The sequence below is a fragment of the Fundulus heteroclitus genome, chromosome 16 (genome assembly GCF_011125445.2).
Source record: "Fundulus heteroclitus isolate FHET01 chromosome 16, MU-UCD_Fhet_4.1, whole genome shotgun sequence".
Taxonomy (NCBI): domain Eukaryota; kingdom Metazoa; phylum Chordata; class Actinopteri; order Cyprinodontiformes; family Fundulidae; genus Fundulus; species Fundulus heteroclitus.
In genome coordinates this window covers 1,860,340-2,001,410 of record NC_046376.1, presented here as the reverse complement: position 1 = coordinate 2,001,410, position 141,071 = coordinate 1,860,340, and the positions used below count along the sequence as shown (strand labels likewise).

The 141,071-nt window shown below is 44.0% G+C and overlaps 8 protein-coding genes across 11 annotated transcripts; 5 read left to right on the top strand and 3 right to left on the bottom strand.

The window, feature by feature from the left end:
- Nucleotides 1-23,136: 23,136 nt before the first annotated feature.
- On the bottom strand, nucleotides 23,137-24,471 carry LOC118556550. Its single transcript, XM_036147990.1, has 2 exons — nucleotides 24,280-24,471; nucleotides 23,137-24,112 (listed from the first exon to the last, which is right to left on the bottom strand). The coding sequence occupies exons 1-2, from the start codon at nucleotides 24,303-24,305 to the stop codon at nucleotides 23,137-23,139; spliced, it is 1,002 nt and encodes a 333-aa protein (XP_036003883.1). The 5' UTR covers nucleotides 24,306-24,471.
- A 17,929-nt stretch (nucleotides 24,472-42,400) lies between these two features.
- LOC105917963 (serine/threonine-protein kinase WNK4) lies at nucleotides 42,401-61,864 on the bottom strand. Its single transcript, XM_012852923.3, has 24 exons — nucleotides 61,573-61,864; nucleotides 60,552-61,033; nucleotides 56,508-56,668; nucleotides 54,842-55,062; nucleotides 54,604-54,761; nucleotides 54,447-54,535; nucleotides 53,589-53,808; nucleotides 53,264-53,506; nucleotides 52,902-53,073; nucleotides 52,657-52,811; nucleotides 51,712-51,788; nucleotides 51,488-51,623; nucleotides 51,293-51,409; nucleotides 51,059-51,214; nucleotides 49,807-49,861; nucleotides 49,527-49,631; nucleotides 48,374-48,936; nucleotides 48,242-48,287; nucleotides 48,052-48,161; nucleotides 46,812-46,860; nucleotides 45,746-46,136; nucleotides 45,413-45,618; nucleotides 45,245-45,339; nucleotides 42,401-42,684 (listed from the first exon to the last, which is right to left on the bottom strand). Exons 2-24 carry the CDS (start codon nucleotides 60,966-60,968, stop codon nucleotides 42,682-42,684), a joined length of 3,945 nt encoding a protein of 1,314 aa, XP_012708377.2. The 5' UTR covers nucleotides 60,969-61,033; nucleotides 61,573-61,864; the 3' UTR covers nucleotides 42,401-42,681.
- Nucleotides 61,865-64,386: 2,522 nt separating this feature from the next.
- On the top strand, nucleotides 64,387-66,528 carry LOC105917952 (leucine-rich repeat-containing protein 3-like). Its single transcript, XM_036148621.1, has 6 exons — nucleotides 64,387-64,620; nucleotides 64,738-64,968; nucleotides 65,046-65,171; nucleotides 65,262-65,426; nucleotides 65,585-65,663; nucleotides 65,735-66,528. The coding sequence occupies exons 2-6, from the start codon at nucleotides 64,795-64,797 to the stop codon at nucleotides 65,953-65,955; spliced, it is 765 nt and encodes a 254-aa protein (XP_036004514.1). The 5' UTR covers nucleotides 64,387-64,620; nucleotides 64,738-64,794; the 3' UTR covers nucleotides 65,956-66,528.
- A 2,715-nt stretch (nucleotides 66,529-69,243) lies between these two features.
- Nucleotides 69,244-82,068, top strand: psmd3 (proteasome 26S subunit, non-ATPase 3). Its single transcript, XM_012852922.3, has 12 exons — nucleotides 69,244-69,544; nucleotides 72,796-72,986; nucleotides 73,063-73,203; nucleotides 74,526-74,662; nucleotides 75,133-75,323; nucleotides 75,397-75,500; nucleotides 78,188-78,302; nucleotides 78,568-78,687; nucleotides 78,999-79,102; nucleotides 80,993-81,148; nucleotides 81,279-81,329; nucleotides 81,821-82,068. The coding sequence occupies exons 1-12, from the start codon at nucleotides 69,364-69,366 to the stop codon at nucleotides 81,896-81,898; spliced, it is 1,569 nt and encodes a 522-aa protein (XP_012708376.2). The 5' UTR covers nucleotides 69,244-69,363; the 3' UTR covers nucleotides 81,899-82,068.
- A 6,209-nt stretch (nucleotides 82,069-88,277) lies between these two features.
- Nucleotides 88,278-93,052, top strand: LOC105917960. The gene is made up of 5 exons (XM_012852921.3): nucleotides 88,278-88,293; nucleotides 89,118-89,284; nucleotides 89,377-89,487; nucleotides 91,162-91,293; nucleotides 91,378-93,052. The coding sequence occupies exons 1-5, from the start codon at nucleotides 88,278-88,280 to the stop codon at nucleotides 91,558-91,560; spliced, it is 609 nt and encodes a 202-aa protein (XP_012708375.2). The 3' UTR covers nucleotides 91,561-93,052.
- A 1,630-nt stretch (nucleotides 93,053-94,682) lies between these two features.
- samd14 (sterile alpha motif domain containing 14) lies at nucleotides 94,683-108,131 on the top strand. Of its 2 annotated transcripts, XM_036148525.1 has the most exons (12): nucleotides 94,683-94,748; nucleotides 95,112-95,359; nucleotides 99,473-99,528; nucleotides 102,576-102,733; nucleotides 102,812-102,928; nucleotides 103,018-103,204; nucleotides 103,611-103,710; nucleotides 103,790-103,858; nucleotides 103,939-104,095; nucleotides 106,815-106,934; nucleotides 107,018-107,173; nucleotides 107,584-108,131. In XM_036148525.1, exons 3-12 carry the CDS (start codon nucleotides 99,492-99,494, stop codon nucleotides 107,737-107,739), a joined length of 1,257 nt encoding a protein of 418 aa, XP_036004418.1. In that variant the 5' UTR covers nucleotides 94,683-94,748; nucleotides 95,112-95,359; nucleotides 99,473-99,491; the 3' UTR covers nucleotides 107,740-108,131. The 2 variants fall into 2 exon arrangements, with proteins under 2 accessions (XP_036004418.1, XP_012708373.2); XM_012852919.3 differs by lacking the exon at nucleotides 94,683-94,748 and having other exon boundaries at nucleotides 95,080-95,359.
- A 3,969-nt stretch (nucleotides 108,132-112,100) lies between these two features.
- LOC110367846 (SAGA-associated factor 29) lies at nucleotides 112,101-120,804 on the top strand. 3 transcript variants are annotated; one of them, XM_036147848.1, is made up of 10 exons: nucleotides 112,102-112,234; nucleotides 113,154-113,229; nucleotides 113,304-113,379; nucleotides 114,446-114,518; nucleotides 115,181-115,245; nucleotides 115,329-115,458; nucleotides 116,773-116,919; nucleotides 117,021-117,056; nucleotides 117,612-117,774; nucleotides 119,771-120,804. In XM_036147848.1, exons 2-10 carry the CDS (start codon nucleotides 113,164-113,166, stop codon nucleotides 119,885-119,887), a joined length of 873 nt encoding a protein of 290 aa, XP_036003741.1. In that variant the 5' UTR covers nucleotides 112,102-112,234; nucleotides 113,154-113,163; the 3' UTR covers nucleotides 119,888-120,804. The 3 variants fall into 3 exon arrangements, with proteins under 3 accessions (XP_036003743.1, XP_036003741.1, XP_036003742.1); XM_036147849.1 differs by having other exon boundaries at nucleotides 112,131-112,234; nucleotides 113,129-113,229; XM_036147850.1 differs by lacking the exon at nucleotides 116,773-116,919 and having other exon boundaries at nucleotides 112,101-112,234.
- Nucleotides 114,425-115,174, bottom strand: LOC118566284 (ring-infected erythrocyte surface antigen-like). Its single transcript, XM_036147851.1, has 2 exons — nucleotides 114,582-115,174; nucleotides 114,425-114,539 (listed from the first exon to the last, which is right to left on the bottom strand). Exons 1-2 carry the CDS (start codon nucleotides 115,154-115,156, stop codon nucleotides 114,491-114,493), a joined length of 624 nt encoding a protein of 207 aa, XP_036003744.1. The 5' UTR covers nucleotides 115,157-115,174; the 3' UTR covers nucleotides 114,425-114,490.
- Nucleotides 120,805-141,071: the final 20,267 nt, after the last annotated feature.

The window sequence follows — 141,071 nt, the reverse complement described above, 5'->3', positions numbered from 1 at the left end:
TTGGTCATTTCAGCTGAAGACATGCGGCTCTGAGCTAGCCGAAATGCGGTCGTAGCAGGCCCCGGGTCGTAGTCGAGTCCCCGGCATGCAGCAGCCGATTTCAGTCCAGCTTGGGAACATGGGTCCTCTGCTGGCTTCTCCGGCTCCGTCTAGAGTCCGTTTCCTGCAACAGCTGAGGAAGCAAAACAAAGCTGGTTCGGCATAAACAGATTATTTCACTTCGACGTATGGTAAAGCAGGAGTGAGACTACAAACTTAGCTTTGATTAGTTAATTCTCCGAGCTCAATCAGGTCCCCCTTTGTCGCTCCATTGAAGCGAGGGGAAATGAGTTTCACAGAAGCACATTTTACTCAGCTTGTGAGCCTTTGAGAGGCCCAATGAGGGAGCATGGCTGGCCCCCAGGGCGACCTCCTCCAGAGTCCCAGGCAAGAAGAGTGAAGAGGGAGGTGTAGTCCAGCCTCATAGCAGGGCGCCCCGTTGTGAGACGCTGTCTCTGCGTAGACGTGTGACATTCCTTTGCCTACAATCCATTTAGATTTGTCCTTAGGTTACATGTTGTTCCCAATTCAACCTGAATTCTTTTGGTCTGATGGCTCAACACAACACAAAGTGCTTTACATGAATGAAACAGAAAAATAAAAACAGAATAAAATGCAGAAAAAATTGAAATTAAACATGAGATGCAAACTATAAGCAAATTTTAAAAACAGTTGGACTACAAAGTTAAATAAACTAATGATGATTCAGCAAAACAGCTTAACTAGAACAGTCGAAGGTAATTCTAAACAAATGTGTTTTTATCTTAATTTAAAGGAACTTTATTAATTTATTTTAATCAATTATTTAATTTATTTATACATTTTTATTTAATTAAACATTAAATTAATGTGACCATGTTTCTACTCCTAACATACATGTCCCTTCCTAATATGGCCTCTCCATATATGTCTGACTTAAAACCCCCCCGCCCCTCCTGCTCCCTCCGCTCTGCAGACACCAACCTCCCCACACCATCATCCGCACCAAGCAACGGACCTTAGGGGACCGAGCCTTCGCTGCTGCTGCCCCCAACCTTTGGAACCCACTGCCCCAAACCATCAGGAACTCAGAACCATTACAGAACTTCAAATCACATCTCAAAACCCATTTATTTAAACTTGCTTTTCCGTAGTTAGATTTTTTTTTTTTTGAAAGGCATCATTGCTTTTCAAAAAAGCGCTATATAACTTTGATATATTATTATTATTATTATTATTATTATTATTATTATTATTATTATTATTATTATTAAAGATGGCTGAGTTGAAATTGCGGAAGGCAATGATGATGACAAGAGTCCGTAGTATGATTTTTTCGTATATTTCTGTGTTTTTAAAATTTGTTTTGTAAAGCGTCTTTGAGTGTCCAAAAAAGCAGGCTATTAATTAAGTATTAATATTCATATTAACAACATTTCTCCTGTGAGCCAGGCTACCAATGAGCCTAAGGACTCCAATGTGAGGGCCAATCAGTTCCAGGTTAATCTGCATGTGACTCTAAACTACAAAGCTTGGAGCTCCTCACTCCTCCAGACATTTTGAATTAAGAAATCTTCGTGGATGGGAAGTGAAACGTCTTCAGCTTCAGAACAGAAGTCCAGTTGTTTATTTTTTAAGCTTTCTTTGGATTATTTTACTGCTACAACAGAGAAACATTTTTTTAAAGCATTTGGGAGTTTTTGCTCTGAAGTGAATAAAGATTTTACCTGAATCTGCTGCCCTCTTCTTCCAGCTGGATGAAAAGGAGGAGAACGGTTCTCCTTCCAGGACCCTCTGTCCCACAGACCCAAAGGTGTCGCTGGTTTTACCTGCTGCTGAACGATGAGCTAAGCTTCAATAGGTTAAAGATCTGAAGCTCTGAGGTCTGACTTATAACTACTTATCTGAGACACGCCTGTTTTATTTTTAGGATCGATTTAAACAAGTAAAAAAAAAATCCTCTGTAGGAATAACCCTTGGATAGTCTCAGGGGATTCCCAGAGATTATTAAATCAGTAACAACTCTGGTTCAATAAACCTCAATTGAATTCAATCTAAAAATTTGAAATAAATTTCTGACTGGATTTATTGACTAACCTTGTGAGACTAAAAAGCAGCACATCCTGCATGTGTTACAGTAGCAGTTAAAGTAAAAACAGATTAATCATTTTATCAGCAGCTTATTTTGTGATCTTTTCTATCATCCACTTCACATTAAGCTATAATAGAGAGAGAATGAAGGAAATTGGATTAGAATCAGCCTACATGCCATCAACTGTTATCTGAGCCTGTTTGCTTCATGAATTCCTGCTTCAGTCATAGCAGCAGTTCCTGTAAATCAGCTGATTTCTTCTCACTGAGCTGCTCCTCACATTTAATGCTCAGAAACTGGAGCAGAAATACTGCTGCTCTGTTAGTTTGGTGTGTTCCTGTGTGTGTTTAAAATTAATCTTGGAATTTTGTTATACTTCATATGAACAAACAGCAGAGAAAAACTTTATCTGGAATATCCCTTTATAGGGGAAAGTAATAAGAAAACCACAATTACAGTTCAAAGTCAGTGTTAAATGTTGTCTGATGCGTTGTGGAGGAGTGGACTTCCCATGACACAGTATCATTGTCCAGAGACGGAGGAATTCCCCTTAACTCTGGACACGCCTGATGCTTAAAGTGAAAGAGAAACCACAAAGAATCCAAGATGAAACCATTTTTTTCTCACTGTAATTTTCATTATTTACAGTAAACCGGGTTTATTGACTGAACCTCTGAGGATAAAAATCAGCACATTTACAGAAGCAGCTTAAACACGACTTAACTCAAGTCGAAGTAAAAACTCAGAAATCCAATAATTTTATGATTAGACTATTTTATATGTTTGTATTCAAAACGTAAACCTGAGCTTAGATGGAGAGAGGATGAAGGAAATTAGATTAAAATCATCCCATGTACCATCATCTGTTATCAAAACACATCTGTGTCTCTTTGCTTCAAACGTCCCTGCTGACTTCATTCATGACAGCAGTTGTTTCTGTAAATCAGCTGATTTATCATCACCGAGCTGCTTCTCAGAGGTTTGTTTTCTAGACAGCAGAAACTGGAACAGAACCTGGATTTAAATCTCTTTGGTCTTAGTTTGGTGTGAACCTGTATACAGTGTTGTATAAAGTACTGAAATCTCGGAGTCAAATAAAAGTATAGGTACCTCTCCAAAATATGACTTTGGTAAAAGTCCAAGTCACTGACTGAAATGTTACTTGAGTAAAAGTCTTGAAGTATCTGAAATGTCTTTTACTTAAGTATGAAAATTACTGTAAACATAGATGTACTCAAGTAATGTAATAAAAAGTATAAGTAAAAAGTAAATCAAAGCAAAGCAGTTTGAATTACATTTTTTAGATGTTGGTAAACCTTGAAAGTCAAATTCCCTTAAAATAATATAAACAACCAAGTGCAGGCAAAGGGGTTGTATACTAAGAACATGGCTAAGTGATAAAGTGATATCTAACCTACAGGAAGTAGTAAACTTGCTAATAGATACACCTGCGGTTGCAGATATCATTTAGTTAAGAAAATTAGGACTCCCGGTTCTACTATTAGATGCTCTACCTATACCACAAGGTTAATTTAACCTGCTTTACTACTGAACCAGCTTCTTATCCTGTTGGTGGTGATCAGGGGCGATTCTAGGATCTGACCTGTAGGGGTGCTCAGCCCCCAGTGTTGACTGTGATTCCTGGCATGAACAACAGGCTTTCCATTTTTAGTCCATATGTAAAATTCTTAGAGTTGACAAATTTTTGAGCTAAAACTTGTCAAACAAGCAACAATATAGGTCCAGGTATGACAAACAGATTGAATTGTTTTCACTCGATAACACCTTGTGCGTTTGTAAAACCTGCATGATGACAATAGTTAGACTAGCTATATTGATAAAAGTGAGGAATCATTTCCCTAAAGACACAAAACTAGGGTTAGGGCACTGATGCACAAGGGTTGCTATTACTACATTTAATAGTAATTGTCTAATAGAAATTACACCTGCTATTTATGCCTGAACTGCCTCAAATGGTCGACAAAAAATGAAAGCAATAATAACAATGAAATATTGGTAAAAGGGGAACCCTCACCTTTTCTTTTTCAGGTGGCTGTGTGGCTAAGAATCTGAATTTTTAATAAAATGTGTTATACTTCAGAATTAAATGCTATTTTGAGATATTAACGTTGGTTACTTACATTTCTCAATTTCAACAAATCAAAACTCTCTCTCCTGCTTCTTTACAGAACTGCACTCAGCACCCTTGCAGATAATATTTAGTTTCTTAACTGGGACTAGTTTCGTAGCCTAGTATTAATTGTGGTAACCACAGTATCTCAGTATGAATCAAAACTGAATTCTCCGCTCCAAGGACGCACGCACACGCAATAGAAAACAGCCAATCAGGAAGAGGGAAGGGGGGATTTAATGCAGCACAACCAATGAGAGTGGAGTTAAAGGGGGGTGTCTACCTTGTCAATCAAAGACCAGACGCGTTAGTGATTAGCTGCGTGGAGCGCCAGGCCCCGCCCCCGCTGGCCCACAGCAGCGCTGTGTAACGAGTAACTAAACCAAACATTGACAATGTATTGGAGTAAAAGTATGCAATTAAGTTCAGAAATATAGTGAAGTAAAAGTAAAAGTTATCAAAAATGTTTATACTCGATAAAAATATAAAGTACTCCAAAATATACTTAAGTACAGTAGTGAAGTATTTTTACTTCGTTCCTATACAACACTGCCTGTATATCCAGTGACATCATGATTGCTGCAGAGACTGGGGAATTTATTATTTTAGTCTTTTAGACCTTTCAGCAACTTTTGGACAACTTCAGTCCATCATCCTAACTAACACACTTCACATTTTACTGTTCTAGAGTTTTCAAATATTGAAAACTCATTGATATTGACCTCATCCAGTCTACTGATCTAATGTATATAGGGTACCTGAAGGCTTGGTTTTTATTTACATATTTACCAATGTGGCAATAAGATTGTTGTCTTAATACCAAAAAGAGCCCAACAGATTTTACTTTCACAAGGGGAGCCTTACCACTTTCGCCATAGTGCTCTGCTTGATTTATATATGCAAGTAGCTTTATTATAATTTATGCAGGGAATATTTCCTGTAATATGGACACTAAAACGAGAAGATAGAAGAGAAAAAAGGAGAAAAGGTGAGAAATAGAGGAGATAAAAGGGAGAGAATTATGCATCATCAGTTTGCTGCTTCACCTCCAAAGAGAGATGTATAAAGAATAGCACAACCAATCAGAATTAATGCCTTGGTACCATCACTGAAGAGTATATAATATTAATTAATACAACATGTATAAAATGACAGCTGAAGATAATAACAGGGGTTTTCTGTATAGAAGTGAATCTGTAAGTTGCTGGAACCAAGCACCTGTAGGTGTTTGTGAGGTTTATCCATGTGGAAAATGCTCAATAGTGGTTGTGAGGAGACAAAGACCCCCAGAGCACCAAGGCGGACGCCGGGGAACCAGAACCCCAGATGCCCAAAGGGAATTTCAGAGGAAAGTTACTCAAGATGGGCCAACAGGGGCCACAGAAAAACAGCCTCCCCCACCCAAGAGATGAGGAGAGAGGGCCCCAAGGAAACCCACCAACAGCCACAATGCCGAAGCCCCCAGGAGCTGTGGGGACGAGCCCACAGACTCCTCCGGCAGCCAGCTACGCTGGAGCAGATCCGGCCAAGACTCTAGGGACCCGAGGCCCCAGGGCACCACATCCCCCCGCGAGGGTCCTGACTAGAACCCGGGAGGCCAAGCCCCGCAAAGCAGCTGCCAGGAGCGAGCCGACACCCACCCGGCACCCATCCCCGGACACCGAGCACCACCAATACATCAGTTGGCTAAGACGCCAGCCATTGGGGGGGATGGGCTCCACGCTTAGTGGAGACCTGAGCTGTCCTGGGAGAGGGGGCAGTACAAACCCAACCTGGCCAATAAACAAACAGAAAAATACATACACAGTGACATTCACTCTTTCCCACCGTAGTGCCCCACATGAAAACACTCCCAAAAAAAAGTAAAAGTAAATAAAAGGAGACGCTGTACTCACACTCACCACACACATCCTACATTCCCAGGTCCAGGGCTGGTGCCCCTTTGGGGGTATATACCCGATAGGTGAACCCTAAAATCAATATGGGGGCACAATCACAACCCAACCTTTCCCGTACCCAGACCAGATGACCCACAGGCCCACCCACCCGGAGATGGAGCCAGCATGAACCGAACGGGCCAACCAACCAGAGGCCACCCCCTGACAAATTTAAAGTGCTACCTCCCCTACACCCTCCCCCTCCATACCCTAGCCCCCCCACCCCACACACATATTTCAAGGGAGAGCCCCCCCCCCCCCCCCTGCCCCCCAGCAACCTACCCAGAACCCTCAATGTCTAAATGTGGGTGGGGGTAGAGGGAGCCATTAGGGGTGAGGCCTACACAAAAAGCCCCCCCTCACACACACAATTAATGCCCTACATATATGTGTGTTGTGAGAATGTTATGAATGAAAGTGTATAAGATGCATAATTAAAATTGGGGTTTGGGAAATCACCAGAAAGTGGGACCCTCTCCCCAGTGACGCCCCCAGCGCCCCCAAGGTCCTACATGTGTGGCAGTGTGATGGAGCAGGCAGAGGGAGGAGTCTGGGGATGGAAAGGAAAGGACTTAGGGAGCCTCATGCTCTCCCAGGAAGCCAGCTCCTGGACTTAATATCTTCTTATCAGTTTTATGCAGATGATATTCAGCTCTAATGCTCATTACAACAACTCAAACTTTACAAATAAACATTTCTGACATTTCCAAAAAAAAAAAAAAAATTAAGTGACCAATATAGCCACCCTTCTTTTATATATCAGTTAGCGGCCTTCCATTCATGAAGTTTGTCTGTTTTTTGATCTGTTGACGATCAACTTTTGGTGCGACAGCAACCAAAGCCTCTCCGACACTGTTCAGAGAGGTGAACCGTTTTCCTTCACCGTAAATCTCCTGTTAAAGAAGGGCCCACAAGTTCTCAGCAGGGTTTGGGTCAGGTGAGGAAGAGGGTGACGTCATTATTCTTTCATCTAAGGTCTTTACAGGTTAACCACACAGTGGAGTACTTTGAAGTGTTGTGCAATTATACACCGTTTTAAAGTTATTTCATGTTTAATAAACAACTCTCTGTCTGTTAGGTATTGTCCGATGAATAACAGCAAACTCTGCACACATGTAGAATAAAGGAGTGACAACTTCTCTTCAACTTCAAGAATTTATTAACAGAAATAAAATGAACATCCAGAGAACATCACTATAGAATGCTGTTTATCTGAATTAACACTATATTTCTATCAACAAATCCTCTCTACTAGGCTAGTGAAACTTAACTACACTACTAAGCAAAATGAAGATAAAATAAAGCTGAGATAAGGAACTATGTACATGCAAAAGAAGCAAAAGACAAAACAAAGTGGTTGATCATCATCAGAATAATTCAGTGAATCCTGGGTCACGGCAGATCTGACATAAAGAACATGGAATTGAGTTAAATTAGCTTCACTAATTAAGAACAACACTTCTGACTAAAATGCTCAAGAGCCAGGCCATGGAGATAAAGGAGCTGGTCCGACGCACTACAGACGCGGAGGGCAGAATTGCAGCTCATGAGGGCAGCCTGGTCCAGGCTACGGCACACATAAACAAGTTGGAAAAAGAAGTCCTAACGATGGCACAGCGAATTGATGACATTGAAAATAGAGGCAGGAAAAAGAACATTCGGGTGCTCGGTTTAAAAGAGGGCATAGAAGCTGGTCCCGGAGCCCTAAAATTCTTCGAAAAATGGCTGCCTAAATTGCTACAAATCGAGACCAAGAGTGGCCGGGTTAAGCTCGAGAGGGCACACCGCACACAGGCTCCACAGGCCGGACCGACCAAAGACCAAGACCGGTGCTGATCAGATTTCATAATTACCTAGGTCAACAGCAGGTACTTGAAGCTGTACGGCGAGCGGAGACCAGCCCCTGATGTATCAGAACTCCAAGATCATGTTCTTCCAGGACTTCTCGGCAGATACCGCGTGCATGCGGAAGGGCTTCGATGCGGTAAAGCGACGGTTGCGGGAGGCAGGCATCCAGTACTCCGTCCTATACTCGGCCAGGTTGAGGATTATACGCGATGGGGAAGCAAAGATTTTTGCCTCGCCAGATAAGGCAATGGAGTTTATGGACATCTTAGGCTGAAATGACGCCAGCGGAGGTTTGTGCGCTCTGGACCGGACAACGTCGGGGGCTTGATGTCTAAATATCCTTTGATTCTCTTCGTTCCCCTCTTCACGTATAAGGTTAAGTGATGTTGTGACTACAACTCTTTTCAATCTAATCTGCTCAGTTGTGCTTTCTTTGATTTCTTTTTTGTGTTATGGTGCGCGGCAACGACGGACAGGTGATGGACTCTCTTTTTTGGGTTTGTTTACCTGTGTGTGTCTTCATCAGGGAGGTGAAACATATGCTTAGTTAAAGAAGGGATGGCCCCCTGTGTATTTGGGGGGAAAGCGCGCATGGAAAACGCATTTTTTCTGTTTTGTTTTGGTTCTAGGTTGTTGGTTTTGGTTGGTTCCTGTTCAGCTCAGCTCAGTGCAGTCCTTGTATGTAACCATTATTTGGGTGGCATTGCATTATAACTTTGGATCATAAATGCTAAAAATATATGGAACATTAAGGGAAGTCATTCACCAATTAAAAGAAAAAAGGTCCTCTTAGCCCTTAAGAAGGAAGGCGTAGATATAGCGCTGCTGCAGGAGACACATTTAAACAACTCTGAACACCTGAAATTGCAACAATGCGGATTTGAACATGTTTTTTTTCTCCTCTTTCACCAGCAAAAGTAGAGGAGTTGCAATCCTTATCCAAAAATTTGTGCCCTTTAAAGCCATAGAATGTATTAAAGATGCAAACGGGAGGTACGTACTCGTTAGAGCAATAATAAATGGGGAAGGATTTGCCATACTGAATGTTTATTTTCCTAACGGAAATAATGGCAAAACTTGCAGGTCTCTCTCTTGAAAATATGATTGTAGGAGGTGATTTTAACTGTGTTAAGAATCCATTGATTGATAGGCTTCCCATTAGCCTCCTTCCCATTCCCGGGAAATCAAAACAGATTTTTGAACTTTTTGAGGAGGCGGGATTTGTGGACACATGGAGAAAACTTCACCCTGCTGGAAAGGAATTCACTTGATGGCGACTGTGGCTTGATGGGTTGAGTAGTTGTCTGGCAATCAGAAGGTTGTGGGTTCGATTCCAGCTTCCCATTGCTACATGTCGATGTGCCCCTGGGCAAGGCACTTAACCCCAAGTTGCCTACCGAGCTGCGTCTCGGTGTATAAATGTGTGCGTGTTAGTGAGAGCGACTGGGTGAATGTGGTTATAGTGTACAGCGCTTTGGGTGGTCAGCATGACTGGAAAAGCGCTATATAAGTTCAGTCCATTTACTTTCTACTCCAACTCTCATAAATGCCACACACGCATTGACTATTTTTTCCTTCCTTAAATATTTTAGGACAAGTTGCTTCATGTAAAATAAGACACATTGTTATATCTGACCATGCTGCAGTGTATTTAAATTATACCCTTAAGGTTCAATCAAATCACTGGAGAATAAATCCTTTAATTTTAAAAGATGAAAAATTTGTAGAGTATTTTAAAACAGAATTCAAACAATTCCTTGCTGTCAATTCTCCCTCTGCTAGCAGCCCCTCCTTGCTTTGAGACACGGCTAAGGCATTTAGTAGAGGATTAATAATGTCATATACCAGCAGCAAAAAACAAAGAATCACAGAACAACAAAACATATTAGAAAGAAAGCTTAGACTCGCGGAAGAAGAATATCTTAAAAAACCCTCACGGTCACGGTCTAAGTTGGGGGAACTCAATGCTATCCGGTGTTCACTTAACACATTACTGACGCAGAACGCTACAGATAAAATGTGCCAAACAAAGATTGTTTGAATACGGAAGACCTCCCAAATAATTGCTTTAATTTCCAACCAGGGGGGTTCATGTTCTACAGATCCGGAGAAAATTAATGCAGCTTTCTTTGAATTTTCCAAATATTTATATCAATCTAAGCAACGTGACAACTTTGCATCTTTAATAGAAACATTTTTCTCAAAAATTAAATTGCCCAATTTGCCAGAGGACAAAAAGAAAGACCTAAATGCAGAAATATTGGAGGCGGAGGTGGAGAGAGCCATCAGATCCCTCCAGGGAGGGAAGGCACCGGGCCCGGATGGGCTTACTTTGGAATTCTATAAAACATTTAAGTATCTGCTGTTAAAGCCCTATTTATCTATGCTGAATCACTCGTTTGGTACCGGTGTCCTCCCTCCGGGAAGCAAATATATCCTTAATTCTTAAGAAATCAAAACCTCCAGAAAATTGTGGTTCTTACAGACCTATTTCATTACTTACTGTAGATTTGAAAATACTATCAAAAATCCTAGCAACACGCTTGGAAAAGCTTCAACCCATTTTGACAGGGATTCAATTCAATTCAATTTATATAGCGCCAAATCATGAAACATGTCATCTCAAGGCACTTTACAAAATCAAGTTCAATCATATTATACAGATTGGGTCAGATTATACAGATTGGTCAAAAATGTCCTATTTAAGGAAACCAGTTGATTGCATCAAAGTCCCAACAAGCAGCATTCACTCCTGGAGAACCGTAGAGCCACAGGAAGAGTCATCTGCATTGTACATGGCTTTGCTGCAATCCCTCATACTGAGCAAGCATGAAGCGACAGTGGGAAGAAAAACTCCCCATTAACGGGAAGGAAAACCTCCGGCAGAACCGGGCTCAGTATGAACGGTCATCTGCCTCGACCGACTGGGGTTACGGAAACCAGAACAGAGACACAACAAGAGAGACAAAAAAGCACAGAAGCACACATTGATCTAGTAATCTGTTCTACATTAGATGGAAGTAGCGGGTGAGCCGTCTTCTCTGGATGATGTCACAGTTAACAGAACGCCAGACCAGGTGTACCTACTATGAAGAAAAAGAGAGAGAGCAAAAAGTTAAAAGCTGAAATGACGACAGTCATTTCAATGTAATACAATGCAAAACTGGAGAACAGTAGACTGAAGAACAGTAGAAATCAGTAGAGTGAGAAAATTAGACCCTGATGTCCTCCAGCAGCCTAGGCCTATCACAGCACAACTATAGAGATAGCTCAGGGTATGAGCCACTCTAACTATAAGCTTTGTCAAAAAGGAAAGTTTTAAGATTAGTCTTAAAAGTAGACGGGGTGTCTGCCTCACGGACCAAAACTGGGAGTTGGTTCCACAGGAGAGGAGATAGACCAAACGGGTTTTATCAAGGGCCGTAACTCCTGTAATAACCTCAGATGTGTTTTGAATGTGATTCAGCTATGTCAACGGCGGGCGATGGATGGTCTTGTAGTCTCCTTAGATGCAGAGAAAGCGTTCAAATGGCCTTATCAATTTGGACTGGGTCCAAATTTCATCAGTTGGATTAAAGTCCTCTACAGTTGTCCTTTAGCTGCAGTTATTACAAATGGAGTTAGGTCAAGAAATTTTGAGGTGGGGAGGGGAAACAGGCAGGGCTGCCCCCTTTCGCCTCTTCTATTCACTCTTGCAATCGAACCGCTGGCTGAAGCAATCCGTAGTGACCCCACTGTGTTCGGTGTCAGCACTGATCGGGTAACCCATAAAATTTCTTTATATGCCGATGATGTTCTGTTGTTTCTCTCCAGACCTACCACTTCAGTCAAAAGAGTCATTGCAATTATTAATCAGTTTGGTTAATTTTCGGGATACAAAATAAACTTCTCCAAATCCGAGGCCATGCCACTGGGTAGACAACTTAATATCCCCAGTTCCCCTTTTAAGTGGTCCCCTGCAGGATTTAAATATCTCAGCATATTTGTCACACCTGTCTTCGGCCAGATGTTTAAAACAAACTGTCCCATTATTTGAAAAAATTAAGCTAGACCTCAAACACTGGAATTCTCTTCCCATATCTTGGCTGGGCAGAATTTCTTTTCTTAAGATGAACATTCTCCCACGCTTGTTGTATCCAATCAGGATGAATTCTATTTTGTTTACTCAAAGATGGATCCAGAAATTAAAGAGTTGGTTTGGTTCCTTTATTTGGGCCAAAAGAAGGGCATTCATTAAAATCTCAACACTACAGCTACCAAGAAAGATGGGAGGCTTAGATCTTCCAGATCTCAAAAAATATCAGTTGAGTTCTCTTATATTATATGCACGGAAATCCATCCACAGTGTGGCTGGACGTAGAAGCCTCATTGTGCGATTGCCCTCTTAAAAGCCTGTTTTTTCTTAAAAATATGAAAATGATAAACAGATACTGTAACAATCCAATTACTGTGAATACAGTCAAGGCTTGGAGGGCAGTTCGACATATCGAGGGAAGAATGGGGAAAACATCCCCACTCACACCCTTTGTCCAGAACCCTGACTTTCTTCCAGGTATGATAGATGCAGGTTTTGGGGAATGGGTGGCCAGGGGTATCTCTTCTCTGGGTTGTTTTTTTAAGGAGGGGATCCACATGTCTTTTAATCAAGTTGTGGAAGCCTTTGGGATATGGAAAACTAACCTCTTCCGTTTGTTCCAGATAAGAGACTTTGTTAAAAAAGAAACAACTCTACTCGGGCTTCATATTCTTCTCCTCCGGAGCTGCTCTGCTCTGCAACTGTTTAATGTTACTCATGCTCAACTCTTCTCTCAGCTCCTCTTCCACCGTCACCATGATCATCTGAGGCGCATATCCAGCAGCTGCTTTGGCAGCCTGGTCTGCAGCCTGATTCCCTAATGCAATGTCTGAATTACTGTTATCGTGTCCTTTGCACTTTATCACAGCAATTCTGGCCGGTAATAATGGAGCTTCAGCCAGTTCTCTCATCTCCATCTCGTGTTTTATTGGTTTTCCCCCCCCGCTGTCAAAAATCCTACTCTCAGCCACTGACATAACTCCACATGAACTGCTCCATATGCTCAATCCGTATATACATTTACTTCTTGTCGTTCTGCCAACTTCAATGCCTCAATCACTGCCATTAGCTCTGCTCTCTGCGCTGACTGAGGTCCTTGTAACCTTTCTGCCTTCCTTGTTACAAATCCTGTGTCTGTTTGCTCCACCATGGCATTGGCTGCTTTCAGTCCTTCACTTTCATGTCTGAAACAACAGCCATCTGTGAACAACTGTCTCACCTGTGGGCCTTCAATAGGACTAGCCTCTAGATCTGGTCTCACCTTCTCCATCCTGGAAACCAATTCTTCACATTGATGGGGTTCGCCATCCATCATGCCATCTGCCATGTTCACACCTTCATGTGTATATGTGATGTTGGGTGCTTCCAAGATTCTGGACAGCCTGTGTTGTCTGAGTGCAGTCATAGTGAAGCTTTGTGAATTCACATAAGCCACAACACTGTGAGTTGTCAAAATGGTTAGACTGTGTCCCATGACTAAATGTGCAGTCTTTTGAATCATTCTGGCTATTGCTGCTGCATATTGTGTGCATTGGGGGTGACGTTTTTCCACGTTATCCAACATGACTGATATATACATCAAAACTTTTCTCTTGCCTGTCTTCCGCTGAAACAAGATGCTATTTAAAGCAAATTTGGTTGCAGAAACATCAAGAAAAAAATGGGATAGAGTAGTCTGGAAGAGTCAATTCAGCAGCAGATGCAAGTCGTTGTTTAAGCAGAACAAATGCTTCTTCCGCTTCCTGAGTCCAAACCAAAACATTATTTAGTTTTCTCATACTTTGCACCTTCACGAGGTCCCTCAAAGGCTGCGCCAGGTCAGTGTACCTGGGAATATAGTTACGGCTGTAACCAGTTAATCCCAGAAAAGACAGCATGTCTTTCATGCGCAGCGGTTTAGGATGTGTCAAAATGCTCTGCTTATGACTGGAGGACATGCTGGTTGTTCCTGCGGAGATGACACGGCCCAGGAAAGAAACCTGTTTCCTGACAATTTGCAATTTATCCTTACTGACCTTGAACCCATGTTGATGAAGGTGTCTCAAAACTAGCTCCGTGGCCTGAAGACAGATCTCGGCAGTTGGTGAAGCCAACAACACATCATCCATGTACTGAATAAGGGTGGTGTTTCTCGGCAGAGGACATGTCTGCAAAACATCTTTCAAAACCTGATTAAAGATACCTGGTGATAGGGCAAATCCCCGTGACAGTCTGGTGTAACACAGCCTTTATAAGTGAATGAAAAAACGTCTCTGCATTCTTCAGCTAAAGGAAGACAGAAAAATGCGTTCGCCAAGTCGATACATGTGTACCACTGCTGAGAGGGCTCCAAACTGGAAATGGCCACATGTGGGTTAGGTACAGGGATTGTAGGTGTTTGCAAAACAGAATTTACATCTCTAAGATCATGTGCCATGCAATATTTACCAGTTTGTTTCTTTTCCACTGGCAGAATGGGTGTGTTCCAGGCTGAGACAGAGGGTTCTAAAACTCCAGCTGCCAAAAGGCCTGCAATGGTGTCAGCGATGCCTTCCTCTGCTCGAGGTTTATGTGGATACTGATTCAACCAAACAGGAGAGTCAGTCACAACCTGAAATAAAACTGGAGCACATGAAACTAATCCCACGTCTGTGGGACTGGTTGCCCAGAGTTGTGATGGGAGAGCATCCAACATCTCTGCTGCTTTAGGATGGTCGGTACGTTCCCTGCCATGGTGTCGAGTTAAAAGCTCATGTTTTAAAAGAACCTTGTCAGTTACATCACAGACAATTCGATAAGTGTTAGTAGAGTTTAAAAACAACAAACCTGAAACACTAGGGTGCCCAGTCAGTGGCCTTCATGGAATGTTTAACAATTCCTCCTAACTCTCTGGCCTGACACTCATAATGGAGAGAAAGAGAAATATGAGGAAATGCTTCATCTGACATCATATACCATTGCTGTTGTTCAGGAGTTAACATCACTGCGGCTGCCACCCCCTCAGGGGCCACATATATGTTCTTAGATGTGACTGTCCATGCGTTACCTTCAAGTTCTGCAGCAAATGATTCCTCATACCAATCTGTGTGATTTCTGTCGTAGAACAGAGTGACGTGTGGCGGATCAGGTGGAGTCAGGTAGGAACTTAGGCTTTGAATCCAAGGCTTCCAAAGCTGGAACACTGAGAGAACACCAGTTTCAGCAGGTTCTGTTAACAGTCCCCAGTAGATGTCAGCAAACTCATCCCCCACGGGTTGAACCAGATATTGTCCATCCTGGAAAGTGTGACACATGCTAGGGAAGAACCGTCTGGAAAGGTAACAGTCAAACCTTGAGGTCCACAAAGCACTGCGGCTCCCAGTTTAACCAACAAGTCTCTTCCCGACAAATTGACAGGTGTAGAAGGAGACCATATGAATAAATGATGTAGTTTCTGGTTTCCCACCAGTCAACAGCAGACGCTGTTCCTTCCCTGAGAAGACACAGTCTTAGTCGACAGCACAGAGGCAGATGGCTGATTGATTATAGTGGAATATGTAGCTCCAGTGTTGACTAAAAAGTTCATGTGGTCCTCTCCAACTTTCGCTGGCAGCATGGGGTCTGCGGTACTCACGCTGCTGGAGTTATTCTCAGGGATGTGTCAAAATTGTCCATAAAAGTATACCCTGTGATGGGGGAACTGACCGTGCGGAGGCGGGGCCATATTAGGGTTCGGCGGCACAATGTTACCTGTCGGTGGGGCACCACAATCCCTTGCCCAGTGCCCAGCATGTCCACAGTTGAAGCAAATGTCGACAGGTGCTCTCAAAGGTCCGCTATATCCACCTCGTCTTTTCAGACCGTGGCCCCAACATGACCGTCCACCCTGATCACCAAATCGCCACCTGAATCCACGTGGAGGACCAGCAGATCTGGAATTATACGGAGGATAAAAGACAAGAGGGGGGATGCCTCCCCCTTGTGTTGGATTAAACTGGGGTGTCACCGTCGGGGATGGAGGCCCAGGAGATGCAACTGCTGAGACCATCACATGTTCAGATTTTTCTGTTTTACGTTTATTCAACTGACATTTTGCGTCTGTAAAACTAATTTAAATATTAAAGACTAGAAGGCATATGACATCAGAAATCTGAATTCGTCTGCAGGAGCTGTTGTCAGTGATTAAAGAAAAACCAATACAAAGGAATAACTGCTTTCAATATTATGTATTTTTAAAGCAAGGGGAAAAATAAAATAAACACCACAAAACATACATAGACCCAAACAATATAAATACAATAAATATATACAACACTGCAGTAGATCTTCATGAATGTGCACAAAACTCCTGCATTTCCCCACCAGTCAGCACCATGTCTGACTGACACACATTTCAAAAGTCCATAGTTTGATTGTCCAGTTATTTGAGGTGAAAAATGTCCAAGCGCAAATTGTGTCCAACGGAGAAGAGATGAATCATGAATTGTGTGTCGATATGATGAGTAGGAAGGGGAAAATGCTACAGACCATCAGCCTCCTACCAGATCAGCATGGAGGGAATATCAGGTTCTCCTGGCCCAGCCAGTTGTCAAAAGCTCGCCATCCTTTTAACCCTAACAAGGGATCACCTGGCCTGTATTGAAATAAAACAGGACCAGTAAAATACCAGTCTGCTAGTTAACTAGACTTTTTACTTACATTAATAAATGCCATTACATCCACATCTGGTCTTTCAGACAAAATAAAGATATCAGCATTTATATTATGTCATATGTCATCTTAAACACATATTTTGAATTTAAGAAGTTAAACTGTGACAATTGATAAAACACACAATAAGCATTGGCTACCAACATGCTAAACAAACAAACATTGTTCACTACTCACCAATTCCATATATAGTTCAGTGAAAGGCAACTTCTTGGCTTCAAGCTCACTGAGTATGCAGATCTGTATGATTTTTTATATTATAAGTTTTTAAAGTGGATAATAAACAAAGAGTTGACCTAATTGTTTGAAAGCACAAACCTGTAGCTCCTTTGTCTCCAACTCTCCCCCTCACACCTGTCTGGGAAAGCTGGAGCAGGCCTGAATAACCACTCCAGTTGCACTGATTGGCTGAATGCACCATGTGACTAATTGTCATTCTAACCAATGGAGCAGCAAGGTGGTTTATACCCTGAGTTACACGTCTAATAATTGCAATCTGATTAATTGATCATGAATGTCCTCTTTCTCTTGTTTTTTCTTTTTCTCCGCATCCTGAGCAACATGCAAATGATGTACTAAATGTTTTTCCCAGTGAGCATACTCACAACCAGGCATCTCAGGATTCTGTTTCATCAGCTGTGACACTAAAGAAGGCACCCCTTTAAGGACTGCTTCCCTGAATAATTCACCCAAGTTAGATCTATCCCCTTTTGGATTTACACCTGTGTGTTTGATCCAGCTTTCTTCAGCTTGAGTGATGTAGTCCTTCGGGTGTTGTTGGGGGTCCCAATCAAACTTGGGAACTGCTGCTGGTGTATATAAAGGAAAATGTTCTCTTATTGCATTCCCCAAACGAGTGATAACTAAAGACAATGAAGCTTCATCCCTTATGCTGGAGGTTTGAGCCTCATATTCAATATTATCTGCAGTTGAGGCAGGAACACAACGTCCTAGAACGGCTCTAAAATCACCCAAAGCCAGTTTTGTTCCTTTAGTTAAATTGTCAAATTCGGCAAGCAACAATCTGCCACCAGCTGCAATACTCGGCAATTTGTCCACCAGGGCTTGCACATCACCAAATGAGTAAGGGACATATTTTTCAGTACCCACATTATTTTGTAATAAAGGCATCTGCACTCTAGTGGGACCTTGAGAACGTGTTGTCATTGAATGCATGCTGTGAAAGCTGTCCTTTAAATTTCTCCTCACATGACGTGTCCGTGATGCCCTCTGTCTTCTTGCAAATTCAGCTTCTTTAGTAGAATGATATAACCCATCATTATCTACCATACATTTTTCAGCATTTGTTTCTCCATCTAAGGAGAACTCCAAAAATGGCACGTTTAACAAATCTGTGGAGTCCTTTAATCTCTGGTTCTGCTGACTGTGGGTTCTTAAACCTGACATCAGTCGAAGCTGCTGGTGTTTTAATTTCTATTTTATTATGATCAACCTGATTTAAGTCTATCGCTTGTTGTGTGTCCTCTGAACTTACAGAAGGACTGCCCCTAGAGGGCGATCTTACTCCAAGTTCCTGAGTCCTCAACACGTGCTCCTCAGGGCCCGTTTTCGTCATCTGAGAAATGGGATGGGCAGTAGGCGGGGAGGAAGGCCCGTCAATAGACTGAGACCAGTTGTCGCGAGCAGCTCGAGCGAGAAAAGGCTCACATGACTGCAAAGGGGTGAGGGATATGGGTGGAACACTAAGTGACGTACGTGGTTGTGGAGTGTTGTCTAAATATGTGTTGCCCCTGGGGGTGTACCCCGGGACTGCCTCTACCACTAACTCTCCGCCACTTACATCCAAGACTGGAAAGAGTCCAGAAGAAGGAGCGTTTAAACTATATGGGGGTGGAGATTGTGCTGTTTCTTCTTTTGTTTCGAACAAATGTTTAATTCCCTGCCAAATTACCAACAATTTTTCCCAAGATTTAACCTCTCTGTCTGCCTTTTCCTGGTCGCATTTCCCAAAATGCAACACACCAAATGACTTTTGTCTCTGTATACAGTCATTGAGGTGTTTCTTACTTTTAGCATACTGTTTCACCAAATACTTGCCCAGCGGTTCACTATGTTCCAGTCGGTTTTCCTCTACCGCGACAGCTTCGAGAACTTTCTGTCTCCACTCCGACTGCATCTTTTTGTCCAAGTTTTCATGCGTTTCAACAAAACCCATCAGCGCCTGGACCTGTACTCCTAAGGGCTTCCAAGGAGCAGAGCCCCATGCGTCGTCCTGAAAATCCTGATCAAATGCTCCTGCCATGATCCTGGCTATTTAACCAGTACTTTTCCACCGTAATTACGACACATGAAAAGCGATTCACAGTTAGACATGCGCATGCGTAACCATTCGCTTACAAACACACAAGAGACCTCGATGCTGCGCACACACACAGAGACAGACTCACACCGGAGCCACGGACTGCTCCTGATTCTCACAAAATGATCCCATTTTTACCAAAAACAAACTTGTTAAAAAGAACAGGACAAACATAACATTTAAGACAGCTTGTGCACACAGAAGGACCTTTTTTCCCTGTCTGTTCGACGGAACACTTTGTTTAAAATCGCCTTGTCTAACCGCCGTGCTCCCAAAAAACCCAGTTTTTGGAAGCTAAGAAACCCAAATTGCTTCTCTGGGGCCCCTTTTAAATAATCTCTATTTTCTTCTATAACAGCTCACCATTTAGGATCTTGCTGTCCTTAGCCTCAACTTTTAAAGATGTTAGGGTATCTTGGCCGGTCCTATCGCCACGCTGCTGTGGGAAGTCTCCTTTTCCCGAGAAAGCGCTGCCATCTCAGTCCTAAAAATCACCAGACCCGTCAGTCATGGAGGGGGAGCGACCAAATTCCTAGACTATTTTTAGACGTTTTTATTTTGTTTTATTTTATTTTTCGACAATCTCACCATCTAAGTTTCTCGACTGTTATTACTGTTTTATCGTTTCTATCTTATTTTACGTTTTTCTGACGTATACATATACATAAATCCCATTCAATCTTATTTGTACTGTTCAGCCTCTGATATTTTGAGAAGAGAAGATCTTTTGACCACAGCACCACTTTCAACTTAGCCTAAACATCTAACATTTCACCAACAGAGAATAAAAATCTCCTTACCTGTTTTCGGTCGACCCGTGATGCCGCAGAAAAGCCCTCTTTTCGTGCCCAATGTTCAAAAAGGCTCTTTACTTGCAGTCAAATCCGCGGTCACGGCACCATGTGTCGAGACTCATGATGGCCCGTTCACATAACGGCCCGTTTTGTTTCACCCGTTCGATGATTTGGCCACAAGAGAAGAGACAGTGAATTCAGAGGCAAAAACAGTTTAACATATATTTATTACAATTTGGAATTCCAAAATGGGAGACACTTACAAGTTTTATCACCGCTGCGGATACCTTAACCTTATTCCGAAAATGCTCTGCTCGAGTCATAAGAAGTGTCTCAGCGCTTACACGTTTGTATCATGCTTTTTAACCCACGGGCGACTCCAGAAGGGGGCCGGACCAACCTCCCCTGAACTGCCTCTCAGTCTAGTGCAGACACTGAGTCTGCTAAAACATGTGTTTCCTGACACTTGACCGTTAAAATGTAATCTATTGCCTTAGTAGGGTCCCAGGAGTTAACTGAAATAACAGTGAGACCTTGAGAAAGGAATTTTAGAGGTACTATCTGTTTCCACAAGGCTCTCATAAATTACCGTTCCGTGCGGTGGCTGGTAGACGCTTGCTGAAGTCTGAATCCACCTTTGTTCTGCACACATTCTCATCTTTAGGTTACTGGGTTAAAGTTGATATTTAAGATACACTATTATCATATAAGTAATTATATATTTCCATAACACTATATATATAGGTTTATACCTAACCCCCCTATAGGTGGGTTAAGTATAAACCATGTGTATGTGTGTGTTTGTAGTTGTCTATCACCTGTTATTGAGGCCTTTCAATTATCAAAACACACAATGATGACAAACTCACTAATTTCATTGAATTTATTGGTGTAAAAAAGCAACAATGGATTAATCATTGACAGTAAAACTAATAAATGTTGCCAACTGAGAAACTCCATCGCTGAGCACGTTATCATTTATATCTGCATGATCACCAAAATCAGGAATTGCCCTTTGCTTTAGGACAATGGATTAAAAGTAGCATTTGTGCTAACTCTATCTTATTCACATCAATGCTTCCTGCTGACATGTTTATTAATATTAATTGTCCTAATTTAAATAATAAACAAGTGAAATTAATTAATTATAATATTAATAATAATCAGACCAAATTACCGTCCTATTACCAGTCATCTGTAGCATGGGCCAGTTGGTTCTCTGCCGAAATTCCCTTATTTTTTCTGAAGACGTTTCAAAACCTATCTTCAGAGCAACCTGCAGGTGGAGTGCTGCTGTTTTTAAGGACATGGAGGTCCATCCTCCTAGAACCAGTCCAGGTCAGAACCAGTGACCCACCATCTCTGTCCTGGTGGTTAGAAGCTGCTGCTTGGTGTGAGAGGAGGACTTGGTCTCCTGAACCATGATGAGATGCTGATGTAATCTCTCTGAAACGTGTTGGAGGACCGAGCTGTAAACTCTGGGGAGCTGAAGCTTCATCCTCCCCCTCTGTTCACTGATGGCTTTGCTCTTTGGACCAAGATGGCTTCTTTCTAACATCTGTTCTCCCTGTCCAAGATATGGACATCATTGTCCTCAGCTGTGTCTCCTTTGTTCTGCAGGTACCAGTGGACCTCTGAGTCTGGTTCTGAGCTGCTGGCCCTCCTGCTGCTCCATGCGTTCATGTAGTTGTTGTTTAGTTTCTCTGATGGAGTCTGAGCCGTCCTCACTGCTTTGGATCGCAGAAACAACGCCACTGAGCTGTGGTCTGGGAGTTCTGTCTTTGGGATTAAATTGTTTTTGTCCGACAGTGTTATTAGATTTGAAATTTACTGGTTTGTTGGATTTAAAGAAAATTCTCCTGAGTTTCTTGGAAATTTCTGACACATATGGAATTACAATGTTTTTTTTGTCTCTCTGTTCTCTCCTCTGTGTTTGAAGCAGTGTTGGTTTTTCTGCCAGCTTTGTGACTGATTTGACAAACGTCCAGTGTGGGTAACCACAGTCTCGCAGTGATTTCCTGACGTGCTTGTGTTCTTTCTGTTTCTCCTCTGTGGCAGAGGAATGTTGTCAGCCCGATAACTCAGAGTTATGATAACAAAAAGCTTTTCAATCAGTTATAATTTCTTAGATACATGACATTGTACAATTTAACGTTATATGATGTGCTGAATTCAACTGAAATTATCTGGACTATTATTGGATTAATAATAGTCCAGTCGATCACAGGGCTATTCTCTATACCCGCTTTTCCATGCAGGCTCATGGGGGCTGGTGCCCATCTCCAGTAGTTATTGGATGAGAGGCGGGATCCACCCTAAACAAGTCACTAGTCGATCACAGGGCTAAATGTGGCTGTTTAAGTTAATTATAGCAAATTGTACTCATTTTCACTAAATGAATAAATCTGAACAGGTCTCTCTTCAAAATGAGATCTTGGATCTCAATGAGGACACCAGTATGAATAAAGGTTAAATAATTCAAAATCAATCAACTCAAATTATTATTCAATTTAAAGGAGCAATAAGTAATAATGACACCTAGTGTTTCAAATTAAAACAATACACAAGACAAATGAAGTCCATCCCCTCCCCTTCAAGATGACATGTGAAGACGATTCAACCAAACTACGTTGTTATTGTTGAATAAACAGCTTACCCACAGAGCCACAGAGATCCAGAAAGGGCCAAGAGCCTTCTATTGATAGCAGCTGTTTACTCAACGGTCCGTTATTGCTGAGAAATGTAGCAACATATAGTTCCCACCAACCCCAGTGAATTCTTACCATCACAGGATAGAAATATGGTGCTTTATTATATTCAATTTCTGGTCCACTTCTCTTACTGGCTTCCATGTTTGCAGACTGCTGATGTTTTGCCAAGATAAAATACCAAATGCTGTGCTCTGTTTTGGGAACCCTAGGAACTCTCATCTGATTAGTTCAGGAACCAGGAAGTAAACACGGGCTACACTCTGAACCGAAGTACCTCTACCTCTAGGTTTGAAGGGAGAGTGACTCGACTGAGACGTTAATGGAGAGAACTGACTGTTTCTAGGGAATGGTATTTCCATACCAGGTGACAAAGAAAGAATGATTTAGATTGATTTTACAGTAAATGTCTTACTTATTCCTTTCCTTTAAGAAATAATGACATTCTGTTAATTGTTTGGCAGTTAAAAGTCTCTATGGAGCTGAACAGGGTGATGATCTGATCTTTTGTATGGCCATAATACCTCCTTCTGTCACTCATATGATTAACCAAACATAGCTTTGAAAGCTTTGGACAGCCTCTCATGTGCTCCCTCCTGAGCTTCAGCATTGCTTTCAGCTCCCCAGACAAATCTTTTCACTGCAGATATTATGGAGGAGAAGGTGGAGGCCAACATCTTCTCTGATGATGTCATTCCTGTGTAGTCGATGGTGCAGGAATACTGCTGCTTCAGAGTATTTTCATCCAGCTTCATTCTTCTAGATAGTTTCCCCAGACAGATAGTGAGGTGGAGTACAACCTGAAACCTGGAGAACATGAGCACCAGTGACAGAGCCAAGGTGACCACAGGCAGAGGGATATCTTCTTCTGGATCAATGGATGGGAGGATAAATGGGATGATGATACGATTTCTTCCAGGTTTACCATGTTTGTCTTCTAGGAACTCAATTCTCTCCCATGCACCATCTTTAGGTTTTCTTAAAGGAGACACAACGATGTTAGGAATCTTCTGATTTCCAGCTTTCTTCATGGAGTTCCACTCATTGGGTAGATCCTCGGGTTGATGCTTTTCATTTGGACTCTTACAGCCACGTCCAGGTGAGCAGTAAAACACTCTGTGGACAGGCTGAAGTTTCCCTGTGGCGATTCCATACGCTGCATTAGCTTCAAGATAACAGTTCCAGGGAGAATACAGTACAACGTCAGAGATGGTGGGCAGAGGCAGCAGACAGCTGGCTGGCATCATGGAGTCTCTGATCGCTCCATGAGCCACAAAGGTGATGTCAACTTCATTGCTGTGGTTGTTCTTCTCTTCCTCGTCAATCTTTTCCTTCAGGAACTGAAACATCTCCACCAGTTTGGAGAAGATCTCAGATTCTGCATTGTCTCTGAGCCAAAGTCGAACAGCTTCATCTTTGCAGCTTTCCTTTGCAAACTCCAACAATGTTTGCCTGTCGTCACGACTCTTGTTCTTAGTTTCAATGCAGCATTTTATTTTGGCTAACCTCCGGAAGATCTTTCTGGAAGATAAAGCATCAATAAAATGTTTAAATATAAAACTTAGAGAAAATATACATCTAAAACAAAGACATCTGTGTTGGTTTCACTTCATCTCAGATTATATTCGTCAAATCAATAAACTTTACACATTCTTTTATTTCCTGTATGTTTGGTCATTTAGACTCACTGAATCTCTTTGAGTTCCTCCTCCATCTGGTCAGAAGCTTTCTTTATGTCCCCAGCATTCTTCCTCAGACTCTCACTGGCTTCAGTCTTGGAGTTTTTCAGGTCGACACAGTTGATGACCAACTCAGGAACTGAAAAAGCCAGTCCAATGACTCCTGCTCCAACCTAAATAAATAAAAAAGGCAAAAGGCAGTAAATAAAATTCTCAAGTTTTGGCTTGACATGCACTTGGTGTGCAGCAGAATCACCGTAGCTCTCATGATAAACAGTAAATGGCGCTACAGATAAAATCTTTCTGTATTCAACAACTGGTAGACCAAGTCAGTCTGCCCCAGGATAGTTCTTACTACAAACAGCTCACCACCATCAGGGTGGTGTGTGTGAATGGGAGAGACTGTAGTGTTTGATACAGTGCTACACAAGTACAAGCCATTTACCAATTAACAAGAGAGGAAGTGCATTCCTGATACACCAGTAACTACAAAGATTGGCCCCAGATGTTTAACCTGTTAGGTGTTTTTACAAGTCAAACATTGAGCAATTTTGATTCCCTCAGTCTTTATTCATGCATACATATGCTGGTAAAAATGGACGTGCTTTCAAACTTTACCTCACTGCTCTTCCTATTTGGTGAGCACCATTCAAAAATGGAGATGTGTGTGACAGGCCGAAGGACCCGTTTACACCTCCCTAATTGGCTCACAAAGGGCTGTAGTGGCATTGAGCTATGATGAGAAAAATAAAAGCAGATTGGATTGGAAGCCACAGAAGTTTGGGACTTGCACAGCCACCAAGGATGCGCCATCTCAGCATGGTGCGATTAATGCTACAAAAGCTTTTGTTCCCACAGACTCACTTCTTCTACTTCACTTCTTCCTGAGACTCAAGGAGAAAGTCCACCCTGGACAAGTCAGCCAGGCATGGGACCTTACGGGGCCCAAAAGACCCACAAGCCAGCACAGGGGAGAAATCTCTCTTTGTCCGGAGAACCGGAGTAGGTTCTGAGATCTGCCGACTAGAATCAGAGCCTAACTTCTGCACAACTAGCCGCTGATTTTAGCGACCAATCGCCACAGCGACCCCTAGCCTCCCGGATGTATAATGGTATTAATAAAATCAAGCGTCCCTAAAGTTAATAATTTTACTAAGAAATTCTTTCGTTAAAATGTTATTTTATCAAATAATGTTTTATTTTTCTCAGGATTTGCATTATGAATGGGATGAAACACATACGAAATGTTATTCTGGATTAGTTAAAATAATTTTAACTCATTCCATATTTTCAAGGTGAACTTTGGTTCTTTAACTCAAATAAAATGTTATTTCATCAAATAATGTTTTGTTTAGCTCAAGATTCACATTGTGAATGGATTGAAAACATGCTAAATGTTGTTCTAAATTAGTGAAGCTAATTTACCTCCATTCCATGTTCTTTAAGTCAGATCTGCAGCGGGCAAGGATTCACTGAATTATTCTGATGATCAGCACTTTTATGTTGTCTTTTGTCTTTTTGCTTGTACATAGTTCCTTAGCTTCTTTTTATCTTCATTTTGCTTAGTAGTTTAGTTAAGCGTCACTAGCCTAGTAGAGAGGATTTGTTGATGAAAATTTAGTGCTAATTCAGATTCTTGAACTTGAAGAGAAGTTGTCTCTTCTATATTCTATATGTGTGCAGAGTTTGCTGGTAAAAGATCGCCAGAGCTCGAATCATTCCTTTCAACTATTGTCATGATATCAGCTGTTTGGGCTGATGTTCATCGAACAATACCTAACAGATTGAGGGTTATTTATTAAACATTAAATAACTTAAAACAGTGTGTAATAGCACAACCTGAGCCACAAACTAGTGATCACGCCCGGAATATAGTGATGGACTAAAACCTGAATCTTCAAAGACACATGCAGTCAGATCTAGTAAAACTCATCCAATGCGTTTATCTTTAGTCACATTACTGCAATGGTGTATTCACAGGTCTGTCCGAAAAAATCAATCAGCTGCAGCTGGTTCAGAACGCTGCTGCCCGCGTCCTCACTAAGAACGTAGAGAACATGGACCTGGAGCCAGGAAACAGTTACTGATGTGATGCCACAGTGCCTGAGCTACTCACCCGTCCAACTGCTTTGCCCGCAGCTTTGGCTCCCATGGATGCAGCCAGCTCTGGAAGCCCATTCGACACCAACATTTTCCCAGACTTTCTTGCTGCAATCATCGCAAACTTGGAAGCCAGGGAAATCCCAAGAAGAGCAAAATCTGCAGCCTTGTCACTGATCGAGGTTTTAGACAAACCAGATAACATGCCGTGCAGACTGACCCCGGCATTTAATATCAGCCCCTCTCGTTTGGCTATGGCCCTCAGGATCCTTTCTACAACATAATCTTCTGGAGAAAGTTCCCTGACGGACAGAGCCTGTTTTTCCCTCCTCTCTCCTTCCTCTTTCAGTGTTCCCATCAATTTCTCAATCCCCTTTTCAAGATTCTCAATTTTTTTACCGATCTCTTTAGCTTCTTTCATGTTTAGACTCGTTACAGTAATGTCCGTAACATCTGATGCCACATTAGTGGCAAGACCAAGCCCAGAAGCCACGGCTCCTGCAGTGAAAAGAAACGGGATCGCAGCTCCTCCAGTCGCGAGGGCAACTGCACCAGAAACTGTCATGGCTGCCGCTCCTCCTACAGACACCGAGCTGCCAACAACTTTGCTGATGTTGCAGCCTTTCTTGGTGTCCTCCAGCTCCTTGGCCAGTTGGTCAAACTTTGTTGCACCTTCTTTCTGGAGCTTCACCCACTCATATATTTTATCTATGAGCATGTCGGCCACATCCATGGTGAGATCCCAGTGAGAGGACTGCTCTGCAACAAGAACACATTTAAGTTCAGTCACAAGTTATATTAAAACACCATCTGATAAACTGCACTTACATTTTTCAGAAGTAAACTTAGAATCAGTGAATCTCCTCAAGCTGTGCTGCTGAAGTTCTGTTAGACCAGAATAAACCTTCAAGCCTGAGAAAACGTAATACCAGATCGATGCTTAAGCAGCTGTGAATAGATGTCAAAACAATATCTCAGAGTCCCAGCTACGCTTTTGAGTAGTGGAATGATTCTGGTCGGAGCCCAATTTTGGTTTTTATTGAATGTATTAATTTACTGCTTGCTTCTCTGTTCTGATTGGCTGATTTGAAGACACAGTCAAACTGAAAGTAAAAGCATCTTGCTCTGAAAGGTCTTATCCTGATAACACTTGGCTTTGATAACACTTGGTGATGATTAACTTTTTAGCTCACCTCAAACGACCCTGCTGCCTTATTAATGTTAGACAGAACCACAACCAGAATCTCAGACCAGTTGTATCACTTATCAGTATCTGGAAATCTGAAGACTTGGAATAAATGTCTTGATTTCTGTAATTATAAAGATTTTTCAGCCCGACCAGATTTAAATTTTCATCTCTGACCCTCCTGGACCTCGGGGAACCTGGAGAACGGAGGGAAGATGAAAACTATTTGTAAAATTAGTGGTAAAAATGGTTTGTAAGGAAAACAAGGTTGAGGAAGTGATGGTTTAGTCAAAAGTCTTAATCCCCATATCTACCTTTGAATCCTAAACTGATTCTGGACAGAATTTGTTGAGCAATAGAAGATTTACTTCCTCAGCGCCGAAGCTGATTCCACACAGAGTTCTGACAGGATGAATGATTCTCCCAGTCACATATCTTTGGATTATAATTTAAAATCATAAAAATTGGTGCTTGAGGAGCATTAAAATGAAGGAAAAAGGGAGATTTGGTAGAAAACAGAAAACAAAATCTAATTTAAGCAGCAGTAACACTCCATCTTATCAGCTAATCTAAAGTGAGTCTTGTGATTATCGTGCTGTTAAAACAGTAACTGGACTGGTTCCTTGTAAAATAACACACCTTCATTTCTGTTCAGGTTGTAAATAACTTCCGGCTTTATCAACAATCGTTGTCATTATGTGTTACCACAATCACATTTTCTGATGAGACATACTGCTACCCCCGCGACCCGACCCCGGATAAGCGGAAGAAGACGGACGGACGGACGGACGGACAGATACCAGCTCAGAAAGCTCACAAATTTCATATAACATGTATACTCAGCAAAATATAATGTACATTTTAATGTTATAACTACACTACAGCGATCCCCCAGGTGGTTAAACCTTGTTTGCCTCTCTGCAGCTGTGCTGATGCTAGTTGTCAGACAAAAAGGAGGAACAGGAGAAGTCTCACTTTCTGTAATCATAACGTTTGTCCCAATCTGACCCATCAACACAAACAGGTTTTATAAAATTTAATTCAATTCGTCCGTCCGTTCGTCCGTTTCCTTCCGCTTCTCCGGGAAGAAAACGCGGGGGTAGCAGCTTCAGTAGGGAGGCCCAGATGTCCCTCTCCCCAGCCACTTGGGCCAGCTCCTCAGGAGGAATCCCAAGGCGTTCCCAGGCCAGCCGGGAGACATAGTCCCTCCAGCGTGTCTTGGGTCTTCCCCTGGGCCTCCTCCCGGTGGGACGTGCCTGGAACACCTCACCAGGGAGGCGTCCAGGAGGCATCCTGACCAGATGCCCGAGCAACCTCAACTGGCTCCTCTCGACGTGGAGGAGCAGCGGCTCTACTCTGAGTCCTCCCCGGATGACTGAGCTCCTCACCCTATCTCTAAGGGAGAGCCCAGACACACTACGGAGAAAACTAATTTCAGCCGCTTCTATCCGGGATCTCGTTCTTTCGGTCACGACCCAAAGCTCGTGACCATAGATGAGGGTAGGAACGTAGATCGACCGGTAAATCGAGAGCTTTGCCTTTTGGCTCAGCTCTCTCTTCACCACAACGGATCGGTACAGCGCCCTCTTCACAGCAGACGCCGCACCAATCCGCCTGTCAATCTCCCGCTCCATCTTCCCCTTATTCGTGAACAAGACCCCAAGATACTTGAACTCCTCCACTAGGGGCAGCACATCCTCCCCAACCCGGAGAAGAGACTCTACCCTTTTCCGGTTCAAGACCACGGTCTCAGATTTGGAGGCACTGATTTTCATCCCGGGCGCTTCGCACTCGGCTGCGAACTGCTCTAGTGAGAGCTGTAGATCACGCCCTGATGAAGCCAACAGGACCACGTCATCTGCAAATAGCAGAGACGAAATCCTAAGGCCACCAAAACGGATCCCCTCAACACCTTGGTTGCGCCTAGAAATTCTGTCCATAAAAGTTATGAACAGAATCGGTGACAAAGGGCAACCTTGGCGGAGTCCAACTCTCACCGGAAACGAGTCCGACTTACTGCCGGCAATACGGACCAGACTCTGACACCTGTCGTACCCAGACCTGACAGTCCTTACCAAAGGGCGCGGTACTCCATACTCCCGGAGTACCCCCCCACAGGATCCCTCAGGGGACACGGTCGAATGCCTTCTCCAGATCCAGACCCCTGAATAGACCTTACCAGGGAGGCTTAAGAGTGTGATTCCCCTGTAGTTGAAACACACCCTCCGGTCCCCCTTTTTAAATAGGGGGACCACCACCCCAGTCTGCCTATCCAGGGGAACTGCCCCCGATGTCCACGCAATGCTGCAGAGCCGTGTTAACCAACACAGCCCCACAACATCCAGAGCCTTAAGGTACTCAGGGCGAATCTCATCCACCCCCGGGGCTTTGCCACCGAGGAGCTTTTTAACAACCTCAGCAATCTCAGCACCAGAGATGGGAGAACCCGACCCGGAGTCCTCAGGCTCTGCTTCCGCAATGGAAGACATGTTGGTGGGATTAAGGAGGTCTTCGAAGTATTCCGCCCACTGACACAGGATGTCCCGAGTCAAGGTCAGCAGCACACCACCCCCACTATAAACAGTGTTTGTACTGCACTGCTTCCCCCTCCTGAGACGCCGGATAGTGGACCAGAATCGCTTCGAAGCCGTACAGAAGTCTTTCTCCATGGCCTCTCCGAACTCTTCCCACGCCCGAGTTTTTGCCTTGGCGACCAGCCGAGCCGCCTGCCACTTCGACTGCCGGTACACATCAGCTGCTTCCGGAGTCCCACAGGCCAATAATGCCCGATAGGACTCCTTCTTCAGCTTGACGACTTCCCTCACCGCTGGTGTCCACCAGTGTGTTCGAGGGTTGCCGCCGCGACATGCACAGACAACCTTGTGGCCACAGCTCCAACTAGCCGCCTCAACAATAGAGGCGCAGAACATGGTCCATTCGATGTCCCCTGCCTCCCTCGGGACATGCTCAAAGTTCTCCCAGAGGTGAACTCCGTCTCACAGGGGACTCTGCCAGACGTTTCCAGCAAACCCTCACAATACGTTTGGGCCTGCCAGGTCTGACCGGCTTCCTCCCCCACCATCGGAGCCAACTCACCACCAGGTAGTGGTCGGTGGAGAACTCCGCCCCTCTTTTCACCAGAGTGTCCAAGACACGCAGCCGCAGATCAGATGAAATGACAACAAGACAGAACTACGGCCTAGGGTGTCCTGTGATGGACAATCCATGACGAGCACAGAAGTCCAACAACAGAACACCACTCGAGTTCAGATCAGGTGGGCCATTCCTCCCAACCACGCCTCTCCAGGTCTCACTGTCATTGCCCACGTGAGCGTTGAAATCCCCCAGCAAAACGAGGGAGTCCCTAGGAGGGCACTCTCCAGTAGCCCCTCCAAGGACTCCAAAAAAGGTGGGTAATCTGAACTGCCGTTTGGTGCATAAGCGCAAACAACAGTCAGAACCCGTCCCCCCACATGAATGGGGAGGGAGGCCACCCTCTTGTTCACCGGGGAAAACCCCAACGTGCAGGCACCGAAATGGGGGGCAACAAGTATGCCCACCCCAGCTCGGCGCCCCTCACCACGGGCAACTCCACAGTGGAAGAATGTCCAGCCCCTCTCGAGAAGACTGGTTCCAGAGCCAGAGCGGTGTGTCGAGGTGAGTCCGACTATCTCTAGTCGGAACCTCTCAACCTTGCACACGGGCTCAGGCTCCTTCCCCACCAGAGAGCTGACATTCCACATCCCAAGAGCCAGCTTCTGCAGCCGAGGATCGGAATGCCAAGGTCCCCGCCCTCTACTGCCACCCGTTGCACAATGCACCCAACCCCTTTGGCCCCTCCGACAGGTGGTGAGCCCATCGGAAGGGGGACCCATGTCGCCTCTTCAGGCTGAGCCTGGCCGGGCTCCATGGGTAAAAGCCTGGCCACCAGACGCTTGCCAACGTGCCCCACCTACAGGCCTGGCTCCAGAGTGGGGCCCCGGTGACCCACGTCTGGGCGAGGGAACACGAGATCCATTAATGTTACTCATCATAAGGGGGGTTTTGGGCTCGTCTTTGTCTGGTCCCTCACCTAGGACCTGTCTGCCTTGGGTGACCCTACTAGGGGCTTAAAGCCCCTGACAGCACAGCTCCTAGGATCATTGGGACACTCAAACCCCTCCACCACGGTAAGGTGGCAGCCCAGGGAGGGCAATTTTATTAATATAGCACCAATTCACACCACGTCATCTCAAGGCTCTTTCCAAAGTCAGACTCCATCTGATCCTCCAGGTTGGTCAGAAAGTTTCCTCTCTAAGGAAACCCAGCAGGTTGCATCAAGTCTCTCCAAGCAGCATTCACTCCTCCTGAAAGAGCGTAGAGCCACAGTGGACAGTCGTCTGCATTGTTGATGGCTTTGCAGCAATCCCTCATACTGAGCATTTATGAAGCGACAGTGGAGAGGAAAACTCCCCTTTAATAGGGAGGAGAACTTCCAGCAGAACCAGAACCAGCAGAACTCTTGCTGAAGACTTTGTACTGCATTAATTTGGAGAAATATGATCCCTCTTGAAACCTGTTTAATATGGGATTTAAATGACATATTTAAAATAACCCGAAAATTTGTTTCTCTGGGTCAATGAGAGAACGGATTATGGCTGCTCTTCTCAGTAATCAATCTATTGCTCTTTTTTGTTTTAAGATAAATAAATGTCTGCACTCTGGCCAATCCTTCATTCCCAATTTTATATTTTCACCTTTCTCTATTTGCAGAGAATTGGCTCAGACCTGTAGGATCTAACCTTCATCTTGTCTCCCTCATATTTAGTGATAATCTGCTCCCTCCAGCTGGAGCCATCTTCACAAAATACTTAAAAGTGGGATCAGGTTGGCTTTATGAAATGTGTTTTGTGAAACCAATGTCGTTGGCGGGGGGAGGGGTGTGTGTGAAGTAGTCAAATTTTGTCTATTTGTAGCTTTTTTCTGTGTGGGGGGGGACAACATTTTTTTTAAATAAAAGTGCTGGAACTTCATCTCTACACTGTTTTCTTATTCAATAACTCTAGGAGGTCAGTTATTGGTTAGAATTCCTTCCACATTTGGCGTAAACAAACAGAATCCCTGACCGACGAGCCAGGAAGTCCGAGGACAGGAGCAGCTTGGCCAGCCCGGAGAAGTTATCCAGCCTCTGGTACCCCGAATGGATTACAAGGGACGAGGAGGGGCTCCTGGTCTCGGAACGTCTCTGAGGCATTGGCTCGAAGATCCAAACCTTTCTTTCATAAGACGGTAAGGGGATTATTTTCCAGCTCTTTTATTTTAAATGCAATGCTTCAAAACGCATGCAAGCTTTTAAAATTTAAACCCCCTTTAAAAAAATACTGCAAGAAATTTCAAAATAAGAAAGTAAAATCTGCAAAACTGTAACCTACCAGGCAGTAATAAATAAAAGCCTGTAGAAATAAAGATTTATATTCCGTCTTTAAAGCAAATAAAATAGGAGTGGAGTGACTGAAGTTTTATGGTTAAATAAAAGAAACAAAATTTAAAATTTTTTCAGCTGGAATACGAGCACTCCTGCTGGGAGAAGGGGGCTGATGATTTTCACCTGGAAACACAAGACCTCCTGTCGCGGGGACAAGAGGCTGTCCAGCATTCGGTGCTGGATGAAAGTGGCAGATGTGCTTTAAGTATCTGACTTCTATCTAGACATAGGTAGATTTGAAAAGGAGAATTCTCTCTCATTATACCCAAACGGCCAATAAGTGTGAAGCCTTTCATTTGGGTGGCCGACCTCACAGAGGACCATTAAAATAAATAAAAATAAAAAAAGGGTCTGGAAGCAGAGAAGTCCATTAATGAGTTAAAGGCGTTTTCAGGGTCAATCTCTCCCCTGAAAGCATCACAAGCATAAATGATTGGATTAAACATGCAGATTTCCCACAGAGGGGTTCTTTAATATTGCAGTACTGCATGGAAACGGAACAAAAAGAGACACAGCGTTGCACAGCGGGGGGAAGTATTTTCTTAGGTATCGACTGGTTACACTTTTGTCATGGATAAATGTATTATGGACTGTTAACATCGACGTATGACTTTAAAAAGGATAAGGGTCCAAGTGTCTGTGAGATAAAGAGATGGATCCTTATGGGGCTGAGGCATAAGACTGCGTGTAAGACGGTTTACTTTTCAAGTAAACTGGGCACTTAACATATTGAAAAATATATCTTTCGGCATTGGCTCGGAGTCTAGACGTTTTTAAAATAAATGAAAGACCAAATATCTGGGTAAAATAGTGTAAAAAAACAGGCCTGCGTGTGTTAGTTTGTTTGTCTGAATGTCATCATTTGTACGTGGCTAAATGTTCGTCTGTGTGAAGTAATTCAGTTAAATTATAAATATCATGGTTTCAAAAATGTTCATATGTTTTGGGAGGCTCCAGCTCCGAAAACACAAATCCATTTTTTAAGCATGAAATATTTTAACTAAAAGTTAAAGAAGGAAAATTAAATTGATACATGGAGAGATTAACATGGCTTGAATGAAAATATTTCAGTTTTTTTTAGAAAAATTGGAACTGACAATAAGCTGTACATAAAAGCTTGTTGGGTTTACTGTATTACAAAATGAGGCAGAGATCCTATCACTTGGAGTTTTTTTTGCGCTAAGTAATATAAAGATTCCTGAGATCATGATATTACTTGTAACAATAATGATTCATCAAAAATCTGTCCATTTGAAAGAAGGTTTTTTGACGTAGAATTTTAATGCAGCTAAAGAGGGGTTTTGACGTGCGCCAAAATATCAGAAGGCCACATTAAACACGTCATCTGTTACAAATCATTTGATGTTATCAAGTTTAACCTGAAAAAAAGGACAAAAGATATGATAAAACAAATCTGACCATGATGTAAATATCTGAATGTGATTGCGCGGCTGGGACAATGCGCTCTGGCCTGGGGCACGAAAAGAATATCAGTTAAATGAGGGCCGCTTCAGATCTGAAGGGTTAAAATTCTGATTCTAATCTTGGTTTTGTTTTGGGCAGTGTTCTCGATGATGAATTATGGGGGAAAACTCTTATCATTGGAGAAAAACACTACAAAGCTCAGAAAGTATTACTAACAGTAAATTCACATGGTCAAAAGGAACAGAAAGACATCAAAAGTTTGAAATAAGTCAATAATGTATGTCATATTGGAACAGACATAATTGTGCTCCTTGGAAGACTTTGTACCTTCTTGATCCTTTCAGGATCAGCCAAGAACATCACATTAGAATGACACTAAGAGGACCAGGTTTTTGACTGCATGCTTTACCTAAATACTAAAATATCTATTTGAGTTATTTTCAGATGAAGGATGGAGATCGTTGAAAAGCCACATTTTTCTTTTAACAAAAGACTCTGGGAAGTGAGCTTTAGCAGGTGTACGGTAGGAAGTCATAACCAAATTTTGACACTAAATTATGCTAAGTTTTAACCAACTCATGCCAGGTAACATGGAGATCTTCCAGCGGAGAAAGACGATGGCTTGAAATTTTTGTTGCTTTACCACTATTAACACTTCTATCCTGCATTTTGTTTTTTTCTTTGCAAAGAAAACTGGTCAATATAATTGGAATGTGCTAACAGAGAGATTTTAGACTCTTTTCTGAGATGCGAGTGAGTACCAAACAGTGTCACAGTGACATGAGGGCTGATCCTGGGGACAAAGGGAAAAGGTGATGTCATTGACTTCTGACTAATCCAGTTTTGATAAAAACTTTTGGCAGAGGAAAATTCTGTTTTTATTATTATTATTTATTTTATTTTTAATTTTTTTCTTAGAGGTGACACTGTGGTTAAAATGTTTGTTTGTGACTGCTTTACTGTAATTTCTTTTCAACTTATGGAGCTTTCTTTGGCAAAAATGTTGGCGGAGTGCGTTTCTGCTTTCAGAGATGAAGGCGGGATCATGAGGATTCGTGGATGAGTGCTCTTGCTGTAGGGATGGTGTGTGGCTGCTGAAAGGACTCTGAAAATGGACAACAACTGGCAGGGGGCTAAAACAGAAGGGTTGGGGAACCATCAATGGACTTGTCAGCAACAGAAACAAAGATGAGTTTGGCAGACACCTTCCTGCATTTCACTTCAGATTTTCTTGTACACAATTGAAACAAAATGCACATTAGAAAACACACTGATAAATGTGTAAAGGTGAAAACTTTTAAAGAAGCAACTTTAATATGTAACAAGGTTTGTAAACGCATCATGCATGACAAAATAGACCATTAAGAAAATTATTTTGCACCAAAATATTCATTTACATGATGTAATCCTAGAGCAACCCAATAAATTAAGTGGGCATTACATCAACAGTTAAATAGGATAAATGAGTGAATTAATTAATTTTTCATTACACACTAACAGACACTAACGGCTGAGGCGAAGGAGAAATTGCGAACACCGCATTTACTGGACATCTTGAGGAGGCGCAAATAAGACTCAATAATTAGGATGTCACTAAGATCTTCCGCTCAGGCAGACATCAATAAAGTGCAAAAAAAAGGTTACAGGCTAAAATGGATAAGACTGCAAAATTAGCATAATGACTCCTTCTACTAACTAACATGGGTGAATTGGGGATTAAAGCACCAGTGAACAATTGTTTCGGAATTACTCGCAGTTACCTACAATATTTATGGAGATTTATTATCTCTCCACTCAGACTCAATAGTTCTCCCAATAGTTCTCTTTTAAACCAGATGTTAAAACATCCTGAGGGGAAAAACACAGAGGTCTTTTAGACCAGGATAATTTAATGACTAGAAATTTTCTGAAGAAATTTAGTAAGCGGCCTGCCTCCTGGTGCGTACCGTACCGTCAAAAATATTAACAGGAAGTAACACTGCAAATTTCATGTTCCTACGGTCTTCACAGCCCCCGCAGTGGCCGTCGAAAGGTGCTATGTTAAGCCTATGGAGTAGAGTTCCGTTGTCATGGAAACAAACTCACAGCTGCAGCCCTCTTTTCTATTCAGCATTACGTTTATTATGTGGGGGACAAAGTGGAATGTTTGATTTTGGTGTATTTGGAGCATTTCTGCAGCATGTAGCAGAGGCAAAAAGGGGTCAAAATGGATGTAAAATATACATACTTTATCCGACATGGCCCAGATTTGTTGTGGAGCTTTCTCTCTAAAGGAAGTAAAGACTTTGTCAAGCAGAAGTTGGTAGGACCTTCCTAGAGCTACTTCCGGTTAGCAACATGCTAACATGGTTGTGTTCAGTATTACCAGTTGATGGTACTCTGTTAGTTTGGTCCAAATCCTGTACTGGGAAGTTCCTCAAAAAGGGAGCAAATACTAAATGTCACCAAAGGTCACCAAAGGTCATGGGTCAGATCGGCCTCCTTTAGTTACTAAGCCTGACCAAATCTTGGCCCAGAAATTAACATTTGACCAAAGTGGTGTGTAGCGCCATTTCCCACAGGTGGGTCGTGCTGTATTGGCTGGGGGGGGGGGGGGGGGGGGGGGTATGTCTGGGCATCATGTTGAAGTCCAATAGGAAAACTATGTGAAATCCAAAAAGTGACAGAAAAGTGAGAGACCTATGATAATCACTGGAAATTTTTAAAATGTTAAGAGAAAGTGACTCTGCAAATATTAGATTCCTACATTCATCACAATCACTGCAGTGGGCATCGAAGGTTGCCATGCATTGCCAATAGAGGATTTCCCTGACCTGTAGTAACCTCTGGCCAGCAGAGTTCTGTTGTCATGGAAACTCACTCACACCTGCTGGTGTCTGTCTACTGCATGCACACTTTGGGTCAGAGTATGTCTAATTGGAATATAAAGACAAAACATTGCCTCGAACAACACTCAATATTTAATCAACCGTAAGGGCTGGAGACATAATTTTTTCTGCGTTTATTTCGGAACGCATAAGGGGAACAAGACAAACTATCAGTTTTTGCTGGAAATATTTCAATAAAGGACCAAAAAAGTATAATATAATTATTTATGGAAATGCAAAAATCCTTTAAAAAGGGTTCCGAACAAATCACTATAGCTGGAAAATTATAAGAGATATCAAAATAATTCTTTCACCGTGAGTATCAGCAGGCTTTTGATGATTATGGTGCTTATTTTTATGTTTGTACAAAATGGCGACGATATAAAAAAGTGGATAATGTGGAAGGATGCAGGTACAAAGCGTTTTCAGGATTTTGCACATTTGCTACTCCCGAACAAATTGTTCCTGCGGCAAAACCATAACAGTTATCCACAAAATTCATGTGTGAAAGTGTCATGCCTGTACATCAAACGATTTAGGAGTAGCGACGGTGCAAAATCATGTGTTGTTTTGAATTTTCAGATGTCATTTTTCAAAACCGCTTCATAGAAATGAATGAGGAGGGTTTTGACTATTTGGCGCTCTGGGGTAGTTTGCAAAAAATCTATAAATCCTACACCAATTAGGGTTACATTTGCTGAATCCAGACAAAAATATCTACGTTTTGGTGTATAATTTGTCTACGTAGAGTGAAAATTGAGCGAGTAAGCTGAAGTTGTTTGGAGTTTTGAAATATTTTACAATTCTTAGAGTGCACACTCTGACAGTCTGAGAATTTTGTCATTGACTTGCATTATAAACAATGATTCCACTGATTTTTGGACATGAGCTTTGAGGAGTAACTGTAAGAAAACCATAAAATATATCCACATCCCGACCTGTCCAGGCTGTACCCCGCCTCTTGCCCTGTGTACGCTGGAGATAGGCACCAGCACCCCGCGACCCCATGAGGGATAAAGCGGATCAGAAAATGGATGGATGGATGGATATCCAGATCCCGTTTTCACCTTTGAGTTGATGAAATATATATCTACAAACTGGTGGTTAAATGGTGTTTTTAGGTGAAAATATTATGACACAGTAAAGCATTGAAAATTGTAATTTCAATGCTTTTTTGAGGCTTTCTTTCTACCCGATTCCCTGTGTTATGACATCTACACTGTGATGTTGCATTATGTTGATCAGTATGGTTTTATGATAAAGAATGGAAACTGTCTGCTTCGGACACACACCGAGACCTACGGGTTATACAATGTTTTGCTTTGAAATAGGGAGAACCAGGATCTGATTGGAATCACAGATGCTTAAAAAGCTTGTTAATGATAATTTTCAGATACAATACGGGGTCTTCTCAGATTGGCCAAGAGCGGGATTTCCCTAAGGGGTCTCATCAGTTTTTACCATCTCTTAGAGGGGATGGAGTTTTCTGGTGGGGAAAGACCCTGCCCGTCCTGTGATGCTCCCTACTAGTACTCCTGGGTTTGTAAGGTGTGGAAGTGACAGATGTTTATCAATGGAATGGAGAGTGGAAGACCGAGTAGGAGGTTTTTTGGGGTGGGAGTAGTGTAAACAGATTTGACCTTGGTTACTGAACAGGTTTAGCTTACCTAGTCTAATGTAAAATGTGCGCGTAAGGACCTAAATCAGGCCCATCTCAATTAGTTGAAACCCAAATTGTAGATAAGTGCTAAACCTTTGATCTTGTGTGTTAAAACTCTGTGAAGCACTCATGTTGGTCATTACTAAAAGTTCCAGCACTGCCCGGTTCCAACATCGGAACCTTTTGGGTCCCACATTATGAGTTTACAGAAATGGTTCCTTTGTGTTTTGTTCACATAATCATGTGATGGGTCATCTTGTTTTATGAGTGATCACACAGATAAAATATTATCTATGTGATCAAAAGGGTGGAATGTAAAAAGGGTGGAATGCACCAGTCATTTACCTCCATTGAGCTGTAGGTTTGGTGCAGCGTTCTCTCCAGCATTTCCCGGTGATGCTGCCGCTGGGTGAGCAGTATTCTTCGCTTGTTGACCAGAGTGGGAGAGTCCGGTCACCTTTCCATGACCCCGTTTCCTTCCTCTGAGACCCTGACCTCATGGGTCCGCCTTGATTTCTCTTATCGGAGATGTTGAATTCCTCACACTGCTTCCTTTTCTGAAGAAAGCCTTGATTCTCACCTCCTTCCATCTCACAGCTTCTGCTCCTTTCAGCTTCTCTCCTTTATTTACCTACATTCAGGTATGAAGAAACACCCACTCAAGAAATCTCAGTCTGCTCCACCCCTCTCACCCCTGGACCTACAAGGACTTCCCTCAGCGCCATCGTCTTCTACAGAAACCTATAGACTGTTACTAAACACATTCAACCTGCTCATCTACCTCCAAGCATCCCTGGACCTAACATCTCTCTTCCAGCAATGACATGATCTAGTTCAGTCTGCAGCATTTTTTGAGCTAAACTGCTGATAAATAAAATGTGTCAGTGAGCGCGGTGGAGGGAGAAATACAATTGTCTGAATTTAAGCAACAAGGACATGATGCAAGTCACTCCACCACCACAAACCGTAGCCAACAGCTTTGCAGCGATCTGTCCCACCGAGTCTTAAAACCAGTGGGTGATGTCATTTCCTGCCTGCATCAAACAAAGGTGATGTTATTATTTGACTTGAGCTAAGGGTAACTTATGACCAAGACAGGTAGGAAGCAGCTAAATGTCAGCTGCTCTACAAACGCATGGAACTGATCTTCATGCAGATGTTTCCGCAGCTAAACCAAACCCTTCAACCTGTTTTTATGTCCAAACCGACCCGTGGTTCTGGTTGTTTCTTCTGCTGCAGCACAGTTCACTTTCTGTAAGGAAAAGAAAGAAAGAACCTATAGCTGCTGAACATCAGTTAACCTGGACCAAAACTGCTGCCCGTTCCCATGGTTCTTTTCAGGCTTTATGAAAAGCCTGTGTCCAGATAAGGAATTAAGCAGTTGAATTTTCTGATTGTTTAATCATTTGTGTTTCATCAGGTTTCAGGGCTGCACAGTGGGTCCAGTTGGTAGCACCGCTGCCTTGCAGCAAGAAAGTCCTGCATTTCAAACCCCAGCCTGAGATTGCATGTTCACCCTGGCCATGTGTGGGTTCTCTCTGGGTACTTCGGCTTCTTTCTCAGTCCAAAAAACACAACAGTTGATCGTGTCTGCATAAGGACTACCTTATAGGACAGTGAGATCTGATCAAGCTTTCAGCCATTCTAACTGCATGTTGCTGAGCCTTCCTGTTAGCTGCTCTGTTGGCTCTACCATGATGTGAAGCAACTTCTGAAGATGTTCTCAACAGTCAAAGGTGATGTAAGTGGAGGTGGTCTTTTAAAAGCAGAACAGCTCTTTACTTATTAAAGCTGCAGTAGGTAACTTTTGTAAAAATGTATTTTCTTTACACATTTGTTAAAAGTGTCTCTATGTTCTGACAGTAAAATATGAGACAGATAATCAGCTCCTCTGGCTCTTCCCAGTGGTCCTGCTGCATTTGCAGAAACACACCGCTCCCGGTCAGAAACAGCCAATCAGAGCCAGGATGAATGTCAGCAGCCTGTACAGCTGCTTATACCCCTCCCCGTCACAGCGCCGCCATCGTTCACGTTCAAGATTGCTGAAACAACCCAACGTCAGAGGAAAACAGCCAATTTCTCCTCCTCAGAAAACAAAGACAGGTAAACAGAAGAAAACAAATGATGAAAAGCAAGCTACAAAGAAGGAATTAGACTGAAAGTGTGTTTGTTCAGATTTTCAGGCTAAGTCGACGGTTTTCTCAGAACTCCCTACTGCAGCTTTAAGTCAGGCAGATTGTTGTCCGTACATCAGCTCTCTTACCTTTTCTCCCCTGCCCTGTCGCTTCAGCTAAAAACCACTAATCACGCCCGAAACCTGGGTGTAGTGATGGACTCAGACCTGAACCTTCAAAAGCATCTAAAGACAATTACAAGGTCGGCTTTTTATCACCTGAGGAACATTTCCAGGATTAAAGGACTAATGTCTCAGCCGGATCTGGAAAAACTAATCCAATGCGTTTATTTTTAGTAGAATTGATTACTGCAACGGTGTTTTCACAGGTCTTCCTAAAAAGTGGATCAGACAGCTGCAGCTGATCCAGAACGCTGCTGCCCGCGTTCTCACTAAGACTAAGAAAGTAGAGCACATAACCCCAGTTCTAAAGTCCTTACACTGGCTCCCTATATCTCAGAGAATAGACTTTAAAATACTTCTGTTAGTCTATAAATCCCTAAATGGCTTAGCACCTAAATACATCACAGACTTGTTAGCAGCGTATAAACCCTCCAGACCACTCAGGCCTTCTGGCTCCAGCCTTCTCTGCATACCTAGAACACGAACCAAACACGGAGAAGCAGCATTTAGTTCCTATGCTCCACTTATCTGGAACAAACTTCCAGAAAACTGTAAAAGTGCTGAAAGCCTGAGTTCCTTTAAATCGAGATTAAAAACACATTTGTTTAAAATTGCCTTTGAATGTTCAAGTTAAAATGTTTTACTGTTTTCAAATGTTCTTTTTTTGTTTCTACACTATCCCTACTTGCTTTTATTCTGTTTTATTTTCCTATATTTTAATCATGTAAAGCACTTTGCATTGTCTCTGTACTGAATTGTGCTATATAAATAAATTTGCCTTGCCTTGCCTTGCCTGTGAGATATTGCTTTGTCTGAGCAGGTCAGGTCTGAACATCTGTATACAGCTGTGTGTCAGCTCGGGTCGACCCACAGAGGAGCTTTTACACACGTAAATGAGTCGCTATCATCAGGCTCATCACTCTTATTAGAAAAAACTGAAGGAAAAGCAAGTTCCAGGTTTTATTTTCACACGAGTTTCTGACAGAAAAGGCATCAACACTGGAAATACAATCCTTTAAATAAGGCACAGAGTGAGACATCGACACAGACTGATGAGAAACTGAACCAGCAGCAATAAAAAAAATTCATCAATCTATAAAGGTTTATAGATATAAATAAAGGTTTATTTATATATGTTCAACAGAACAGTAAAAATGGAGCGATAATCTTATAAATATGCATCAGAAACAGGATTCCTCCTAGAAATTCACTAAACTTCACTAACACCTTCATAATGAGCTGCTTTCCTTTGTTTCTACACTCCCAGACCTTCTGGTGTCAGAAGGTTCTCCTGCAGCTTCCAGATCAGATCTGAGACCATCAGGTTGAATCGGCATGAAGCTCGTTTTCCTCCAAAAGGAGGCGTTGCTTCTTTCTCAGGATCTGCAGCTGTGATGGTCAGCAGCTCCCCTCTCACTGTAACACAAAGTTCAGAGGTCAGCATCCTAAATCAGGAGATATTAAATCAAGCACATTGTGTGAAATATTAAATACTACATCAGAGATGCTGATCCCTCATTTTCTCTAACCTGCTGCCTGATCTGATTCATAATTATCACAATAACCAAACAAATCTGGACTCATGTCAGAAAGATCTTCTGTAGGCTCAGGTAGGATCTGGACCTTCTGCTGCAGGATTTCTACAATCTCTTGCAGAGTTTAACATTTGCACTAAAATAGTTTATTAAATGTGAATGATAGGAACCCATCAGTACGAGAGGAGCGTACTCAAGGCTCTGCAAAAGTATTTCCTGACCATAAACTTCTCCACTTCATCTCAGTTTCTCTACAACCTGCACCGTATTTTTATTAGGAGCCACTCAGAATGTAAGTAGACAGAAAATTAATTGTAGTGTTCAATACTTTTCACATCTAAAAATCTGAAAGGTGTGGAATGCATTTGTTTTCATCTCCACTGAGTGAACACTTTTTAGAACCAGGTCCGCGTCTTTGACGGTTTTTCTCCACCAGCTTTCAACTTAAATTGGAAATGTGGACCAATTCTTCTCTGCTAAATATCTCAGGTTGTGTTAGATTAGATGGAGAGCATCTGTGAACATCAGTATTACCACAGATTGTAAAACTGAGGTTCTCCTCATCGGCACCAAATCAACTCTTTTCAAAACCGACAGTTTCCCACTTATTATTGACAGTTCCTCCATCTCCCCCTCCCCCCAGGTTAAGAGTCTGGGTGTCATCCTCGATAGCACCCTATCTTTTCAATCCCATATTAATAACATTACCCGGTCTGCCTACTTTCACTTAAGAAACATCAACCGCCTCCGTCCCTCCCTTACCCCACACACTGCTGCCATACTTGTGCACAGCCTTGTCACCTCCTGACTGGATTACTGCAACTCTCTCCTCTTCGGCCTTCCTCAGAAATCACTCCATAAACTACAACTGGTCCAGAACTCAGCTGCTCGCATCATACCAAGAACTCCCTCTATCCACCACATCACCCCGGTCCTCCAACAGCTTCACTGGCTCCCCTTGCAGTTCCGCATTCAATATAAAACTCTCATGGTGACATTCAAGGCCCTTCACCACCTAGCCCCCCATATATGTCAGGCCTCCTGCACATTTCCACCCCCTCCCGTGCTCTTAGATCCTCATCTGCTTTACACCTGTCTGTCCCTTCCGCCCGTCTCACCACCATGGGGAGCAGAGCATTCAACCGCTCTGCCCCCCGCTTCTGGAACTCTCTACCACCCCTACTTAGAAACACGGACTCACTTCTAAATTTTAAATCACAACTCAAAACTCATCTGTTTAAGACCGCCTATTCTCTTTAATTATCAATTTCCCTGTCCCAGCCTCGGCATTTTTTAAATGTTTTTTGTTTTGATTTTGTTTCTGACATTCTGTTTTTTACCCTTCTGTACGGTGACCTTGAGTGTCTAGAAAGGCGCCTTTTAAATAAAATGTATTATTATCATTAGATTCTTCATTTGGTTTTAGCTCTAGACTTTGACTAGGGCGTTCCAACCTATGAATCTTCTCTGATCTAAACCATCCCATAATATCTCTGTCTGCATGTTCAGGCTGGTTCTCCTGCTGGAAGGTGGACCTCCACCTCATTCTCAGGTCTTCTGCAGCTTCTAACAGGTTTTCTTCCAGGATCCTCCTGGATTTAGGTCCATCCATCTTTCCATCAACTCTGACCCTCCTCCCACAGCCTAATGCTGTCACCACCATGTTTTACTGTGGGGATGGTGTATTCAGGGTGATGTGCTGTCTTTATGACCGCAAACAGGACTTCTTATGGTTTTTCTAACAATAACCTTCTAGCCACTTTCCCATAAACCAGATTTGAGGAGGTAAAAGATTTTGGAAGGTTTCACCCCCAGAGCTGTGGGTCTCTGCAGCTCCTCCAGAGCCACCATGGTCCTCCTGCTTCTCTGATCAATACTCTCCCGGTCCAGCCTGTCAGTCCAGGTGGACATCCATGTCCTGGTAGGTCTGCAGGAAGTCCATCTTCTCTCCAGGTCCACATGATGATCAGAACTCTGGGAGGTTCTGTAGAGCCTGACCCTGCTGTAAACTGGACCAGAACTTCCTCCCTGCCTCTACTGGGTTCCTTGATGTTGATTGTTCTCTAATGTTCTCTAAAGAACCTCTGGGGCCAGAAACAGAACAGCTGCTTTGCTAAAGATTTTCTAAAAGATTAGGCACAGGTGGACTCTGTTCCTGATAAGTTGACTTCTGAAAGCAGTTAGGTGTACTAGATTTAATTTAGAGGTATCAGAGTAAAATGGGGTCAAATACAAGTGAATGCCACACTTTACATATTTATTTGTTTAAATGCACTAAACTATGGATTATTGTCCTTCTACTTCACATAAAATCCACATAAAGTTTAAAGATGTTCTTTGTGGTAATGCGATAAAATATAACCTTAAGGGGGTCTGAATATTTATGAAAAGTGACTTATATTCCATGTAACGATGCTGAGTGATGCTGGTTGAATTCTCACCATGCAGCTGTGTCCTGGAGCAAACGTCACTCCTTTCAGAGCTCTGTCCTGAGATCCACTGCTGCTGCCACTGACTGAGCTCTTCCTCATGATGCCTAAACCACAAGCAGACACATCTCAGCACCAGAAACCGTAACGCTGTCTCAGTAGTGCAGTGTGATCCTCTACCTGAAGGGGGCGGTATCTCCGGTTTCTGCAGACTGTTTCTGCGAGGCAGGGAATAGCTTCCAGAGTTGGAGAGACGGCGATGACGGTACTTAAACATGGAAGCCGGCGGGACGATGCCAGGTGGCGGGACTTTTCCCTTTTGTCGGTAGAGCTCCTCAATCTCTCGCTTCTGATTTACCTGCAGGCTCTGCACCTGCCCCAGGTGTCTGTGAGGAGGAGGGAGCGGTCAAAGAGGGGCAGACAGTGATGCAACGTGAGAGGTACCAACACCTGCTGCTTAGTTTATCCAACCAGAAATTAATTACGTAAACCCATCCCTGATTGGCCAACCACCTTTGACGAAGCTGTATTAGCTCCTCCCACATCTCCTCGCCCTCTGATTCGTCAGAGCTGTAGGTGGCAGAGCGGCTCCGTGATTGGCTGGTGCCGGACCCCTCCCACAGACTAAAGCTCAGCCTGCGACTCCCCGTCTGCTTCTCCTGAGCCAACAGGCTGTCATGGCTGCTGGTTATGGAGAGGGTCACTGTGGGGTTGCTGCTCTCCGATTGGCTTTCCTCTGTGCTGCTTTCTGTGCTGTTCCCTGCTTGACTCTTATTGGACGGAGGCAGGGAGGGAGTGGGGGGAGTGACCTGGTCTTGGGGGGACGCCTCTTGATGATGAGCGGGGGGACCTCCTTGTAAGGGTGACACTTGGAAACGACCAACTGTAAACGCTGGTGTCTTCGCTGTGAACAAAGAGAAGAAAAGAAACCTTTGACATTTTGTTTTAAGCAGGTTTATTCCATGGTCCAAAAGTGCTATCCTGACAAAAACCAGGACATTGATCTCAAACGCAGCAGCAAATCTACTAAAGAAAGAACAAAAATAAGAAAATAATGTGTTGCTGTGGTCCAGTAAAATCCTAAGACCTCAAACTGATTAAAGCCCTGTGGTGGGACCTTCAGAGAGCTTTGTAGAAACCTTATCAGGGGAGGGAGACAGTTAAGGTGGGGCTTCTGACCAGGAGCCCCACCAGGAGGAGACACTGGGGAACACCCAGAACCTGCTGAAGAGACTACATATCCTGTCTGGCCTGGGAAGGCCTTGGGATCCTCCATAATGAACTGGACATTGTCAGCAGAAAGAAACATGTCTGGGTTTCCTTCTTGGACCTGTTACCTCTATGGTTAGGATGGTTTAAAATCGTATTCCTACCGATACTTGACAATAAACCCCTCTGTACTGGTAGCATGATGGTTGTGGGAAACCGAGGAACAGAGAACTCTAAGAGGAAATCTACATTTAAAGATAAAGAGAAACTGTTTTTTGTCATTAAGGGTTTGCAGGTTCTTTGGGTATTTCTCCGTTAATGTGACAATTAATAACTGTCATTGTTTTACAAATAAAACATTAAATCTTACCTTTAAGGGTGGGGGACATTCTGCCTGAAGGAGAAACAGGAGGGGAAACCTGAACAAGAGGAAGAAACAAACATTGCCTGTGAGCATAGGGGACCAACACAAGTCTGCAATCAGGACTCCTGGTGTAAGCAGACCCCTCAAGGACTGAGCCCAGCGAGGAGTTGGTGTAACTTAGTGGTGTTGGCAGTGGAAGGAGTTGGCTGAAGGTAGAGAGGAGCCTCCTCTTGCTCTGATAGCATCAGTCAGTTTGTACCACCACTGTAGAACCCCCAATGGTAGAACCACCAGTCTGGACTGACACTTGTAGGAAGGACAGTACTGGACAACACTCCTGTCCCTGTATGACTAAGTAGAACACCTGCTGCAGACCCAAAGGTCCATTTACAGGCAGACTAAAGGACTGTGCCTGGATTAAGGAACCCACAGGGAGCCAGAGAAGGTCACGGACTTAATGTTGTGTCTTGTTCATAATCTGTAGAGGTTTCACTGTGCATGGTGCTAGAAATCGAAGCTGTGGACAGCACTTAGAGCTGAAGGATAAACTGAGTGAGATGAAAGAGTGGACAGAGAACTGTCCATGTCTAGTTGCTGCCTTCTTATTGGCAGATTTGTTATTTGTGGGCTATGAAACGACACAGGCAGAGTGGCAGACTGTAGCTGATGAACCTATGGTCCACTGAGCATAAGAAGGACTCACTTTGCTGAAGTGATATGAGCTTACTGACCAATGTGGCTAACCCTAACGCTGCGTTCGTACCAAAATCGATTTGACCGTCAAAAACGCTTCCAACTGCTCAACACTGCAAAAAGGGACCTAAAAGTAAGTAAAACTTTCTTAAAATGGGTATATTTTTATTTGACGTGAGCAGCTAAATAAGACTATTTGCCAATGGGATGAGTATTTTTACCCCTAAAATAAGATAATTAGATATCCTGCACTTGAAATAAGATGGAGGTTGAATTGTTCTTATTTTACGTGCAAAAATCTCGTATGAAAACCATTTCTAAACTTAATGTGAACCATACCGCGGTGAACAAAAAGTTAGCACCGCAATTATCTTTTTGTGGATCAGCAACATTGTGTCCACCACTGGAGGTCATACAATCAAACAGCTTCAAGAATATCCAGTTAGAGTTGATTCCTCTCCCATAATAAATCTGCGTTTATCCATCAAGGTGTGCCATAAAATACATGCACTGATCCAAGGCAAAAAGACAAAGGACAGTGTTTAGACCTCACCATTTTGCGAGGAGTTGGTGAATGTGGCGAGGATGTGGAAGAAGAGGTCGATGAGTCAGAGAGCTCTTCTCTGTGATTGGTCAGACTTTGAGTAGAGGAACTCCTTGAACCTGTGAACCAGTATGATAAATGTTCAGTGTCCAGGTCCAGTCAGGTGTGACTGAATGCAGTGAGGTCAGCAGGTACTCACCACGAGGGGGCGGACCTGCACCTGCCTTACGCACAGAACTGTTGAGCTTTAATTACGGAAGGAGAGAAGTGAGCACAGAAACCAGTTATACCCATTAACCTCAAGAACTCAAGTGGTCTCATTCTGTCTTACCTGAGATGTTTTTGGGATCCTGCTGTGTGGCGCCCCCTGCAGGCTGTCCCTAGGTGAGTGTGTCTGATGTGTTGGTGGAGAGTACGTTTGTTGTTTGGCAAACAAATTAGAAAATGATGAATGGCTTTGATGATGGAGACCGGAGCCCAAAGATGATCCAGAAGACGGGAGGGCAGTCTGGGGGTTAGGGAATGGGGGAGTTAGAGGTGGGGTTTGGGGGTATAAGCCCTGGTTGGGGGCCCCGGACTGGGGCAAGAGGGACTGAGCCACACTCATGGCCACAGAGAGCACGTTAGCCAGGGAAAAGTAAGGTTGGTCTGGGGAAGGCCACTGGTGAGGGGGAGGCACTGAGGGAGAGGAGGTGGGGGTGAAAAGGGAAGGGTTGCTTTGGACCCGGGGGAGTCGGGGGATGGGGGACAAGGTTGGGAAGGAGGCAGTGTAGGTGGAGTAGGGGTGAGTTGGGAGGCGATAGTGAGCTGCATGCGGGAGATGAGGTTGGTGATTAGTATTGGAGTCTAGGTGGGGGTAGTGGAGGGGCCACTGGGGGGGCTGATAGGAGGAATCTGGAGAGAGGAACGTAAAACAACTTTAATTTGAAAAAATAAGGTAAAAAAAGAAAGAAAAGAAAAGGAAAAAAAAGAAAGAAAACAAAGTAAAAGGAAAAAAAGAAGAAAAAAAAGGAAAAATGAAAAAAAAAAAGAAAAAATAAGGTACAAACTTCTCTCTTTGAGCCACAGAGGAAGATCCAGTTTCATCTTTAGGTGTTTTTGTTTCTTATCAGATTATAGAGAATCATCAATTCCTGTTTATGCTTTATGGTATTGAAAAATACCCTATTCCTTTATCTAATAAAACAATCCCTATAAAACTTAATTTCATGCAAGGCACAGAACATCTGAAGTCTCCATCTGTTACCACCAGGTGGTGCTGTTGATCAGCTTAACAGAGGTCAGCAGTGAGAAAGCAAGAGCCAGATGAAATTAGACCATCCTGTTAAATTAGTTTTAACTGACTATAAGCTAGATCCAGAGGTGGCCCTTTTACAAACTGCTCCACATTAATTGTACAAGGTAAATATTTATATAACATCTGTTTGTCAAAAAAAAATATGAAGAAATAAATTCAGATTGGCACAGGTTATGGATCGTCGTACCTGATGGGGTCTGAAAAGACTGTGACCTCAGCGGTCTGACGGGGGGCGTGGCCTCGGTGTCAATGCGGAAATCCACAGCTTTCAAAGGTTCACCGTCATCAATATCTGACAGGAAAAGACAACAATCAGCTGCTTTTGACTGGCGGATGGTTGAAAAGGGACTCAAGAGTCAGAAGTTACTGCGTTACATCAGATTAAACCACAAATTTCCTCAATTCTTAATCCATCAGATTGACCGGAGGTCAAACAGACCCACCATGGCCACAGTGTTGCTGCTTACCAGGTAAAGAGGACGAGGACATTGTTCTGAAAAGACCCTTTGTTGCCTTGTTTAACTGCAAAGATTTAAGAACTTGGTTAGAGTATAAGACAATTAGCAGAAAGCATTTAATGTGGTATGAAATGGGCGAATGGGTCTTTTTACAGTCTGTTCTTTTTAACTTAAGGTATTTTCAATCATACTGATAGATTAACTCATAAAAGTTTCTCTACATGTCAGAGCTGAGAAAAACGATTTTCCCCCTGAACAGATTTCTTGTTTTTGTTGTTTTGTTAGAGTTAAATGTTTCAGATCATCAATCAACTTTACTTTCAGACAAAGATAACCTGAATAAACACAATGATCATTTCATCATTTCATTCATTAAGGAAAAATAATCTATCCCAACCAACCATGTTCTGAGATGAAAAATCAAAAGTCATCAAACGTATCAGCTGTTTTTTCCAGCCCTGTGTTCCTTTGGGTCAGCAGGGATTTTTGGTATTAAACTATCCCACGGGGCCCTTTTTGGCCCCTCTCTCATGACTGACCTTAACTGAGCCATGTGAGGCCTGCTGTGTCTCAGACGCTGGTCTGAGTTCTTTAGGAATCTCCTAGACGAGTCGTTGATGAGCTGCTTAAATCATTTGGTGGGACTTTGTTCTTTATTTTCTTAGGTCAGGGCGTATTATTCTAATGCTTGAGATCTTCTAGCCTACTTCATGTTGCCTGACAGGTCCGGTTTAAGTGCTGGTGGCACAGGTCAGCCAAAGTCTAGTCATACCGAACAGAAACACTGGGTAATAACAGTCAATTCAAGATTTAACAAGGAGGAAATAACATTTTCCTTTTTTATTATGTTATTTTATTAAATTCTCTGGCAGTGTAGCATTGAGAATTGTTTACTTAATGCCAAAAAGAGGCCATCAGATTTTACTTTGACAAGTGGAGCCTCACTGCTTTCTCCATAGTGCTCCGCATTATTTATATATGCAAGAAGCTTTATTAGATTTTATGCCGGGACTCTTTTATGTTCAATGGACAAAATTCTAAAGGGGAGAAAAGGTGAAAGAAATTACCTTTTCCAACAGACTCATGTTAGTTTGGGTAGATTTGATTTTACCATTGTGAAAAACAACAGAAATTAAAACCTTCTTTTTGTTTTTACTGACTAAAATTATAATTGCTTAAATTATCTGAAACAAGAGTGACAGAAAAGCAAAATCAGAAGAAACCCTCTGTGACCACCGGATGATGGCGGGGGGACCCTAACCTGGGATTCAGGCAGGGTGGAGGCAGGCAGGTGGGCCACTTTGTCTGCGTCTGCTGGGTGCTGCTGATGCATCATTAGCTCCGCCCTCTTGATGATTTCATACATGCGCATAATAAACCCCTCCCTCTCCGACGGCAGGATGAAGTCCCTGAGGAGCTGAAAGGAAAGAGGAGATGAAGCGGGAGAGAAGTGAATGCTGTTGAGATGCTGCGCTCTGATTGGCTGCCTCCTAACCATCACAGACGAGATGTCCTCTGGATTGTCCCCGTCCAGGTCAAACTTGAAGGTGACCATCTTGTTGTTGTGAGTCTGCAGCTGACACTCCACCACTCGGTCCACCTTATCAGACACCTGAACATGGAGAACGCACAGATCAATACGCCGCGGTCCCGTTTTTCAGGTCCAGGACTCTCTGACGCTTCCACTCACCCCGATGATCCTCAGCCGAGCTCTGGCTCTACGCCTGAACTGCTTTGTGGCTTCTCGTTTGGCTGCTTCCTGCTTGCTCCGATCCGACTGGCCGTCGTTGGCGTCACTCAGACCTGAGGTTATGTCAGAGGAGTAGCTGCAAACAGAGAACGCACATTGCAAATTTAAATCCACAGAAACCGATCAAAGCTGTTGATCCGTGTGTTGTAGCATGAGCGAGTTACCTGTCCACAGGTGAAAAGAAGCCAGACGACGGCGAATTAGCGGGAAGGGTCTCAGCACTTTGGCAAACGGCAATGCTCTGCAGGACACAGTGACAATGTCAGGACTACCTGATGACCAGAAGAGATGCTCCTCACCTGCGTTAACACCTGAGCTGAATGAACCACTGAGCTATATAATACCCTGGAGTGCTAATCACCGTCTGTTTGAACGAGTCGCTTTGAAGCCACCAGCCGCCATATTGGTACTCCCTATTTTCCTCCAGTAAATAGGGAATATGTGCGCTACAGCATCGAATAACGAGGATTTTCTCATGTTCAGGGGGGGCTTAAGACTTTTAAAATGTCAAATGCCATATAGTTTTATGTTATGTTCTAAAACTATCAAGTACTGAGAAAGTCATGTGCTGAAATATTTAGCATTTTATTCATTTAAATATATATGTTTAACATTTATAAATATTTAAATAACAATGTACAAAAACATATATTTACATATGTGTATACATATATATACATATACACATACTTATATATACACATATATATATATATTTAATATGAATAACATGTAAAATATTTCAGCACCTAATTTCCTAGTAGTTGATAGTGTTAGTACAGCCACTGACTGTAGAATTACCTGTGAAACGTTTTCACTCAGCCAGAAAACTACTTGTTGTTGCAACCAAATCCTATGGGATTCTGTGAGAGTAGGGAGTAGCAAGATGGCGGCCAGTGGCTTCAGTTTTTCGGCAAAATCAGCACTCCAGTGTATTATATAGCTCAGTGAATGAGGCCCATGCAGGTTAAAATATTTTCTTACAATCACACGTACGTCAATTTAAATTCAGCTCTGTTGTGTCTTTCTAATTAATTTCTGCAGTTTGTCTCTAAACTGAAGCAACAAATTTGATCTGAGACACTTCGATCCCGCCCCTTCCTGCTGACCTTTGGGAAGCGCAGGACGGGGAAAGGTGGAGGTTTGGAAGGTGTAAGGTTCACAGGAGGCGGCGTCTCAGGGATGGGGGCGGAGTTTGAAAAAGGAGGAGGAGCCTCGGCAGCTCCTGCAGAGACGTTGGAGGTGCTTCCTGTCTCGCAGTCAGCTGCCGTAAGAAGGACCAGTTGGTTAGTCTGAACAGCAGCTATGACAGCGATCAAATCCAACGTCAGAACGCGTAATTAAATCTACTGACAGGCGGCGGAGGACTGAGACGCGTGTCTGGTTGTCTTGTCTTCGTCCTCGTCGCCTTCGGTTTTGCTGGAGAGGACACTTATCCCTGAGTCTGCCGTGCTGCTGCTCGCCAACGGCGCCGCTGCTGGCGTGGATGTTGTGGGCGGGGCTTGTGTGTCCCCGGGAATATCATTCTGTGAGTTTGTTGGAGGAGCAAAAACAAACGCTAACATTTTAAAATGTTAGATTAAAAAGGAAAACATCTGAAGATGAAAACATTCAGTGAAGAAAAAAAATACAAGAATTTCATTCGTAAGTAAAATGTTACAACATTGAAGCAACATAATGGAGTTGTGGTTCCCATACCGTCAGCTTAAACCTCACCTGTTCAGTCCCTCTTTCAGATGCGGATGCATTTGAAACCGACGCAGGCTTTTGGTTGGACAGCTTGGATTGATCCGGTGGAGACTCAGTCGCCTTCTTGTTAACCGATGTCTTAAGATTGTTCATGGCTTCCTCCAGCAGGCGGCTCTTTTTGTCCCGCTGCTGTTTTATGGCAGTCACTCGGTTTCTGATCGCCTTGGCAATCACCTTGTAGTCGGCCTTGGGCACAAATCCCAGAATCACCTGACAGACAAAGAGGGACAGGTGAGACCAGCCGCCAGGTGATTATTCCTTTATGATGCCTTTGCTGTGGTGGTGAGGGTACCATCTCCTGGGCGACCTCCTCAGGGACGTCTTTGTACAGCTCAAAGAGAAACTCTATGGCGTTGTTGTCTTTGTATTTGCCCAGAAGCTTCTTTTTGTCTTCCACCCGGAGCCAGAGCTTCAGCGCCGCCTTTGTGCCATCGTCTTCCTCGCCTAGCTCCACGTAAACGCCCGTGTTTTCCTGGAAGAAGCGATGCTCCAGCAGATCCTGAACAGTAAACCTACAGACATCGACGAGTCAACCAACGGCATTCACAGTCCAACATGTGAACATGTCTGAGGTAAGACAAAATCAGCTGATATGCTGATGACACACGTGTTAATATTTAAGCGTTGCAGATGATCCAGGCTTTATTGATGCCTTTTTAAACCATATTTTACTCGGAAAACTCAGCGCCAGACTGTAATGTCTGCGATGTTAGTTGTAAACTTGATGCTGGTTTTAAATTTGAAATTTAAAAAGGAAACAAAAACTGTTTTAACAGTCATATTTTTGACTTTCTCCATTAGTTTTATGGTGAGACTTGACTGCAGATTTTTTATTACCCCTAACCCCCGACTGCTGTAGGTAACAACACTGGAAGTTCTGCCTCCAGGTCATCTTCTCCAAATCTCAACATTGCTTTTCATTTGAACTAACCACAGACTCATGTTTCCTACTGTAGACGAGGACATTAAACTAACCACAGACTCTGTGTTTTCCTGCTGTAAACAAAGAGCCTGAACGAAGCGCAGAGTTTTCCTACAGTGGATGAGGACTGTGAAGTGTTAACCTGCTGTAAATGAGAAGCGTAAAAGCAGCACATGGTCAGTTTTGCTGCTGTATTTAAAGACAGTGAAGGGAGTTTTCCTGACTGACCTCTCGCTGCTGTTGGTTCGGATGCAGCCCTCGATAATCTCTTTTAGTTCTGGGACTTGCACTTTAAGAAAATTATCCGGTTTGATTCCCTGAAGGGCAAACAGATGGTCAAATATGGAACAGGAAGTAAGCAACCGTGAGGTGGGCGTGGCCTTACATTGGTGACTTTGCGGTAGATCTGGGCGGCGTTCTGACATTCAGAGTACGGATACTCTGACGTTGCCATCTCCAGCATGCACATACCAAAGGCATAAATGTCCACAGCTTCATCATACTTTTCCTCGTACATCTCAGGAGCCATGAATTCAGGAGTACCTGAATGCACCACGAGTAAAAGTGTGAGACAAACAAACGGGACACCGCAGGCTTTCTTTATTACTACAGCTGCTTCTTACCGATGACACTCTTGGCAAATGAGCTTTTCTTGAGAGTCGCAAGGCCCAGGTCTCCGATCTTGACCGAGGCCGTGGGGCCGTTGATGAAGATGTTGTCACATTTAAGGTCTCGGTGCAGAATTGGTGGCGAGCGTGAGTGCAGGAAGTGAAGACCTTTCAGGATCTGTAGGCTCCATCTCTGCAGCAGCTTCAGCTTCATCGGCCGGAACCTGCGCACGTACCTGGATGGGTTTAGGGAAGCGCACAACAAAGTGGGTTGAGTTCTGATGCTAAAACATGACCGGGAAAATTCAGAAAGGAGGGATTCAATTCATTCAATTTTATTTATATAGCGCCAATTCAAGAAACACATCATCTCAAGTCTCTTTCCAAAGTCAGACTCCATCAGATCCTCCAGGTTGGTGAGAAAGTTTCCTCTCTAGGGAAACCCAGCAGGTTGCATCAAGTCTCTCCAAGCAGCATTCACTCCTCCTGAAAGAGCGTAGAGCCACAGTGGACAGTCGTCTCCATTGTTCATGGCTTTGCAGCAATCCCTCATACTGAGCATGCATGAAGCGACAGTGGAGAGGAAAACTCCCCTTTAACAGGGAGGAGAACCTCCAGCAGAACCAGAACCAGGCTCAGTGTGAACGCTCATCTGCCTCCACCCACTGGGGCTTAGAGAAGACAGAGCAGAGACACAGAAAGCTCAGAAGCTCACATTGACCCAGGAGTACTTTCTATGTTAGAGAAGACAGAGCAGAGACACAGAAAGCACAGAAGCTCACATTGACCCAGGAGTACTTTCTATGGTAGAGAAGACAGAGCAGAGACACAGAAAGCACAGAAGCTCACATTGACCCAGGAGTACTTTCTATGTTAGAGAAGACAGAGCAGAGACACAGAAAGCACAGAAGCTCACATTGACCTAGGAGTACTTTCTATGTTAGAGAAGACAGAGCAGAGACACAGAAAGCTCAGAAGCTCACATTGACCCAGGAGTACTTTCTATGTTAGAGAAGACAGAGCAGAGACACAGAAAGCTCAGAAGCTCACATTGACCCAGGAGTACTTTCTATGGTAGATGGTAATAGAGGATGATCTGCCTCCCCTGATGATGTCACAGCTAACACAACGCCAGACCAGGTGTACCTTCTATGAAGAGAAAAATGACAGAGAACAAAAAGTTAAAAGCTGAAATAACAACAAACAATGCAGATTGGAGAGCAGTAGGAGAACTCAGCAGAGAGAGAGAAATAGACCCTGATGTCCTCCAGCAGCCTAAGCCTATAGCAGCATAACTATAGAGGTAGCTCAGGGTAACATGAGCCACTCTGACTAGAAGCTTTGTCACAAAGGAAAGTTTTAAGATTAGTCTTAAAAGTAGACGGGGTGTCTGCCTCACGGACCAAAACTGGGAGTTGGTTCCACAGGAGAGGAGCCTGATAGCTAAAGGATCTGCCTCCCATTCTACTTTTAGAGACTCTAGGAACCACCAGCAGACCTGCAGTCTGAGAGCGAAGTGCTCTGTTAGGAACATACGGGGTAATCAGAGCTCTGATATATGATGGAGCTTGATTATTAAGGGCTTTATACGTTAGAAGGAGAATTTTAAGTTATATTCAAACCTCACAAAACAGAAATTAGAGAAAAGTTTATAAAAATCAGAGAGGAAAGTTGGCCTCACGTTTTGAGTGTTCCAGACGTCATGAGCTCCGTCACCAGGATGATGCATTTAGAGGACTTCCAGGAGTCAAAGAACCGGACGATGTTGGGATGCTGCAGGACCTTCAGCATCTCCACCTCCTCACTGAAGCGCTGGCGCTCGGACCTGCTCAGACGGTGAGTCTGTTGAACACATGAACACATTCAGCCGTTCACCTTGTGAGAGGAAAACCTCCACCCAGAAGGACGCGGAGCCCTCACTGAGCTGCCGCTAATGAACTGCTGACATGACAACATGCAAACATCTCGCTTTGCTGCCAAACTTTTCTGTTTGTTTATTTACGCTCCAGCACTTCCTGTCGACTTTAGGCTTCACAAGGTTGGTCACTAAGTTACAGGAAACCCATTGTTCCCTATGCTGCTATATTAATATAAAATAATCTAACATTTATAAATTATTGGATTTATTTAGATTTTTTTTTTCTACTCGTTGAAAAAAATGCTTTTAATATAATGTCTATTTAAACCGAAACTAATGAAGCTAAACCAACAGAACCTTTAACTTATTTGGATCTAAATCTGTAAACTTTTCCTTTTGCCTAGTTTATAGATTTTTATGTATTTATCTATGGTTCTTATGCTGCTTATTTAAATACAGCATTTATTAAATATGAGATGAAACAGTAATCTGTGGATTTAATGTGAGAGAAAAAAAAACTTCAGCAGGAGAGAAATCACATTAAAAAAAGCCAGAAGACTGAAAAAGAGAAAAAGAGTTACTTCTCAGGTTTGTTTCTGTGGCAAACAAACAGATTGCATGGCTGACCGTGTGTGTTGCTGTGTGTTATTTTGTGTTATTTTGTGTTACTGTGTGTTATTTTGTGTTACTGTGTGTTATTTTGTGTTACTGTGTGTTACTGTGTGTTACTGTGTGTGTTATCACCAGCATCCAGCGGCCGTGTGCTCGCTCAGATACTGCTTATACTTCAGCAGACTGCTGAGTCACGGCTCGTCACGCCGTGGGGGCGGAGCTTCAGTTTTACCTCATGCAGGCCTGTTTGTGCCAAACTAGTTTTGCTTATGAGAAAAAGGGGGGGGGGGGGGGAAGATGTCTTTCAGCCAGCTGACCGGCAGTATGCTGCAACGCGTGGGGGAGGGGCAGCGATCTATGACTCCAGTGGTCCATACCTGAGCCCAGCCAGAACAGAACCTGAACACGAGGTAAATGAGTCAAAGTTCCTTCAACAGAAACACTACGAGCTCCTGCTGGAAGTCCAGCTGACCCAACAGAACCTCCAACTGGACCCATCTTCTGGTCTCATGAAACCTGATGAGGAAGCGTCCTGGAGAGGAGGGTGGAGTCAGCACATTTCCAACATGTTCTGATCCACATGTTCTGGTCAGTCTGCCAACAGAACCTTGAGCCAAGCCTCACACTCGGCCCACAGGCCCGGTCTGGGTGTTCTCCATGGGGGAGATCCACAGAGCTGAACAGGCAGGGATGTTCTGCAGGTTCTGAGAACGTTCTGTCAGAAAGGTTCCAGCAGATGTTCTGCTGGCTCAGAGCAACATGGAGCAGAACCAAGGTGGTCCGGCTCTTTGCTTCATGCGTTTTCTTTGGTTTGACCGTTTTTGGTGAGTCGTGACCTGACAAGCTTCACAATGATGTCCAGCCATCATCCATCCATCCATCATCATCATCCATCCATCCATCCATCTATCCATCCATCCATTCTTCCATCCATCCATCATCATCCATCCATCCATCACCATCCATCACCATCCATCCATCCATCCATCCATCTAGCTAGCTATCCATCCATCCATCCATCTATCATCATCCATCCATCCATCCATCCATCCATCTAGCTATCATCCACCCATTCATCCATCCATCATCATCCATCCATCCATCCATCATCATCCATCCATCCATCATCATCCATCCATCCATCCATCCATCTAGCTAGCCATCCATCCATCCATCCATCCATCCATCCATCCATCATCATCCATCCATCCATCACCATCCATCCATCCATCCATCCATCTAGCTAGCTATCCATCCATCCATCCATCATCATCCATCCATCTATCCATCCATCCATCTAGCTATCATCCACCCATTCATCCATCCATCATCATCCATCCATCCATCCATCATCATCCATCCATCCATCATCATCATCCATCCATCCATCCATCCATCCATCCATCATTCCCTCATCCATCCATCCATCCATCCATCCATCATTCCCTCATCCATCCATCATTCCATCCATCCATCCATCCATCATTCCATCCATCCATCCATCCCTCATCCCTCATCCATCCATCCATCCATTCATCCTCCATCCATCTATCCATCCATCCATCCATCCATCCATCCATCCATCCATCATCCATCCATCCATCGCTCTATCCATCTGTTTTTAATCACTGACTCGGTGTCCGTCTCTCTTTTTAAAGGACACGGTTGTTCATATCAGGCCGTCTGGTTCCCCTACAGACTCCATCCCACGCTTGTTCAAACGATGCTTTAGCTACTATTGGACAAAGTGTACTTCAGATTATCAGCAGGAGTCTTTCCTCTGGTACAGTTCCAGGGCTCCAATCTTTTATTTATTTCTAAACTCTTAGAGAAGGTTGTCTAAACCAGTTGGTACCGTGTTTAGAGGACAGAGGTTTCACTGAGCCGTTTCAGTCTGGGTTCAAAGCCCTTCACAGTACAGAGAACACACTTCTGAGGATTTCTAATGATGTACTTTTGGCAGCAGACTCTGAAAAGTTTGTTGTTTTAATGCTTTTAGATTTGTCCGCTACATTTGATGCTGTTGATCACAGTATTTTAATCTTTCGTCTTGAGCTCTTTGTGGGCATCCTACCTAACCTCACCAGTAGGAGTCTTTCTGTTAAAATTCACAACCCCATGTCCTCCACAGCTCCTCCTCCATACGGGGTCCCTCAGGGGTCCATCCTCGGCCCTCTCTCACTTGCCCTCTACCTTCTATGTTTTTAGGACATACGGCATTTCATTTCATTGCTATGATGATGATTGTCTGATCTATTTCCCGTTGGCATAAAAGTCTGTCCAGCACCTGCCTTAAAGAGATTAAAGCATGACTTTCCCTGAACTTCTTCAGTTTAAATGAGAACCAGACAGAAGATTTTGATGTTTGGACCGAGTTGCTGCCCCTCTCCAAACGTAGATCTGGGCTCTCTGTCATTTTATCTCAGGGACTGTCGCCAATCCAAGGGGAAAGTTTGACTCTGATTTTAAATTTGAGAAACAGATCAGCAGTGTTGTTCAGAAACGTTTTTATTAACTTCGTCAAATAGCAAAGGTGAAATCAGTTTTATCTGCCTTGTAGAAAGTAGTCCCTGCTTTTATCACGGTTCGTCTTGACTCCTGTGACGCTCTATAGAGGCACATCTGCAGCTTCTGCAGAACTCTGCTGCTCGTCTCTTAACTCAGACCCGTAGGAACCAGAATGTTACTTCCATCCTACCGTCCCTTCATCGGCTCCCTGTGTGCTACAGAATTCATTTTAAGCTTTTGTTATTTTAAATGTTTGAACAACCTTGCTCCACCATATTTATGTGAGCTGCTTCAGCCTTACTGTTCCTGTTTTAAATCTCTTATAAAAATGCATTTTTAGTTCCAGGCTGTGATCTTGTCCTGTATGGCTTTTCAAAATCCTCTTGCTGTGAACCTGATTTTTATCTTTTGTTGTTGTGTGTGTATGTTTTGTATGTTTTTACTTGTTTTGGTCACCCATGTGGTTTTTAAACTCTTCTTTAGAAATAAAAGCTCATCCATCCATCCTGACTGAATCAGAGGCTCACTTTGATCCCGAAGGAGAATTCCTGTTTTTGTTGTCAGGAACCATCAGACTGAGATGATCTGAACCTAAATGTAAAACTTTCCTGGTACGTCTCCTACTGCCAAGGCCGCCTGATGCCGCCTGTAGTTCTGTGGTTCTGAGAAACCACCTTTCTTAACCGATCAACATGTTTTGGGTCTTGGCCTTCATCACCATCTGACTCCTGGCCGTGTGTCTGTTACCTGCAGCTCGCACCACGCCACCTCCACCGTCTTCTCGGTGTCCAGGCCTTTGTAAACTGTCTTGAAGGAGCCTCGTCCGATCTCGATGTTGAATTTCAGGAATCGTCCGTCGGGCGACGAACCCACCGCCTTCGTCTCCTCTTCATCACGCTCCGCCTCCCTCTTCTGTTGCCATGACAGCTCCTCCCTGGTAGAGTCGGACAGCATGACTCCCGCCTCCTCGGCAGAGTCCCAGCCAATGCTCAGACCCGCCGCAGGTTTCTCCCCGGCATCTGATTGGCTGTTTGGGTCGTCCTCGGAGGCTTTCCCCGAGACGGGAGGAAGACTCCATCCTTCGTCCTCTTCCTCCTCCTCTTCTTCGTCTTCCTCCTCTTCAGGCCTCTTCTTGGTGTCGCTGTCTGGGGTTGACGTCATCATTGTCACCTGTGATCTGGTTTAAGGTGACCCTGTGAGGTCACAGGAGTGGGCGGAGCTTCAACGACCTGTAACCAGGAAACAAACAGTTGCATTGATGTTGGTTCTACATGTTAATCAAGCTGTTTATTTTGACAGAAAAGGTTTTTGATTCAAACTGTTGCTAATGTAAATATTTGCTTTTCCAGCAAATGTCTTATTTTTTTCTTATTCTTATTTATTGTCACTATCTATTAATTTTTAAACTGCTAGTTGATAAATTGAACTTAAATAAGTTTAAAAAACAAATGAAGCATTTATGTCCAATAAATGATCAGGATATGATTCATGGTAAAGCATCTGTTTTTATCACAAGGGGAAATATTAAATATCGTTTTATTTGAAACATTTATTAACTTTCCTTCTTTATTTGTTCAAACATCCCTGTAGTTGAGCTTTAAGTTAGCAGAAGTTAATCAGGTGTTCCTCTAACTGTATTCTGACTATTAGCAAATGTTTGGATCTCTGATTGCTTTAAATATCTGAATAAACCTGGATTATTGTGTGTTTTTACAGCAATAATAGTAGAAACATTTTCCTCTGATGGAAATATTTGGGTTCTACTCACTTTCAGCGCCGCCTTGACGAGCTTCAGACCGGAACCAGTGAATCCAGCGCAGAAAGGTTCTGGTTGTGGTTCGATCCGGATCTGGGTCCAGCTCAGTTCTCCAATCTTCCTCCCCCTCTGCGTCTTCTTTTTCTCCTATGACGTCACAGCCTGACATCTCTGTACATGCTATCAGCTCGGAGCAGACTGCCGGCGGCCGGAAGCTCCGCCCACCGGACACCTGTCACCTGCCTGATAGAAATTGAGTCACGTGTTCTGGAGTTGGAGCAGAGCCGACAAATTAAAAGACAGAAAAAGAATCATTTGATTTGTATAAATCTATGTTTTTATTATGATTAGAAGTTTTTTTTTATCTTATCTTTTTAAAAAATGTGTCGCTGTGCAAATAATTATTTTCTCTTTAATGTAAAAATAACGTATTAAACGTGTAGAAATTACATATTTATGCCACATTCTTTCTAAACAAATGAATAAATACATTTAAATAGCTGTCAAAATAGCTTTTTCTGGATCTTCTGGTCTCGGGACAGAAAAGTGCCTTCTGGGTTTATCAGAACCTCTGCTTCCTCTGCCAAAACCGGACACACCATAAATGAGATGTTGTGACTTTATTAATGATATGTAAAAATGTTTGAATTCATTTTACAGACTCATACAGCATTAAAACCATAAGTACCCTGTTTTGTTTATTTCACCGTGAACAGACTTTCTGCAAAAAAAAGAGAGAAAAAAAAAGAAAAGTAATTCAAACATATTAGTTATCAAACTCCTGGATCAGTTATAAATACAACAAACACGTGACGTCATTCGTAGGACCGCGGTTTGACCTGCGCTAATATTTAATTAAGGTAACATGTTTTGCTGTAATAAGATGCCACCTTCTTTGTTTATTTAATAAAAAATTCTATTGATAACTTCTACTCTGCGCTGTCGTCTCACCGTTCATCCACCAGAGGGCGACATTGTTCATGAGCGCTGCAGCCTCGTTGGATTTTCCACATTTTATTATTTTATATCTAAATATGAAGAGTAGCCAAAAATTGTACTCAAGTAAGAGTAGCACTAGTTCAACATATTTTTACTCACGTAAGAGTAAAACAGTATTTTGCAGGAAGTCAATTGAAGTACTGAGTAACTAATAACAGCTGATGATTTAATATTTAAGAATTACGTAATTGGAAAGACAAACACAGAAGGTTATGTGCAAATCCTTGTATATTAAAGACAAAAATTAAAACATATAAAAAGAATGACATAATTACAAAATAGTAATGGAGACAGAAGAAACACTTTTCTGAATCTTTTTTAGAAGCAATGCATACAGTTAATTACTGTTTCCTGTACGTTCATCTGACTTCCAGATGGCTGAATAATCTCAGAAGATAGAAAATAACATTAAAATAACAAAACTTGTGTGCAAATAATAAGTCTCACTTTATCAAAATCTAGGTTTTTGTCTCTCTGGTGCATCTTTGGTTAACATGGTCATGAAGTTACTCACAGCAGGAAGAGTAGCCAGAGATTTTACTCTAGTAAGAGTAACGATACTTGAGTCATAATATGACTCAAGTAAAAAGTAAAAAGTACAGAGCAGTAAAAGTACTCCTAAAAGTACATTTTGTCAAAAAAGTTACTTAAGTAAATGTAACTGAGTAAATGTAACTAGTTACTACCCACATCTGTAAATATGTTGGTAAGGCTTTTCTTTTTATTCTAGGAAAATCACTGTGCCAGAATAACTTTATTTATTTAATTATGTATTTATTCATGTGGCCCTACGTCAAAGCTCCGTCTGTCTCTGTTCTTTCAGTCAGAGCTCTGTCCTCTGGTTAGACGGCGGTGAGTACGCACAACCTCCTCCTTTCTTTCTTTATTTGCACTTATGTATATATTTTATGGTTCTTTATCTTCGTAGCTGTAAATGAAGGCGCTGGAGATGCTGCTTCAGTTCTGTGTCTGTTTCTAAATGCTTGAATGATGTCCAATCAGCTGAAGGCTTTGTCATACTCCATGAGCTGTTTTACTGCTGGTTTTAATCAGCACAAATTAAATCAAGTGATGAGAGGAAGGAAAATAAGTGTTTTGTGTATAAAATCAGGCAGTAAATAGTAAAACCATAAAGAAACAGATGATAGCTTTAAATCAAGAACTCAACATTATGTAAATACCAGGTTATTCTTTTCTTTCCGCCTGAATCTGAAGCAATAAATCTTTAATCTTTAATACCGGTGGATTAAGCAGATTTTCTCCTTCATCTCATCGTTAATCCGTTCCTTATCTTGATCTTTTCATTTTTATCCTTCTGTCCCGTCATTTCATCCTCCTATTCCCTCTGTTTAATTTCCTCCTTTACTTCCTACTGTGACTTTATTTTAAACAGGGGAAAATGTAACCAGTAAAAAAATAAAAAACTTTGATGATTTCTGGATCAGTTTCCTCTTCATGAAAACCTGCTTCTCCTATTTGAATGTTACCTAAAAGTATTTATCTCACTTTTTTTTTTACATTCCAACTTTTAATTCAAAGGCTTTTTATTGTATTTTATGTGATGAATCTGCAAAAAAATAGTCTAAATTGGAGAAGGGAAACGAAAGAAAAGATATATATGAAAAACAATACAAATAAATCTAAAACTTGAAATTGCTATGTGATTCTGTCTCCAATTACCTCCAAAATTCCCGTAATTAATGAAGTGAAGTCCACCTGTGTGAAACTGAAGGGTCACATGACCTGCCAGCGTGAACACACCTTTTCTGAGAGGCTCCAGAGGACCAGAACCAGCCGTGGGAGAGTGGGCAGAAAAAAGCGAAAAGTGTTAGAAATAAGAAGCCATGGTTAGCGTTTGCCAAAAAGCACGTGGGCAGCTCCCCAAATATATGGAGGAAGGCGCTCTGGTCAGAAGAGACTAAAATTTAACTACTAGGGGAAAACCTTATCTGCTCCAAACCCAACACACCCCATCAGCACCAGAACCCCGTCCCCACAGTGAAGCATGGTGGAGGCAGCATCATGCTGGGGGCTGTTTTCCATCAGCAGGGACTGGGAAAGGTGGGTGGTGCTGAATACTGGGACGTTCTGGATCAGAACCGGCGTCAGTCTCCCTGTGATCTGAGACCAGGACGGGCCGGTCTGAGGAGGAGCGTTTAAATCTGTTGTCGTCTGCAGGACATGCGGAGGAACGTCTGACGGGAAGTCGGAGCACCGCCTCATTTCCTCCTCGTCATGTCGCGCAGCCTGACGCTCGTCCTCCTTCTCCTTCTATTCCCTCCATCGTCGCCCCGAGCGGCGGCGCTGTGGCGCCGGGGAAACCGGGTGTCCTCCATTAACGCCTGCCAGCAGACGGAGGAGGCGGACGGCGGTCTGACGGTTCGCTGCAGCGGACTCCGGCTGACTCAGGTCCGTCCGCTGGCTCCTGTCGCTTTAACCGGCTCTCAGGTTGATGGTTACCTGCTCAGGTGTGTTTGTCTCTGCAGATACCTGCTGGCCTGTCCAATCACACCACCCGGCTCTTCCTGAACAATAACCGGATCAGTTCTCTGCCGGCCTTCTGCTTCTCAGACCTGTTCCTGCTGGATGAGCTCGACTTGTCCCACAACCAGGTCCCCCCCCCCCCCCCCCCCCCCCCAGCACCCCCCGCTGCAGACACACACTAACAGCCACTTTCACTCACTCCCTGTTTCCTGTCCCAGCTCTCCTCTCTGGAACCCGGATGTTTCTCCGGCCTGGCGCCGTCTCTCCGGTACTTGGACCTCTCATCCAATCGCCTGACAACGTTGGACCCAGCGGTTCTCGGTGGACTCCAGGTCCAGGCCAACCTGAGCCAGAACCCGTGGCACTGTAACTGCAGCATGCAGGTGAGTCTGAGTGAGGGCGCCGCCGGTACCAGACAGGTGGTACCAGACAGGTGGTACCAGACAGGTGGTACCAGACAGGTGGCACCAGACAGGTGGCACCAGACAGGTGGTACCAGACAGGTACCGGGGTGGGGCTGATGTTTCCTGTCTGTGTTCAGATCTCCGTGCCTCAGCTGGACGTGGAAAAGTCCTCTCTGGAGAAAGTCGTCTGTTTCTCTTCGGACCTTCCAAACCTCGGTAGGTGGACTCCACGCGGTTCCTCGTGCTTAGAACCTCAGAGAATGATTCTGGTTCTGTGTGTGATCCAGGTGCTGTTGGACTGCCGCTGGTCTCGCTGATGCAGGACTGGGATCTGTGTCGGTCGGTGAGGAGAACCACGGACTTCCTGACCCTGACCACCATGTTCCTCTGGTTCATCATGCTCATCTTCTACCTGATCTACTACATTCGCCACAACGAGGTGTTCGCCCGACGACACCTGGAGTACCTGAGGTTCCTGGAGAGCCGGGACCCTTTCAGACCGCGATGAGGAACTCCCTTAGGATCATTCAACTGTGACCCGTAGAAACCTTCACTACAAAGTATCTTTAATCCTGATCCAATTCACTCATAAGGTTCTGATTTAAGCCTCTAATAGAACCCTGTTATCAACTGCAATAATTACAGTTCTTGCTCCATGGATCCCTACTTAGTCCCACAGAACCGTGGAAAGACCTCTAAAACCTCATTAAACTACTATATAACCTTCTAACATCTCATGGAGCGACTTCTTCAGTAAAATGTATCCATGACTCCTGCGAATAGTTCAGGGAGTCAGAAGCTTCCTCTGGTCCTCAGTCTCAAGGTTTATTTCTAGGTGTTCTCTTAAACATTTAAACTTCCCTTATGAGCTCCGGGGTCCCATAAATGGACCGAAGAACCCCCAAAACATGTTTAAGGATGAACCAACCACAGAACGTCCAAAAATGATCCAATGTTTCCGAATGACCCCCAACCTGCAGATCCACTTCACAGCCAAAGTGTGGATCTTACCAAAGACTTCAAACCCATTTAGGCGTCTGCAGAAGAACCGTGTGAAGCAGCGGAGTCAAACTCATTTCTATACGGGACCACTTTGGCATCATAATGTCATTAAAAGGGCCGGTTGCACCTGTGTAGATGATACTTTTGATTTCATAATTTGAATTCTGGCCACATAGGAATATAAAAAAAATGCACAGTAGCATAAAAGTAGCACCTTAGGCCCAGTTTATACTTTTAGTTTATCTGCAATAAAAAAAGTTGATAATAGGGTGAGTTACACTTTAAACTCATCATTCTGCATCACTTCTTCTCTTTGGACGTTTCTGTGTTGTTTTAATGCGGGAAGACTGACATCTAGTGGCAGAATGCTGTTACTACACAGTTAAAAAATCAACATTCACTACACGAGGCTCAGTTTTGGCCACTTTATAGAATTTAAAAGGATATATGCCTCTACTTTATGACATGATATGCCTTTTTTGGCTCTTGGGGGCCAGATAAATTGCCTTGACGGGCCAGATTTGGCCCGTGGGCCTTGAGTTTGACACACGTGATGTGAAGGATTCGTTGAGATCCTTTTGAATTTATATGATGTTTGGATGTTTTGAAACTTTCATGTTTTTTTTTTTTTTTAAACTCCCACAGAATCAGATTGGTTGGATGCTTAATGACGCTGACAGTCTTGCACACCTCATCCTTTCAGTGCTCATGCAGAACCTTTTCCATGATAACCGCATCCAGCCTCAGGCCTCCTGACTCAGTGTGTATCTGTTCTCCTTGTTTCTGTGCTAAAATAATAAATCCCATGTGAAAACAGTGTGGGTTGGGTTCTTCCTGTCTTTAGACTTCATCTGACTTCTGTTACCAGCCATGAACTGAAGTCGGCCTTTAAATTATTTAGGCGTCCGCTTCAGTTCAATCCTACATCCTACAGCAGTGGGTTTGTGTCGTGGCAATTACTAAACAGGCAAACATGAGAAACAGAAACCAGAACAGAGGCACCTAAAAGCTCCGTCTTCAACTCGTTTCTTCAGAAGACAGAATAACTTTTACTGTTTGGCCCAAACCTCTTAAGCTGGACTTTAAAGTGACAATTACTCTTTTATAATTTTTAAATGGGTCTTAAGATGCACGTTTTACTTCTTACTTATGGGGCTGGACGATGATTAAATATGAATATATAACGACCGATGGACGTATATCGATGATAGTAAAAAAGGGTCAATAAAAAGTTCAATAGAATAACAGATTTTCTTCCTTCTACTCATGTAGGTTAATATGACATCATTACAACCTTCCAACCAATCACAACGCAGACCCAGGAACCAAGATCCGCCCTCTTCACAGAGTTCAGAGAGCACTCGTTCTTTTTTCTTTTTTAAAACTTGTAGTTTTTGGTAAAAAGTTGGTTGAATAAAGGGTTGAGTTTGAATTCAGTATTTGTGTCTTTATCTTAAAGTAGGTCGCTAAGCAGCAGCATAAAATGACCAGAGCTGCACTTAAAATTAATTATCATTTACTGTTGGCCAGAGTGCTGATCTCTATGATAAAGAAATAATTTGAAGGTTTATCGTGTAAAATAAATTCTCATATTTACCCATAGGACCATATTAACTAAACCTGAAATGTTCACAACTTTACTGTCTTTATGAAATAGAGGAAACGTTTATCATTTGGAATTTTGTCAGTTTTAAGTGATATAAGTCGTGTAAATCAGACTAGAATCTTTTTTTTGGGAGGGGGGGGGGGGTTAAAGGTTTGAGAGAAACTGGTGATCAATTGTTTTCTCTTCTGATTTACAGAATTCAGATGCATCTGAATTAGAACATTTTCTTTAATAATTCAGCAACAGGATATATTTGGGTTAATATTTGGAATTGACCATAGGAAAATTTGGCCATTTTATAAATTCAAAGTAAATTTTATTAAGGATTACTTTTGCCAAATGTGGTGCTATCCTTTTTTAATTACTATTGAATAAAATAGATGTTAGAGATTGATAAATTTGTTATTAAATTTTTACCATAATTACTTATATTCCATTGTAGTAAGGTACATAAATGTATTGATTTTTAACATTAAATATTATTCTTAATTAGGTGAAGTAAAGGTAGGTAGGTTTACATATTTTATTATATCCTAATTTAGTGTTTTAAAACTTCTCCATTAACATCTAATAAAACTTTTACATAAACTATCCCTTTATTGTACCAATCCCACATCACTTCTTGTTCCAGACGATCACACAGTTGTTCTGCAAAACAGAAGCATGTGGAGAGAAATTATGCGTAAAAATCTTTCCCAAGAAACAATCTGTTTATGGAAGTTTGATGTGAATCTTGTTCGTATCAAAATCACATAAAAATTTAAGTCCTCCTAATTGTCTGAATAAAGATCAAGAATTATATAACCAGATAGAATCTGGCATCGATAGATATGCCTTTAATAAAGACCCAAAAATGGATTCAATGCTTAAAGCTTTAATGCCAGTTTTTACTGAATGGGCATTTGCTTTATATTTTTTTCCCCCAATGAAACTTTAGAATAATAGAGTTAGTTTTTTCCACAATATTAGATGAAATATAGAGGGATTGCCATGGATAGATTATTTTGGAAAAACCTTCAGATTTTAACAGAACAACTCGGCAATATATAGTTAAATCCCTGCTTAACCAGCGTCTCAGTGACCTCCACATATCAACTAGTCAGTCTGAGACACCTGGGTGTTGTTTTCTGGTTCAGTTTGCGGAGCAGGATTGAGTCGTCGACGATCGACTGCTTCTGCCTGCTCTGTTCCCTCCACCGTCGGCTGCTCCTGTCTGCAGAGTGAATACTGTCCAGTCATTGCGAGGATCGGCCTCAGCTGCTCCCAGAACCGAACCCCCAGAACCGCACAGTTCGGCCCAAACACACCATGAAGGAGACATCCTCCAAGCGGAGAGAGAGGGCGGGCGGCCGGGACAAGTCCAACAAGGAGTCCAAGGAGCAGAAGGAGGCGAAGAGCGCCCCGGAACCGCAGGACGTGGAGATGCCGGAGGAGGAGGCTGCTAACGCGGCTAAGCAGCCCAAGGAGCTGGACAGCCTGACCCTGGAGGGTAAATCCGGGGCTAAAGTTCGGGTAGAATCAGGGGGACCAGTCCGGAACCAAAGCCCGCGTGGTTCTGGACTCTTAAATCCTGAAAAAACAACCTGTTAGCATTAGCCTGCTAGCATGAAACCAACAGCTGCTAGGTGCCGTAAAACAGAAAAAAGAGGCGTAAAAAAAGTCCAAACGCTGTTTTGTCCTGTTTATCTGGCATGAAACGGATCAAAACAGGCCCAGAACCAAGCCCAGGCCTAAAGCGAACCTGTCAGTTTCGGAACCGAACCTGTCAACAGTGAGACAGCAGAAAGCTGCAGTTTTAGCCTCAGGGCAGTTTAAGCTCCTTCATTTTAAATGTTGTTCCTTTTAATCTGCAGTCATTTCTGACTGTTTAAGAAAGATTAAAGGTTTTAGTTCCTTTTCTTTGATTCCCTGTAAAGTTTTTTTTTTTAAATCAACTCATAAAATGTTGTCTACTTTCAAACTTATGTAGTAAAAGTCCTATTTTTATAACCCTTTAAAGATCCTGCCGGTAAACCCAGCCTGAGGGTTTTTTTCCTGTTTTCATGACTTTTTAGCTCCTTCAGAACCGTCAGGGTTCTGTTGGGCTGAGTGAGCCCAGCACAGACCGGTCTGAGCCCATCTTCAGGTCCCACCGTATCCAGACTGAAAGGCAGGCTGGATGATTCAGGGGGAAATTAATTTTTTAGTCCCATCAGTGATGAAATCTTCCTGCTGCAAAGATCTGAGAAAACATGCAGACTGCAGAACCTCAACAGGACCTGAGCTGCTGTGGACCTCCGTCTCCTCAGCAGATGAATTCTGTGTTTTAGGACATTTTCATGGACTGAAGGTCAGAATAGAGCAATAAGATGTTCTGCTGAGCCTCCGTCGGTCTGAGCAGAAGCAGCTGCATCTTCATCATGGTTTGTAGTCTTCAGACGAGACGCAGGACAGCGGAGTTAGGCGCCAGGGCCTCTTTTAGGCAAGGCAGATTTATTTATGTCACACATTTCAGTCCAAAGACAACAAAAAGGGCTTTACGTGATTAAAATACAGGAAAATAAAAACAGAATCAAAACAAGTAGAAATAAAATGTAGAAACAGAATAGAACATGGGAAAATAGAAACTAAAGGGAAACATTAAAAACTGTTGGACTACAAACTTAAACTAATGATGTTTCAGTAAAACAGTTTAATAAGAACAGTTAAAGGCAATCCTAAACAAAAAGGTTTTTAACTTTAATTTAAAGGTTCCACGGTTCCATGTTCTCTACGTTCTTAGTGAGGACTTCAGAACCGGGTCCATGTTCTCTACGTTCTTAGTCTTAGTGGAAGGACTTCAGAACCGGGTCCATGTTCTCTACGTTCTTAGTGAGGACTTCAGAACCGGGTCCATGTTCTCTACGTTCTTAGTCTTAGTGAGGACTTCAGAACCGGGTCCATGTTCTCTACGTTCTTAGTCTTAGTGAGGACTTCAGAACCGGGTCCATGTTCTCTACGTTCTTAGTCTTAGTGAGGACTTCAGAACCGGGTCCATGTTCTCTACGTTCTTAGTCTTAGTGAGGACTTCAGAACCGGGTCCATGTTCTCTACGTTCTTAGTCTTAGTGAGGACTTCAGAACCGGGTCCATGTTCTCTACGTTCTTAGTCTTAGTGAGGACTTCAGAACCGGGTCCATGTTCTCTACGTTCTTAGTCTTAGTGAGGACTTCAGAATCGGGTCCATGTTCTCTACGTTCTTAGTCTTAGTGAGGACTTCAGAACCGGGTCCATGTTCTCTACGTTCTTAGTCTTAGTGAGGACTTCAGAACCGGGTCCATGTTCTCTATGTTCTTAGTCTTAGTGAGGACTTCAGAACCGGGTCCATGTTCTCTACGTTCTTAGTCTTAGTGAGGACTTCAGAACCGGGTCCATGTTCTCTACGTTCTTAGTCTTAGTGGAAGGACTTCAGAACCGGGTCCATGTTCTCTACGTTCTTAGTCTTAGTGAGGACTTCAGAACCGGGTCCATGTTCTCTACGTTCTTAGTCTTAGTGAGGACTTCAGAACCGGGTCCATGTTCTCTACGTTCTTAGTCTTAGTGGAAGGACTTCAGAACCGGGTCCATGTTCTCTACGTTCTTAGTCTTAGTGAGGACTTCAGAACCGGGTCCATGTTCTCTACGTTCTTAGTCTTAGTGAGGACTTCAGAACCGGGTCCATGTTCTCTACATTCTTAGTCATAGTGTGGACTTCAGAACCGGGTCCATGTTCTCTACGTTCTTAGTCTTAGTGAGGACTTCAGAACCGGGTCCACGTTCTCTACGTTCTTAGTCTTAGTGAGGACTTCAGAACCGGGTCCATGTTCTCTACGTTCTTAGTCTTAGTGGGGACTTCAGAACCGGGTCCATGTTCTCTACGTTCTTAGTCTTAGTGAGGACTTCAGAACCGGGTCCATGTTCTCTACGTTCTTAGTCTTAGTGAGGACTTGAGAACCGGGTCCATGTTCTCTACGTTCTTAGTCTTAGTGAGGACTTCAGAACCGGGTCCATGTTCTCTACGTTCTTAGTCTTAGTGGAAGGACTTCAGAACCGGGTCCATGTTCTCTACGTTCTTAGTCTTAGTGAGGACTTCAGAACCGGGTCCATGTTCTCTACGTTCTTAGTCTTAGTGAGGACTTCAGAACCGGGTCCATGTTCTCTACGTTCTTAGTGAGGACTTCAGAACCGGGTCCATGTTCTCTATGTTCTTAGTCTTAGTGAGGACTTCAGAACCGGGTCCATGTTCTCTACGTTCTTAGTCTTAGTGAGGACTTCAGAACCGGGTCCATGTTCTCTACGTTCTTAGTCTTAGTGAGGACTTCAGAACCGGGTCCATGTTCTCTACGTTCTTAGTGAGGACTTCAGAACCGGGTCCACGTTCTCTACGTTCTTAGTCTTAGTGAGGACTTCAGAACCGGGTCCACGTTCTCTACGTTCTTAGTCTTAGTGAGGACTTCAGAACCGGGTCCATGTTCTCTACGTTCTTAGTCTTAGTGAGGACTTCAGAACCGGGTCCATGTTCTCTACGTTCTTAGTCATAGTGTGGACTTCAGAACCGGGTCCATGTTCTCTACGTTCTTAGTCTTAGTGAGGACTTCAGAACCGGGTCCATGTTCTCTACGTTCTTAGTCTTAGTGAGGACTTCAGAACCGGGTCCATGTTCTCTATGTTCTTAGTCTTAGTGAGGACTTCAGAACCGGGTCCATGTTCAGGGAGGTTCTGATCTCCTCCGTCTCCTCCTCAGACATCAAGGAACACGTGAAGCAGATTGAGAAGGCCGTATCAGGGAAGGAACCTCGCTTCGTGCTGCGCGCCCTGCGAGCGCTGCCGTCCACCAGCCGCCGCCTCAACACCAACGTTCTCCACAAAGCTCTCACGGGCTTCTTCACCAGCAACGCCTCCACCAGAGAGTTCCTGCTGGGCTTCCTGGAGGAGGTGAGCAGCAGCTCTGGCTTTCACATGCCGATGACTCGGGTTCTTGTCTGAGCCGTCCTCTGTCTCTGTGTCTCAGCCCATGGAGACGGCGGAAGGAGACATCCAGTTCCGCCCGAGGACGGGGAAAGCGGCGGCGGCTCCTCTGCTCCCGGAGGTGGAGACGTACCTGCAGCTGCTGCTGGTGATCCACCTGACCAACACCAAGAGATACACTGAGGTGAAGAACCGGCTCCTACTGATCCATAAATGATTCACGGGTTACTAACAGTTCATCTGCTAAAGTATCTGTGCTGCTCTCATCCAGATCAGATGTGATGTTCTAATGTTCTTAGACCGTGATTTTTTCTAATTCTCTGTAGCTGTAACCTTCCTGGACTTTTTTCTTTTTATGTCTCCGTGTATAAGCGTCAGTTTGTGAGCCGCTGAAATCATGTCAGAGCAGCAATAGTTCGTCCAGCAGCTTAAATGTTTTATTGATCCACAGACGGTGATGAATGATGCTGGACGACATAGAAAAAAACCATATCGATAAAATAGAAATCATATTGATCGATATCGATAATTATCAATTAATTCAAAACATTTATTTTAAGTGCAGCCCTGACCATTCTATGCTGTTGCTTAGCAACCGTTTTTTAGATAAAGACACAAACACTGAATTCAAACTTAACCTTTTATTTCCTTTTAAAAAAAAGAAAAAAACACGTGCTCTCTGAACTCTTTGAAGGGGGCGGAGCTTGGTTCCTGGGTCTGCATTGTGATTGGTTGGGAGGATTAAAGATGTGATATTAGATCAGTGGTGTACAAACTATCTGTCTGTCTGTCTGTCTCAGACTATAAGTCACACTATTTTTCCGTAGTTTTTACCTGCTCCCCAAAATATGTGCTTGAAATATTTTAATTAAATTTGTCAGATTTTCTGTTGGAAATAGAATATGCAAACAGATCCAAAACTTAAAAATAGTTTTGCACATTTGCCAAATTAAAATTTGGTCATCCCTTTTTTAAAATCTCTTGGAATCGGTTGACTTTTTATTTAATAATTATTTTTGTCTATTTTCACCAATAAGAACAGGATTCGGCTTCTTTCTTTGAAAACAGCTGTTGTGTTTTGTCAGTCTTAATAAATAAAAGCAGAGTTTGTGCACAAAAGTCTGCATTTAAGTCTTTGGATAGTTGTGGTCCCATTTGCTATGAAATTAAAGAGAATGCAAAAAGTGGAATGATTAAAAGATAAATATTTTGTTATCTTTAATATTTTCAATTGAAGGAAGATTTTAACTTGTCTGTAATATTTTTCCCTAATAAAAACCGGTGCTGTTGGAGCAAAACAGAAAAATGCAGCTGGGGGGCCACACAAACCCAGTCCAGGGGCCGCTAATGGCCCCCGGGCCGCACCGTGGCCCCCCTGTGTTACACCGTCAGGAAGGATGGGGATGTTAGTTCTGGGTTTGGATCAGGCCGAGCTGATCCTGGTGGACTCTGTGGCAGGAAGAGTCGTCGCTGAATGTAACGCTGCTTCTTCTTCTCTGGTTTCAGGCGCAGAAAGTCTCAGACGAGCTGATGCAGAAGGTGAGCTCCAAGAACCGCAGAGCTCTGGACCTGGTGGTGGCCAAATGTTATTATTATCACGCCCGAGTGTACGAGTTCCTGAAGCAGCTGGACACCATCCGCAGGTGAACACGCACCACATGTTTCTGCTTCTCATACGTCCTGTTTACCAGCGGCTCCTCCACTGCTGCTATCCTGCTGCTTTAGAGGCATTTCTGCTACATTATTTCACTTTAAGACGCTTTAATACATTTAATGAAACAATGAAATGTCGTCTGCATCAAACCCATCTCAGAGTGGAAGTCTGGCATTTGAACTGGGGGACTCGCATCCTCCCTGATTTGATCCTTTTCAGGTCTAATAAGTAGGATTATTATTGGAAAAATGTTTTCTGACTTAACAAAGACTCCTGGAAACGCGTCGAAGCGTTTTCAGAAAAGTCCGGCCTGTTTGGTGCTGCGACTCAAGCAGATTCAGGACTGAAGCACCTTGGACTCAAATTCACTAAATGTTCTGAAAATGCTTAAAACGGAGGAACTAAAGTGCAGGAAAGGTTTGATTTCTAATTAAATCAGAGGATCTGTCTCACCCTCAGCTTCCTGCACACCCGGCTGCGCACGGCGACGCTGCGGCACGACGCCGACGGTCAGGCCGTGCTGCTCAACCTGCTGCTGAGGAACTACCTGCACTTCAACCTGTACGACCAGGCCGAGAAGCTGGTGTCCAAGTCCGTGTTCCCCGAGCTGGCCAACAACAACGAGTGGGCCAGATACCTCTACTACACAGGTGGGGAGCACTAACACGAGGGGGGGGGGGGTGGCTGCAGAGGGCTCACCTGTGTGTCATGTGACCTCTGCAGGTCGCATCAAGGCCATCCAGCTGGAGTACACAGAGGCTCGCAGGACTCTGACCAACGCCCTGAGGAAAGCTCCACAGCACACTGCAGTGGGCTTCAAGCAGACCGTACGTACACCGCCTGCCTTTAAACACCTGCTCAGCACTTCCTGTGGGCCTGACCCTAAAGCCAGACCCTAAAGGATCACTTAAAATCCTTAAATCTTCTTAATAATCGATGATGCTCCTTATCTATGATCACCAGCTGATTTTATGGTACAATCCACTCATAAATCTGTTAAAATGTGTAAGTATGACTTTAGTTAGCAACAAAGCCGCTCCGCTGAATGGATATTAGGAGTATTACGGTACACTGTGTCACTACCTGAGGAGCCCTGAGCTGTCTACCAGACTGCCTGACTGTAATGTCTAAACTAGAAGTGCATTAATGTAAGGCAGCCTGGAGAAGGCGCTAGAAACAATAAACCTAGTAAGTTAATTTAATATAAAAGTTTATTTTCGCCTTATGTTAGAAACAGTGCAGTGTAGTCCAGTTACTCTGTCCTCATGATAGAGACGTTAGAGAGCTGTGGACGTGGAGGAGAGATATTACACACTTGGGAGGAACATTTAATGCTCCTTATGGTCTGAGAAATACGGTGACCCTAAACCTAAATCTAATTAACTCATTAGTCCTAAACCTCACTACTACACCCTGGAATAAGTGAGGTCCTCATTTTACCATCAAAGTCCTCACTTTGATGGTAAAATACAAGTGCTGGCAGACAAAGAAGTGGGGATGCAGCATCTGTCACGTTTACATCAGAGGTAAAGACTTTTCATCCTTCCTTTGGACTGAAACTTTGGGCTTTTGTCCTCCTGATTGACTCTTACTGACGGGGTGTCATGATACTAAAATTTTAAACTTGATACTGATACTAAGAATAATGGCAATCTCTATACCGCAGCAAGATTTTTTTAAACACTGGGTTATTACTGGTAATGAGCACAAAATATGATTAATCACAAAAGAAACTTTTTTTAATCCTAAAAAAAGGGAAAAAACAACAAAATGACAAACTTGACTTTCTTAATTAGAGCAAAACCAATCAGCCTTGGTTTAGACAAATATATTATTTAAGCGTAGCTTCTCAGCTTGGTGGAACAGTAGACTAGATAACAGGAATTATCAGTGTTGATGTCCTTTATGGAAGGAGGGAACTTTGATTCACTCATGCAGCTGTTTACTGTTATTATAATTACTTATCTTTAGTGAGCTACTGTGTTTTATTACGAACGTGGACCAGGCGCATACAGAACCTATGTTTACAGTGTAATCAAGGATCTGATCCTTGCGAATAGTCGTATTCAGAAAATAAAAATATTATTCATCATTTTTTTTTTCCACCCGCATCTAATATAAACACAGCATTTAATATGAGAATACAACATCAGAAAATAAAATAAGTTTCATGCAGAGTTGGTTGCTTATCTAGCGGCAGTACTGCAGAACTGTCATAATGCTGGTTTGCTTAATTAATAAATCAAAATTAAATAACACCGGACCGAGCCTGACCGTCTGCAATGCCTCACAGTAAAGCAGCAGCTCAGCGTGTAGAAGACCGTTATTAATTAAATAAACCGATTTACAGCAACTTTTAGAGCTGATATCAGAACATTTACTCACGTCAGTCAACTCTGCGTCACATCTGAGCCTCGGCAGCTTTAGCTTCAGTGAACATCAACGTTCAGACTGGATTCCCAGAGACATTTAGACTCTCCAGGCTTTCCCTCTTGGAATCATACTTTTTTGTATTTTTTGTATTTTTTTGCATTGGATCTTGAAGCTTTCTTCATTGTTTCGCTTGGAGATGCTAATAGCCGTTAGCTGCTTCCTTGTTTTATCTCTAGCTGCACATGCTCAGTACGTACTTTCTCTGTTGTTACAAATAAACACAAAAGGCTTTATTTACTAACAAACTGAGCAAAAACAAAGCGTAAAACACCAAAATAAGAACTAATACACCAGCAGGATGTGATAATCTTTCATAAAAACTGTGTATGCAACCAGAGGGAGCTGCTGACGTATAAATTTTAAAAAGTCAAATAACGTGGCTATGCACCTTTAAACCAAATCACAGCCTGCAGCTCCACAGGCGACCCGTAGATGGAGCTAGAACCTCCATTTAAGGATTAGAACCACCGAAGTAGAAATATGATGATCATTCAGGTTCTGTTTGCTGTTTGTTGTCCTTCAGCTTCATAAGATGAACACCTGAACGCTGTTACGCTTTATCTGTGTTTGAGTTCGGTTCAACAGTCTGAGCTTCAGCAATTTTTTAAATGTAATTTTGGAAGCGGCACAAATTATAAAAAATTATCTAATGTTTTGGGCCAAATTCTGCTGCACATTAGTTTTCTTTAAACGCCGTTTTCAACTGTGATAAAATACCGATATGTTTTGCCATACTGTTCAGCCCAACCCAGTTCCTCTGCTCAGAGCATCGTAGCGTTTATGATTAACGGCTTTTCTTTCACGTAGGAATCATTGCATAACTAAACGGGTTAACAATCCCGGTTCTTTAACTCCTATCAGCAATGTTAAAATTCCTTCATCTGCTCCATTTAATAGTTCATTTTCCACCTTTTCCTTATTGGAAAAATAAAGCAGTGTTCCCTGGTTTGACCAGCTGTTGGGTCACATTTAAAGGTTAAATCAGTTCAGCGTTTATAATAAAAAGTCTTGCCTGATGTCCTCTGGTTCCGCTCGGTTCCTGGTTCCTGGTTCTGACGGGCCGCTCTCTGTGTGTCTGCAGGTCCACAAGCTGCTGATTGTGGTGGAGCTGCTGCTGGGAGAGATTCCCGACAGGCTGCAGTTCAGACAGCCGTCGCTCAAACGCTCCCTGATGCCGTACTTCCTGCTCACCCAAGGTCAGTGTTCACATGAACGCTGGTTTCAGTTCCCCATCAGAACCACAGCCTCACACCCGGGTCAGAGGGGGGGGGGATTCCCGCGTTACACCGATTAATCAGCGTGAGACAGAATAAGGAGATGTCTGAGCTCGTTACTCCCAAACCAAACAGATATACAGACACGACCTTTCAAAATAAAAGCAAATGAGCTCAGAGAGACATTCTTACTTTAATTAGACGTGTTATATCAATATATATTATATGTGTGTGTGTGTTTCCACAGCTGTGAGGACCGGGAACCTAGCCAAGTTTAACCAGGTCTTGGAGCAGTTTGGAGAAAAGTTTCAGACCGACGGGACGTACACGCTCATCATCCGCCTGCGACACAACGTCATCAAGACAGGTGAGCCAGGCGCTGGCCTCAGCAGCTCTCAGCCAGTCACAGCAGCTCTCAGCCAATCACAGCAGCTCTCAGCCAATCACAGCAGCTCTCAGCCAATCACAGCAGCTCTCAGCCAGTCACAGCAGCTCTCAGCCAGTCACAGCAGCTCTCAGCCAATCACAGCAGCTCTCAGCCAGTCACAGCAGCTCTCAGCCAATCACAGCAGCTCTCAGCCAGTCACAGCAGCTCTCAGCCAATCACAGCAGCTCTCAGCCAGTCACAGCAGCTCTCAGCCAATCACAGCCTGTGCGTTTTATCCTCCCTGTGTTTAGGCGTGCGGATGATCAGCCTGTCCTACTCTCGGATCTCTCTGGCCGACATCGCTCAGAAGCTGCAGCTCGACAGTCCTGAGGACGCCGAGTTCATCGTTGCCAAGGTGAGCGGCATGTAAACGGCTCTGAGGTCAGTGGGCGGGGTCCAAATACTGGTTGGATGGAAATCAGATGGAGGATGGAGATCAGGCGATGTTTATGCTGGAAGGAGCAAACCTGCAGGAAGACGCATCGCTCAGTACAACCGCTTATAAACGTCAGAAACAGATTAAAATGTTACAGGTGGAGCTACTTTTTATCATATTCCCAAAGTTGTTATCAAATAAATTAAAGAAATTCTGCCTTCGTTGAAAGTTTTAAATATTTCCAGAAAATGTTTCCTGCTCCGCGGTTTAAAATTACGGCTCCCAGCCTCCAATTTTCAACCAACACAACAAAAGCACAACAAAGCTTTGTGTCACATTCAGAGCCGTTAAATGAACGATTATACGCCTGTATGGGTGCATAAAGAACAAAGCGATAGTTATAGAGCATTTACAGCAGAGGTTAACGGATTTCCGTCATTTGGAAATTGAGCGCAAAAAGTTCCTTCTAGACTTTTCATTCAAGGTTTTAAACTGAAGCTGCTCTCAACCAATGAAACCTGGTGGAACCGGAGCATTAGCCAATCAGAGAGAGAGTAGGGCGGGCCTTTGCAAAGCAGACATCTGCCATTCTGAGGTTTATCGCTGTTCTGAACCAAAGAAGGCAGAGCGGCTGTCAGTCAATAAGCCGCTGCTCACCTGGACACTCGTTAAATAAAACGACGAGGATTCTGATGCATACAGATTATTAAGGAAACTACGTCAAAAAGAAAAAACAAATAAACTGCAGCTACAACATGGACTAGAGAACGGGTTCTAACTGGGTGAGGCCAGAGAAAGGCGATTCTCAGAGAGCTTTTATGAAGTTATTTCTTATTTTTACACAGAGTGGAGCGATGTGAAGCGACATTATAGAAGCGAGTCGCACCAGAAATATGTGAAAAAGCCTCCTGAGGATCTATGGACTCATTTTTACTCCAACCCATAAAAGACATGCCAGACAGACACGTTACAGCAGCCGAGATCACCTTTAACAATATTTAACTTTACGCTAAACTTTAATAAGATTTTTCTAATTAAAAATGTTCATATTTAAAGAGGAGTGACTCTCCAGCAGTCAATGGACGAGAGGCGGGGACACGCAGTCCATCCTGGACATGTCTACAGTCACAGGGCTAAAATTTAAGTTTTATTAAACTTCAAAAACAAATTTTATAAACTGTTGATGGAAAGTACAGAATTTAGTTTTCTGTATGAATTCTGTGGGATTGAGAAAACTCAGCAGTTATATGGAAAATATTGTATTTAGACATGTGGACAGAGGAAGAGGTCTGTTATCTGCTGTTAGGAAAGTTTAATGCACTAAGTTGGACGTTCAAAAACGTATAAAAATAAATAAATCAGAGAGAAAACACAGAATGTTCCCTAAGTGTTCATTGTTGTAAAAAAAAGAAATATATGCTTTTGTCTTAATGTCATCTTTTGAATGATGCATCTGCAGGCTTTTTAATTTGAAGCATCTATAAAATCAAATTAGCACAGTAATAAATGATCAATAAGTTTAAATATATGCGGCCTTCTTCAAAGGCTTAAAATGGTCCTATCCTGTAGCGTCACTACCGAGGAAACAGATTGGAGATTTTTACTTTCGTTAGAGTAAGAATTTGATCTAATCTAAATAAAAACTCGACCAGAATGTGATTCTGAATCAGATGCAGATCAGGGATGTTGAAGGTAGAAAATGAATTAGTTATAGTAAACCACTGTTAAGGCCTTTATACTGTTATACGTACACATTTATGTTAAATTCTTAATTTCCTTTACATTCAATTACTACTTTGTATAAATAAATCGTACAGTTTATATTATCAGATTGTGATGATAATATAACGTGGCCGTGACGTTGTTCAGGCGATCCGTGACGGCGTGATCGAGGCTAGCATCAACCACGAGAAGGGCTTCGTCCAATCAAAGGAGACCATGGACATCTATGGAACCAGAGAGCCTCAGCTGGCGTTCCACCAGAGGATTTCCTTCTGCCTGGACCTCCACAACATGTCTGTTAAGGTAACAGATCAGTGTTCAGATGCTCCTGAGGATTAAAAACTGCTTCAGGGTCAACATTAAGCAGCTCATGTTAACTGGTGGGACGGGTTAGCTGCAGCCTGATGGTCTGACTCTCTGTCTCCCCCTGCAGGCCATGAGGTTTCCTCCTAAAGCGTACAACAAGGACCTGGAATCAGCAGAGGTAACACTCACAGTTTCAGATCTTATCTCCAACCTCAGGCAGATGTTTGAGGGACAGCAGACAGAGTTTAACTAATCGAAATGAGATGAGCGGATCTGTAGTAAGGAGAGAATCAGGCCTGGTCTGATCTGTTTAGCTCAGCAGATATAAATAAACGGTTGTTTGATTCCACTTCTCAGTAGAATAAAACATTAACGTTTGTTCACGTCATAACTTTGGTAGCTGCCGTCTGAAACGAGGGAGCGTGGCGAGCGACTTGGAGCGGAGGAGAAAGGGAGAGAAATGGCAGATGGAGAAAGAAAGTGCTAAAAATATAAAAAGCAAAACATGTCGGAACAAATTAAGACTTAGGCTGAATAGAGCGAGTATTTGCCAGTTGGGATTCAGATGTCAGTAATTAACCTCCGTTGACACGCAGATGTTTTGATGTTTGGAAGAAGTCGACTCCGTAGAGAACAATCCGTCTTTGTTTCTCTTTGTGGTGCGTTTAGGAGCGTCGGGAACGGGAGCAGCAGGATCTGGAGTTCGCCAAAGAGATGGCTGAAGACGACGACGACAGCTTCCCATGAGCCTCTCCCCTGACTTCCTGTTGAAACAGGAAGTAGTAGTGTGTTAACAGATCCGTTGTTACCCACAATGCCCCTTGTTCCCTCTCTGTTTCTCCCGTTTCTTGTCCTGCAGCTTTAAACTCTGCTGCGGTTTCTTGTTTGTGAAACGAATAAATCCTGTTTTTGTTTACTCCACTGGTGTTTTCACTGAGCATGCTCAGAAGCCGGGTACGATTTAACCACCAGGTGGCGCTGCAGAAGCAAAATGAAACCAAAATGTCACAATTAGCCAGAATTTCTGGTCAAAGATGAGCAACGCTGCTGCAGGTTATCACGTTAAACCAGCACACCGTGTCCATGTATGACGAAAACCACACGTATGTTTTAAAATAAAACGCCAGTCATGAAGTAACGAACAGAAACCCGTTTAACACAAAACAAGATGTTTAAGAGAGAAAAATGCTTAAATATATCAATTTTAAATGGTAATTCATATCGACCACTGAGCTATATAATACACTGGAGTGCTAATCGCCGCTGTTAGAACGAGTCGCTTTGAAGCCACCAGCCGCCATATTGGTACTCCCTATTTCCCCCCAGTAACTAGGGAATATGTGCGCTACAGCATCGAATAACGAGGATTTTCTCATCTTCAGGGGGGCTTAAAACTTTTAAAATGTCAAATGCCATATACTTTTATGTTATGTTCTAAAACTATCAAGTACTGAGAAAGTCATGTGCTGAAATATTTTGCATTTTATTCATTTAAATATATATGTTTAACATTTATAAATATATAAATAATATACAAAAACATATATTTACATATGTGTATACATATATATACATATATACATATACACGTACTTATATATACATATTTATATATATATTTAATATGAATAACATGTAAAATATTTCAGCACCTAATTTCCTAGTAGTTGATAGTGTTAGTACATCCACTGACTGTAGAATTACCTGTGAAACGTTTTCACTCAGACAGAAAACTGCTTGTTGTTGCAACCAAATCCTGTGGGATTCTGTGAGAGTAGGGAGTAGCAAGATGGCGGCCAGTGACTTCAGTTTTTAGGCAAAATCAGCACTCCAGTGTATTATATAGCTCAGTGATATCGACCAGCACGAACCAAGGAGTAAACATTACCGTCTATAGCCACAAGAGGGCGCTCTAGGCTAGTGAGACCTATACTACTGTACCAATTAAAATTAACTGAAACATTAACTTATAACAAAGACTGAACACGTTTGTGTGTTGTTTCAGTTCCACGCAGCAGAGCGTTGCAGCTTGAAGGAACCAGACGGTGACAGAACGCTGTTACTGGGCTAGGAAGCTAATAACAGCTAGCGCTGGCGACGAGGCGGCCTCTAGTTCTTCCTGTCTCATTCACCACGGGCCGCCTCACCCAGTTCATTGCAGCAATACAAGGGAAGAAAACAATTATCAGAGACAAAACACTTGAAATATACATAAATTTATTAGAATTGGAACTCCAAGGGGAGACACACAACGTTCTCATAAAGCTCATGTAGTAAAACCAGAAGTCCGCCCTCCCATGGCGGCTGCAGGCGTGTCTGAAGAACCCGCCCAGGGCCGCATCTTTTGATAGGCTGCCGGGTAAAACCTCATGTGACTCCCACTTCGCCTGGTATCCCACAAGATGGTTGAAAGAATGTTTTCCCTGTTAGTGACCCTGGAAACCCTCATCCTATGTAGAGTCCAAACCACACAGTTTAGTAATCAGAACTTAGGTAACTTACTGCTTTAAGAAAAATACATGATTAATACAAAACTGATTATATATTTTCATAACACTAACTTACAGGTTTACGTCGTTACTGATTCACGTCAGCTTTGTGTTGCTCTGAATCATCTGTGTCACACTGTTAGCTTAGCACGTAGCAGCGTTACGCTCACGGCCCGATTTCAGCGCAATTATGAGAACTTTCAGCGAAACGAGCCGTTATGCTGAAATGACGAGAACTTTTACCCATTCATCCTCCCAGGTATGTTCCATGTTATTCAGCCGGTTGTGGATGCAGCTCTGTAATTACCTTACCAGATTAAATCTAAGTTTTTAGACTTAGATTGTCTGGAATACATTTTTAAATAAATGCGACTTATAGGTCGGAGGGACTCTTAGTCCAAAACATACGGTAATCAGATGCAACTAAAGGGGCTTTGCAGAAGTAACAAAAAAATAACAGAAGCAAAAAGGATCACAGCGATAAACCAAATAATTAGACAACTAGAACAAAATGCTTCAGGGGACAAAGAACACAGATCAATTAAAGTAACATAAATTAGGAAAAATGTGTCATAAACAAAGTAATTAGCTTAAAATCAGGTTGGTTGCAAAAACACGTCAGGTGATGAAATATGAAGCAAAGAAGCTGAACTTTCTGACCTGCCTTCAGGTCTTCAGGAGGGCGTCTCCTGAGCCTTTAGCTGCCCGCTGAAGACCTGCGGCGTAGAAGCAAGTCATGCAGCTAACCGGTTACATCACAGTTAGTAAAACCAGTGCAGAGACTGATCAGTGATGTTCTCCCTGTCTGGTCCTGTCAGCATTCCTGCTGCTGAACTTTGGTGCCACTGCAGTGGAGCAGTGTTCCTAGAAAGACCTGGCAGGTGATCACCTGAGGATGTAAAGGTGTTCTTAGCATCTCTGCTGTGGGCCGGCTAGAGAAATGCTTGATCTCTAGCAAAAACCTTCAGGTGATAAAAGTTTTAATAGCGTTTTAATGTAATAATTAGAAAATTATTTTCGTATTGAGGTTTTTACGTAGTGTGAAGGGTTCACTGCCGTGGTTTGGGTTTGTCTCTACATCTCTGTTCCATACTCAGCTTTTGGTAGGAAGGAAACCTTGAGGAGCTCAAAGGAAAAGGTGTAAAAACACCAAAAGTGCCACACAGACTTTAAGAAGTGGGAAGATGCTGTTACTGACCGGCTGACCTGGAGAAACCGTGTCCGGTACGGTGCTGCAGTAGACCATGAACACCCCCAACACTGTGCCAGAGACAAACACCAAAGGAGAGAGCCTCCAAAATTAATCATTCAGTTAAATTTTATTTATACTGCACCAATTAACAACACATCTCATCATCAAGGTTCTTTCCAAAGTCAGACTCCATCAGATCCTCCAGGTTGGTGAGAAAGTTTCCTCTCTAAGGAAACCCAGCAGGTTGCATCAAGTCTCTCCAAGCAGCATTCACTCCTCCTGAAAGAGCGTAGAGCCACAGTGGACAGTCGTCTGCATTGTTGATGGCTTTGCAGCAATCCCTCATACTGAGCATGCATGAAGCGACAGTGGGGAGGAATTACCTCCAGCAGAGCCAAAACCTGCTAACTTCTGCCAAGGCTGCCGCCAATGGACCCACAAGAACCAAAATGGAGGACCATTGTGATGCAGAGTATGATTAAAAGGGGAAAATTGTGTCCCGTGTCATCATGAGACAGCGGTATATAGCTGTGTGTCATCAGCATAGCGGCTGTTTTAAACTAGAATTCAGAACCTTCAGTAAACCTGCAGCCAGAGAGCGAACGGTTCAGTTGGGAACATGAGGAACAATCTGATTTCTGATGGAAGGAGAATTTAAGGCCAGTTTATTTTCTAGCACCATCGATTCAGAGGGGAACCAGAAGTTCTTTACAGGAGATCCAAAATGAAAACATTAAACAGATTCTCTGGATAAATCTCTAAAAACGGAACAAGTTTATACAAGGTTCCTGTTATTCTATGGCTCTGATCTGATGTTTGACTCAATTTGCCTTCTAATCAAAACAATTTCAAGCCTAAATGAACAAAGTGCCTCCTGGACATGATTATTCCTGCAGCTTCTGGTGTGTTGACGGTCCAGACATCAACAGCAATCACATTTAATCAGCAGTCAAGGAGGAAAACCACGTTAGCGTCACAGCAACATGTTGATTCCAGTTAGAGAAAGGACCTTTGACTCTACCTGGAAACACCAGAATGTTATTTACAGGTGATCTAAACTTTTCCTGGTTGCACCCTGGAGCCCAAACAGCTGTGGGCTGTGGAGGAGGTGACCTCTGAGAGATAAGCCGGGCCTGATCCTGGACCGGGTCTGATCCTGGACCGGGTGCCAGCAGCCGGGTCAGGAAGGTCTGACCTTTCCTGAAGACGGAGCCTGCAGCCTCCTCCTCCTCACAAACCAGTCAGGCTCAACGAGGAATGAGCTGCTGGTAAACCGGCGTTCTGAGCTGCAGACAGAGGTAAACTCACCTCCTCCGCAGGAATCCCCGCCAGAAGGACCGGCTGCAGAACCTCACACTAAACTGGACCAATCAGCTGTTTTGTGCTGTGGGTGATGATATTTCTGCGTCGTCTCTGGTTCCTACCCCTCAGTTTGACTCCAGTCACTCGTCGCTCAGCTCTGCTATGGCTTCTCTAACCGGGCCTAACGAGGACTTTGGGTTGACCTGTTGGGTTCGTCATCCAGCAACTCGGACAGTATTCCTGTTTCTCATCTCCTCTCGCTCTGACCTGGACATCTTATGTAAGGAGACGGTTCCTCAGAGACCAGCTGGGCAGCACAGTGGGTGGGGTCCAACGAGTCTGGGTGGCCAGATCCTACGCCTCCATGTCATGTGGGTCCACATGGGTCTCATAGTGACTTAACTTCAGGCCCGGTGGGTTCCAGTCACCCATAATAGACCCAACACACAGGTTATTGTTGGATGGTGCACCAAGCATTAGAGAACCCGGTTCTATCTGCGCCCACCCGCCTCCCTCTGGTACCGGCTCTCTGGTACCGGCTCTACCTCATCCCACGCTGTGATTGTTGGATCTCAGACCCAACATCTGAGCAGCCAGGACACATGGACTGATGGTGGACGCAGTTGTCCCCTGAGTTGGAGACATTGCTGTTCTTCCTGGCATCATGGCGTGGGGAACCAGAGGAACTCAGTCCGGGTCGCCCTATGAAAAAGATTCAGTTCTACATCACTAATCAGGCAGTTCCAAATCATTTCCGGTTCTATAGAATCCGGACCTCTTTCTCATCCAGCCCAGTCATCAGGTCCAGTACCGACCCGTGAGGACGGACCGTTAGGGTGGTCAGAAACGTCCATCTGTATGAAGCAGCAGCGGAACAGTGGAGACCGGAGCCAAAGACACAGAACGCTTCTGGGTTCAGTTGTTCTGAGCTGGACTGAATCACTCTGAGAATGATGAAACAATGACACCAGAACTCATCAGCAGCCACACCGGATCAGTCTGTTCCGGCGATAAAAGATCAGAACGGGTCGGTACATGAGTCAGAGCATCAACGGCGGGCTAGCTCAGCTTTTATTCCTCGCTGGGAGTTTGTCGCTCAGACTCAGGATTAACGGATCAACTGCTCTCTGAATGAATTCTCCGTCTATAAGGAAATAAAACCTCCAACTTCCCTGCTGACTCACAGGCTTCCAGGATTTCTTAAAACGCGACACGCATGATGACACACAGGAAGAGAAACAATAAAACACACCCAGGTCGACACTCACACACTCCTGTACGTTTCCACACACAACCTGACCCCTGACCCCTGACCCTCATCAGGGTCTGCAGCTGGATGCTGTTCACAGACACGGAGGGTCTCACCGTGCAGAAAGGCCCGCCGATGTTCTCCCAGCGTTCCTGCAGACATGGGTTCTGCAGATGTTTGAGGTGCAGCAGAGATGTTTGAGGGATGGAGAACGGCGTAGAAACGCTGGATGTTCCTCCTGCCTGGCGCCGTGACACAGGTGGGGTATCAGGAGACGGCGGATCATCCAGTCCAGGGGATTTATAGAGAACGGATTAGAAAGAAGTCAACAAATACATGAAGACAAAGAGAAACGACCCTCTCTTCTAGCTTTATTTTCCCTTATATAAAATCTCAGAAACATTTTCCACACTTTCTTTACTCATCCGGATGAAAATGGGATTTTTTTTTAAATCAGATTTCTACAGAATCAGCAAACCTGCAGCTGCAGGTAAAAGAACAGGATGTTGGACGGAACCTGGTTTATAGCGGAGGTTCTAGATGTTCTGGAGGTGCCTGGTTCCTCTGCTGCTGGTGGTCAACCGAACCGGAACCGCCCCTGGTGTGTAAACAAACCTCCGTGAAGCGGCAGAGAAGGTGCGCGGTCACGTGGTTTACCTGCCGAGCCCCCACCCAGCGCGGCGCTCCGTGCGCGCTGCCTGTGACGCATCCAGATTTTCAGAGACTTCGTAACTCCGGGTTTGCGGCATGACTCCGGCCCCCGTCAATGGAAAACCCCGCGGCGGAGCTGGGCGCGGATAAAAGGTCCAAACGGGTCCAAATGGAAGCTGAAAGGGAAGCTCCGGAGCTGCGCAGCGGACACACACGGACACACGCACGGCCGCCCTGACAGACATGGACACCTGGACAGGTAGGTCCACACCTGACAGCCACAGACTTCCGGGGACGGCAGCAGAGCCAGGACCTGGTTCTGTACCCTGACCGCAGGACTCCTACGGGGGGCTGGTGGGTCCAAAACAAGGAAATAAGTAAAAGGGGTTTTTTTAATAGGGAGTTAAATCTGATTGATTATTGATAAATCAGCATCAATTAAGCGGATTTTGGCCGGAAACGGGTCCAAACCAGATGTTTTATGGAGTAATCTGGTTTATTTGGGTTAAAACATGAAAGTTTAGATCCTGCAGTCAGGACCACCAGCTCCTCTTGATGCCCTCCCAGCATCACCTGAGCCTCATTATCTATCTATCTATCTATCTATCTATCTATCTATCTATCTATCTATCTATCTATCTATCTATCTATCTATCTATCTATCTGTTCTGGTTGGATGTTGATTGATATTTTCTGTTCTTCTTAATGTTAAATGTTTTGCAGATCTGGTAGATAATAATAATAATAATAATGATAATGATTATGATGATATTTATATGAAAAGGAAATTATACGTTGTCCAGAAGGCATCTAGAGGTTCACGCCTCCTGCACAGCTGCATGGTTTTCTGCCTACATCTTAATCATATAACTGTGAGGTCTCTTGTAGACTTTGTCTGCTTTAGATCCTCTGAATTAATCTGAAACTCAGAGATTTCCTGCTCAGCCATTTTTAAATCAGACCTTTTGTCCCACAGAGTTTATTTCTGTTGCTCTGGGTGCTTTATCCTCTCTATGCCTCTTGCTAAATAAGCCTTTCTGGTGCTGACCTACAGACTAAATGCTCTTGGTTTCCTTCCTCCAGTCATCATCATTCTGCACTACTTCCTGTTGGCCTCTTCAGTCCGATCAGCTCCCGTCGGCTCGCTGTCCAGCCTCCCTCCTGCGTTCAGAGAGACCGCCGTGGAGGCCAAGACGCTGGGGGAGAAAATCCTGAAGGACATTCCTGCAGCGCACAGCGCCACAGTCAATGTAAGCAGATCTGTTTGGCTGTCTTCTCACATCATCATCATCATCATCATCTTCTTCTTCTGTGGTTCCTAACACTGTCATGTCCTCCTCAGGTGTTCAGCCTCGATTCTTCCAGTCAGACGTCAAACCTGCAGATGATGGCAGCGTCGATGGGAATCCCCTCCTCCCCCGTCCTCAAAGCGCTGTCTGAACACTTCACCCTGGTCAGTCTGCAGGGCCGGGGGGGCCGGGGGGGGGGGTCTGGGTTCTTTGGTTCTGTTACAGGCTGGTAGTTTAGGCTGTTCTAAGGCTTTGCTGTAGGCTGGGAGGGAGGAATGAGGTTACCTTCTGGCTTTCCAGCACATGTTTGGGTACTGGATCTTTTTTCTGTGGCTCTAAAAGAACCCGTAAGATGTTTCTGGGACTAGTTGGACTTTGTCCATTGGTTCCTGTAAGGAGGTTTAGACGTAGTATCATGTCTTTGAAGGACTTCTTCATCTCTTAAATGTGCTGTTGACTGATTTCTTAATTCCTTTGAGGTGGTATTCTTAAACATTTGGGGTTTTAGGATGTTTGGGTGGGTTTGTTATGTCCTCAGAGGTTTTAGGAATCCTTGATTGTGTTCTTCTCGTGATAATTTGTTTTTTCTTTGGCTCCTTTGTGGATATTTAGTTTAAAATGATTGGAAGCACCTTCAGAGCTGGTTTTGGGGTATTACAGAAGGTTTTAGGCATCCTGGAGGTAATCTGGACTGGGTCAGCTGACTAGGCTCCTTTTATTGGTTACTCAGACAGTGAGCCATGTTTTAGTGACTAGTTTTTGTTTAGGGGATTTAAACGAGTATTTATAGAGTTGGTGTTGAGGTGTTGGTGGTTGGATCAGTCTTTGTTCAGGAATCATCTTTATTTTTTATTTAGTTCCTGTCAGGTTTGGGATAATGAGGTTGTTTGAAGGTTTTTGAGATGGTTCTGAAAGTTTTAGATTGGTGTGAGCGTCCTGTGGGCTTTATGATGGTTTTTTATGATCATTGAGACTTTATGGAGATCACAATGCTCTACTGCAGATTTTATTTCACTCAAAGTGCTTTTAGGTTCAACCAGTGCTCGTTTATGGTTGTTATGTAAAAAACTATTTTATTGCTTTTGTTGATTACCAAGAACATGATTTTATCAAAGTCAGAATTTAACATATTCCTGTAAGAATGAGGGCGTGTTACAGAAGGGGACACATGTCCCAGTAGAGGCTCCGCTCTGCTGACCTGGTGGTTCAATCAGTGACTGAGATTTTAGAAATGCTTCTGGAGAGTTCATAGTTTCATGGAGTGGAAATATTCCCTGTCTTTCACTTTGTTTCTGTCCAGTTAGGGAATAACTGCTTAGAATGTTTTTTTAGAACATTTTAGGGGTGTTAATAGGGATAAATCACTGATTCGTGGAGCCCAGTACCTGCTTTCAGTGTTTCTCCAGGTTTTTGGGATCCTGGATGTTGTTTCCACCTACACTGGTTTCTGAAACGGGACGCGTTTTTTTTAACTTGTGGTGCTCCAGGAGGTAAATGGACAAACTTTAGGGTCAGCTAGAGTGTTTGATGGTAACTATCTGACCTTATTTCCTCATAGTTGTTCATTTTACGCAGGTTCTGCAGTTGTTTGGGTGATGGTTTGGTGGTCTGATGATAACCGGGTCGATGAGGTTAGATGAGGTTCTAGAGGAGGTAACCTGAAGTTAAGCCTGAGTATTTTAGACTCTAATGGGACGCTTATTGGGGAATAAAGATTTTTGGACCATGTTAGAAAATATGTCTGACCTGAACTCCTGTTGTTGGCGTTTGTAGGAGTTCAGGTCATCTATGGGAGACACCCATCATGTAACGCTGTCTTTATTTGTCGCCCCCTGCAGGACATGTGTGTGAGCCGGATGCTTGCAGGCGTTCAGATGTACCAGAACCTGCTGGAGGTTCTGTCCAGCAGAGTGAAGGGTATGGAGGACCTGAAAGTGGACCTTCGTGACCTGCTGAACCACGTCAATAAGGTAAAGACTCCGTCATGTGGGCTGTGTGACTAACGGTCATGTGATCAGGCGTCTGATTGGCTGACCGCCGTCTGTGTGTTTCAGCTGAAGGAGGTGGCGCAACTCGGATCGGACGTCTCCGATCAGAACCCGGTTTCGGACCTGGCCTCTCATCTCCAAGACAACTACAGCATCCAGGTGGCGGTCCACGTTACGCTGACTCAGCTGCGCTCCTTCTGTCATGACCTGAACCGGACCTTCAGAGTCCTCACCACCTACAGGCCATGACCTGCAGGTGCACGCTAAGCCCCGCCCACCGGGAATGACGCCATGTGATGATGTGGACCTTAAAGAGCTGCAGGATCCGAGTAGAGCCTCTCATGATCGCACGGAGAAGATCTTTGCTGAGCAGCGATCAATTATCGGTGATCTTCTGCATGTTCCTTCATCAGCGACAGCTTTGGATTCTCTAAAAGCTCGAGCAGAACAGACCAAAGGATCCAGAGAACCTGATGCTGAAGGATCCAGAGAACCTGATGCAGATGCAAGCTCGCTGTTTGATTGTGTTCTGCAGCAGCTGTACATTCAGATCCTAAAAGCTGCAGCAGGTTTTCAGACTATGCACTGCTGAGAATTTTCTGTTGGTGAAGATGAACAGCAGCAGCTAATCTGCTCATCTTAACGCTGAATCGGATCCAGGAGCTTGCTGAAGGTCTGTGTTTGTTTCGGCACGTCGAGCCGCTCCATAAGCTGGAGATCAGCAGGAATGTGAGCGCGGCCGCAGGAAGAAACGTGTTCTGAGACTTTTAAGGAAACAAGAAAGAGCTGATTGTGAAGGAGATCTGCAGGCCTGGACCCGCGCGGCGCTCTTTTGTTCGACTGTTTATCTTCATCTGCAGTGAAGCTGCAGGGCAAACCCCAAAAACAGCGTTTAATTTATAATCTGCTGACTGTCAAAACTTAAGATCACCTGAGGCTGAAACACGGATCAGATTCTAACATTTATTAGTGCAGAAACAATCCAATCAAACACATCTTGCAGTTATTCTCTTTGTATTTATTCCAAATAACCTCAGGGCTACAGGAACATTAAGCTGCCTGCACACTGAGAACTATGTTTACAGCTAAAGCTGCAGCAGGGGGTTCTGAGAAAACGGTTTGATTTGGCCTGAAAACAAGCACACCTGCTGCGGCGCAGCCCTCCCTCCACAGCAGAGCCTGCCGCGCTGCTCCAGAGTTTACCTCATTTTATTTCAGGCTAACTCTTTCTGGTTAGCTTCCTTTTTCTCATCGGTCTTCTTCCGCTTCTTGGTCAGTTTTCCTCTGACGTTAGGTTGTTTCAGTAATCTTGGCAGTGCTGTGCGACGGAGGGGTGTGGCTGACATTCCTCCGGGCTCTGATTGGCTGTTTCTGACCGGGAGCGGGGTGTTTCAGCGAATCACAGCAGGAGCACTGGGAGGAGCCAGGGGAGCTGCATTTTTCTCACAGAATACCCATCTCATATTCTACTTTCAGGACACAGTGACAGTTTTAACAAATATGTCCAAAAATAAATTTTTACAGAATGTACTTGCTGCAGCTTTAACAACCAAAAGATTAATTCCCATATAAAAATATTATTTTGTTCAGTTTAATCATCATTAGTGAAGCTGAGATGCAAATATTACTTCCTGTTGCTGCCTTTCACAGTAAATATATATTTTTTACATACTTTGAAGCATCGGCAGGAAGTGAAATTATCTAGATCTCTTCAAAATAAAACACATGAGCAGTTCATTTTTTTAAAAAATGTTTTTAATAGAGACTTTTATTCTGAAAAACTTGTTGGCTCCCAAAAGGAGCTTTTATTTTTGTTATTTATCAACCGTTGATTTTATTTATGCTGTTTTTTGTATTTATTATTGATATTTAAAAGTTATTTATTGACATATTTATTATTATTGTTTGCTAGCTGGATGGGTTTTATTATTTGTATTTATTTATTTTTAAATTTGAAGCTGATCAGAGTTCAGGGTGAGAGAGCCTGAAGGCAAACGCTGCTTGAGGGGTGGGGGAGGAGTTATGATGACGTCACACCCACCTGTCCTGACATGATCTCAGGTCAACATAACTGACTCAGGTTGGATCATTCTGCTGTGCTGAATAATAAGTCATGTCTTTATGTTTCACAGTAAGAAATAATCTCATAATTTTTTTTCACATTTGGTTATTTATATTGTCTTTATATTCTGAATACATTCAGATCTAACTCTGGAGAAAGTTTATATTTGTATTTGAAATACAGCTGAAGTTATTTATAAATGAAATAAATACTAAAAGTGTTGATTTATGGTTTGAAACTTATTTCTTTCTTTCTTTTTTTTTTCTGGGGAAATCGTTTCTGATTTTCTTTAAACGGGTTCAAAAGATAATTTCCATTTAATTGTTTGTGCACAAAGACAAACCAAATCATCAGGGATATCCTCTGCAGAAAGTTTTATTTCATATCATGTTCATATGAAACAGAAATGAGGAATTCTCTGGGTGTTTTGGCCTCCTGTGTCAAACCAAGCTTCAGAAACCTCACCATAAGTTTTGACTCTGCCGTGTCTCTACAGCGTCATTCCTGCAGATTCATCAAAAACTGCTTCTTTCAACTAAGAAATATTTCTAAGCTTCCAAGGCTGAATTAGAGATGATTATTCGTGCTTTATTTCCTCTCGTCTTTTAACCAACATGAGAAAAAGAGACGGTACATTACTCCAGTTTTAATCTCTTTACATCGGCTACCGATGTTTTAGTCTTTACTTTTAGAGCCCTGAGTGACCAGGCTCCATCACCAACCCTTTCCAACCATGAGATCCTGCAGCTAAAGACTGTTAATGGTTCCAGGAACTAATTTCAGGACCGGAGGGTCTTCTGAAGCTGCGGCCCCCAGACGGTTGAAGGCGTCGCCTTTATCTTTGTTCATTCTTTTAAAAAGAAGTTGAAGACCCACTTGTTCCAACTGGTTTTGAACTAGTTTTACGCTCTGATGTTGCATTCATGCTGTTTTTTATTTTGGGTTGTTTTTATTGTGAAGCACTTTGTGTTTTTTACCCTGTAAATGTGCTATATAAATAAAATTGACTTACTATGCTTTAAAAATGTTACATTTATTCCTCCAGTCTGCATGGGATGGACGGATGTGGTTTTTAACACCCAGCTGGACCAGATATTGGGTCGAGGATTGGGCGGTTCTGAGGGCTCTTTGGGGTTCTGTAGGAATCATGGATGGAGGTTTGAGGAGATAAACTCAACAGAGGGAGAGAGCAGGCAGAATAAAGCGGCCAACCCGCAGCTTCACGCCTCTGATGAACTTTCTGCATGCCTGCAGGGAAAAGAACAGCTTTAAATGTGTTTTTGTCCTGCGCGGGTCCAGCCAGCAGGGGGCGCCGCTGCGACAGAAACCCGCAGAGATCCTGATAAGCAAGAAAACAAGGTGACACTGCAGAGAGGTTTGTGCTTGGGTCTCTATTAGCTGGATATGAAGGCACCAGATCAGTTTTTAGCTTTGTCTTTAGTAACTACAGCTAAATCATTTTATATAAAGTCTCATTTTAACACCCTGAAATGATCCAGAGTGACAGAATGATGAAAACCTGAAAGAATGATGAAACTATTTCTATTTTCAGCCTCAAAGCCTAAAATTAATCGGTTGTCATTTATTTTTCTTGGATATTTTCTGAGTTTTTTTAGTCTTCTCCTCCTCTGCTGACTGTCTTTGTCCATCCCTCTGCCTCCTGCATCCAATCCTCTTCCTCCTCCTCTTCCTCCTCCTCCTCTTCCTCCCGCTGCTGTCCTTGGTGCTGCTGCTTCAGGAGCAGGCTGCAGTGTTCTGCTGAGTAGCCGTGAAACAGCACTCGCTTGTCAGCAGACGGCTTTCAGCTGAGCCCCAGAGTCCCCCAGGAGGAGACTACAGCTCCCAGAACCCCCCGCTGCAGCTCCAGACCGTCTACGGATCCAGGAGGAGCCCAGCTGAACTCTGGGAGAGGTGGTCCTGGTCCATCAGCTGAGGGAGGAGAGGGTGACGTGCCATGACAACAGTCCGAGGGAGACGCACTGCGAGGTGAGAGCATCTGTTTATCTCTCTGTCTCTCCATCTTCTCCTCTTCTTCCTCCGTCTTCTTCTCCTGTCTGCTGTCAAAGCTCTCCGTCCCTCTGTGTCTGTCAGCGCCGGGAACATTGTGTGTTTGTCTGAGAACAGAGGCGATGTGTGTGTGTGTGTGTGTCAAAGCTCCTCCACCCAGCCTGAGCAGCAGATAGCTTCTCCCTGTAGGAACCCACGGACCCAACGAGAGTCCTGAAGACACCAAAGCTGAAGGAAACAGCAGGAAGAGACAAACCAAACACAGTGAATCCAACATGAACGTCTGATCCCAGAGCGGCTTGACTATCTGCTGCCACCAGTGGCTCCAGCCGTAGGAGGATCACGCTCCTCGGTCTCCAGGACCCCGGAGAGGAAACTCTGACTGAACGAACCTCAGATTCAGGAGGAATGTGGTGGTTCTGGTCCCGCCTGACGAGGATTTCTCCATCCTCACCTGAAGATTTAAAGGTGTCTTCAAGTCTTCCAGAGTTTCCTCGACTGGCAGAAGGTTTGGTTCCTCGTCGCGTCCTGCAGCTTCTTTACCAGAACATGTGTTCCTGTAGTCCTCATCAGATGGCAGCTTCCAGAGGGACCTACATCAGTTTGAAGATCAGCTCCTGTGAGCCTGAGACGGTGTTCCACAGCAGCACCTTCACCCTGCAGCTTCAGGGATGGTGGTAGAGCAGATCAGCAACCAGAGCGCCGTCACAGAGAGAGGACGGAGCCAAACACACAGAGCACCAGTGGACATCTTTATATCGCAGGTCAATGTCCTCCTTTGGCTCAGAAAAGACTTTAAAAGATGGACGTTCAAGTTTACTCTGAGAAAAAGACTTCAGAGCTTCAGCTACCAGATGAGTTTCAGCCAGATTTAAACTTTAGGAGACGTCTGTTTAAGAACTTAAAGATGGATGGATGGATGATGGATGGATGATGGATGGATGATGGATGGATAGATGAAGGATGGATGGATGGATGATGGATGAAGGATGGATGAAGGATGGATGGATGGATGGATGGATGGATGGATGAAGGATGGATGATGGATGGATGGATGATGGATGGATGATGGATTGATGGATGATGGATGGATGAAGGATGAAGGATGGATGAAGGATGGATGGATGGATGGATGGATGGATGGATGGATGATGGATGGATGGAGGGATGGATGGATGATGGACGATGGAAGGATGATGGATGGACGCATGGATGGATGGATGATGGAGGGATGGATGGATGATGGAGGGATGGATGGATGATGGATGGATGATGGATGGATGGATGGATGAATGGATGGATGGATGGATGGATGATGGATGGATGGATGATGGATGGATGAAGGATGGATGAAGGATGGATGATAGATGGATGGATGGATGAATGGATGGATGGATGATGGATGGATGATGGATTGATGGATGATGGATGGATGAAGGATGAAGGATGGATGAAGGATGGATGGATGGATGGATGGATGATGGATGGATGGAGGGATGGATGGATGATGGACAATGGAAGGATGATGGATGGACGGATGGATGGATGGATGATGGAGGGATGGATGGATGATGGAGGGATGGATGGATGATGGATGGATGATGGATGGATGGATGGATGAATGGATGGATGGATGGATGGATGATGGATGGATGGATGGATGATGGATGGATGAAGGATGGATGAAGGATGGATGATGGATGGATGAATGGATGGATGGATGGATGGATGGATGGATGATGGATGGATGGATGGATGGATGATGGATGGATGGATGGATGGATGATGGATGGATGGATGGATGGGTGATGGATGGATGGATGGATGGATGGATGTCCTGTTAACTCTTCCCAGTGATCAATGCGGTGCTGAAGGATCCAGCAGTCTCCTGCAGATGTTCCTGCAGATGTTCCTGCAGATGTGGACCTCTCTGGTTCTGCTGTGACCCTGCAGGGTCCTCAGAGTGTCTGTGAGCTGTTGGCTGGTTCTGGTTCTCTCTGGGTCGGTGTGCGGGTTCTCCTGCTGCTTCTCTGGAGACGTTCCTCTGCTGACCCAAACGGGCCCGCTAGACGTTCCTCTGCTGACCCAAACGGGCCCGCTAGACGTTCCCATCATCGTTCAGAGGTTCTGAGGACTGTCTGGGTGCTTCTCCTCCTCAGCTGCTTTGTCCAGATGTTGGTTGTTAGCGATGGAGGAGAGGACGCTGAGATGTTTGTTAGAAGAACGCCACAGAAGGCACAAAGCTGCAGATATGAAGCAGAACCGGTTCCCCGTGTGGCAAAGACCCGGATCCTGGAACCAGGACCTGCAGGGATGAAGTGGGTCAGCAGCATCAGCTGAGCGACGCCGTCTCCCTCCTGACGTCCCGCCTGAGGACCTGCTGTGTCTTCACAGAGCTGCAGTCTGTTCCAGCTCCACCCTTAACGAGGTCGTTCAGAGGTCATCCGCTCAGCGAGGAGGAGGAGGAGGAGGAGGAGGAGGAGGAGGAGGAGGAGGAGGAAGAGGAGGAGCAGACGGGCTGGTCCAGTTCAGCCCACAGAACCGCTCCACCAGGACCATCATTATCTGTCAACCACCTCATATTCTCTTTATTATGCAGAAAAGTGTGAATATCAACAAAAACCACAGACTTTGTTCTGTTCTTCCAGACAGAGAACCTGTTCCAGATCTGTTATTCCGTCCCAGAAGAACCGGTCTGGGTCAGAACCGTGACAGAAATCAATTAATTAATCAACCAATTAGCTTTATTTCTAAAGAGCGGTTTAAAAACCGCATGGGTGACCAAAGTGCTGCACATTAAAACAAGAACAGGTTAAAAACACACAACAAAAGCTGAAAAACGGGTTCAGGATTTAAGAATGCCAAACAGGACAAGATCACAGCATTTAAAATCCTGGAAATAAAAATGTGGATCCAGGAATATTCCCACGACGTTCCATCAGAGGCAGGATGGAAGCTGCGGGTCGGTTTCAGGGACCCAGAACTTCCTCCACAGGTTCTGATGGAGGCGGACATCTTGGTGCAGGACGACACTAAGAGTGTAGAAGATGCTGCCGGGTTCGTTAAGGGCGGTTCTGTGTGGCAGTCTGCAGGAAACGTGACTCAGCACATGGTGGCTGGACCGCTACGGCCCGGTTCTGCTTCTCACTGTCGGCCCGTTAGGTTCTGCAGAACCGCTGATCTGTCCTCCGCTGAGAACCGGCGCTATGACTCTAACAGAGCCGCAACTAATGATGTTTCAGGTCATCTGAATGACAATATTTCTCCAGAGGTTAATAATCTTTGCCGTTTATTTCTACAATAACCTTTTTATTTTTAGCATGTGACGGAATAAAGATCCCAACACTTGTTCTGCAGTAACATATTAGCAGAAATCTATTAGTTCTGTATCTATAGAAAATAAAGCCAGAGTGTTTAGACAGAGATATGTACTGCAAAAGGGAACTGAAACTAAGTAAAATTATCTTTAAATGAACGTGTTTGTCCTTGATTTGAACAGGTAAAAATGAAATGAGAATGTTGATCCCTAAAATAAGATGATTAGATTTACTTCACTTGAAATAAGATGATGAAGATGATTTGTTCCTGTTTTAATTGCAAACATCTTATTCCATTAGCAGATTATCTTATTTATTTGCTCAAATCAAGGATAAATACATTCATTTCTAGAAAACTTGACTTACTTTTAGTTCCCTTTTTGCAGTGTGATGATGAAAAACAAGCACCAGTTTATTTTTATTGGACACTTTAAGTTACAAATGACTTGTTTTTCATAAGCTTAATAACTATTAATGACGTTGCTCTAAATGAGTTTTATTTGGATATTTGGTTGGACAAAAACTGAGAGTTATGAGGCCCCAGACCTGAGAAGTTTGGTTTCATTTATTCGTTTATTGTGGAGTTTTTGTTTTGTCTGAATTTATGTTGATATCTCAGGAAGTATAAGTCAGAAAAAGCAGGAAGTGGAATGGCTGGAAAGTAAAGGTTCTGGTGAAGAGAACCGTGTGGGATCATGTCCCGGTCCCAGAGACGCGTGTTTGACGCCGCTGTCCTCCCGGTCTCACCCCCCCCCCCGTCTTCTGTCCCCTGCAGGTAATCACAGAGCAGAGCCATGTCTGCCGGCCTGGAGGACACAGACAGCGTGTTCGGTGAGTCAGACATTACTAATGGACAGCAGATCCTTTGGTTTCTAAACTTTCTGTGTGTCTGTGCACATCAGCGCCGCTGAAAAATTAAATTTATTTATTTTTACACGGAATAACTGGACAGGAAGAACCCAGCAGCTTCTAAAGTCAAATGCTCCTCTTGCAAACATCTTTATGGCTGCAGGATTCTGGTCCCCTCATCCAGGTTCTCTCCTCCTCCTCCTCCTTTGTTCCCAAGCGTCGTCTCGTTGTCCTCCCCCACCGTCTGATTCATCCATCCATCATCCCTCCATCCTATTTCATTACATCTCCATCTCCTCTCTTTCTGTTGCCTTATTTTTACAGCCCAACACGACTTCTCTCCCCACCTCCCCCCAGGTTTACCTCCCCCATCCATCCTCCTCCCCCCCTGGGAAATAAACCTCCATCAGCTCAGAGTGTGTATACGGAGGAGGGGGGGGGGCAGCCCTTTATTCCTCTCTGGAGGCTGTATACGTCCTAAACAGGACTTGGCCTAACTATGCTGGTTGTCATGGAAAGAAGAGGTTAGAAGCCGAATCAAAAAGGTTTAAAGAAGTTTAAACAAGCTGACGTTTTAAAATGTGTGTTTTTAGCATTCCTTACAGCGTAAGGCTCATTTTTCCATCCCACTGCTCCCTTATGGGGCCCAAAGCCAAGGGCCCCATGGGAGAAAGTGCTGCTTTTGGGCCACAAAGATGAATGGAAAGTGAATAGAAGCCAATGCAAAGTCCACATACAGATAAGGAAGACATAATGTGTGTGTAGCTGAGCGAGGATAGTTTTTGCTCATTTCACATGTAAAGAGATGTCACTGTTTTCTGGGCTTTAGGCCGAGGGTCAGAGCCCAGAAAGGTAAGTGATTAAAACAAGTGTGTGTGTGTGTGTGTGTGTGTGTGTGTGTGTGTGTGTGAGTGTGTGTTGGTCAGCATGCTGAATATTTGATGGGGCTCTGATGGACTGAGTGGGAGGAGGAGGAAGAGCTTATTAAGTTAAAAAGACGATGCATCATCAGAACTGAACTGTGGCATAAACATAAAACCTGCTGCTACACACAATCCATCCGTCCGTCCATCCGTCTGCTCGTCCGTCTCCACCCATGTTTGGGTCCTGGAAGCACCGGCGCTCTCTATTTGGACCATATGTGTAGTTGCTCAGTCGTGGCCTGGACACGTTTCTGCTGCTAATATCTCTGACGGCCTCTTCCTCACCACAAAGCTTTGCTGCTTATGCAGCACCAGGACCTCAGGAACAGGAATAAACCCAAGAGGCATCAGTGATGACCCGACTGTGGAGGCGTCTGCAGCTCCACGACAGGAATATACACGTTTCTTGTTGGATTTATTCATTAATTCATTGCTATCATTAATACTACAGGATATTTTAAATCATGAAGAGAGCATGAACTCAGAGACCAAAGGGAATTGTGGTTAAAGATTGGTTTATCTACTTCAAGACTACTTTGTGACAAAGCTTCTAGTCAGAGTGGCTCATGTTACCCTGAGCTACCTCTATAGTTATGCTGCTATAGGCTTAGGCTGCTGGAGGACATCAGGATCTATTTCTCTCTCTCTGCTGAGTTCTCCTACTGCTCTCCAGTCTGCATTGTTTGTTGTTATTTTAGCTTTTAACTTTGTGTTCTCTATCATTTTTCTCTTCATAGAAGGTACACCTGGTCTGGTGATCTGTTAGCTGTGACATCATCAGGGGAGGCAGATCATCCTCTATTACCATCTAACATAGAAAGTACTCCTGGGTCAATGTGAGCTTCTATGCTTTCTGTGTCTCTGCTCTGTCTTCTCTAACATAGAAAGTACTCATGGGTCAATGTGAGCTTCTGTGCTTTCTGTGTCTCTGCTCTGTCTTCTCTAACATAGAAAGTACTCCTGGGTCAATGTGAGCTTCTGTGCTTTCTGTGTCTCTGCTCTGTCTTCTCTAACATAGAAAGTACTCCTGGGTCAATGTGAGCTTCTGTGCTTTCTGTGTCTCTGCTCTGTCTTCTCTAAGCCCCAGTGGGTGGAGGCAGATGAGCGTTCACACTGAGCCTGGTTCTGGTTCTGCTGGAGGTTCTCCTCCCTGTTAAAGGGGAGTTTTCCTCTCCACTGTCGCTTCATGCGTGCTCAGTATGAGGGATTGCTGCAAAGCCATCAACAATGCAGACGACTGTCCACTGTGGCTCTACGCTCTTTCAGGAGGAGTGAATGCTGCTTGGAGAGACTTGATGCAACCTGCTGGGTTTCCTTAGAGAGGAAACTTTCTCACCAACCTGGATATAAACTGAACTTGACTTGATATCACATCACCTCAATTCTCACCCTCATATGGGTGATCAAAACATTGTTCCTTTAAACCAAGCCAATAACAACCCTAATGACTCCTCGTTACAGAGGAGTGGACCAGTTTCTGTTCAATCTGCATGTTATCTAAGACATTGAAAGGCCTTTGTTAGGCAGTAGTATAAAGCTTGGTACTCCACAATACTCCTGACTTTTTGAATTGAGAAAGCTTCCTGGAGAGGAAGCGAAACGTCTTCAATTACGGAAAACAAGTCCAGTTGCTTTGTTTTTTTTACTTTTTTTGGAACTTCAGATGACATGTTGTGTGTTGGTGCTGCTAAAGCTAAGGGAGCATTTTACAGGGAGCTGGCAGACCGATCATGACGATGCCAGCTGTGTGGGAGCGATTATAACCAAATCTCAGCCGTTTATCAAATGTTTATAAGGCAGGTGAACAGAGCAACGATAAAGCCCAGGGTGGAGGTGAGGTGGCTCAACTGATGTAATTAGGAAAGGAGAATGAACAGATTACTTCATGGCTGTGAGACCATGAAGTAATTACATGGCAGGTCCAGGTGAGATGCTTGTAGATTCTTTGGGTTGATGTTTCACACAAACGTAACCCACTCTGACCCACAATAAGATTTCTGTGATGTTTTAAAGCATTCCTCCATATCCAGTCTGGGCCCCATTAATGTTTCACCTTCAGGTTCCACCATCAGCCTGCAGTAACATGTGTCCCGCTGTCTCCTGCAGACCTGAACGAAGCCGTCCCAGAGACCGAGCTGCTGGACAACAGCATCCAGAAAGGCCGGGCCCAGCTGTCGGTCAAAGCGCGGCGCCACCGGCCCTCACGCTCCCGCTACCGGGACAGCGTGAGCTCCACGGAGGGAGACGACGGCTTCGACAGGAAGGTAGAGAGCAGCCTGAATCTCTGATGGCTGTTATTCTGATCATGGTGCGACCAGCTGATCGTCTGTGTGTGATACCAGGACAGTCCTGTGCAGTCCACCCGCTCACCTCTACACCTGGCCATGAGAGGCTCCTCCCCCTCGCCGGATTTGCTGGTGTCATCCCGAAGCCCCGCCTTTTCCTTTGACGCATCGCTGGTGAGAACCAGTCAGAGCAAATGATGCGTTACTTTTCCTTTTAAGAACACAGAGAAGAACTTTCCTCCTGTTTCACCTTGACGTTTCAGGGGCGTCGCTCTCCAGAGGACGAAGGCGCCTCATTGGTCACTCCATCAAGGCGGCGCTATCATCAACTGACCAACGCCACCTCTCAGGAGGCTCTGGTGACGCCGAGCAGCTCGCCATCGAAATCCTCGCCCTCCTCTGACTGCTCACCTGTCTACATGAGGAGGAACAGGAGGCCAGACAGTGAAGGTACACCTCCACTGAAGAACACCTGTGCACACCTGTTCATAGAGTCGTTTAGCACTGATTCCTGATTCTAGGAGCTGCAGGTATGCCTTAAACTCACCTGGTTACACACCTGGTTATGCACCTGGATACGCACCTGGATACAAACCTGTTCATAGAGTCGTTTAGCACATATTCCTCATTCTAAGAACTGTAGGTATGCCTTAAACTCACCTGGTTACGCACCTGGATGTACACCCATTAGATACAAAGCAAAGCTGTAAATATTGTAGGTCTGTATTCCTTATCATAGGACCTATAACTCACCTGAAAACACACCTGAGACCCACGTTGTCTGGTGCCATAGCCCGTTCCCGCCTGCGTTACTGTGGCCTGTTCTTGAGTTTAACTCCACGCTGCTTTGTTTCAGTGCTGGTTTCTGACACGAGTCGAGACACGAGTCCGGCCGATCACGGCAGTCCGACGGTCGTCTTTGACAAGAAGACGAAGAGGCGCTTCCTGGATTTAGGGTGAGTAAACTGTAAATATAAAAGCTGCAGTTCCGTCCAACTGTCCTCTGCTCAGTCGGTGGTGTCCTCTGTGTCTCAGGGTGACGCTGAGACGTTCCTACATCAGAGTGAGGAAAGATAAATCCAACAGGCTCTCTGTGGGCAGCAGGTGAGTCCCTCACCGACACGGCCTCCTGTTTGCTCCATAGTCCGCTGCTGGACACGTCTCTGTCCTCATGTTGTCCTCAGAGAGCCATCTGAGAGTCCCTCCCGGTCCTCCGGATCCTTCGTCTCCTTTTCCTGGTTCACTGAAGGTCGGGGGTCCTTCTCCTCCTCTGGGACTCCTCCATGTTCCCCTAAGATCCCCCCGCTGGGCTCCCAGAGGCCCAGGAAGTCCCAATCTCAGGTACTTTGTTGTTGGTGGCCCTCAGACTGGGGTCCCCGGACCCCCGGGGGTCCGCTACCCACGGGTTGGGGGTCCGTGAAACATGCTGTCAGGCCTGAGGAGACGATGCTGAGGAAGACAGTGGATAAATATTTAACTCTGTCCACTTAATCAAGTAAAAGTCAAATCAGCTGAAATTAGGAAGTATGACAACAGTTACATCAAATCACCATTAGGTGTATTTATATATATATTTAAAAACATCCATAATTCCTAATGTATTTAACGGCAGAAAATGCTGTTTAAAATATTATCAGCATGAGGAAACTAAAGGAGTGTTGTAAACATTTTACCGCTGCTAAAGGTCCCTGGCCACCAAATGTTTGAGAACCCCTGATTTAGGAGATGGTCCTGAGAGGCACTGCAGACAACTGCTTTTACATTTTACAAGGTGTACCTGAACGCACCGCGTGTTACAGGCTGCGACTGAGAACCGGCCCGTGCTTCAGAAGTTCTGCTTTTCTTCTGCAGGAAACCGCTTTGTTTCAGCTCAGATCAGGAAAACAATCTCAGTCATTTACACCAGGGTAAAACCCTGACTGTCAGAACCGATAAATTCACTGAACATTAAACACATTCCCGGATAGAATGTCCAGGAAACACGTTTTTTCAGGTGTTTCATCAGCAGGCGCTCACAGGATTTCATGACCGCAGGCGTCAGGACATCAGCTCTGGTCATTCGGTCCATTTCTTGGAGACAGGGAGGGAGGTGGACACGTTGGTGAAGATGGAGGACAGTTGGTCAGCTCATGTTTTTAAGCGGGGGGGGGGCATTAGGACTCGGTGCTTTCTTCCCACTCAGATGCTTGAAGGTCCTGTTAACCTTTGATTTTAGGCACCGGCAGAGGTGGAGAGGAGGGATTGGAGGCGTCACTAGTTGGTAGTTTGGGGCGGCTCTTGTTTCACCTTGTGGAGAACCTTTTTTATTTTGTCATAAAGTGTCTTTTTGCTGACCTGTGGGCCAGATCTCCACTGTGGAAAGCTTCTTCTTTGGTGCGGAGCATCGGATGAAAACCTCGTTGGTTGGAGTCGAAGCTGCGGATGTTGTTAGTTTCACGCAGAAGCTGATGTTTGGCGTCATCAGTTAGTTGGTTTAGATCAGAGGCTGAAGCCTAAAAAACATCCAGGCTGCCCTGCAGCATCAGATGTGACCCATCGGTCCGTTTCTTACCAGAAGACGTTCTGTGGTTCCTGCGTCTGTAGCATCCCACTTCTGTCTCTCACCTGTCCCCCAGGTCCAACCTGCACACCTGTCCTCAGTCAGTCATCAACGTCCAGCTTAGACTTCCTGTTTCTCACGGTTCTGGGTCAGAACATCTGGACCTCTGTCCTGGTTCGGTCTCCCCGATCGCAGATGAGTTGATTTCCATCCAGCTGGACCAAACCGACTCCCTGACTGAGGCGGACTGTCTGGGGTTCTGGAGGATTTTATGGACTGGAAGCACGACCCAATTTCCTTCAGTCCAAAACCAAAGGTTCTATAGAAACCAGAACCGCATGTGTTCTGAACCCAGAACAGCTTCTCTTTCTGCTGAGCGATGAATGTTTTTATCTCCCCCCTCCCTGTGGCGGTGACTGGATGCTGACGGCGGAGGCGGTTCTGCAGCTGCAGGAAGCTGGGCCAGACTGGACTGGGCCAGACTGGACCGGACCGGACCGGACCGGGCCGGACTGGACCGGACCGGGCTCATTACGCCCGGTGGCTGTTTGGGTGGTAGCTGCCACATTTTCCTGATATTACTGAAGTGATCCGACATAAGACTAAAACATTTTAGCTGCAGGAAACCATTCAGTACCAATCGGATTAAAAGAATGCAAACAAGAAAAATATAAACAGTTTATATTCTTTCCTCATTTTGAAATGAATAATAATTAACAAAACATGAAAACTGAGATCATATCCGCTGCTGGTTTGATGGCTTCCACAGAAACGGCCTGCAGCTTCATCACAGGTTGACAGACGGATGAGAAAAGGATGCTGACATCTAGGCGGCAGTGAGCCCGTTAGCAGCAGGTGGATCGTTTTGTTTGGCTGGCTGGGTCACATGACCCGTCAGCGGCGGTCTGTGGGCGGTGAGATGTGTTGCAGCCAGGAGGAAACTCTGGTTTCTGACTCATCTCCTCCGTCGTTAAAGCTCCATTAGGAGCCGCAGCAGAGATCCTCCAGCAGGCCGCAGAGCGAGGTCTCACTCTGAGGATAATGCTGGTGTCTGTCAGCGCTGCTGGGACCCAGCGGGGACTGAACAGCTGAAGGTTTCCTGTGGTCGTCCTCACATCTTCCTTATCGCATCAATAAAAAGGATTTTTATGGGAAGCAAATTTTAATATTTGATTTTTCTGCATGTCTCATGTTAAATCACTGAATATATTTATTAAATAAAAGTTTTACTCTGTCAGCTGTGAGTCTTTATAGTGCAGAAAGAGGGAAATTCCTGCATGTCTGCAGGATTTTAACATTTGCTGCTCTGCTTCATACAGTTACAGTAAAATTAGAGCCCAAAGACCCAAACTGATCAATTAGTTTAATTATTTAATAACTGATCACTCTGATAATTATTATAAAAACTATTAATGCAGATGATGAAAATAGTCCCCATGCATAATAAAGAGCTGCAGTTAAAAATCAGAGTAACAAGAAAAGATGTTTGATCATACGCCGTTTCTGCTCCTCCTCATACAGGAGTCGGCTCTCAGCGAGGAGTTTTCTCCTCCTCAGACCTCCTCCTCCACCTCTCCTCCTGCAGAGTCCTCCTCCAGGTCCTCCCATCCATACCACACCCTGTCCCAGTCCTCCGACGAGGTAACGTTGAGAAAAGCCGACACGTCTCTGAGTAACGATGCTTCTGTGAGAGTCACCTCCTCTTCCTCTCTCCTCCTCCTCAGCCCTGTGACGAGCCCTCCTCCTCCGTCTCCTCCTGGACCACCCAGGAGGTTTGTCAGTGGCTCCAAGGTCTCCACATGGACCAGTACATCCCAGAATTCAGTGCCAGAAACATCGACGGAGAGCAGCTGCTGCAGATGGACGGCGCCAAGCTGAAGGTGACCGTGTTGATGGTGGGACAGGGCCGGTCCTAGACGGGGGCCAACGGGGGCCGCAGCCCCCGTACTAAAGAGATATTATTATATTTGTTACGATGATATATGCTGACAAAGAGAGCGTAACTGATTGGTCACTTGGAATAATTGTATTTTTTACCTTTACAGTTTTACTCTAACAATAATTTATAAATGAAGCTGTTTCATGTTTAGCTTCAGCCGTATTTAAATAGAGTTCTGCAACCCAAAATTGGCCTTTTGGCTCACACAATATATTAAACAATGAAATATTGACCTCTTTAGTGTTTTTCCCCTAATATTTTGTTCTGTACCCCCATGAAAAAAAAAAAAAACCTGCCCCCCCCTCCTCGTCCAGAGGAACCTGAACCCGCTGCTGTCTCTGTCCTCTGCAGGGTCTGGGCGTGCTCAGCTCGTCTGATCGCAGCGCTCTGAAGCGTCGCATCAAAGACGTCCAAACTGCGGTGGGGAAGGAGAGGAAAGCTCTGGACAAACTGGAGAAACAGAAGGAGAAACAACGCAGGAAAGACCAGGAGCAGCGCAGGAACTGAGAGCCACCACCAGGGGGAGGCAGAGGACAGAGCGATGGCATGCAGGGAGGCAAAGAAGACTTTGGAGAAGGGATTTTCAGTCAGAGTGAGACGTCAATAAACTTTCTGTGCTTCATGGAAAACCGGGAATTCCTGCCTGCAGATGTCCTGACCTGGAGGTTGGTTTGAGGAAATGAGACAGAGAGGAACTTCCGGAGAAACATGAAAATCATTAAATATCGGAAAACATTTCTGACCGCATCGTTATCTACAGAAGCCATGAAGGGACAAACTTAAGCCTTCATGTTTAGTTTTCATCTCAGTATTGGTTATGAATTGCTGTCCTGTTTAAGTTCAATTTATTAATGAAAAAACAACAACAAACATATGAATAAATATAAAACAACAGTTTACGAGGCGATTCATTGATCCTGTTTATGGTGAAATGTTAAAACTTTATTTTTACCTTTGAAAGTTAAAGCAGGCTCAACGCCTATAACTAGTCAGGACTGTCCAGCCAGAGCAGAAGTCCGTCAGCGTCTCCACGATCAGAGAGTCTGAATTCAGCCGTCAGGGAGGAAGGAGGCAGGAAAGGAGGCAGGATGCTTCCTACAGCGCCTACTTTAGCCTAGGAACCTCAACCCAGCGCTGAGAAGCCACATGATAGATTTCTGACCGTTGACACTGTGAAACTGTTATCAAGGCTTTTCAGATGGAGCCACTTTAATTACAGATAGATAAAAATCAGAGGAATTAAAACGGGGATTAAATGAACATTTCATACATGTTTATGTGTGAACAGCTGTTTTTACATAAAGAAAAGAAAGTTATGATGGTTCAGATTTCTTGATTTTGCTCCCCAGCAGCATAGCAGACTAATCAGGCTGTCAGAGAGGCAACCTGTAGCGCCACCTGGAGGTAGAAGTCAGTCTGTGTCCAGAGAGCCCAGACCCGTCCTGGTCCAGGATGGAGGGAAGCTCCTCCTCATGATCCTGGCTGGATCCATTTGGACCGGTCCTGTTCTCTGACAGAATCACTCCTGAGTTCCCAGAACTCCTAATTATTAGGGCTTCTCCTCTCGTTGTTTCCTTAAAGAATAATTATTTTCTGCTGTTGGATTTCTGCCTGCTGGATAAATCCAGTTTGTTCCTATAACATGGATCAGAACCAGCAGGTCCAGCCAGAGAGACGGGCCAACAGGGGCTGAAGTTCGGTTTGCAAATAACTCCTTGAAGGTTCTGGAAATCTGCAGTTGACCGGCTGAAAGTTTCTTCTTTAGAATTAGACGTTTTTTCCTGTTTCACATTAAGGATGTGAACATAATTCATCCTGTTGGACCAGATCTGCTCAGAATAAACATATATGGAGATCCATTAGGGACCGGAGCAGCAGGTTCCTGTTCTGGTAGAGGATGCTGTGCAGCCTGCAGACCCATCATGGCGTAAAAGAGCTGCTGGGAAAATATCAGACACCAAACTGCAACCATCGTAACATAAATATCACATATGAATAAACTTTAGATCTTTTTAAGCATCAACATGATGCATTTAGGCGGTTTACAAAACACGATCTAATAACACGGCTCATTTTAAATCTGCTAAGAGGGAAATCAAAGTTACACGTTGAGGCAGTGGGAAGCACTGTTGCATTGCAGCAAGAAGGTCCTTGGTTTGAATCCCGGCATTGACCTGGAGTCCTTCTGCATGGAGTTTGCATGTTCTGAGAGCAGAACGAGACGCTGCAGCAGACGGGACGTAAAGTTCAGGGTGGGAGGAGTCAGAGAAAAACCTGCAGGGATATTTAGAGCGAATCACAGCAAACTTTTCATTCCAGGGAATCTCTGAGTGCCGTTAGTGGTTTTTCCTCTGTTATTAGTTTAGTTTGATAAATTTTGAACACAAAACAATATTATAATCAAGCCTCAGGCAACAGTTCATCAAAGCTCAGTTACAGTCATTAAATTAATTTTAAATCATAAATGTTGAAAAGGAGTAGGCAGAAGCTATTTAGCTTTTAAGTGCCAACAATTTAACTCTTAATTTCCAATAACCATTAAATCTCCTGGTTCAGTGTAGCAGATACATAAACTATTACTATCATCATTCCTTTTAATTCTATTTTAATAATATATACTTATGTGTAATACATACAGACACATTTAAGTGTACCTTTAAAACACAAGAATAAAACAACACAGGGGTAAAATTAGCATTCAAAAGCTGCTCTGAACAGAAATGTCTTGAGTCCAGACTCTCCTCTCAGCTCTGGGGGAAACTACTCCAGAGCTGCTGAGCAAAAGGCTCTGTGGCTCATGGTTCAAAGCCCGGTAAAGGGAAGCTGGGCGAGCCGGCCTGAGGGTGCAGGGCAATGATGCGTTTATAAGACAATATAGGACATTTCAGTACAGAGACAATGCAAAGTGCTTTACATGATTAAAATATATGAAAATAAAACAGGATAAAAGCAAGTAGGATTAAAATGTAGAAAAAAATGAAACAAAGTAAAACATGGAAAAATAGAAACTAAACGTGAATATTAAAATAGTTGGACTAAAAAAAGTTGAACTAATGATGTTTCAGTAAAACAGTTTAACTAGAGCGGTCGGCCCAGACATGATGCCAAATAGTCCTGTTCAGTCCTGTCAGAGTGGTATTAAGCCATGCTGAGGAGGCGCTGCCTGGTAGTCCAGCAGAGGTCAGCATGGTCCTCCTGTCAAAACCAGCTGGTAGACTGAGGAGAGCGAGGCGTGATGGTGACCCAGCATCAGCTGCAATCAGCCGTGTGTCGCCCTGAGCAAAGCCGTCTCTGTGCTTTGGCCTGAATGAAAACCTGACTGGAACCTTTCAGATAAGTTCTTCAGATGAAGTGCAGCAGGGAGGCAACAACGTTGTTGAGGACAGAAAAGCCTGTAGTTCATAAGGTCCTCTGGACGATGTCTGGATGATGGCGGCTTTCAGCACAGATTAACTCGCCTGGATAGAAGTAAAAATGTCAATGAATTAAATAAAAGTTTATCTGCTCGTGCCTGTTCTGGTCTACAACGTCTATCAGATCCAAACGGAGCTGTTTGGTTGCTGCATTAAGCTGATCGTCGTACCTTACACCAAATCATTGTAACAACGTGAAAACGCCTCCTGTAGGTTGATGAGGAAGTCTGTCCCCACACTCTGTGAATGAAGTCAGAATGTTACATAAAGAAATTACGGAGCCTTGTTTTGTTCCCAGCACCCCCATTATGACGATAATTAGGAATTATCCTGAGCTGAGCAGGGCTATGGCAACACGAGTTCAGTCAGAGCTCGGAGTCCGTTTGGAAATCAGCTCCTTCCTGCAATGAGAGCCACGGTTTAGGGGACTTTTATGTATCTGAGCAACATGGATGAGGTCGTCTCCGGAGGCTGGATGGGACACTTTGGGGAGGACGGTGAAAAACCGGACCTGTCAGTCAGCTCCTCTGAAACGCTCTGGCTGCAAACACAGCAGCATAGCTGGAGCTGGAAATGGCACCGGCAACCCGAGGCTCCTCCTGCTGTAGTTTCCCTGCATCGCTGGGCCTAGTTCAACTATAACTGCCCTGGGTGATCAGAACCGGCTAATCAGCTATGTTGTACAGAAGTATGTGGAAGGGATCAGGTCCAGGGAGGGATAATTTCAGGGTCCATCTTCTGCCTCTAGAGTTTGGGAAAAATAAATGTTTGTATTATCTGAGATGTTGGACATGAAAAGTAATTGAACTGTGGTGGAAAATTATTCTATAATTTCAAAATATCAGATTGGAGCGCACACATGACCAAAATGCTCATTTCTGATAAAATGGCCAACAAATAGTGACGTATTCATTAAACTATCTGACACACGTTCACTGTGCAAAACCCCTGTACCGGTATTCACATTGAATCTAAACGTAGCTCTCAGTCACGTCCTCTTAGGAAAAATCTGACTTTCCTACATTTTTATCTTGGTTAGAAATTTATCCACAAAGCATCATAGGTTCTCAGAGGGCTCCTGAAAAATGTTAGTTGTGTGGAGGACGTTTAATGAGTCTAACAATGTCTTAAGCAGGATAGAAACAGAGAGAGCTGATTGGCTGATCCACTACCTAACCAGTGGAGGAAATGAGCATATAAACCTTAACAAAAAAAAAAAAAAAAAAAAAAAAAAAAAAAAAAAAAAAAAAAAAAAATGTACTTAAACTTTATCATCTCCACAGAGGGAAATGAGTTTCAGTTTTGGACGGGTTAAAGGTGCGAAGACAAAGACCTGCAGATTAATCGATCCATTTGAATCAACTTTTATGGTTAAAATTACGATGAGCAGCTGCATTCACAAAGGAAACACTATTAACACGTTAACTTTCTGGAAAATAAAACGTTTTAATGATATAACTGCAATACTCACTCTGACCTGAGGAATGACGGTGGCGCTGTCGGCGCCTCAAACCGAAGAGCCCAAAGAAGAAGTCAATGCTAATCTGAGGTTAGCTTGTAGCTGGTAAACACTGAAACGAACCCGCTCGGTGAGTGCTTTAAACAGCTTTTTATCAGCTAAACTGTAAAGATATTAGTGTTAATAATGTTTTATTAATGTTTCAGACTGGAATTATGTTTCTGTGACGTCATGGCAGGCGGCATTATTCTGATTTCTAACAGCAGCAGCCAGCCGCATTTAAACTATTCGGTTTTTAATATTTAAAATTTGGCCTTTAAATCATCACCTCACAGCGGTATTAGTTCAACCCACGTTCACTCAGTGTTTGCTTATATTTTAGTATTCAAAGATGCTTTATAACCTTAAATTTCCTTTTGTGTTTATTATTTATTGATGAGTTGAGAAATCAAAAAGGAGGATAATTTAAATCGAGTTTATTTCTACCCCCACTAAAACAATAGTTTAGCACAAGGTATAAAATCCACGGCAACTATAACAGTTAAATATAAGGTATAAAACATAACCTGATAAAATAACAATGTGTGAGTAATCTCCTGCTTTTAATTTCCCTCTTAATCAGTTTTTATTGCTAAATAGTCATTTTAATTAGAGCAAGAACAAAACTCTCTTTTTTAACTGCTTCTACTTGAAGTCTTTTGAAAAATAAGCTGAAGACACTAAAATAATAATTCAGTGAATCTGTCACACTTCAACAAATCCCCAAAGACTCATCTTTATTCAAGGTTGTTATGGGTTTATATTCATAAAAACATGAATAACTTTCCATAAAAAGGGCAGATTAACAAAGTTCAGCCTGCTGCAGAAAGTCCACTCTCTGCTGAGCCTCTATCTATATATCTATATCTATCTATCTATCTATCTATCTATCTATCTATCTATCTATCTATATATATATATATATATATATATATATATATATATATATATATATATATATATATATTCACCTGCTGACCTCCAGATAACGGCGTTTCTCTGGGATCCAGGAGGACCGGCATGTCGGCTGACACCAAGATCGCTGAGCTGCTGACGGAGCTGCATCAGCTCATCAAACAGACGCAGGTGAGTTCAGGACCTGCTCACCTGTCAGGTGTCTGGAGGCGTGGCCTAAATGACGCTGGCGTCTGCTGTTTCAGGAGGAGAGGTCACGCAGCGAACACAACCTGCTCAACATCCAGAAGACACACGAGAGGATGCAGACGGAGAACAAGAGTCAGTGTGACGATCATCTGCTGAAACACTGAAGGTCCACGTTGTCTGGGGACGAAGGTGGAGGACATCTAGTGTCCTTCAGCCCAGACCTGCTTGTCCTTCTGTTTAGGTTCTCCTGCAGGTCTGAGCTGAGCTCCATGTCCAGCTTTCAGGATGCAACACGGTCCAAAGGAAGTTTCTCCTGGAGGTCTTCAGGATCTCCGTCCTTGAAGACCTCCAGCTGCTGCCCTGATCCTCCTTCAGACACGTCTTCAGGGGTCCACCAGTCCCTGCTGGGACGGTCAGAACATCTGGCAGGACCCTCCTCTTCCTCAGCCAGGTCTTTGGAATGAGGTCCATTATCCTGGAGGAGATGTGGTCCTGAAGGCAGCAGCTGTTGCTCTAGAACCTCTGCTGGACGTTCCTTCATCAGAGGAGATGATCCAGACCATCATCCTGCCTCCTACCATCTCAGAACCTGGCTGCAGGGACTGGAGGCTCCTTCTCCACCAAACATCTGGAGAACTGGACCATCTGGTCCATGATGGTCCATCCCAGAAGTCCTCTGAGCTCAGAGAAGCTGAACCTCCTCTGAGGAGAACATCAGGTTCTTCTCTGCTCAGTGAAGGCTGAGAACTCTGGATGTAGAGCTGGAGGAAGGTTCTCCAGAACAATCCCTGTTCCCTGAGGTTCTACCAGCTGGTGCTGGATGAAGGTTCTGGATGCAGAACCGTCTGAAGCATCAGAGATCAGAGCTGTCCAGCTGAAGCTGATGTTCCTGCAGGTTCCCCGAATGGTTTCAGGATGTTCTGCTCTGCAGAGGAACATCCAGAACCTTCCAGATGTTCTCTGAGGAACTTTATCTCTGTAGTTTTGATCTATTCAATATCTTTGATCTTCTGACCCTGTTGTCTCCATCCTGCTGATTCCTGGTCAGAAATCGTTCTCCTCCCAACTTCTCCTGGAAAGTGTTGCAGCCTGAAAAGAGGAGCAGAGTTCTGTGGACCTGTTCTTGGTTCTCTGCTTGGTTCTGGGTTCTCCAGGAGAACCTCCAGTCGGTGGTTAACGTGTCCTCTGTCTCCTCCAGCGTCTCCGTATTACCGAACCAAACTGAGGGGCCTGTACACCACAGCTAAGGCCGACGCCGAGGCCGAGTGCAGGTGAGGTTCTCCTCTGAGTACCTGAGGTTCTCCTCTGATTACCTGATGTTCTCCTCTGAGTACCTGAGGTTCTCCTCTGAGTACCTGAGGTTCTCCTCTGAGTACCTGAGGTTCTCCTCTGAGTACCTGAGGTTCTCCTCTGAGTTCCTGATGTTCTCCTCTGAGTACCTAATGTTCTCCTCTGAGTACCTGATGTTCTCCTCTGAGTACCTAATGTTCTCCTCTGAGTACCTGATGTTCTCCTCTGAGTACCTGAGGTTCTCCTCTGAGTTCCTGATGTTCTCCTCTGAGTACCTAATGTTCTCCTCTGAGTACCTAATGTTCTCCTCTGAGTACCTGATGTTCTCCTCTGAGTACCTGAGGTTCTCCTCTGAGTACCTGATGTTCTCCTCTGAGTACCTGATGTTCTCCTCTGAGTACCTGATGTTCTCCTCTGAGTACCTGACGTTCTCCTCTGAGTTCCTGACGTTCTCCTCTGAGTTCCTGAGGTTCTCCTCTGAGTTCCTGACGTTCTCCTCTGAGTTCCTGAGGTTCTCCTCTGAGTACCTGAGGTTCTCCTCTGAGTACCTGACGTTCTCCTCTGAGTACCTGATGTTCTCCTCTGAGTTCCTGACGTTCTCCTGGTTCTCCTGCTTCATCTCTGTGTTCCTCTCCTCTGTCAGCATCCTGCGCCACGATCTGGACAAGATCGCAGAAATCAAGTCTCTGCTGGAGGAGAGGAGGATCGGTAGGTTCTGGTTCTGGTTCCGTGTGCAGCGGTTCCTCTCCTTCCACCTCAGCTCCGTTCTTCACAGACGTTCTGCTCCTCAGCTGCTAAGATGGCGGGAGTCTACAGCGACAGCGACCCGCCCAGGAAGACCATGAGGCGCGGCGTCCTGATGACGCTGCTGCAGCAGTCGGCCATGACGCTGCCGCTGTGGATCGGCAAACCCGGAGAGAGGTACCCGGTCAGAACCGTTCTGATGGTTCTGGTTCCGTCCTGATGGGTTCTGGTACCAGGTCCGAGCCGTTCTGATGGTTCTGGTACCGTCCTGATGGGTTCTGGTACCAGGTCAGAGCCGTCCTGATGGGTTCTGGTTCCGTCAGAGCCGTCCTGATGGGTTCTGGTACCGTCCTGATGGGTTCTGGTACCCGGTCAGAACAGTTCTGATGGGTTCTGGTACCGTCAGAGCCGCCGTGATGGGTTCTGGTACCCGGTCAGAACAGTTCTGATGGGTTCTGGTACCGTCCTGATGGGTTCTGGTACCGTCAGAGCCGTCCTGATGGGTTCTGGTACCGTTAGAACCGTCCTGATGGGTTCTGGTACCAGGTCAGAACCGTTCTGATGGGTTCTGGTACCGTCCTGATGGGTTCTGGTTCCGTCAGAACCGCCCTGATGGGTTCTGGTACCGTCAGAGCCGTTCTGATGGGTTCTGGTTCCGTCAGAGCCGTCCTGATGGGTTCTGGTACCGTCAGAGCCGTTCTGATGGGTTCTGGTTCCGTTAGAACCGTCCTGATGGGTTCTGGTACCAGGTCAGAACCGTTCTGATGGGTTCTGGTACCGTCCTGATGGGTTCTGGTTCCGTCAGAGCGGTCCTGATGGGTTCTGGTACCGTCCTGATGGGTTCTGGTACCGTCAGAACCGTCCTGATGGGTTCTGTTACCGTCCTGATGGGTTCTGGTACCGTCAGAACCGAGGTCCAGCCTGAAGGTCCCTGACTGCTCCTTCGCTCCGTCTCCAGCCCAGCAGCTCCTTCTCCTCCTCAGATGTTGGTTCTCTCAGGTTCTAGATGCAGATTCTGGTTCTGCTGCTGCTTCTTCTGGACCTGATCCTCCTCCAGACGTTCCAGAACCTCCAGAACCTCAGCTGGACGGTTCTCCTGGAGAACTTTGCTGCAGACTTCTGCTGCTTCCTGGACAGAAGGAGCTTCTTTCTTCTCCTTATTGTCCTCTGAGCTCCAGTCGTCCTGCTTCTGGGTCCAGGCTGCCGCTCAGGAGACGCTGGTTCTGAAGCTGGTTCTGAAGCTGGTTCTGAAGCTGGTTCTGAAGCTTCTCCTGAGCAGAACCTCTCAGCGTGAAGCTGCAGAGGTCCGTTCCTGCATGGCGGTCTGGAGGAGGAGGAGGAGTGATGAAGACCAGAACATCTGCTGGTGAGGCTGGAATCAGGCGGAGGAGCAGTTGGACCTGAACGGACCCGGCTGTAGGACACGGTGCGTCTGTGTGAGGTTCTGCTAACCGACCGGGCCTTTCCGGGCCGACCCGGACTCTCCCTTAGCCCCCCCCCGCTGTGCGGCGCCGTCCCGGCCAGCGGCGACTACGTGGCCAAGCAGGGCGACAAGGTGGCGGCGCGGGTGAAGGCGGTGGACGGAGACGAGCAGTGGATCCTGGCCGAGGTGGTCAGCTACAGCCACTCCGCCAACAAGTGAGGCCCAGGCCCGGTTCCGTCAGGCCCGGTTCCGTCAGGCCCGGTTCCGTCAGGTCCGTCAGACGCCCGGGGTTCTGCTGACTCTGCTCTCTCTGCAGGTACGAGGTGGACGACATCGACGAGGAAGGCAAAGAGTGAGTAGACGCCGGTTCTCTCCGTGGTTCTGCTGGACCGGACGTTAAGGTCCGACCCGCCGGGTTCTCCACACCTGGTCAGAACCAGAGTCAAGGTAAGGAACCCAGAACCTTCTGACCTGTTCCTGGGTCAGAAGGTTCTGGTTCTCCATCTGCTGCTCCTTCAGTCAGAACCAGGAAGCTGGAACCGCTCCAGCTGAGGCAGAGACCCGGACCTGACCCAGGTGGACCGGTTCCGCTCCAGCAGTTCTGTTTCAGCTGCTGCAGCTTTCTGTGGTTCTTTGACCAGGAGAACTCGTCCAAACGGGTCAGAATCTGGTTTCATTAAGCGTCCTCCCAGGTTCTGAAACAAACGGTACCAACTGGACCGGAAACAGTGGAGGAGCTGCTGCAGGCAGGAAGGATCCAGTCAGAGTCCAGACTGTGACCCTGGTTCTGGTTCTGGTTCTGTAGACTGACCCTGGTTCTGGTTCTGGTTGTGGTTCAGGAGCCTGACCCTGGTTCTGGTTCTGGTTGTGGTTCTGTAGACTGACCCTGGTTCTGGTTCTGGTTCAGGAGACACACGCTGAGCCGGCGGAGGATCATCCCTCTGCCTCAGTGGAAGGCCAACCCAGAAACGGACCCTGAGGCGCTGTTCAGCAAGGACCAGCTGGTTCTGGCGCTCTACCCTCAGACCACCTGCTTCTACCGGGCCCTGATCCACACGCCGCCGCACAGGGTGAGTGGTTCTGCCCGACCCGCACGGGTCCGCTCTCTGGCGCCGGGACGCCCCGCAGAAGTATTCACGCCCCTCGCTTCCACACGCTGGCCCGTTTCAGGGGCGGACGGAGCGGTCCAGAACCGTCGGTACCGGCCGTTACTCTGACCCTCCTAAAGAACCTGCAGGAGAACCGGAGGCTTCAGGATCCTCTGCTGGGTCCAGATCTCAGTGTGAATGCAGAGCAGCGCCTTTTCCTCGCACTAAAGAAATCAGAATAATTTCCCTCTGAGATTATTAAAGTAGTTCTGATTGTGAATAAAAGTTGCCATAGAAACACGATGATCAGATTTAGCTGAGTCAGAATGATTGGGTGGTTCCTGCTGATCTGATCAGTTTAAGGCGCCGTAAACGTGTTTCCACGGTAACGAGCGGCAGAAATACGTCGGGAAGCAAAACTGTCGGGGATCCTGGTGAAACCTGTTAGAGCTTAAAATTGTCGCTTTACTCAGTGACGTTCCATAATTAGAACATCGTGTGAGTCCAGCCTGGAGCTCAGAGGACGAATAAACACGTAGAAAACTATTTTGTAGTTCAGTAAAGACGGAAGTTCTTCTTCTGTGTTTTTTTTTTTTAGGGAACTTTGCTAACTGCGTATGTCGGAGTGGTTTAATTTGAATAAAGCATTATGATCAGATTGTTTTTGGGTTTTAACCTGAAAACGTTTCAGTCTGATGGTGAAATCTGTTGATGATTCTCCCTCCATCAGTTCAGGTTGAGCAGATGGACAGAAAGCAGCTCACCATAAATCCAGCGCATCATCTAGGCTTCTAGGTGGAACGTCGGGTCCGCTCTGACCTCAGATCAGAGATAAACAACATGCTGGATTGTCTCAGATATCCTACCGTCTGTGGTGCCCCCCCCTAGAACAAATGAGCCCACAGCCTGGTGAATGTAACCAGCCAATCAGAACGCGAGCTGAGGGATTCCCCCAAATCTCCCGGTCACATTGTCTCCACTTCCTTAACCAACGTCTTTTCTTTTTGCACTGCAAAAAATTAACTTCTTAAAATTAGTGTTTTTGTCCTTGATTTGAGCAGATAAATAAGATGATCTGTCAATGGAATGAGTACTTTGACCCATAGAATAAGATAATTAGACATCCTGCAGTTGAAATAAGATGATGGAGATGATTTGTGAAAAAAATGTTATTCCATTGGCAGATCATCTTATTTATCTGCTCAAATCAAGGACAGATACACTAATTTGAAGAAGATTTTACTTGTTAGTTCCGTTTCTCCAGTGTGTGTTTTTGTTCTGGGTTAAAATTACTCCACAGACTGTCGCCGTTGTTCTTCCTGCTCGTTTATTTCCTCTAAACTGACGTTTGATCTTGAAGCTTCACAACATTTCCCGTCTGAACGATCTTCAGTGAAACGTGTCGGTGTGTGGAGCTCTGAGCGTCTCTCCGGCTCTGACTGTTTTAAAATGCTGCGTGTGAAGCAGCTCAAGGCTGATCCAGAGAAAACAGATAACCAAACATCATGCTGATGTGAGGAACCCAGAAAGAACCCGGCCAACATTTCTGGACCGGGTTCTTTCAGCGTCTCTCTTTAGTCGGCTGTGATAAACAGGTTTGGACGTCTCTGGTTTGGTTACAGCGTTTCCACCTGTTAGAGCGGCCTAGTCAAAGCCCAGCCTGGGCTGGAGCAGTCTGACACAGAAGCATTGGGTCAGTAGGAGCTGCTGGAGCTCAGATTGCTTCCAGAGGCGGTTCTGAACATGATCGACTCAGACGGGCCCGCCACACTTTTCAGATCGTCCTCCGTAGTAACGATGACAGCAGGTCTGCTCCGGTCACATGACCTCCCCCTGAAACTCGTGAAGGTCTGAGACGCCGCGGGCCGGCTGGGTGGGTGTGAATACTTCTAGCCTCCAGGTGCGTCCCGCCTCCAGCACACCTGGCTCAGGTGAAGGTGTCGGTACGGTGGAAGTGACCCGGCGTGTGTGTGTTCAGCCTCAGGACGACTACTCGGTGCTGTTCGAGGACACGTCCTACGCCGACGGCTACTCGCCTCCGCTCAACGTGGCCCAGCGCTACGTGGTGGCCTGCAAGGAGAACAAGAAGAAGTGAGCGCCACCTGGAGGCGGAGCGCCGACTCACTGGACCCCTTCACCTGCTGGCCACAAGAGGAACTGCAGGGAGGAGAGCGTCAGCCATTAAAGGCCTCCATCGTTTATTTTCATGTCCGCCGTTGGTTCTGCTTATAACTCTGTCATGGTTTTAATATTAAACACTTTATAAATAATTGGTTTCTGGCAGGATTTAGATCTACCTGACATGATGCTTCCTGCTGCTCAGGTCTGTTCAGATACTAAAATGTTAAATTGTTAAATGTTGAACCCTTAAAACGTCACTTTACCTGAACGTTCCAACCGTCCATCAGACCCTGAGGGCCACTGAAGGAGCTGAAGGTTCAGAGTTCTGCATGCAGGCAAAGCCAGAAAGTTGAGTGGAAGGAAAAAGTGCTGGAGGAGGATTGAGAGGATGGTCAAGAAACATCCATTTAAGATTTTGCTGAGATTCACAGGGTTGGCTCTTGATGTCCACCACACAGACGGACCTAGGGACGCCATCAGAACCGACCTACCGGGCCTGAGCAGAACCAGACTTGCTTGTTGGTCCAAAGTCTTTTCAGGTGGAAGCAAAGTTTATATTTCATGTGAGGATCACGGTCCCAGAAGTCCAGAGGGACGTTTCCACAGTCAGTGACGGTTTGGGGTCCCATGTCAGCGGCTGGTTCTGGTTCTCAGAGTAAACGGCTCTGTGGTCGTTTCCAGATTTCTGAGGAAAATATAATTTGTTCTGATTGTCGCTAATCTCCATAAATTCTGTCTGCTGCCACCAGAACTCCTCCTTCCTGAGTCCATCCAGCTTTCTGCTTTATTCCTGTAAAATATATTTGGTTTCTAGATAGACCCGCATGAATGGATCAAATGAAACAGACCCCAAATGTCCAAATAATACTGAATAAAGGAATAAAGCAGTTTAAGTTTATTGACCGTATTATTACACTCCTTTTAAGAATGGAGAACTGCTTTTTTATTTTATTAAAGAGTCTCACCCATGCAGTCGCCTCAAGGCTCCATGCTTGGCCTCTTCCTCTTCTCCTCATCCCTCAGGAGTCAGTTATAATAAACCAGTGTTTAATCTTCTTTTAGGCAGAAGAGTCAGACCTTAAAGTCAGAATCTGACACTGACTGCTACAGACATGAGTTTAAGACTAAGAATCATCTCAGTTAAATTCTGTGGTCCAGTCCAGCTTTTTCAAACTGACTAGAGATTTTAATCTATGCTTTAATTACAATTTGCTTAGATTACTGCACTGCACTTTACTCTGGATTAATAAAACTCTAGAGGCTTGACTGTAGCTGGTCCAAAATGCTGCTGCTCTTCTTTTACTGCTAACAGAAAATAAGTTTGAGCAGCAAATGGTTAGTGGTTCACATTCAGACTGGTTTTAAAATTATTTTGTTTTTAAATGTCTTCATGGCCTTGCTTTCCAGTATGTGTCAGACCTGCTTCAGCTGCACGCTCCCTCTGTTCACTCTGGTCTGCAGATCACGGAGAACGGACTGTCAATCAGCGCTGATGCTGCTGCACAATCTGGTTCTGACCCGGAACGCAGTCCCTGTGGTAAACTGACAGTAAAACCAGAGCGGCCTGATTTATGCTTTTAGATGTTATGTCCACACTCTCCATAAACCTCAACACCACATTAAATTCAACTCAAAGAATACTTTATTATTCTGTAAGGAAAGACAAACTGTTGTATCTGGTGTTCTGGGGTTTCTTTAGAGTTGTTGTAGATGCTGAGGCTGCAGGCAGAAAGGTTCTCCTGTAGTGGTTCTCCTGTAGCGGTTCTCCTGTAGCGGTCCGTACTACAGCGGTTCTGGAGACGCTTCTGACTGAAGACGCTGATGCACGATAGTTTGGTGAAGATGATGCTCCATTTCCTCCACTTCTTCTCCCATGATGGAAGTTGTGTTGGACCCATTCTCGTTTCTCCTGAACAACCATCTCCTTTGCTTTGTTCCCATGATGAGACGATTGTTTCCACGCCACAAAGCGGTCCACCGACTCTCTGGACTCGGCTCCTGATCAAACTGATACACGCGCCGTCTGCAGAGAAATAATCAGAGCGTTTTGTTCATGCAGTCCCACATTTTACACCTTAGTGATAAACACCGTAGTTCAGGGTTTTCCATGTGTTGCACTTCTAAAAACAAACTGTTTTTATTTTATCTCTATTGAAGATTTGGGTTGTGGGGGTTCTGGGTTCTGTTTTTGTTGACTGGGCTTTAGATTTAAATAATTGTAGAACCAGATTCGTCTGACAGAATTGGAGATTCATACATATTTTATTCCTTTTCTGCATCCAAAAACTGGCTTTAGCAGGGACAGCAAATAAAAAAAAGGTAACCGTTCAAATTATGATTCCAACAGTAAACGTTTCCAAGGTGAAACCGACGGGGTTTCTTTAAAAACACTTAATTAAGGCTCAGTTTTTAGCAACACTTTTGTAAATCCAGCATTACTAATCAGCTCAACCAGATTTAGTTGGACTTGCTCAAATACCAAAATAATCAACATAAGGATTCATTTACGGTGAAGAATAAATGCTGGGGATTCTCTTTTTTGACTAAAACCAGAACGCAAAGATGCAATTTAATTATTAAAAGTAAAGAGTTCAACTTTGAAAAGGCAAAGCTCCATCCTGGGTCGGGATGGAAATGGTTTAATTTACAAGGAGCTGAAATGTTTAAAACGTCCACCAGGGGGCAGAGATGAACCGATGGGCCGTAATTGGACAAATGAACGCCTGAAACTTAAAATTCCACACATAGAATACAATCTTTATTCATAAAGCGCTTAAAAACAGCCAACAGCTGAAACAAACTGCTGCACATTGTTACAAGTTAAAACAGATCCATTAAAAAATAGATTAAAAAATAAAAAGTTCTAAAGCAACAGAGAAGAAGCTTATTAGAAACACAGATAATATCAGTAAAAATAAATACCAATGGTATCAATAATTGTGCAATATATACTCTGGTATTATACCAGAGTATATATTGCACAATTATTGATAATATGGCATACTTGGGTAAAACAGATTAAATATTCAAGTTAGACAGAGGAAACAAATTACAGAGTGATGTAAGAAAAATGCAGTCTGCATGATACAGCAGCATCTTGGTGAAGATGATGGCATGTGTGCAAGTTACCTTAGAATCTGGGAGAAAATGTAAATGATGAGAACAGAACCCAGGCAGCAAAAAGCATGATGTAAAAAATACTGACTGAGTTTGTAGTGAACAGCAGAGATAAAGTCTAACAGCAGCTGGGAGGACTAACCTGTAGGAGCTCCTTTTAGTAAAGAGACTGGAATGGGACCAGCATGCTCTGGGGTAGGCCTATGGGAAAAGCATTATCTAACAAATTGACCCGATTCAACAAAAATGTATCTTTGCTTATTGCTTCCCAAACTGGATAAAAACTATAAATAAGGAACCTTCAAAGTTTCTTGGACATTGGGCTTCTATTGCTGAAACACATCCTCAGTGCTGTAGCAGCCTTTTGACGTAGAAAGTTGATTGTTTGGATGCCAGAAGAGCATGTGTGAGAAATTCATGTCTACAACTGACAGCTGACACTAAACAACTACTGTTAGAAAAATGTAAATATCATCATTTTATTTTTATTAAGTTACAGGCATTTGGTCTGTTTCAAGAGTTGGCTTGTAGGAATGTTCTGTTGTTTCAACTTCAAACAGGGAGAACAAATGGTTCTCCCTGATAAGGAATTTATTGCTTACCCGGTGTGTGGTTGAAGTTGGTTGACATCAGGGATGGGCACAAATACATCAAAATGTAGACTTTTGCCCAATTTACTGTGATATCACCAAGACCTTATGCGCTAGGATAGCACAGGTGACAGGTGTCGTTGTGCCAAACGACTTATCCACGCCAGAATTTGAATCCCCTGCGTCAAGAGCGCATTCAGCTGGAAGAATAAATCCAGTCAACTCCGCCTCATTTCCAACCTATTAGGCGTGGAAATGAAGATGTTTTACTTTTCTTAACGAAATATAGCAATGATGTCGTTACATTATCATTCAGTTAGTGTTCGAGGACAGTGTTAGAACCACTGAGGGAGGCGTTGAAGAGGTTGATGGCCACAGGCAGGAATAATTTGCTGTGGCGCTCTGTGGTGCATCTGGGTAAGAGGAGTCTTCTGATTGGCTGAGCAGCAAAACTCGTATCATGTGACCTCTTGGACCGGAGCGCAAAATTTATAATTTTTATCGGCTATAAGTTATTAATGTGCAAGCGAAATCGTGGGAACATTGGTTTTTTGAGATCACTGCTACGTGTAGCAACTGATCCAAGTGACAGAAAGTTTCCCCCTGACAGTTCATACGAAACTTCTTAAGGAGACGTCCTACAGATTCTGGCCCACGGACTAAAATGGATGATTTATTTAGACATTTAAACTGGTAAGCATTTTAACATTTTAAGTGATTTAACACCATAACTAACACAGTACACAACCTTTATCAATGTAAATACCAAAAATCTGGTTGTTACATTAATACTGTAAAACATAAAAAAAGGCAAATTGCAAACTCAAGTGTTGCGATCTAAGCTTGTGAGCTCAACTTGTAAGCTTTATGCTGTGTAACCTTACCTTGTCTAAACCGTGGATCAAAAGAAGTGCTCTAGTTTTCATGTTCTGCCCTCTGCTCACCCAGATTCAATCATAATTTGTTACATTACAATATTACTGTCTTTGAATTGTAAGGTATTACACTACATTTACATTACTTTCACCAAAATAACAGGAAATATGGATTTCTTCATGTGTTCAGTGCAGCTCATTACACGGCAGGAGGTGATGTGGTATGGCATAATGACTGAGCTAGGCTTTAGGCTAACAAAAGAACAATATAATGGTTGCAGTTATGGCTCATGGGACAATGTAGGCCCCAAAGGTCAAAGGTCACTCACAACTTAATCTAGTAAAATATAGCCATAGTGAAATTGTATGTTGACTTTAAATAGTTCTCATCATTGCTGGTTGCCTTTTTTTCCACTTACTACAAATAGTTTGAGAATAATGGCTTTGTCCGTAAAAGCAACATTTTAGTTATTCTCACTACTTGAAATGAGAAGTATAGCCTAAGCATGTTAGATCTGTTGCATGGATGGCAGAGATAACTCAAATTCCTTTTCTATAGTCATCTAAACAGGGCAATTAAATTCCAGGACCAGCATAGATGACTTTTTTTAATTCTTGGATAATCTTCTCTGGTGCCAATTAAGCATTTCTCAATTTTGGATTAAAAAGCAAAGTAACTTCAGTTACTGAGAATTGTACCGAGTAAAATATTACTGAAATTGTATTGGTAATGCCTTACATTACTGCATTACTGCAAAAAGCAATACATTACTGCAGCCTAATTAAATAGGGCTTGGGCGTCATGACGTAATTATTTGCGTGGCCGCCATGTTGATGGCCTCCGTTACCGCTACTCAGACTACTGCCTATGACTACCGCGTACTGTACTCCCTCTCAGCCGTGTTTTAATTTGATTAATTTCACCTTAACTTGATTTCAACCATGGTAAACCGTTGCTGTATTGTGGGCTGTAACAGCGCAACACATGATCGCCATGGGAAAAACATAGAAACAGATTAATTTTCCACCGCTTTCCTGCCTGGAGGCCACGGAGACCAAGTGTCAGAGATAACAAAGAGTCGTTGGCTCGCTTTGATCGCGGCTGTAAGACGACCGAACATAACTTTCTACAGTATCCCGATGTCAATGAGAGTGTGTTCCCTCGGTGCTGTTAGAAAACAGCACCGAGGTGCAGGAGCTGGACCGACGGCAGAAAGAAATGCCAACAGTTAAAGAATATTTAGGCTGAAACTGCTGTTTATGTCCCATTGAGCTGCTGGGGAGAGTCAGTCTGGTCAGAAGGACAAAATGGAAACTCATCCAGACCTTCAGCAGTTTAAATGGAAATTATTTCATTAACGGGTCAGAAAGAACTTAGCGTGGCTCTGACCCAGATAACACCAACGTCCAGCTTTGCATTGAGGTGTTCAGTTCAGTTCAGCTGGTTGTTCTTCTGGGAACAATGCCTCCCTTTATTCAAATACTCTTCAACTGCCTGAACCTCCAACAAAGATATTTCACAAGCATTTACATGTAACTGACTTCCTTTGTTATCACTGTCAAAAATGAATCTGATAGGAACCCAAAGAACAGCATATCTTTTGTGTCTTTAGGGAAATTATTCCTCACCTTTATCAATATAGCTAGTCTAACTATTGCCATCATGCAGGTTTTACAAATGCACAAGGTTTTTTCACGTGAAAACATTTCAATTTGTATGTCACTACTTTTGGATGGGCCTATATTGTAGCTTGCTTGACAAGCTTTAGCTGAAAAGTGAGTCAACTCTGAGAATCTTACATCTGGACTAAAAGTAGAAAGCCTGTTGTTCATGCCAGGAATCACAGTCAACACTGGGGCTGAGCACCCCTAAAGGTCAGATCCTAGAATTGCCTCTGATCACCACCAACAGAATAAGAAGCAGGTTCAGTAGTAAAGCAGGTTAAATTAACCTTGTGGTATAGGTAGAGCATCTAATAGTAGAGCCGGGAGTTCTAATTTTCTTAACTACATGATATCTGCAACCGCAGGTGTATCTATTAGCAAGTTTACCACTTCCTGTAGGTTAACTATCACTTTATCACTTAGCCATGTTCTTAGTATACACCCCCTTTGCCTGCACTTGGTTGTGTACAATTTTAAAGTGCATAGCACTGACCTTAGTTGAAGAAAGAAAACTGAAAGCTTACAACAAGGTTGTATTTTCTGCCTAAACTTGGTCTAAATTTCTCCTGCACTTGGTTGTTTATATTATTTTAAAGGAATTTGACTTTCAAAGTTTACCAAAATCTAAAAAATGTAATTCAAACTGCATTTGCTTTGTTTTACTTTTTACTTATTTTTTTTATTACATTACTTGAGTACATCAATTTTTACAGTAATTTTCATACTTAAGTACAAGACATTTCAGATACTTTAAGACTTTTACTCAAGTAACAGTTAAGTCAGTGACTTGGACTTTTACCAAAGTTATATTTTGGAGAGGTACCTATACTTTTACTTGACTCTGAGATTTCAGTACTTTATACAACACTGTCTATTAGCCTCCCGGATAACAACAATGCTACCACCGAGTAAACGTGACTACGGTTGGTTTTTAAACATAATGCTGATTTTCATTTAGACTTGCTATTACAGCATCAACAGAGTGAATGGCTTCACCACAACGGACCACTGTACCGGTCCGTTGTGGTGAAGAGAGAACTGTGCCAAAAGGCGAAGCTCTCGATTTACCGGTCGATCTACTTTCCTACCTTCATCAAGCTTTGGGTCGTGACCATAGATGAGGCCCAGGGGAAGACCCAGGACATGCTGGAGGGACTATGTCTCTCGGCTGGCCTGGGAACGCCTTGGGATTCCCCCAGAGAAGCTGGCCAAGAGGGACGTCTGGGCCTCCCTACTGAAGCTGGTACCCCCGCGACCCGACCCCGGATAAGAGGAAGAGTATGGATGGATGGAGTGAAATAACGTCAATTTATTGGTGTTTGTGTAAATAGGATTAAACTCAAGCTTAAGTAAACCATGGACACAGGAAGTTCCTCGACACGTCATTTCTGGTCGATCATCATAATGTTGGCGGGTTAATCCTAAATTATCAATTCAAGTCCTAATAATTTCCTGGAGGTATAATCACAGTAATTAAAATCAAGTGTCCTAATGTTTACTTATTCACAAAGCAAATGATTCTCTAAAATGTTATTTTATCAAATAGGATTCACTGAATTATTCTGATGATGATGATCAACCACTTTATTTTGTCTTTTGTTTCTTTTGTGTGTACATAGTTTCTCAGCTTTTTTTATCTTCATTTTGCTTAGTAGTTTAGTTACGTTTCTATAGCCTAGTAGAGAGGATTTGTTGATTGAAATATAGTGTTAATTCAGATAAACAGCATAAACAGCATAAACAGCAAGGGGAGTGGTGGCCTAGTGGTTAGAACGCAGAGCTTCGGTCCCAGAGGCTCTGAGTTCAACTCCCACAGACTACCACTCTGGGTCCCTGAGCAAGACCCTTAACCCCCAATTGATCCCCAGGCGCCGCACAGTGGCAGCCCACTGCTCCCCAAGGGGATGGGTTAAGATGCAGAAGTGAATTTCTCCATTGTGAGATCAATAAAGTTCAATTATTATTATTACATAGTGATATTTATTGGGTGTTCATTTATTTCTGTTAGTGAATTCTTATAGTTGAGGAGAAGTTGTCACTCCTTTATTCTGTGTGTGCAGAGTTTGCTGTTAAAAGATTGCCAGAGCTCGAATCATTCCTTTCACCTATTGTCCTGATATCAGCTGTTTGGGCTGATATTCATCGGGTAATACCTGGTGTCCATTTAAACCTTCAGCAGTTTAAATGGACATTATTTTATTAACGGGTCAGAAAGAACTCAGCAAGGCTCTGACCCAGATAACACCAACGTCCAGCTTTGCATTGATATGTTCAGTTGGTCCTTCAGCTGGTCGTTCCTCTGGGAACAATGCCTCCCTTTATTCAAATACTCTTCAACTGCCTGAACTTCCAACATAGATATTTCACAAGTATTTACATATAACTAACTTCCTTTGTTATCACTGTCAAAAATGAATCTGATATGAACACAAAGAACAGCATGTCTACTGTCTGGGTTTATGACCTGAAAGGAGCCATAACTGTGTTTAATGTCCTGCAGCTGTGAGGGTGTGGATGAAGCAGATATGCACCACTATGACTGATGGAGCCTGTTCTTGTTTCTGGTCCTCAGCTTTAGCTCCAGTCCTCTGGTTCATCATTAAACCGTCAGGTTTCAGGCTGAACTTTATGCTGCAACATGCAGGTTTCAGGATAAGCAACACTCTATCTGGGATCCTAATATGTTTTTTACATTCTCCATTTCAGCCTCAAAGGCGGTCTGACTAAAAACAGTTTAACTATAAATCACCCTCAAAGCTCTGAATCATTCTTGTGTTTTGCTCCAGCTGTTAGCAATACAATGGTGTACTTTAATTCACAGTGGACATCAGATTGGTCTGATAACTGATACAACATTATCAGACCAAGTGACTTTAACTGGCACACGTTGCTACCGATGTGAGGACATTAAATGTAGTGATTCACGTTTTGAATGGTGAACGGGGATAAAAGCACCTGCTCCGAGGGAAAGGAGGGGGGGGGGGGCAAGCGCTGAGGCACAGAAATACGGTGCATCATGCATGTAGTTAAAAAATGCAGAAATAATAAAAACGAAACCTATAAACAGACCAAGTGGCGTTTTAAACTGCATCTGGTTAGCAGAACTGTTTTATGATCCAGCGTGCAGCCATGGCTGGTTCTGAATGAACCGGTCATCTGGCAAAATCTGAACCACTTCCCGAAGCAGTCATACGCGCTTTACGGAGACGCCCCCTCCATTACTCGACACACGCCTCGAAGCCTCGGCACATAACGTAACATCACTACTAAATGTCATTTCCCTCTAGACGATTTGGGTCGTAACACAAACCTTTGTTCATATTCCTGCTGCTATATTGTTTGAAATGAGCTGCTGCTTTCATCCATAAACTCATTATAATCATTGAAGTTTGACAAACATGCATCTTTTCCATGCTTGCTGTATTGTTAGTAGATTATAACCTTTGATAATCTGCTGAGTTTTTCTAAATTGAAGGTTAGATTTTAGTAGAAAGTAAAGAAGGTGAACTTTATTTTTAAAGTCTCCGCCTTAGCTAAGGCTTGGGTATCTAAGGACTGATGAGAGGATGTAACAGGAGATGGATAGATGGAGCTTCATCTAAGTGAGTGAAATTGGCATGTTTGACCAACTAAGCCACTTAGTTGGTCAAACATGGAACTACAAGGCTGCAGTTGCACAGAAGCGTGACACATCTTTGCTTTTCCAACCTAAACACGGTCATCCACATCCTGTCCTGTCTGTCACAGTACAGTAGTCGGACAGCCTGTGAGAAAAAAGTTATCCCCCAACAGTGTTAAGACAAAGAAGGTACATAAACAAGAAACAGGCGGAGGAAAGTCTAGAGAGATGGAGGTTTGTCCTGGATGAGGAGAAAAATCAAGGTTAGCTGGAGCAAGACAAGTGGAGTCGTGAGGTTATAGGAAGCAGAGATAAAGAAGGTGGAGGATTTCAAATAGTGAGGGTCAAAAGTACACAGAAATGGTGAGTGTGGAAAAGAGGTGAAGATACGTGTTCAAACAAGTTAAAACAAGTGGAGAGAAGTGTCAGGTGTGTTGTGTCTCAGTGAGAATTAGAGGAAAGGTGTGGAGGATATTGGTGAGACCAGAGATGTTGTCTGTTTCAGAGCCACTGAGAAAGAGACAGAAGGCAGAGCTGGAGGTAGCAGGATGAAGATATTAAGGTTCTCTTTGGGGGTGACGAGGACGGAGAGGATCAGTAATTAGATCACGAGAGGGAAAGCTCATGTTAGATTTTTTGGAGATACATCCTGAGAGGCTAGCCTGAGATGGTTTGCATGTGTACAGGTAAAGTCTCTTTAACATGAAGAAACCTCCAGCAGAACTACAACTAGGCTCTGAGTAAAGGGTCATCTGCCACGGCTGACTGAAGGTTCGAGAAGACAGAGCAGAGACAAAAAAAACCCAGAGAAGCTCACGTTGATCCAGCAGTAAAAAGTAAAAGGGAAATGGCAGCAGTGGCTCCTTTAGTGGCTTAATCCTGAAGACAAATACAGCTAAGCAGATTGGGGGAAGAGTCATGGCTGTGGTGAAACAGGACCTGACCGGCCCGTTAGTGTCCTGAAAATCAGAGAGAGGCCCAAAAGATGTGACAAGTTTGTTGGCTAAAGCTGAGCAGGTCTGACCAGCAGTTGGACAAGATTCAGCTTCCTGGGTTCCTTCATGATCAGAAGTGAATGACTTAGACCAACCTCTATAGGGGGCTGCTTCATCCAGGCTGTCACTCCTTACTCTGACTCTGTCGGCTCTCATGGGCAGTGGGGGTCTTTTACGTTATGTGACGCAATAGAGGACATCTTAGTTATTTTCCTCCTACTGAACGCCGACCTTCCAACTGGGACGGACTCTTTTTAATGACATGGAGGGATATTCCTGAGAGGGCGATGCTCTTATCAGCTGGTCCTTCCTTTGGTGGCCATGAAAGGACCAGAGGAGCCTGGCTGCTGAGGGAGGGGGGGGGGGGGGGGGGCGTGTCCAGATGCATGGCTATAAAAACAGTCATTTAGGAGAACTCCATCATTCTGCTGCTGACTTCCACAGAACCTGGATCAGACGGCAGAACCTCCACAAGTCCTCCGCAGGTGAGACCAGAACTCGTCTTCACTGAAGCTGCTCTAGAGATGAAGAGGATGGTACCGATGTTCTGCTAGCTTAACTTTTATTACAACCTGCTCTGGGTTCAGCTCTCCTCTCCTGATTTATTTTAACAACTTCAGATGAACAAGAGAGAAATATGGATCCTTTTAGCAAAATGTCTGATTCCAGTTACAGCTGCTTAGAAACTTTTCTGACTGCTTGGATAACTTTTATTAACAACAGATTATTAGGAAACTGCTTTATTTTGTGTTGTTCCCTAGATTTTTTTTATAATCATAATCTGGGAAATCAGGATAACAATATTAAGATTGTCTTCAAGCAACTGACTTTCATATTATAAATTAGCATCCAGTAAATATACTTTTAGGTGTTTTACTGCGCTGTAAAACCTTTAGGAAGTATCGGCTCTCTTGAGTAAAACTTCTGGCTACTCATAGTGACTGCATGGTATTTTAACCAGACACCTGCAGTTTATGTCAGAGTGAGACGTCATGCTTTTACACCAGCTTTGTTGTTTTAATGTTATTTTGAACTCATTGAGCCTTTGGAGGGCAATTCAACGTACAGCAAACAATAGATATTGTCATTAAAAGTGTTGGGCTACACCTCCAAATTATTTTTTTAAATGGATATTAAATATACATTAAACAAACCAGAGACAACGTTTGAGCGTGTTAACACATGCTTATTTTCAACACCAGTGCATATGAGGCCTTTAGAAAAAGTACATAGAAAACTGCATAGTACAGTAAAAATAATTACATACAATCACAGACAATTCAAATCCAAAGTTATGGATTCGGGAGCTCCAGTCACTTCCATATCTGCAGGTGTAGAAGGTTTGCTGTAGAGAAGGTTAAATGGCCTACAGAGCCCTTATTTCAACCTTCTAGAAAACCCTTTGGACTGAACTGGATCAGATGCAAAAATTCTGGGTTTTCATCTTTGACTCCCAAAAGAGAATAAATCTTAAAGAAGATGGAAGAAATGCTAAAGTTACTATTGCAACATCAACAAATCTGACCCATTAGATTAAGAATAGGCTGTCAAAGTTCATGTATGTGTAAAAACTGACAACCAAATACTTTAAGCAATATGGTGTATCTACAATAAATGCTGTAATGGTTTCATACTTTTTAAGTAGATTTTTTATTCCATGTTTTCAATTAAATTAAATTAAATTTTATTTATAAAGCTCCAATAAACATCATATCATCTCAAGGCTCTTTATAAAGTTAAATTCTATTAGATCCTCCAGGTTGGTGAGAAAGTTTCCTCTCTAAGGAAACCCAGCAGGTTGCATCAAGTCTCTCCAAGCAGCATTCACTCCTCCTGAAAGAGCGTAGAGCCACAGTGGACAGTCGTCTGCATTGTTGATGGCTTTGCAGCAATCCCTCATACTGAGCATGCATGAAGTGACAGTGGAGAGGAAAACTCCCCTTTAACAGGGAGGAGAACCTCCAGCAGAACCAGAACCAGGCTCAGTGTGAACGCTCATCTGCCTCCACCCACTGGGGCTTAGAGAAGACAGAGCAGAGACACAGAAAGCTCAGAAGCTCACATTGACCCAGGAGTACTTTCTATGTTAGAGAAGACAGAGCAGAGATACAGAAAGCACAGAAGCTCACATTGACCCAGGAGTACTTTCTATGTTAGAAAAGACAGAGCAGAGACACAGAAAGCTCAGAAGCTCACATTGACCCAGGAGTACTTTCTATGTTAGAGAAGACAGAGCAGAGACACAGAAAGCACAGAAGCTCACATTGACCCAGGAGTACTTTCTATGTTAGAGAAGACAGAGCAGAGACACAGAAAGCTCAGAAGCTCACATTGACCCAGGAGTACTTTCTATGTTAGAGAAGACAGAGCAGAGACACAGAAAGCTCAGAAGCTCACATTGACCCAGGAGTACTTTCTATGGTAGATGGTAATAGTGGATGATCTGCCTCCCCTGATGATGTCACAGCTAACAGAACGCCAGACCAGGTGTACCTTCTATGACGAGAAAAATGACAGAGAACAAAAAGTTAGTTGGTTATTTTTTGGATACTTTTACTTTATTCTGTAAAGTACCAAAATCTGTACATAACTTTGTAAATATTTTTAAATATTAAAGCAGATTTATTTATTAGTTATTCTGTACTTGAGTAATTTTCTTACTGAATACTTTTTTGTTTCTTTCTTGAGTAACTTTTTGATTGGTCATGTTTTAGTTTTACTTGAGAACAACATGCAGGGATTATAGTCTTACTTGATGAACATTTTTGGCTATTCAACCCACCTATGAAAATTTGTAAGAAATGGAAAACTGCAGCTTGTGCATTCATCCATTCAGAAGACGTTACAACTGTGATCCATCTGAATGTTGCTGTGCTTGTCCCCAGTCATGAAGTCCTCTGGCCTGGTGCTGCTGCTGCTGTTTTCCTTCCTGATCTGCAGCCTGAGCGTCCCTCATGCGTCCAACCAGCAGGACAACCGCGCTCTGCAGAAGAGAGGCAACACAGCGAAGAAAGTAAAGACAGCAGCAGAATACTTTCTGAAGATAGTAACTGCTCTGAAACCTTTCATTGCTCTCATACCAGAGGCAGGGGATTATTTAAATGCTATCATAGATGTTGCAAACGATGTTGCTGGTACATCTCCAGAAAAACAGCTTCTGGCTTTTCTGAAGGCAGAATTTGACAATCTGAACTTAAAGATAGATGAAAACCAGAAGCAACTGGAATGGAACATTTGGAGCAGTGGTCAGTACGGGGATCTGGAGAAGAAAATAAGTGTAGCATGGAATAAAATGCAGGATCTGTTGAATAATTGTCCTGAACCGTGCGCCGTAAGTCTGAGAAAAGATGGAAAAGATAAAGTTATTGAAAATTTCTTCAAAAAGGCAGAGAAGTACGTGGGGGATCTGCACTTTCTCATTGTTGGTAAAGGTGGATACAATCCTGACTATGCAAAGCTACTAAAAGACCATGTCAGATGTCATGAAAAGAGCATCAAAATATACTCCGCCATTAATGCAGCGCTCGTGTATAAGGCCATCACTATGACCCATTTCTATAACCGCTTTAATAACATTGCAACAGATAAAGATAATCTAGCTAAGAAAGCATATGAAATATCTGCTGCTATGTTCCAGATCCAAAAGAACTGCATTTCAGAACCTGATGCATTTGTTGTATTAGATGTTAAAGACTGCATCAAACCACCAGTGAAGCGTACAGATCTGGCACAGGAAATCAGGAAGTATCTGGATTACACATACGACCGCTACGACTGGATGGTTGTTGCTTATTATTCAAATCTTAAGGCTCTAAATAAATGGAGGGAGAAAAAAATTCTGACAGGATTTACTCCAGCAGTAGTGGGAGAAATTGGTGTGGCTGTAGCCAAACAAGCTAAAGGAACCCATAGGAAAACAAATCAGGTGATGACTGCCATTAAGGGGTGTATTGATGAAACTGTAAAATGTGATAAAGTGGAAACTAAGTTAGAGAGCTGTTCTAAAGATGTGGATGGGACTAAGGTGAAGGAGATGTATTCAGCCATCAATGTTTACGTCCGTAAAAGCCATGACAGTGTTGAAGCTTTAAAAGCAGAAGAAGCACCTACAGAAGACTTGCTGGATTCCAGAGAAGGAAATAAAATCCCGTACATTTACACAGGGAAATGCAACGAAATCAGTCTTTTTAGTACAAAAACGGCTCTTTACTCCGGACATTTCAGGGTTCTGATTAAAAGTGACGAAGAGTGGATGAAGGTTGATCCCTGTAAAAATGTGGACTGTGGTGGTGATAAAAGAGGGAAATGTGTCCCGGTGCAGAGCGCCCGCATCGGACTGTGTGAGTGTCAGGAGGGCTACTATGGAGAGAAATGTGAGGAGACCATGGAGGACTACATGAAAAGCTTATCTGGTACAGAAGCTGCCAAATCACCAAGCAGCATGGGCTAAGATAAACGAACCCGTCTGATATCCTCAGAAGAGTTAATTTTTCACCTAAAACAATCCAACCAAAACGTTTTTTAGTCTAAATCTGGTAAAAACCAACATTCCTGGTGCAGAAAAACCTCTCCTGAATATTTTGAAGAGAAGAACCGGCGGTCCTGTGACTTTAAATTCATGTTTGCAAATCTCTACCTTCCCAGGGTAAAACTCAGACGGGTCCGTTTACATGATGGGTTCTGGTGTTTCTAACTTTCCTCCCAAAGCTTTAAAGTGAGACTGCAGAATAACTGAGAAACTGTCTAATATAACAACACACACGGTTATTATTAACAGAGGGGAACTTTCTCCCTCAGAGCTCATTAATGTTGTAAAAACCACAACAGCAATCCCCTGAGTCCATGTCTGAGCAGAGGATTCAGAATCTGTTTCGCGTTTTTGTCAGAAACCTGTAAAACTGGAAGGTTTTTGTGGATCTTCTCATGTTTGAGCTGTTCTGCTGAGAACTTCCTGTTAGCAACCAAATGTTTTTCCTGCTGAGAGCTTCTGTCCATCTGTGACCAGGAAACCTAATAAAGTCTTGCCACCATGCCTTAACTTGTCTGTTTTTACTGGAATCGGATCAGAGGTGTGTTTGGTTCTCCGTTCTGACTGAGGGTTTCTGTTCATGAGCTGATGTGGGTCCTGGGTGAACCTGCTGCAGTTTTACTGACGTATTGTCGGTATCTGAAGCTTTCATCCATAGGCCAATCAGCAGGAATAACTCAACCCTCTCAGGTAAAGCCACAGTCTGAGTCCAGAGACACTTCCTGGGAAAATTAAAACTGATTAATCATGAATCTCATGATGTTCTGTTAACTTAATGGGTAAATCAGCTGTGGCACACAGGATGGTGGATGGACCCACACATAAATTAATGAGATCATTTGACTAAATAAATTCCTCTTATGTGTAGAAATAGATGTGTGCTGCATTGTGAGAGTCTTTCCTCAGCCGATGAGTTAAAGTGTAGCCTGAGGATACCGGCTGGCACGGGGCTGATTCTTTGTCTCCAAAGCACGTTAGCAGAGCTGCCGTTGAAGTTTCACAGGTTTATGACTTAGTTAGTGCTGCATACTTTTGACATTACTAATCAGTAACTTAAGCTGCCTTAAAGAGACACCGCACCATTTCAGTTTTTCCAGGAGGCAGGAAGGAAGCTGGTCTCAGATCTGTATAAATCCTCCTCAGCACCAAATGGGCTGCAGAGATAAAACGGAGTCGGTCCAGTTGGTGGAGATATTTGAAATATCTAGGTTGACACCTGTCGTGTTTCTTTGGGGTTTTAAGTCTCTCAAAACATGAACACAGAGACAAGATGTAACATTTTGGAGAGAGTGACGCGTTCTGGACAAACAATACTCATCAGTTCTCACAGTTTAGGTCCGTAGGGATCAACTCTGCAGAGAAAAAGCTCCTGAAAAGGTTCTGATGAACTAAGATGAAACCACCTGTTGTGCTATTATTACACATGTTTTAAGTTATTTAATGTTTAATAAATAACTCTCTGTCTGTTAGGTATTGTCTGGTGAATATCAGCCCAATCAGCTGATATCAGGACAATCTTTGGCGATCTTTGACGATCTTTTAACAGCAAACTCTGCACACATATAGAATGAAGGAGTGACAACTTCTCTTCAAGTTCAATAATTTATTAACAGAAATAAAATGAACATCCAGAGAACATCACTATATAATGCTGTTTATCTGAAATAACACTATATTTCAATCAACAAATCTTCTCTATGAGGCTTGTGAAACTTAATTAAACTACTAAGCAAAATGAAGATAAAAAGAAGCTAAGGAACTATGTACATACTAAAGAAACAAAAGACAAAGTGGTTGATCATCATCATCATCATCATCATCATCATCATCATCATCATCATCATCATCATCATCAGAATGATTCAGTGTATCCTGGTTCACTGCAGATCTAAGTTAAAGAACCAAAGTTCATCTTAAAGAACATAAAATGAGGTTAAATTAGCTTAACTAACTCAGAACATGTGGTATGTGTTCCAACCCATTCACAATGCAAATCCTGAGTTAAAAAAAACATTATTTGATGAAATAACATTTTAAAGAATGATTTGCTCAGTAAGATCCGTAACTTTAGGATGCTTGATGTTATTGTTATTAAAGCTGGATGACATTAAATTTCCTGCATCTTGTCACGTTTTGTAGACTGAACCCAAACACAACCACAGCAGAGTATAGTTTAACAGTTTATTGAAGTTTGTGGATAGTGGAGGAAGGAATCAAGAGTCTGTGCTGAGCTGCAGCAGGAGGATGGTGAAGGCAGGAACTGGCAAGTGGGACGGAGCCAGGGCACAGAGGCAGCAGAACCAGAAGCACAGCAGAATGGAGACTTGGAACCAGGCTTGACCCGCAGCACGACAGAATGGAGACTTGGAGTCAGGCTACAGCAGGCTGACGGAGAATGGAGGAACTTCGGACTGGACGAGACTGGATGAGGTGAGCAGCAGAAACAAAGGTAAACAGGAAAACAGAACGAACCGACGAGGAATCACAGAATGCAGTTAGCTGGCTAATTAGTAGCTGACAGGTGTGGAGGATTACTGAACCAGAGACTGGAGCTGTATGGAAGGTGGAAAGTGTCTGAGTCTGTGCATGGTGCAGCAGACAGGCTGAATCATGACAGCACCCCCCCCCCCCTTAAGGCCGGCTCCTAGACGGCCAAACGAAAACAGACAACAAAAGAAAACGACCCACCCACGGAGGGAGGCACTGGACGGTAGGCTATAGTCATATAAACAAAAAACGACCCACCCAGGGTGGGCGGAGGGAGGTACTGGACGGTGGGAACCAAAAAAAAATCCAAAAAACAGAAGAAACCAAAACACAAATCTACCCCAACAGGGTGAACAAAGGACAGTGTGGTTAGGCACTAGATGCCCAGGAGGAGGGACCTCTGGTGGGCGACCTCAGCGGCCGAGCAGCAGAGTCTGAAACAGGTGTCGCGGTGGGCGACCCCGACGAGGCAGAGCCAGACGCGGGCGTCGCGGTGGGCGACCCCGACGTGGCATAGCTAGACGCCGGCGTTGTGGTGGGCGACCTCAGCGGCGGAGCAGCAGAGTCTGAAACGGGCGTCGCGGTGGATGACCCCGACGATGCAGGGCTAGATGCGGGCGTCGCGGTGGGCGACCCCGACGGCGAAGTAGCAGAGTCTGATGTGGCCAGCGGTGGAAAAGTACCCTGGAAGACAAGCGGCTATCAACTAAGGGTGAAGCAGGGCCACAGGACACAGGTGTCACAGGACTAGAGGCTACGGAGGTCGCAGGACTAGAGGCTACGGAGGTCACAAGACTAGAGGCTACAGAGGTCACAAGACTAGAGGCTACAGAGGTCACAAGACTAGAGGCTACAGAGACCACAGGGCTACAAGCTACAGAGACCACAGGGCTGCAAGCTACAGAGACCACAGGGCTACAAGCTACAGAGAACCCGGGCTACAGGCTACAGGAAACGCCTGGCTACAGGCTACAGGAAACACTGGACCCCCCCAGGGTCCCAGTGTCTCTGATAGGCGGTGGACCCTCCTGGATCCCCGCATCTTTGACAGGCGGTAGACACTCCTGGGTCCTCGCGTTGCAGGATGAGGGCGGACCCACGTCGGACGCCGGGCTGGCTTGCTCTGCACCCGCGGCGGAGGCCGGGCTGGCGTGCTCTGCACCCACGCCGGACGCCGGGCTGGCGTGCTCTGCACCCGCGCCGGACGCCGGGCTGGTGTTCTCTGCACCCGCATCGGACGCCGGGCTGGCGTGCTCTGCACCTGCGTCGGATGGCAGACTGGCGTGCTCATCACCCACGTTGGACACTGGGCTGGGAACTGAGATCTTGGCTGCGGGCTGAGCATGAACTGGGTCCTTGGCTGTGGGCTGAGCTGGTTCAGAGTCTTTGGCTGTGGGCTGAGCAGGAACAGAGTCTTTTGGCTGTGGTTGAGCAGGATCTGGGTGTTTGGCTGCGAGCTGAGCAGGAACAGAAACTTTGGCTGCGGGCTGAGCAGGAAACAGGTCCTCCCTATCCCCGTAAAAGAAATCCCATAAGATGAGGAGGAGATGAGCGGCTGAGATCTCGCGAGAGCTGTGAGCTGTGCGTAAGTAAAATGGCGGCATACATGTAGTTCAAAATTAAATCCACTCAGGTAAGTAATAACCAATAACTGGAAATTAAAAGTAAAGTTTAAACATTAACAATTGTCTCATTTTCACGAGGGAACAAACTGGAAGAAGAGACCTTGACGAGCCTGGAGAGCTACCTGGACGAGTGTTTTGACAACATCGTGATGGGGAAGAAAAAAAATCCCGCAGCCACAAACACACCTTCACTCAAACGAACCCGGTCTAGCTCTACCGGTGCCTCAACCTCCACTCTATCTCCCGACAGGAGCTACAGCGACGTCCTGGAGTCCATCGACAAAAAGCTTACCAGCCTGGACGCTCGCCTCGCCTTGGTAGAGGTGCTCCACAAAGAGTTCCAGGCTTTGAGGGAAGCGGTCGAATTTAGCCAAGCCCAGCTAGCTTCTGTTGCCGCGGAGAACGACGCGCTGAGAGGGAAAGTCACGGAGCTTACCGAGGGGTTGACGCGGCTGACCGGCGAAAATAAGAAGATGAAAGAATCCATTCTGGACATACAGTTGCGAAGTATGAGAGACAACCTCGTCTTTGCAGGCATCCCGGAGCGCCAAGAAGAGGACCCTGAGTTTGCTATACGTGAGTTTCTCCAGCAGAAGCTGAAAATCCCGGCGGAACAGGTAAAAAACATCACCTTCCATCGCGTTCACCGGCTCGGAGGTAAGAAACCCGATAAAATCCGCCCTCGTCCGATTGTAGCCAAATTTGAGCATTATAAACAAAAAGTGTTTGTTAAAAGCTATGGCCGCGAATTGAGAGGAACGGATTTCAGTGTTAATGACCAGTTTCCTAAGGAAATCCTAGACCGTAGGCGAGTGTTATTTCCAATCAGGAAAAAATACATTAATGATGGCGTCAGAGCTAACGTTGCAGTTGACAAACTTTATATCAATGGTCAGTTGTTCAGGGATCAGAAGATCACTCCTTGGCTTTATTAGATGCACAAAGGGTGGATTTATAGCTTGTCACGCTTGAAAAGAAAAAAAAAGTGTTTGGAACACGGTGATAAAAAATAAATAAACGCACAGCTCAAGAGGATGCTTGCACGGTATGGTTGCTAGTCACGGTTGGGTACACGAGGCATGGGTGATGGTTATTTCTCTTTCATCTTTTCTCACTCTTTGCACTTTCTTAATTCTCTGTCTTTCTTTATATTATTCATCTGCTCCTTTCCTGCTGACCAGGAAATCACAAGCACGTCAGATGATGCTACCTGGGTCTTTGTATAACTATTCTTCTGAAGACATGCACTTTTCAACTTCTCACTTTCACCTATGATGAATGTAAAGTTTGTGTCATGGAATGTGCATGGAGCAGGCACCAGGGAAAAACAGCTAAAGATCTCTAACCAGCTTACAAGATTAAAGGCAGATGTTGTCTTATTGCAAGAAACCCATAAATCAGATACAACTGTAAGTGATCTTAACTCACCTGAGTTCCCTGATGTGTTTGCTGCCTGCTATAACTCTAGACAGAGAGGAGTAGCAATTTTAATCCACAAAAACGTTAGTTTTAAAATATTAGATAAAATTATTGATCCCGAAGGTAGATTCATATTAATTAAAATATCTATTCATAACCAGAAGTTATGTATTGTTAGTGTATATGGTCCAAATGTTGATGAACTCTCATTCTTCCACAAACTCTTCCATGCACTTTC

Excerpts from the sequence above, each read along its gene's own strand:
- LOC118556550 (XM_036147990.1), bottom strand. The coding sequence starts at position 24,305 with ATGGAGGAGGAACTCAAAGAGATTCA. Across the intron at positions 24,113-24,279 it reads GAGGAACTCAAAGAGATTCA|AAAGATCTTCCGGAGGTTAG; the intron begins GTGAGTCTAAAT and ends TTTATCTTCCAG.
- LOC105917963 (XM_012852923.3), bottom strand. The coding sequence starts at position 60,968 with ATGATGACGTCAACCCCAGACAGCGACACCAAGAAGAGGCCTGAAGAG. Across the intron at positions 51,410-51,487 it reads CTCGGCTGAGGATCATCGGG|GTGTCTGATAAGGTGGACCG; the intron begins GTGAGTGGAAGC and ends CTCCATGTTCAG. Across the intron at positions 48,162-48,241 it reads TGCAGGTCCGCCCCCTCGTG|GTTCAAGGAGTTCCTCTACT; the intron begins GTGAGTACCTGC and ends ACTGGTTCACAG.
- LOC105917952 (XM_036148621.1), top strand. The coding sequence starts at position 64,795 with ATGTCGCGCAGCCTGACGCTCGTCCTCCTTCTCCTTCTATTCCCTCCA. Across the intron at positions 64,969-65,045 it reads GCGGACTCCGGCTGACTCAG|ATACCTGCTGGCCTGTCCAA; the intron begins GTCCGTCCGCTG and ends TTGTCTCTGCAG. Across the intron at positions 65,172-65,261 it reads TCGACTTGTCCCACAACCAG|CTCTCCTCTCTGGAACCCGG; the intron begins GTCCCCCCCCCC and ends TTCCTGTCCCAG.
- psmd3 (XM_012852922.3), top strand. The coding sequence starts at position 69,364 with ATGAAGGAGACATCCTCCAAGCGGAGAGAGAGGGCGGGCGGCCGGGAC. Across the intron at positions 75,324-75,396 it reads CAGATACCTCTACTACACAG|GTCGCATCAAGGCCATCCAG; the intron begins GTGGGGAGCACT and ends TGACCTCTGCAG. Across the intron at positions 75,501-78,187 it reads CAGTGGGCTTCAAGCAGACC|GTCCACAAGCTGCTGATTGT; the intron begins GTACGTACACCG and ends GTGTGTCTGCAG.
- LOC105917960 (XM_012852921.3), top strand. Across the intron at positions 89,488-91,161 it reads TGTCTGAACACTTCACCCTG|GACATGTGTGTGAGCCGGAT; the intron begins GTCAGTCTGCAG and ends CGCCCCCTGCAG. Across the intron at positions 91,294-91,377 it reads TGCTGAACCACGTCAATAAG|CTGAAGGAGGTGGCGCAACT; the intron begins GTAAAGACTCCG and ends TGTGTGTTTCAG.
- samd14 (XM_036148525.1), top strand. The coding sequence starts at position 99,492 with ATGTCTGCCGGCCTGGAGGACACAGACAGCGTGTTCG. Across the intron at positions 103,859-103,938 it reads AGGCTCTCTGTGGGCAGCAG|AGAGCCATCTGAGAGTCCCT; the intron begins GTGAGTCCCTCA and ends TGTTGTCCTCAG. Across the intron at positions 107,174-107,583 it reads TGGACGGCGCCAAGCTGAAG|GGTCTGGGCGTGCTCAGCTC; the intron begins GTGACCGTGTTG and ends TGTCCTCTGCAG.
- LOC110367846 (XM_036147848.1), top strand. The coding sequence starts at position 113,164 with ATGTCGGCTGACACCAAGATCGCTGAGCTGCTGACGGAGCTGCATCAG. Across the intron at positions 117,057-117,611 it reads ATCGACGAGGAAGGCAAAGA|GAGACACACGCTGAGCCGGC; the intron begins GTGAGTAGACGC and ends GTTCTGGTTCAG. Across the intron at positions 117,775-119,770 it reads TCCACACGCCGCCGCACAGG|CCTCAGGACGACTACTCGGT; the intron begins GTGAGTGGTTCT and ends GTGTGTGTTCAG.
- LOC118566284 (XM_036147851.1), bottom strand. The coding sequence starts at position 115,156 with ATGAAGCAGGAGAACCAGGAGAACGTCAGGAACTCAGAGGAGAACATC. Across the intron at positions 114,540-114,581 it reads TACTCAGAGGAGAACCTCAG|GTACTCAGAGGAGAACCTCA; the intron begins GTACTCAGAGGA and ends GGAGAACCTCAG.